General features: G+C 44.3%; 4 protein-coding genes and 2 pseudogenes across 12 annotated transcripts; 2 read left to right on the top strand and 4 right to left on the bottom strand.

Moving 5' to 3' along the window:
- Nucleotides 1-2374: 2374 nt before the first annotated feature.
- Nucleotides 2375-30459, bottom strand: ankrd27 (ankyrin repeat domain 27 (VPS9 domain)). Of its 2 annotated transcripts, XM_029433044.1 has the most exons (29): nucleotides 30364-30459; nucleotides 30069-30268; nucleotides 23920-24042; nucleotides 21684-21794; nucleotides 21189-21497; nucleotides 20656-20715; nucleotides 19284-19337; nucleotides 18870-18935; nucleotides 18208-18284; nucleotides 17850-17971; nucleotides 16656-16734; nucleotides 16083-16215; nucleotides 15720-15812; nucleotides 14416-14537; nucleotides 13543-13625; nucleotides 13325-13440; nucleotides 13112-13204; nucleotides 12824-13021; nucleotides 11841-11894; nucleotides 11291-11407; nucleotides 10334-10378; nucleotides 10135-10251; nucleotides 8463-8657; nucleotides 7754-7873; nucleotides 4689-4862; nucleotides 4153-4246; nucleotides 3993-4071; nucleotides 3829-3880; nucleotides 2375-3566 (listed from the first exon to the last, which is right to left on the bottom strand). In XM_029433044.1, the coding sequence occupies exons 3-29, from the start codon at nucleotides 24019-24021 to the stop codon at nucleotides 2943-2945; spliced, it is 3489 nt and encodes a 1162-aa protein (XP_029288904.1). In that variant the 5' UTR covers nucleotides 24022-24042; nucleotides 30069-30268; nucleotides 30364-30459; the 3' UTR covers nucleotides 2375-2942. The 2 variants fall into 2 exon arrangements, with proteins under 2 accessions (XP_029288904.1, XP_029288903.1); XM_029433043.1 differs by lacking the exons at nucleotides 30069-30268; nucleotides 30364-30459 and adding an exon at nucleotides 27716-27831.
- A 1870-nt stretch (nucleotides 30460-32329) lies between these two features.
- Nucleotides 32330-54377, bottom strand: tdrd12 (tudor domain containing 12). Of its 7 annotated transcripts, none has more exons than XM_029433027.1 (36): nucleotides 54251-54377; nucleotides 53771-53843; nucleotides 52005-52169; nucleotides 50997-51133; nucleotides 50685-50804; nucleotides 50405-50511; nucleotides 50244-50329; nucleotides 49763-49940; nucleotides 49031-49098; nucleotides 48851-48948; nucleotides 48669-48734; nucleotides 48528-48579; nucleotides 47935-48014; nucleotides 47711-47776; nucleotides 47276-47336; nucleotides 46897-47013; nucleotides 46579-46761; nucleotides 45931-46084; nucleotides 45639-45766; nucleotides 45365-45556; nucleotides 45148-45276; nucleotides 43280-43397; nucleotides 43012-43151; nucleotides 42706-42920; nucleotides 41761-41842; nucleotides 41276-41457; nucleotides 40991-41198; nucleotides 39092-39184; nucleotides 38728-38885; nucleotides 37610-37873; nucleotides 37299-37357; nucleotides 37061-37130; nucleotides 36803-36916; nucleotides 34333-34495; nucleotides 33756-33816; nucleotides 32330-33056 (listed from the first exon to the last, which is right to left on the bottom strand). In XM_029433027.1, the coding sequence occupies exons 2-36, from the start codon at nucleotides 53792-53794 to the stop codon at nucleotides 32983-32985; spliced, it is 4212 nt and encodes a 1403-aa protein (XP_029288887.1). In that variant the 5' UTR covers nucleotides 53795-53843; nucleotides 54251-54377; the 3' UTR covers nucleotides 32330-32982. The 7 variants fall into 7 exon arrangements, with proteins under 7 accessions (XP_029288887.1, XP_029288888.1, XP_029288889.1 ...); XM_029433028.1 differs by having other exon boundaries at nucleotides 34342-34495; XM_029433029.1 differs by having other exon boundaries at nucleotides 50456-50511.
- A 3257-nt stretch (nucleotides 54378-57634) lies between these two features.
- LOC115009215 (E3 ubiquitin-protein ligase TRIM21-like) lies at nucleotides 57635-62822 on the bottom strand (annotated as a pseudogene).
- Nucleotides 62823-91217: 28395 nt separating this feature from the next.
- Nucleotides 91218-92473, top strand: LOC115009240 (nuclear factor 7, ovary-like). Its single transcript, XM_029433111.1, has one exon. It carries the CDS (start codon nucleotides 91227-91229, stop codon nucleotides 92406-92408), a length of 1182 nt encoding a protein of 393 aa, XP_029288971.1. The 5' UTR covers nucleotides 91218-91226; the 3' UTR covers nucleotides 92409-92473.
- Nucleotides 92474-98251: 5778 nt separating this feature from the next.
- LOC115009227 (zinc finger protein 37 homolog) lies at nucleotides 98252-102265 on the top strand. 2 transcript variants are annotated; one of them, XM_029433096.1, is made up of 3 exons: nucleotides 98252-98570; nucleotides 100429-101085; nucleotides 101705-102265. In XM_029433096.1, exons 1-3 carry the CDS (start codon nucleotides 98330-98332, stop codon nucleotides 101719-101721), a joined length of 915 nt encoding a protein of 304 aa, XP_029288956.1. In that variant the 5' UTR covers nucleotides 98252-98329; the 3' UTR covers nucleotides 101722-102265. The 2 variants fall into 2 exon arrangements, with proteins under 2 accessions (XP_029288956.1, XP_029288955.1); XM_029433095.1 differs by having other exon boundaries at nucleotides 100429-102265.
- Nucleotides 102266-103342: 1077 nt separating this feature from the next.
- Nucleotides 103343-111460, bottom strand: LOC115009459 (E3 ubiquitin-protein ligase TRIM21-like; annotated as a pseudogene).
- Between the last annotated feature and the right edge of the window lie 5265 nt (nucleotides 111461-116725).

Genomic DNA, 116725 nt, shown 5'->3' with positions numbered 1-116725 from the left:
CAGATTGTATTGAGGTAAACAAACACACCACGAAGCATTTCATGTTCTTCAGGAATGGAAGGAAACAACACACAATTCAATGTCACTGCGCACACTTAACAGCTGCGTTTACATTTCACAAACAGTACAAGTCACAAAGGGCACTTTGAGGACATTGGGCCTCAGGGAAGAACCGTTCATATGAGCACATGTTCTTGAGTGGCAAGTTATTTAGGAGAATTTGTCAACATAGCTTGTTTTAACACAGTTAAGTATTTATAGTTCAAATTTGTTTCCAGAATCAACCCAAATAAATAAAATTCTTCAGAGTCTACGGCCATGCTAGCAGCTGTGAGGCTGTATTAGCACATCAGTGCTTTCTGCTAACGTGCTAATGTTCAGCAGGTATAATGTTTACTATGATGCCTGCCTTAGTTTAGTGTTAGCATGCTAACGTGCTAATGTTCAGCAGGTATAATGTTTACTATGATGCCTGCCTTAGTTTAGTGTTAGCATGCTAACGTGCTAATGTTCAGCAGGTATGTTTACTATGATCCCTGCCTTAGTTTAGTGTTAGCATGCTAACGTGCTAATGTTCAGCAGGTATGTTTACTATGATTCCTGCCTTAGTTTAGTGTTAGCATGCTAACATGCTAATGTTCAGCAGGTATAATGTTTACTATGATTCCTGCCTTAGTTTAGTGTTAGCATGCTAACATGCTAATGTTCAGCAGGTATAATGTTTACTATGATTCCTGCCTTAGTTTAGTGTTAGCATGCTAACGTGCTAATGTTCAGCAGGTATGTTTACTATGATCCCTGCCTTAGTTTAGTGTTAGCATGCTAATGTGCTAACGTGAACGCAGAGTACAGCTGATGGGAACGTCTTCTGTTTTGTAGCTTATAAACCAAAGTATTGGACAAAGCTTTTATAAAGCTCGACAACTTTTACAATCCTTTTTGTGTCTTAATGTCTCAAAGCTTCACTCCTGAAGCTCCGCTGGTATTTTATATATTCATCATGTTTAAACGAGTTATTTACAACAGTTCAGAAGGTTTTTGATGAATCCGACTGACAACACATGAATTAATAAGAAGTTTAGCGTGAGGATTCAGAAAAGGCCAAATGTGTTGTAACTTTGAACTTTAATGAAAAAGGTTTGATTTATTGACATTTCAAAATAGTTTAAGGAAGAAAAATAAAACGGTTTTGATGATTTCTTTTAGCATGTTTTCATTTATTAGACACTGAAACACAAAGACGCTGCTTTGCTGAAGACGCAGTGAACGTGTGTGTGACAGTCGACACACCGCAGGAGCGAGGACTGGACGGACCGTTCACAGTAAAACAAACCGACTGAAACATGCACAGTAATCATATGTGAGGTGGGACATTTCTACGGTGCTGCAGATGCTTCATTATGTTGGAATATATTCAATATCCTCTAATGTTAAAGGACCAAACTATTCACTGCTCAACAATTTCCAAATCATAAATCCATTTCTTTCTACCTGCAGCCAATAGTTCGACTTTATTTCAGTATGTTGTGAACTTCTACAAATAAAGAATCATTGCTAATATTATTCTTGACTATATCCTGATATGGTAAATGCAGAATTTCATCATGTACTGTGAATTACATTTGATCCAATTCTTCACACGCTCATTAAAACCTCAATTTATTGTTTTTAATAAATGAATTGTTTGGTCTATAAAATGTGTTTTAAAGCCCATAAATCTGTATTCATTATATATTTAGTATATATTTATTTTATGTGCAGCTGGACACTTTAATCTCAGTAAAGCTTGTTCCTGGTTAAATAAATACTAAATGCAATGTTTGCAAGGAAGGAAATGAATCTTAAACATGTTTGTATGATTTAGAAAATAGTTGGCAGTGATGTAAAATGTGAGATTTGTGATTAATGTGATAAAAAACATAAAAAACCTGCAGAGATCCTTTAACTTGCTCCAAGTCTGTGGAGAAAACATTTCTAACATTCAGGAGAAGCTGAACCTCTCTGAACACACGACACACCGTCAACAAGCGGAATAATAAATAAAATAACCCTAATAAAGGATGAAGATGTTAAACGGGCCGAAACGAGCAAACCAACAAAACTGTAAATGCATTTTTTAACACTGAAAACAAAAAGTATTCAAGTAAAACAACTGAAGTCTGGAGGACTGACGGCGACAGTCTCGTGGATTAAAACAACATCCATACAAAACAAACTAACGTCAGTTTGCGTCCCTTTTTCTTTACGTGAAGGCGAGAAGAAGAAAGTGCTTCAAAAAAAAAGAAGGAGAAGAAGAAGGAGAAGGAGAAGAAGAAGGAGAAGAAGAAGAAGGAGAAGAAGAAGAAGAAGAAGGAGAAGAAGAAGAAGGAGAAGAAGAAGAAGGAGAAGAAGAAGAAGGAGAAGGAGATGAAGAAGAAGGAGAAGAAGAAGAAGAAGGAGAAGGAGATGAAGAAGAAGGAGAAGGAGAAGAAGAAGAAGAAGGAGAAGGAGATGAAGGAGACGCTTTCATATATTTGCAGTAGAAACCAGAAGATGAGACATAATGCATCATTTAACCAAAATGTTTTCATCTTCGTCAGTCGGCTCCAGAAATGTGACTTTTCTGAGACACAGCGAGAGTCGACGTCACGTCGTGAATCAAATTGTGTGCTTTTTAAATGTAGTCTGATCTGAACTGTTTCCTCTCCGGTGTTTAAGACTAAAGAACAGCTGGGAAATCTTTATACGTTTCTTAACTTCTTAACTTCTTAACTTTCATTTTCTATCTGTGAAAACAGGTGGAAAGAAAGTTCCAGTTTGAAACAGCTGTTTTTGTGAAGTGATTCGTTTCCCAGATGTTTTTAAGTCATAAACACAGAAGAGAAAATCCTTTTCCTCGCTCTCCTCTCAGGGCTTCTGCAGTCTTTCATCGAGGGAAAGGGAAACCAAACATCTGTGCTCCTCTATAATCTGTCTGCACGACTCCTCGACTCTCCTTCACTGTTGCCGTCTGTCTGATCGCCTCCATCGGTCTGCATTGTGGGGCGGAGGTCTGCGGGGCAGGTGGGTGCGGAGTCTCCGCCTTTGCTTTCGGACGGCAAAGCCTCTTTTTCGGTACGAGTCCGCTTGTCAGATGACTCCAACTCGCTGTTGGTGTCAGAAGGCTCTGGGGGGTCACGTGGAGCTGTGGTGTGTGTAGGAGGGGGTTCAGACGGTGAGGTCTCACTACTGATGCTGCAGTCGTCGGTGGAGTGAGTTTCATCGGTGTCGGGCTGTGCGTCGTCTCTGGATGTCTGAACACCGGCGGACACGGTGTCGACCGTGTGTGTGTCGTCCGTGTGTGTGTCGTCCGTGTGTGTGTCGTCCGTGTGTGTGTCGTCCGTCTGATCGCTCTCTTGTGGAGTGTGTTCAGTCGCGTTTGGAGTGTGTGCGGGCTCCGGCGGCTGCAGTGTTTGTTCTCCAGAGTCCAGCGTGTGACAACGACCCAGGGGCCGCTCTCTCAGCCGCGGCCCGGCGTGGAGGCTTGCAGACGGGCTGCTGACCTCCACCGTCTCCCCTCGCCTCAGCCGCCTCCTGTCTGGATTCCCCTGGGGGGGGGGGGGATTAAGATCAGACCATAAGACTGCAAACATCGACTACAGAGGAAACACTTATAGTCACGTTCCTGCTGATGTGGATCAAAAAGCTGGAATCATTTCTATACAGACGCTGTTTAATAAAGTAGTTTTAATTTTTACTCCCTTTGTACTTTATGAATGTTTGCGTTGACACTCAGCTCAGCATTGAGAGCCTCCCAGTATTATTATAGTGTGAAGTTATATTTAATAACACATGAATAAGATCACGTACCTGGTTCAGGTTTGTTGAACACCTGGAGGAACCTTTCTTCATCTGATGAATCCTGAATCAATCACATCCCAACACACTTAATACATATAACACCTCACTTATATATATATTGTATATTGTATATTTATATACACGTGTTTGAGCGCTGAAGCGTGGCGACAGACCTGCTGATGGACTGCGCCAGCTTCTGTCTCCTGCCATTGGTCTGATCCTGGAGCCGCAGGCGCTGCACGAACGAGTGAGCTGCAGCGACAACAAGGGAAGTTACATCCTGAGTAATCACACACACATTTTGATGACTATGATAGTTCTGATGCTAATTACCCAGAGCGCCTTTGGGCACAGAGAGCAGTTTGATCGGTTCAGCGTCGGGAGAAAGTCCGGACGCTTTCTGCAGAGCTCTCAGGATCTCCGTGTTCTGCAGAGGAAGACAGATGAAGTGAGTTGTGATCACTGATCGTCATCTTATTGGTATGATGTGAAGAAAAAGACTCCAATGAACGGTGATGTCACTGAGCCTCTCAAATGTGGAGACTTCCTGCTTTTCTCTGTTTAAAATCATAATAAAGTGAAAGTCTTTGGGTTCTGATGTTTAAATCACTTCTTTATATTATCTTATTTTATAGACAAGTCAATTCATCTGGAAAAATAATAATCAGATTATTTGATGATGAAAAGAAGCTCTGGTTTAACTGAGTTTTCCATGAAGCATCACAACAACCTAAAAGAAGCTCAGTAACTGTGCAGCCATGAACATGATGATATGCTGAATATTCATTTGGCTTTAAGTTTGTCTCAGTTATATTTGTGTGATTCATATTTTCATAAGGTATTTAGTGTCCCTGCAGTGTGTGTAGCACCTTGCCGCCCAGCTCGTAGGCGCAGTCCAGCGGCGTCCGCTGCCTCTTGTTCCTGAGGTCGGGCGAAGCTCCGCCCCTCAGCAGCAGCTCCACCAGCGCCTGGTGTCCCCCGCGCACCGCCTCATGGAGAGCCGTGTTCCCCTGAAGGTTCACCACGTTCACCAGCGCATCACTCTGCACACACACACACACACACATACACAGTTTCTCATTAAGAGTTATTTCATAGAATGTGTGTGTTGCTGGTTTCATCAAGCTGTTGAAGAGACAAGAACTAAAGTACTAAGATTAAAGGTACTTTATACCTAAATATTAAATATTGTACTTTTTACTCCACTACATTACTCTGACAGCTTTAGTTTACAGTTTTTCCTCCCCCTGTATCTCCAGATGTTTGTGATAAACTTTGTGATGAAGTTTCCTTCATAAGAAGATTCTCCTCTTCAACTGGCTCCTTGCAACGTAAAGGAGCAGCGGCTCTACTCCGAGTCTCTCACGGATGGCTGAGCTTCTCACCCTATCTCTAAGAGAGACGCCACCCGTCTGAGTAAACACATTTCGGCCGCTTGTACCCGTGATCTCGTTCTTTTGGTCATGACCCAGCCTTCATGACCAAAGGTGAGGGTAGGAACGAAGATCGACCGGTAGATTGAGAGCTTTGTCTTCTGGCTCAGCTCTCTTTTCGTCACAACGGTGCGGTAAAGTGACTGTAGTACCGCCCCCGCTCATTCCCTACCCGGAGTAGGCAATCCACCGGTTTCTTGCTGAGAGCCATGGCCTCAGATTTGGAGGTGCTGATCCTCATCCCAACCGCTTCACACTCGGCTGCGAACCGATCCAGTGAGTGTTGAAGGTCACAGACCGATGATGCCATAAGGACCACATCATCTGCAAAGAGCAGCAATGAGATCCTCAGGTCACCGAACTGCAACCCCTCTCCTCCACGACTACGCCTCGATATCCTGTCCATGAAAATCACGAACAGGATTGGTGATAAAGTGCAGCCCTGGCGGAGGCCAACATTCACTGGAAACGAGTCCGACTTACTGCCGAGTATCCGGACACAACTCTCGCTTTGGGCGTACAGGGATTGAATGGCCCTCAGAAGTGACCCCCTCACCCCATACTCCCGCAGCACCTCCCACAGTATCACCCGGGGGACCCGGTCATACGCCTTCTCCAGATCCACAAAACACATGTAGACCGGATGGGCGTACTCCCAGGCCCCCTCCAGGATCCTTGCGAGAGTAAAGAGTTGGTCCGTTGTTCCACGACCAGTGTGGAATCCGCATTGTTCCTCTTCAATCAGAGGTTTGACTACCGGCCGAACCCTCCTTTCCAGTACCTTGGAGTAGACTTTACCAGGGAGGCTGAGAAGTGTGATACCCCTGCAGTTGGCACACACTCTCTGGTCCCCCTTTTTAAATAGGGGAACCACCACCCCGGTCTGCCAACCCCTAGGCACTGTCCCAGACTTCCACGCAATGTTGACGAGGCGTGTCAACCAAGACAGCCCCTCAACACCCAAAGCCTTCAGCATTTCTGGACGGATCTCATCAACCCCTGCGGCTTTGCCACAGCTCTGCCTCTACCATAGAGGGCGTGTTAGTCGGATTCAGGAGTTCCTCAAAGTGCTCCTTCCACCGGCCGATAACCTTCTCAGTCGAAGTCAGCAGGGTCCCACCCTCGCTGTACACAGCTTGGATGGTTCCTCGCTTCCCCCTCCTGAGGTGGCGGATGGTTTTCCAGAAGCACCTTGGTGCCGACCGAAAGTCCTTCTCCATAGCTTCTCCGAACTTCTCCCACACCCGCTGCTTTGCCTCTGACACGGCAGAGGCTGCCGCCCTTCTAGTCCTTCGGTACCCTGCAACTGTTTCCGGAGTCCTCCCGGATAACATAACCCGGAAGGACTCCTTCTTCAGTCGGACGGCTTCCCTGACCACCGGGGTCCACCACGGTGTTCGAGGGTTACAGCCCCTTGAGGCATCTAAGACCTTGAGACCACAGCTCATCACCGCAGCTTCAGCAATAGAGGTTTTGAACATCGCCCACTCAGGTTCAATGCGCCCAACCTCCACAGGGATGTCTGAAAAGCTCCGCCGGAGGTATGAGTTGAAGATCCCCAGGACAGGGGCTTCCTCCAGACGTTCCCAGTTCACCCGCACTACCCGTTTGGGTTTACCAGGTCTGTCCAGAGTCTTCCCCCACCCCTTGATCCAACTCACCACCAGATGATGATCAGTCAACAGCTCCGCCCCTCTCTTCACCCGAGTGTCCAAAACATGCGGCCTCAGATCAGATGATACGATTACAAAATCGATCATTGACCTTTGGCCTAGGGTGCTCTGGTACCACGTACACTTATGAGCATCCTGATGTTCGAACATGGTATTTGTTATGGCCATTCCATGACTAGCACAGAAGTCCAACAACAAACGACTGTTCGGGTTTAGATCAGGGAGGCCGTTTCTCCCAATCACGCCTCTCCAGGTGTCTCCATCGTTTCCCACGTGTGCGTTGAAGTCTCCCAGCAAGACTACGGAGTCCCCTACTGGAGCCCCCTGCAGGGCTCCATTCAGGGTCTCCAAGAAGGCCGAATACTCCGAACTGCGGTTTGGGGCATTGGCACAAACAATAGTCAGAGTTTTCCCCCCCATAACCCGAAGGCGTAGGGAGGCGACCCTCTCGTCCACCGGGGTAAACTCCAACATAGCGGCGCTCAGCTGGGGACTTGTGAATATCCCCACCCCGGCCCGACGCCTCACACCTTGGGCAACTCCGGAGAAGAATAGAGTCCAACCCCTATCCAGGAGTACTGTTCCAGAGCCAAGACTGTGCGTGGAGGTAAGCCCCACCAGATCCAACTGGTAGCGCTCCACCTCCCGCACTGGTTCCGGCTCCTTCCCCCTCAGAGAGGTGACGTTCCACGTCCCCAGAGCCAGCCTCTGCTGCCCGGGTCTGGTCTGTCGAGGTCCCTGACCATCACTGCCACCCGTGTGACAGCGCAGCGATAATATATAATAATATATAATAACACATAATAATATATAATAGTCTCTGTTCACCTGTAACAAAGTGGTGGTCGTCTCCAGGTTTCCACAGAGGCAGGCCTGGATTAGAGGTGTGTTGCCATAGTGATCCTTCTTGTTCAGTTTGGCATTGCACTCAAGCAGAAACCTCATCACCTAAAACACACACACGCACGCACGCACACGCACACGCACACGCACACACACAATATAATATATATAATTAATATACAGTAAAGATCTTACATGTTAATTTAAGGCTGATATTATTAAATTAATATTAAAAAGTAATAATATTAAAAAGTAATAATATTAAAAAGTAATAATATTAAAAAGTAAAAATATTTTATAATGAGAAATTACTTTAACAATGAAATAATTATCTAAATAGTTGGAGATTAATCAACTAATCGTTAATTTTTAACAAACAAACTGGAGGAAATGGTGCATTTTTTGGGGACTATTTTCAGCGGCGGATTAATCCACCTTTAGTGAGTATTAGTGGCTGACAATAAGGCTTTAAATCTTTGGTCTGCACCGCTGTGTTTCTGCCACCTGGTGGAGCCAGTGAGCCTGAAGGGACACTCACTTATTGTGTTTGACCCACTTCTACACGGCAGGCCACATCAGTAGCAGTTTTACATCATTTATATCAACTGGTGTCAAACTGGAGTAAAAACGAAAGTATTGCGTTGATATTATTAAATATTATTGCTCCGTATGACTGTTCACAGCTTCTTCCTACCTGCACGTGACTGTTCTGGCTGGCCAGGTGAAGCGGCGTGGCGCTCTGGTTGGTGCGGGCGTTGACGTTGGCTCCGTGGCGGATCAGCAGGGCGGCCAGCGCAGAGTGGCCGTGCAGGGCGGCGACGTGGAGCGGCATGAAACCGTCAATGTTACAGCTGTTCACCCCGAGAGCTCCGGCCTGCAGGACAGACATCTGCAGGACATACACACACACACACCCAGAGGGTCAGACACACACAGAGAGTCAGACACACACAGAGGATCAGACACACACCCAGAGGGTCAGACACACACAGAGAGTCAGACACACACAGAGGATCAGACACACACAGAGGGTCAGACACACACAGAGGGTCAGACACACACAGAGGGTCAGACACACACAGAGAGGTCAGACACACACAGAGAGTCAGACACACACAGAGGGTCAGACCACACACAGAGGGTCAGACACACACACAGAGGGTCAGACACACACAGAGAGTCAGACACACACAGAGGATCAGACACACACACAGAGAGTCAGACACACACAGAGAGTCAGACACACACAAGAGAGTCAGACACACACACAGAGGGTCAGACACACACACAGAGGGTCAGACACACACACAGAGAGTCAGACACACACAGAGAGTCAGACACACACAGAGGGTCAGACACACACACAGAGGGTCAGACACACACAGAGAGTCAGACACACACACAGAGGGTCAGACACACACACAGAGGGTCAGACACACACACAGAGGGTCAGACACACACACAGAGGGTCAGACACACACACAGAGGGTCAGACACACACACAGAGGGTCAGACACACACAGAGAGTCAGACACACACACAGAGGGTCAGACACACACAGAGGGTCAGACACACACAGAGGTCAGACACCACACAGAGGGTCAGACACACACCAGAGGGTCAGACACACACAGAGGGTCAGACACACACACAGAGGGTCAGACACACACACAGAGGGTCAGACACACACACAGAGGAGTCAGACACACACACAGAGGGTCAGACACACACAAGAGGGTCAGACACACACAGAGGGTCAGACACACACACAGAGGTCAGACACACACAGAGGGTCAGACACACACACAGAGGGTCAGACACACACACAGAGGGTCAGACACACACACAGAGAGTCAGACACACACAGAGGGTCAGACACACACAGAGGGTCAGACACACACAGAGGGTCAGACACACACAGAGAGTCAGACACACACAGAGGGTCAGACACACACAGAGGGTCAGACACACACAGAGGGTCAGACAACACACACAGAGGGTCAGACACACACACAGAGGGTCAGACACACACACAGAGGGTCAGACACACACACAGAGGGTCAGACACACACACAGAGGGTCAGACACACACAGAGAGTCAGACACACACAGAGGGTCAGACACACACACAGAGGGTCAGACACACACAGAGGGTCAGACACACACAGAGAGTCAGACACACACCAGAGGGTCAGACACACACAGAGGGTCAGACACACACACAGAGGGTCAGACACACACAGAGAGTCAGACACACACAGAGGGTCAGACACACACACAGAGTCTTCATTCTTCACTTAGACAACATGAGAAACATGAGGACAAAAGATCCATGTTGAAAATACAGAAATGACTTGTTACGTCACCTTGTGAGTGGGAGCGCAGTTGGGACACTGACACAGCGGGTGGCAGAGCAGAGCCTCGGACCGAAGCTCTCCTTCATCTTCCTCTTCCTCATCCATCCACTCCAACAGGTAACGCACCTGAACACACACACACACAGATGAAAACAGCATTCAGACGGAGAAAATGCGACTGCTTCTGTTTTAACTTTGTTCTTCTCACCATCTCTACATCGCCGTCTGCCACAGCACGCAGCAGCTTCTCCACCTGTCAATCACACACACACACACACACACACACACACACACACACACACACACACACACACACACACACACACACACACACACACACACACACACACACACACAGCGTCAGTCACCATGGAGACAGCAGCAGCTGATTGCACTTCTCTGAGCTGCTTCAGCATCAAAACTACAGGGAAACCTACGTCCGCACAAATAGACTGAAAAACAGCTTCTTTCTGAAAGCTGTGGCCCAACAGACATGTGCAACATGTGCTGTGTGATCGTGTGCAGTATTACTACACCAACCACACGTCCTTCGAAACCCCCCGATGCACAAACTGCTCTTCTGTGCTTTCATCGTGAATCTATAGACAACAGCAGCTTCATGTTTCTGTGACCTCGAGAGTAGAAAAATATAAAAATATGCTTGAATTCTTTTTGAAAGTCTTTTACAAACGGCCTTGAAGGAAACATGTTTCTGTTTTACACAATCCTTAACTTTACTTCAGTAAAAGTACAAATACACAAAGTCATGCATTGAAAATGTTACTTAAGTAAAAGTATAAAACTATTCGCATCAAAATGTACCAAATGTAGAAGTGCTCATTCTCAGAATAATAAATATTATTGGATGATAATTATTGAAGCATGTTGCAGCTGGTGGAGGAGGAGCTGATTTGTGTTACTACATTTCAGATCAATAAAGTTTTATCTAAATCTGATTCTTCAAAGTGACTCAAGTTAAGTACGAGTACCTGGAGCTTGTACTTAAGCGCTGGAGTAACTGTACATGCCTCTCCTCTTTTACATGTAATCTGAACACAGTGGAAACTCCTTCAGGTGCGAGTCACTACGACAGGACTGTTGCTGATCTACTAGCTTCTGATATTTAGAGCCTCGTGCAGCATGAAGGTGTCTTGCGGTCTGGTACCTCTCGGTGTCGGACCCGTTCTCCCTCTGGTTTGGCCTCGGAGCCCAGAGAGGACGTGCTGGAGACGGAGGAGCGCCGGCTGCTGCAGTCTGAGGCCAGAGGGGAGCGACTGGGAGACTGAGGAGACACAGATACGAGGCTGAATTTAAAACAGGTGCAACTTGTTCCCATATGCTTTCATTCAACATGTCAACATGTATAGTAGTTACATACTGAGTAACTATTGCAAAGCTTTATCAAAACATCCGTTTACAAACACTTTCACTTTCACCAGGAGGCATGTGAGAACAAGTCCAAGACTGCACTGGGTGATGATTGATCCTTTAATCTGAAGTCCTGCAGCTTCACTAATCCTCCTGGATTATTAAACAAACGTCACTGAACTAGTGTCAGAGGAAGTATTCAGATTGGAGTAGAGATGAGGAGCGGACAGGAGAACGAGTAAAAGTTCAGGAGTTTAAACTCCGGCATATTAAGAATGAACTCTTTTTCATGATATTTGGTGCTCGTCGTGACCTTTGACCCCTCAGGTTAACTTTACATGACTCACGTTGACTCCGCTGCGCTGAAGGCCGTTCTGAGTCGACTGCAACAACACGAGGATCTACGAGAAGATAAAAAACACTCGCGTCAGAAACTTGATGTTCCAGCTGATCTGAGGTCAGACTCGCTGCAGGACGAATGTTCCCACGACCTCTGATGACCTGCAGCAGTCGGACTAACGCTCCCTCATGTGATGATGTAGCAGCTTTAAAGTTATTGTAAAAATAAGTTTACGTTTCTTAAATCTGTCAAACACAAAGAAGCAACTTGTTTTTTATTTATTAAAATTAAAATGTATTATTATTTATTTGGGCTTTAATACAGAACAGTATTAATATCAACGCTATTAAATGAATTACGGAGCCAGAGGAGGGCGTCACAATCCAAGAAAAAACACAACGAAAATTAATTTACAAGAAAAACTTCAGATATTCTCGCGCTGCAGGACATGAAACACTTTATTTAGTAATTATTCGTTTTGCCTTCATTAGACGACATGTGTGGAAATGCATTTATTACTTAATGTCATTACTTGAATGAGGTCAGTACTGACCTTGGACCTGAGTACTGACCTTGGACCTGAGTACTGACCTTGGACCTGAGTACTGACCTTGGAGCCGAGTACTGACCTTGGAGCTGAGTACTGACCTTGGAGCTAAGTACTGACCTTGGACCTGAGTACTGACCTTGGACCTGAGTACTGACCTTGGAGCCGAGTACTGACCTTGGAGCTGAGTACTGACCTTGGACCTGAGTACTGACCTTGGAGTTGAGTACTGACCTTGGACCTGAGTACTGACCTTGGACCTGAGTACTGACCTTGGACCTGAGTACTGACCTTGGAGCTGAGTACTGACCTTGGACCTGAGTACTGACCTTGGAGCCGAGTACTGACCTTGGAGCTGAGTACTGACCTTGGAGCTAAGTACTGACCTTGAAGCTGAGTACTGACCTTGGAGCTAAGTACTGACCTTGGAGCTGAGTACTGACCTTGGAGTTGAGCGCGCACTGCAGCGGGGAGTCTTTGCTCTTGTTGAGGATGTCGGTGCTCGCTCCGTTCTCCAGCAGCACCTGGATGATTCCCTCGTAGCCCCAGCGCGCCGCGATGTGCAGCGCCACGTCGCCTTTATCGTTCTGCAGGTCCAGGCGGCACGTTTGGACGTCGTAGTACACCAACGCCTTCACACACTGACACACAACATGTAATGAAAATATTAAATAATAATAAGACATGCTCTGGGCAGTGTTGACAATAACAACACAATGAGTGTGACTCACGTCCTCGTGCCCGTACATGCAGGCGAGGTGCAGCGGTGTGTTGCCGTTGTTGTCCTGAGCGTCCGTGTTGGCCTGGTAGTGCAGCAGCAGCAGCTGCACAGAGCGCACCACATCAGTGTTGTTGCCTTTATCATCTTAATTCATCTGTAAATGTTTCTCGTGTGTGTGTGTGTGTGTGTGTGTGTGTGTGTGTGTGTGTGTGTGTGTTTTCACCGTGACTCCCTGGTATCCCCGCTGGCAGGCGAGGTGCAGCGGTGCGAGGGCGTGGTAGTCTGTGGCGTTGACCGGCGCTCCTTTACACACCAGCAGGTCGATCAGCTGGGCCTGACCTGCCACACACACACACACACACACACACACACACACACACTTTACAGTCATTGTTAAAGGACCTCATGATGTATTCCTCTGAGTGTGTATCGGCTGCTCACCGTAGATGGCGGCGACGTGCAGTGGAGTGTAACCTCGGTCGTCTCTGGAGAACGGCGTGACGATAGACGGGTCGTTCAACCGCCTGCAACAGGAAGTCAACAAGCAAAGCTACTTTACTGCGTTGATGGATCAACAAGTTGTTCAAATAATATGTGAACAATTCAGTGAAAGATTTCCAAAGAAAATGTTAAAACTATGAAAATTATTAGTACATTGTGTGAAAAGATGTAAAAAATATAAAACATATGTTCTTAATTAGTAAAAATAATAATATATCTAAATAAAAAAAACAAAGTATAATATGAAATATGAGTGAAACATCTGAAACATGTTGAAACTATTAGTAAAATGTGTGAAAAACATAACGTCCGTCACTGAAACGTGATCTCATCCACAGGAACCAGAGCTTTGGTGAATAAATTAAATATTGTAAAGAAACATCAACAAGAGGTTTCTCAATCAATCGCAGTTACAGCCACGAGACTTTAAATACAAACGGGTCTAATATGTACAGTGCTGTACGTGTGTGTGTGTGTGTGTGTGTGTGTGTGTGTGTGTGTGTGTGTGTGTGTGTGTGTGTGTGTGTGTGTAGGGTTTCTGTTTCTGATGGAAGTGAAACAGATTCTTGTCCCTGATCCAAAGAGTCTGATGCAACAACAAACAAATAAAATGGAGAAAAAGCAGAAATGAGCTCGAATAGAAAAGAAAACGCAGGAGAGTTTCTGGAAGAACGTGTGTGTGTGTGTGTGTGTGTGTGTGTGTGTGTGTGTGTGTGTGTGTGTGTGTGTGTGTGTGTGTGTGTGTGGGCGTGTGTGTGTGTGTGTGTGTGTGGGCGTGTGTGTGTGTGTGGGCGTGTGTGTGTGTGTGTGTACCATGACAGCTGGAGGTCACAGAGGTCACAGGAGCAGAGGGGATGACACATCCTGACGTCCTCGTTGCTCCCTCCTTCACTAAGCAGACGCTGCACCTCCGCTTCATTTCCATTGGCTATGTGCTACAACACACACACACACACACAGCACACACACACACACACACAAGCACGCCCACACACACAAGCACGCCCACACACACGCACGCCCACACACGCCCACACACACACACGCCCACACACACACACGCCCACACACACACACACGCCCACACACACACACACACGCCCACACACACACACACACGCCCACACACACACACACACACGCCCACACACACACACACACGCCCACACACACACACGCCCACACACGCCCACACACACACACACACCCACACACACGCACACGCCCACACACACACGCCCACACACACGCCCACACACACACACCCCACACACACACACACACACGCCCACACACACACACGCCCACGGGAGAAATGAAAGTTATTCTTGTTCATAGCAGACTGATCGACCGCTCATCACTTGTATGGTCCGACAGGAAACACATCGACTTCCCCGCCGTGTGACAGGAAGTTCATCCCAAAGGAAGCTGAACGTTTGCAACGACCGCTGCGGCGCTCGAGAAAATTACTCTGCAACTATTTTGATCAATTAATTGTTTTATTTCCTCGTCTCCGTTTCATAAACCAAGTTAAGAATCAATTGATCTCAAAGATGATCGTCGGATTAATCATGAAAATAACAAACACACGACCAGAACCTCCGGGAGCAGCTGACACGAGTCTGTGTGCACAGTGTGTTTAAAACTCATATTATTAATATTAAACTATCAGCAGTTAGTTTCCTGCGGCGCTGCCGAGGATTCAGAACAAACGTTTCCAATAACTCCAGAGCAGAAGTCATTTATTGAAAAGAAGAAGAAGAATTTTTAAATCTATATTTGTCTTTGAACAACAACTTTTGCAGTTTGCTGCACACAAAGGGAGGAACACACTGCGCTCATCAAAGATGATTTAATAACAGAACAACAGTTAATCTGATAAATCACTTTATTCAAATTGAAAACATTTGTAAGCGTCGACGTCACAATGTGACGTTCAAAACAAAACGAAAACACGGTTTCCCCTCAAATATAGCGGAACAAAGCATTTTGTGATCCTGACTTTTTATTCCTGAACATGTGATCGTTTGGTAAACCGGTGAAGGACGCTGATGCATTCTGGGACGTAGCAGCCGCCCCGAGTCCTGCAGAGCGGCGGTTCAGTTTCCTGAGCTCACCTCAAACAGACGGTGGATGGGCGTGGCGGCGCTCTGAGACAGCAGACTCATCCTCTCTTTGAACAACGCTTTGTCATTCAGCTCCGCGGAGCCCTGAAACAAGGAAACATGGAGGAGCAAACGGTCAGTGACGTGTTTGCACATCATCTCACAGCCTGCAGGTGTGCATCGTCATTTAGAGCATGTGACACACGACGTCCATGCATGCATAACAAAGACAAGACACCTGCAGGTCACAAGCACAAAGAATGTGTGTGTGTAGTCTGCGGGGGCATGTGTGTGTGTAGTCTGCGGGGGCATGTGTGTGTGTAGTCTGCGGGGGCATGTGTGTGTGTAGTCTGCGGGGGCATGTGTGCGACTCACAGTGCGTGTGTCCTGCAGCTTCCCCAGGTTGATGAACTCCACCGCAGCCTCGAAGGTGCTCAGGCAGTAGCTGAGCTCGTCTTTACTGGAGTGGCTGAAGCAGAAGTTCTTGATGTAACTCAGATTCGCCATCCTGAGGACAAACAACTTGTGATGATCCAACGCCACGTTTCCTCAGCTGTTCATCAGTGTGTGTGTGTGTGTGTGTGTGTGTGTGTGAAACGTGTCCGTCAGAGTTCCTGAAAGTCCAAGCTGACGTCTTTAAATGTTTTGTCCAAAAAGATTTTCACTTTAATACGATATAAAAACAGAGAAAGCAGCAAATCTGCAGATTTAATGTTTTAAAAAAAGCATTTAAAGACATTAAAAATTACTTTAACAATCAATCGATTATCAAAATAATCCGTTTTCAGTGACGTCCTGAAACAGCTGCTCGAAGTGTTTATCCACCTGACGGTGAGTAAACCACAGTGTGTGTGTTCATGGTGATAAAGGAACATGTCACCCAGTGATTAGTAACGGCTGTTTAGTAATAGACACGAGGTCAAAGGTCACAGTGCCCCCCCCACTCACCAGTTGGGGATTTCCGTCTTCACCAGCAGATAGAGGATGACAGAGAGCAGGTCGTCCGCACACACGGCCTCTATACTGACTGCAGACACACACACACACACACAGACACACACACACACACACACACACACACACACACACACACACACAGATGGAGGAAGCACTCAGATATTTCACTGAAGTAAAAGTATTAATACCAAACTGTGAAAAACTCTTATTATTTTGAATACATTATTATTATTATTATTATTATTATTATTATTATTATTATTATTATTATTATAAATAAAAAGCAGCTTCATATTCTAATTAATATATAATATATATATAATATTGAATTAGAATATTTAATCTATTAATTGATTAACGGACTAAAACTCTTTACTATACTTGTGTAAATTGTAATATGTTAGAAGCTCTTTGTAAAGACACTAAAGCCGTCAGATAAATTAAAGTAAAGTAAAGTATTTATATCCAGTAATTAAATGTATTTAACTACATAAAGAAGCTGCAGGCCGGACGCTCTGTCCAAACATAACGACTCAATGAGTGTTGACAGACGTTAACCCGGAGCGGATCGTACCACTCTATCTAACTGCGGGGGTTGTTGTGAACCAATCATCTTAGATTTCCAAAGCAAACTGGACAAACACATTAGAGGCGCACAGAGCAGGGATTGTGCTGCGAGCTGAGAGCAGACGCTCAGAGTCACGCAGAGTTCAGCGTGCAGGTTCTGGTACATCTCACACTACTGAAGTACCTGTGTGTGTGTGTGTGTGTGTGTGTGTGTGTGTGTGTGTGTTGGGGCCTGGAGGAGAAGCGTAATACAAACCGTTTCTATTCTCTGAGATTATAAAATGTTATAAATCTTTTTGCCCCAAATAAACTACCCGGTCACACGTATTTTATTGATTTCATTATTTTTGTATTTAATTGTGTTAAATTAATTATAAACAATAAAGATACATCTGGCAAGAAGAAAGAAAAGGAAGCAACATTGTGAGAATGACTGATGATCATGCACCTGAACACACCGCAGGTCACACTGCGCCATTTTACTTATTTCATTAACGACAGAAAATAAAAACTGGTAAAAGAAATATATTTTATTTGCAAGAAAAAACCTTGTTGTCTGTGTGTGAGGAGGTACACACACACACAGACACACACACACACACTCACACACACACGTACCGGTGCCTCTGGGGGTCTGGGTGGCGGTGAGGGCGACTCTGCGCAGGCAGAGCAGTTTGAGGAGGGGGGAGGTCTGCTGGTTGAGCTGACTCAGCTCTCTCTTCGCTCGAGACAAGTTGATACTGCAGACACACGACAGCAGCAGAATGTGAAACAGTCGGAGATGCTCTTAGAAAGACTTGAAACACGTCTCTTTGTTCTTTCTCTGCGCTGGAAGTGAGCACGCTGAACGACCACCAACACTCTGGTGTGACAGTAATAAAGTTTCTATCTTCAAATATAGCAAGTAACAAGTGGAAGTGGAGCACACACACAAACGACGCATCACTTCAGCGGCTCCACGACGCGATGAACTGACCTGAACTCCGGTTTGACTCCGAGCTCCTTCTGCTGCAGCTCCTGCAGACTCCGCGTGGTTTTGTTGAAGGCGGCGTCCTGCAGGAGACACGAGAGCAGCTCTGTGACACTAAACATGCAAGTACCTCAACTTCCCTTTTTCACTCCATCTGTGATTCACTAATGGGACGTTTTCATTATCAGCTGATCAGCCGTTGTGGTTTCTGGCGCCCCGTGTGGACAGAGGTGGAAGTGCACTTTGTCCCACGTCGTACGTCATCCTGCTAGCGTGTGCATTTGTTTTGGACGCGAGTGAAAGAAAGATGCAACTTTTAATACTAATTCAATTTGTAAACAGCTGTTTGCAGGATGCAGGTGTAAGATTAATAACCAATACGTAAACTTTGTATTTTATTACTTAAAAGGAGGACGTTTTTTAATACTTTAAAATCATCAGCAGTTTGTCGCCTGTGAATATTTTAGGACAGAAATGCCATGAACATTATACACATGTGCTTTTAACATTCTCACTTTCCTGCGCCTGGAGTTTTTCTATCTTTCAAATCAGAAACACACAAAAGTATCCAGAGAAACCACAGCACTGTCTCCGAGCTGTGAGCTCCATAAATAAAACTCGTGTTGTCAGTGAAGAGGATACGGTCTGCAGGGAGACTTCACACGTACCTGACTGGCTTCAAGCGTCCCCACAAAGTTAAACATTAAATCATGGATACCATGATGGACATACATCTGGGAGCAGAAGAAGAAACAGAACGTGTTAAAACAGCAGCGTCACTAAAGGACGTTGGAATAAACCATTTCATCTTCACAGAAAGGGAGGAACCTTCTCATTTGCATTAATAAAAGGAAAACTAACGAACATTGTTGAATGACTTCTGTCGTCTTCAGATTCTAACAAATGCATTTTGTAACTTGAATTTAGATTCTACATTAATTTATTCCATCATAATTCTGGAATAAAACAGTTTTTTGATTCAGTTATTCTGAAGAAAAAGCTTCATTTTCAATGGTGTTTCATGGAAACATGAGCTCAGAGCTTCAGAAACACTGAAACTACAGGAGGAGTTAAAGTGTTACCTCGACCGCCTGCTTGAGGAGAGTCATCTGAAGCTGCTGCTTCGCCAAAAGCTTCTGTAGAACAAAACAAAAAGCACATTCATCACATTCAGTCGCTCTGGATGTGAAGCAACGCTAACTGTGATGAGGGAGGAACACAGAAGACGTGATCAGACTGCAGAGAGCCTGACGACACGGCCTGTAGAGATCTGAAGGTCTCCCTGAACCTGCTCTTCCTTCCTCGTGTCCGACGTTAACATGCGGCTGGAGTTTACACTTGAGATCGGATCTCACTTCCTCGCACTATATGCAAATAAACACGTACGTCATTTTCCGTATGCAAAGAGGAAATACGGAGCTGCAGACGTTAGCGTCGCCCTGGTTCCCTCGACTAGAAGCCAGCGGGATGTTTCTTTGGATTTTGGATTCTTGCAGAAAACAAGCGTTCAGCGAGATAATCACATTTAACACTTTTATGATTTGTGTAAATACAATCACCAGAAGTAAGAAGTATAAAGGAGCTACAGCAGGTCACAGGACTTCACGTCACCACCGCTAAGCTAACGGCGGCTAATGTTAGCATGACGACCTTCAGTCTCATTTAGACGCTTGTTAGCAACAAACGTTTTAAAGACAATTAAAAGCGCCAAAATTCACGAGGTAGGTATTTACTGACGTATTTTATGTCTCTTTAATCTCTTCAGCTCGTGTAAACCACAGACATTATTCATCCAATAACTTCGAGACGCGGGAGCGAGGAAGTGCTCGAACTCATTCCTGCAGAACTTTATGTTTTAACCAGCGGGAGGCAGCGATGCACTAACTGTGCTTAGTCTGCCGGAAATCAAAAGAAGAAGAAGAAATCCAAAGTACAGGAAGCTTTAACCTGCTGCTGAAGACTTGAGAGTGAGTTGAGCTCGACTTCATCTTCTGTTGGGCTGCAATCGTTTTACATGCTAACTTAGCATGTCATGCTAACTTAGCATGTCATGCTAACTTCCTGTGGCATATGGTTTGTTTGAAAACTGCCGCAAAAGTTACTTTTGAACATTTGAACATTTGAACGTACTAGAAGCAGATTTCGGACCAGAAAACAAAACCCGTTTTACGGACACATCGAGATCCTGGAGCTTCCCACAGGGTTTAATGGACTCATAGTTACAGAGCTGTGTCTTGGTGGTCCTTCACACTTCTGATCGCACAAGACGCATTTTAAAAGAGTAAACTGGGTCACAGACACCAAAACTAACGACGCATGCAACGCTAAGATTCATCACCAGCCATCTGTCCTCAACCGGTCGACAAGTTCAGGCTGATACCAAAGGAGTTAAAAGGATTAAAACTACATGAACATTAAAGGTCTTCATCTCTACACGGGGCCGGCTGTACTCACCAGGCGAGAGTCTCTCAGCAGACACTGAAGACATTTCGTGTAAAGACCGTTCACCGAGTCCTGAGGGGAGCGAGGACAGGAGGGTGAGCAGGAAGACTAAAACCTCATCATTATTGCTCAGATTCTAATGTTTCATAATGTTAGTAAGATTTCCTTTAGTTCTTAGTGCAAAATACTTTGTTATTATAAAAGATTTGTAACGCTGAAGCACAAAAAGCTGCATTTGAATTTCTTTATTGTTAGAATAAAACAAAGGATGAAAACATGAAGATGTGAGGATGAGTTCTGGATCTGCACAGCTCTTCCACTTTAATTCAGATATAATGTATTTATATATGTTTCACAGTCATTTATGTTTCTTGTACACGTATATATTTTATTTTTATAATAGTTTTATCTGTTTTTTTAAATATTTGCTCATATTGTCCTTTCTAACTTCTTACTGTCTTCATGTTTGCACCGTTATACATTCGACGTACGGGGCAATAATTGTTCTGATGAAGAAGAAGAAGTGAAAAGAGAACTCGTCCTACTATGTGGTGTCGGAGTCCCTTCCTCTCCTGCTCTTTGAAGGCCTGACAGAAGCCGTGGATCAATTTGTCCAGTTTCTGAGCGTGGCGTCCCAGGAACTCCCTGACGTCCTCCAGGCTCCTCAGGCAGTAGGGGGGCGGCGGGCTGAGCTCGGCCGGGCCGGGGTCCACCTCGACGGGCCTGGAGAGGCACAGGATGCTGTAGCTCTGCTCCTGGTCGTTGTAGAAGGTTTCCTCGAACAGGATGGGGACCGACGCCGGACTCGGGAAGCCGGATCCCAGCAGGACCTGCCTGTCCTGGATCCTGACCTCCTGAAACACAGCACACAGTGTTCACATGAGACAATCCTACATCAGTCCCACAGCAGCGAAATGTGCTGGAATAATGCAACAGGAGGCCTCAGCGTAAATAAACAAGATGCAATAAAGAAGTAAAAAAAGCTAAATTATAAAAAGTAGAAACAGACTAAACATATAAAATCAAGACAACACACACACCTTCCCATCCACAGTCTGGTATCCGCCCTCCACAGGCTGCAGCACATAGCTGTCGAACTGAGAGTCTGAGAAGCTGCTGACGGTCAAACTTCCACAACACGGCACCAGAACCTGCACAGTCGACAACGTGACAGAAACATGTTACTTTTCCAGTCGATTCATGAAACACTCAACACTTTATCCCCGACGCGTTTCATCAGAGTTCACGACTGTGTTCACGGAGCAGTGAACTAAAAGACTTTCACTTTAATACGATGTAAAAACATTTTCTGATATTCAATCGATCAAAGTAGATTATTTATTTAATAAAGATACAACATCATTTATTAGTCGTTTTATATTTTGTGTTAAAAGTCTGAATATGCAAAGTAACTAATGCTGCACCACACGGTTGCAGACTAACACAGACTTCGTGCCGTCTTGCATGTCGCGTCGCATCGCATCGCATCGCGTCGCATCGCGTCGCATCGCGTCGCGTCTTGTACATCTTCCAGCACTCGGCTGTGAAAGGCGTATTAGAAGCTGTAATCCAGTTAGAGGCTGCTGCTGTCTGCCACATGCAGACATCGGATCCTCATTAACAAGCTGAAACATGTTTTACAGAGCAACTTTGCAGTCGTTTAGGTTATTTGATATAGTCGGTTGTATTTTCTGGCTGGCTGGTCTTTTAAAGTGTCGTCTGACTGAGCTGCTGGAGATAACTCAGATATCACACACACCATGAACCCCTGAGCCAACTTAAAGAAATGTTGATCTAATTATGTCATCTCTAATTGCATGGAGATGGATAATGTGGGCTGAGAGAAGAGGAAACTTGTAAAGTGACAGAGACAGGAAGTGGTCCGACAGCAAAACATGTAGTTTTACTTTGAAAAAGAGTCGCCGCCGCCGCCAGCCGCCTGCTGATCGGACACATTTTAACCGCAGGAAGGAGTCCGACTGAGAAACTGCTCCTCTCTGTCTTCACTACACACATGGATTACTGAACGTGTCAGGAGCCCCCGGCCTTCACATACAAAAAGGTACGAACAAATAATCAAATAAAAAGGGCACGAAACGACAAAGAGACAAAATCCTAAAAAGCATCCCATTAGTGCACATGTAGAGAACCTGCAGTGTCCCGGCTACTGTTGTCCTGCTGCATTTATACCCTGCAGCGTTTCCTCCTTTACTTCAGTGTTTTCTCAACGTTTTTCAATCTCTGCTGGCAACAAGACAACAACTCTCAGACTGCCGCTGGGAGCCAATCTTAAAATCCCTATTATGGGATTATCCCTAAATATGTGGCAGAACAAACAAAATGCCAAAGGAGACAGACACGGACCTGATTTATAAGAAGCCATGTCTAATAAATTAAGTCTGGATGATAAAATCTTGCAGATTGAATGATGACAGGTTAATCTGGGAATAAAGTTTTACCCAGACTGGACAGCCAACACGTGACGGCCATTTCCACCAACGTACTGCACATTTAATCGAATATTATATCGCGGTCGTAGAACACTTACAGAGTAGAAGAGTAAGAAATGAAAATGCACAAAAAACAACTACAAAGACACAAAACGACTACAAAGAGACACTAAACGACTACAAAGAGACACTAAACGACTACAAAGACTACAAAGAGACACTAAACGACTACAAAGAGACACTAACGACTACAAAGAGAGACACTAAACGACTACAAAGAGACACTAAACGACTACAAAGAGACACTAAACGACTACAAAGACACACAAAATGACTACAAAGAGACACTAAACGACTACAAAGACACACAAAACGAGTACAAAGACACACAAAACGACTACAAAGAGACACAAAATGACTACAAAGAGACAAGAGACACAAAACGACTACAAAGACACACAAAACAACTACAAAGAGACACAAAACGACTACAAAGAGACACTAAACGACTACAAAGAGACACAGAATGACTACAAAGAGACACAAAACGACTACAAAGAGACACAAAACGAGACACAAAACGACTACAAAGAGACACAAAACGACTACAAAGAGACACAAAATGACTACAAAGAGACACAAAACGACTACAAAGACACACAAAACAACTACAAAGACACACAAAACAACTACAAAGAGACACAAAACGACTACAAAGACACACAAAACAACTACAAAGAGACACTTTTCTCCTTCGGACAAACAAACACTAAAAACAGCGGGTGACGGGTGACAGGTGACGGGCGACGGGCGAGGTGTAACTCACGATGCCGTGGAGCTCCGCCACTCGGCTGCAGAGGTCCGGTCTCTGCTTCTCCAACGCCAAGTAGAAAAGATTCTTCAGGATGTTCTCGTCATATACAGCCATAAGGAGCTGGAGGTCTGGATCCTGGAGACAAGGGAAGGATGAGCGTGAACACGCGGTGAGCAGGGCGCTACATCAGATTACGCGTTTTATTCATCTAAAAAGATCTTCTTAGTAATTGTGGTGAAATGTAAACAAAACATTTAAGGTTTTACTGTTTATTAAATATTCACTTATATGACTTTAAAAAATGAATGTTATTATGATTATTCTCAAGAAACACAAAGAAATCATAATAAAGATAATCACACAGCATCAAATGACAAATAGCTAGACTACTATAGCTAATACTATATATCATAAAAATAATATCATAAATACACATAATGAATCATTCATAACTGAAATGCAACAAAGACCCAGAGAAACTGAAGAGGTAAGAGAAAGAGTTGTATCGATAGATAGATATAAATCATCATTTAAAAGCTGCATTACAGTAAAGTGAAGTAATCACGAGCGCTTCTATTATTTGCTTTGACCCACTTGTTCCATCATTTCCACGTTAATAAAGTTCATTTATCAAAAACCGTATAAATTATTTTTTTAAAGCTACAACATCGTCGCCAAATCCATATTGAAGTATTTGATCAGAAATATTATGATATTTAATTCACTCCACATCTCCCCGCCCTAATCTACAGGGTCTTCAGTCGATCAGTCGACCACGTGGAGAACGCGTCACAGTCTCATGAACAGTGTTGACGTTAAGTAAGAAGTTAACTTTATAACGGCAACAACATCTAAAGTCAATCTGCGAACGTATAAACTGAACCAAAGGTCCCGATAATAACAGATCAAATATGACTTTCAATCACGAACATGTGGAAATACATTCGTCAAATTAAATCAATGAGCTGATTATTGATGTTCGAGGTAAATCAAACAGAAACAGACATTTCATCGATGCTGCGTCGCTCGTAACAAGCGGGTCATATGAACTGCACGTGTCTGAAGTCGCCAGACACGAAGTCGTTGTTACAGCTTCTTCTTCTTTTGCGTGTTTATAAAAAACAACAGCACGAAGCATCGAGAAGCACTTTAAGCATCGTCGGACCAGAGCCGACCCGCTCAGCAGCCGACCCGTTCAGCAGCCGGCCCGCTCAGCAGCCGGCCCGCTCAGCAGCCGACCCGCTCAGCAGCCGGCCCGCTCAGCAGCCGGCCCGCTCAGCAGCCGGCCCGCTCAGCAGCCGACCCGCTCAGCAGCCGGCCCGCTCAGCAGCCGGCCCGCTCAGCAGCCGGCCCGCTCAGCAGCCTCTTCTCCTCATGAACTTCAATCTTTCTTTTTCATCAACTTCAAGGAAAAATGGTTCAGAAAAGACGTCAGAGACTCTTTCATCTCTCTGAAGATTAAAAACAGAAGACCTCAAATTATAGTGAGGCAGGAAATGTGATCTGTCAGCTGCACCTGGCCTCAGGCCACACACACACACACACACACACACACACACACACACACACACACACACACACACACACACACACACACACACACACACACACACACACACACACACACACACACACACACACACACACACACACACACACACACACACACACACACACACACACACACACACACACACACACACACACACACACACACACACACACACACACACACACACACACACACACGCGATATAAAAACAAAGAACAGCCAGAAATCACTTCAATGATCGATGGATGATCAACATTTAAAGGTTAGCGTTCACACTAAACATAACAAGAGAAAATAAAACACTCGAACACTCGTCTGAAGCACAGATATAACATTCAAACGCCATCAGCCGCGACGACAACTCGTCTGTAAACCACTGATCACATTAATATGTGGACGAGGGCGAGTGAGGAGAAACCACAGAGCCGTCGTGTATCTGTGCAGCTACAGAGTCGTGAAACACTTCTCTTGCCTTTTAGTAAGAGAAGCGACATTTTACATTTTCAACAAGGAGACAAAAACAAATCTGCAAATACTTTGATAATTAATCGCTGAAGTCCTGGCAGAACATTTTGTTTTCAGCGCCTCAAATATGGAGATTTGCTCCTTCACAAAACAAGACATTCATTCACACACACACACACACACACACACACACACACAGACACACACACAGACACACAGACACAGACACAGACACAGACACGCAGACACACACACACAGACACACAGACACGCAGACACGCAGACACACACACACACACAGACACAGACACAGACACACACACACACACAGACACAGACACACAGACACACACAGACACAGACACAGACACAGACACACAGACACACACAGACACAGACACACACACACACACAGACACAGACACAGACACACACACAGACACACACACACAGCCCTAAAAGTGCAGTTTTCTACCGACGCCGTCGTTCAACAAACGATAGGAATCCAATATGGCTGCGTCTTCACATCACGATGGCGATAAAGAAAAACAATATGTTGTGCAGCACTAAATCCTTCTCAGATAAACAACCACGTCAGCGCCGCACTTCCTCAAGGCATGAAACAGACAGCACGACGGAGCCCATTTACAACATTAAGAAGAGAAAATCAAAAAGAACTTCAGTATTTAAATATAAATTCAAACTTTACAAACAATATTTCAATAACTTTCAAGGCCTTGATTTCCCCCCTTGAAATCACAAGGATTTTAAAAGACCATGAAGAAACACAAACAATGGCCGTAATAATGAGAAGTGTTTCACAACACGTTATTTAGTTTTGCATTTACTGTTCAAAAGTCCAAAACAATTAAAAAGCTTTTATTGTGAAGTCCCGTTCGGCCTACAAACTAAAACAAACGTTTCTTAAAGAAACTCTTTGTTGACTAGTTTCTCCACAAAGACTCGTGTCAACGCATCGTTTTAAATCTTTATCAGAGAAAATCAAAAGGAAATAAACAGCGGTGGAAAGTTACTTAAGTACTTTACTCCACTAAATGTACTTAAGTACAATTTTAAGGTACTTGTACTTTACTTTCTACTTCACTACTTAGGGACATATTATACTTTATACTCCAATACATTCATTTGATGACGTTACTTTGTAGATTAAATGAGAACATAATGAGTATATGAAATACATAAATAAATATATATATATATACATAAATAAATATATAAATATTTATGTATAAATATGTAAAATATATAAATATTTATGTATAAATATATAAAATATATAAATATTTATATATATATATATATATATATATATCTATATAAATTTATGTTATATATATATATATATATATACATATACATACAAAATATTTATATATTTATATATATATATATAAATATTTATGTATATATATATATATATATATATATATATATATAAATATTTATGTATGTATATATATATATATTTATGTATATATATATATATATATATATATATATATATATATATATATATATACACATAAATATTGTTGTGCATTAAATTAAACCAGCCACAGTGCAAGTAATAATAATCTAATATTATAATATATAATAATTATAAAGAGCTGCACACAGAGTTCTTTTCTTGATTCCACACTTTGAATGCAGGACTTCTTTAGTGTCGTCTTGATATTTATATATTTCTACTTAAACACAAGGATCTGAATTCTTCCTCCATTAAAAGCACTAAAGAAACCTCGGAGACGTAAACCTGCACAATCCTCTCACCTCGCTCTGCTCACAGACCAGCTTCATCCTGCGTCCGCTGCAGAGTCCAGCTGAGCGGCCTCACGTCAGGCTGATCAGCTGGGATGAAACGGAGGACTGAGTCACATGACACACACACACACACACACACACACACACACACACACACACACACACACACACACACACACACACACACACACACACACACACACACACACACACACACACACACACACACACACACACACACACACACACACCCCTCACGGTCCTTGTGACCTGACAAGCTTGAAGCTAACGGCGTCTTCCTGCAGAGGAATGTCCGGCCCAGCCCAGCGTTGCGTACACTCTTCAGATTACCGTCACTCAGCTGACGTCTGAGCCCGGAGCTTAAAATGTGTGTGAACAGAATTATTACTTCTGCAGCAGCAGAAACACAAGAGGAAGGAGATTTAAAACCACAGGTCGAACATTCAAACAGTGTTTCCTGCTCACCGCAGGATGACACGTCAAGAGTTAGATCTTTAGACAACCAGCTCGATGTGCTGCATAAATAAATAACACAAGAGAGGAGCTACTTCCCAAACCGGCCAGTGATGGACCACAGACGGAAGGAATCAGAGAATATGAATTATTAGAAGCTCCACTTCCATCAAAGCTCTGGAGAAATGATTCTTTATCTTCTGACACACAAACACTACGTGTGACGTTAGGACAACAATCTATAAATCATATAATAACACTCGTATATTCATCCCGTTAGTGGTGGAATGGTGTTTTGATAGATCATGATGTATGATGATAGATGAAGCAGATGTTAAACACATTCACTATAATCCATATTTTACTGTTTAATGAGTTCTTTTACTTTAAGTATGTTTGATGCTAATACTTTTGTATTTTCACTGAAGTAAAATGATGAATGCATGACCTTTCTACACGGTTATACTTTCACTTCAGTGTCCCACTTGTCAGATCATGTATTGTTTTGAAAACACAGGTTCATCCCGGGTCACTGTAAAGAATGGCAGATTGCCAAAAGTCATGATACTGAGATTTAAATTGTATTATTGCTCCGGCCACACGCCGCAGATCCATGGCGTAAGAAAGACGGAGCAGAACGCAGAGAAGAGACATCACTGCTCCTGTTGTCTCTGGATTAATGCAAATCTTTCAGTAGCTGAATGCTGAAAGCCAGCACAGCGCTTTCACATCCTTCCCCTCTGGGCTGCACACATGGTGCACACACACACACACACACACACACACACACACACACACACACACACACACACACACACACACACACACACACCTCTCTCAGACAGGAAGCAGAGCTAACCACACATGTGACCTATAAATAACTTCTCACAGGTCCAGGTGTGAAGGCCTTCAAACAAACACAGTGCACGACTTCAATCACCAAAAACAAAGTCAACTGACCTTTAAGACGCAACAAGGAAGTGTCAAGCTAACCGGGATAACGACGGGATTTCCGTGCACATTTTCAAAATAAAATCCTTATTGATAAAAAATTGCAACATGTTCTAATGCCACAAAATGCATGTATATTTGAGCTATTATAAAACAGACCATTCACAGTGCATATAAAGCCTTCAGGTTGAATCCGTTTCATTTCAGATGTGCGTGATTTGGTTTGCATACAGCTCCAAGGCAGCTGGTATCTTTTGTCAGACCAAACTCCATTTAAAAATCTGGCACTTTAATGTTTCTTTGTTTGCTGACACAAGTCCAATGCACACATCATTTAATTCGATACACTTCGGGAATATTTGGCTTTTGAGAAATTTGACGACGATCCTTCAAACTGAACTGAATTTAATAACATTTAATCAGATGGTGCTTTTATACACTGCGCGAGCTCTCCATCCATTGTGTAGTAACGTGAGGAGGAGAACACCGTGTCTGTTATATTCCTTGTTTTTATCGAGATGACTGGAAGCATACATGGATTTAGAACGATGTGTAATATACGTATTTAATCGTGTTCTTCGAGAACGCAACTTTAAAAGAGGCAACGTTAAATGTCCCATTTTCTGAATGGAGTTTGGTTTGACGGGCTTGGTGGTTGTGGGATTAGCTAAAGCAGATTAAACAGATGTTCCCCAAGCACGTCACAGGTGGCAGGGAAGATTTTGGGATATTTTTGCTAAATTAACTTCTAACCAACTTAAACCGTTGTGTCACATTTATGAAGATTTACACGTCTAGGCTTCTAACGTGACTCAGGCTAACAGAAAACCGGAAGTTTCATAATTAGCATGCTAGCTACAAAAACAACATCGTTTTAAGCAGCTACATCCGAGCTAACGGTTAACAGAAGAGATCATTAGTCGGATAACTGTTTTACCTGGTTATCAGTGAGTGCCTCAGGTCATCTAGGCTTGGGCATGGCCGTGACAAACACCTTCCAGCCGCCTGTCAGAAGCTGTTGACCGGGATCAGCTGCGGAGGGACCTTAGCTTTGGGTCTGGGTTGCCAGACATCAGAGAGGAATCACGTAAAGCACGATGTCAAAAAGAGCCGCTTTTCCGTGGAGCGTCACCAATTCTGTATATACCAAATGTTTATGTTATCTTACAAGCAGAAGAACAGTATGTGTGTGTGGTTCTGAAAACTCGAGTTACCGGTTAACTTCAACTGACCCAGAAATGCATCTCAAACGAACCGGTTCACAATGCCCCCTGCAGCCCAGCACGTGTGGGGGAGACACTACAGGTGAATAGGGTAAAACATTTAACTAATATATATCACCATGAAACTCTTTCAGTTCGTTACTTACATTAACACAATAATATTTTGTATTACAAGTTTTTTTTCAAATGTTCTGCCTAAATATGCAAATTAAGCATTATCTTATTATATTTGTTATTTATATATTATATTTGCTATATTTCCAGAACATAAATGTGAACATTGGATAAAGCAGGTTCAAAGTTCTTGTTTTATTTTGTTGACATAATACATTCAAAGGTTTTTACAGAGGGACATTTGAATCTCTTTGTATCACTGCATCAAATACAAAACAATGCTGTCAACAGCCCTTTAAAATCCATCTCCTGCATGTAGTGAGTGTAGCGTGTATAACATGAGCTGTGAGTGACATGTGAACAAAGCCCTCTGCACAAAGCTTCAGAATATAGAGAGGAATGAAAGTGGAAAGTTTGGTGTATGTAAGTGCTGCTGAAGTGGAGATTTCTGTCTGTCTGAGAGGAAATACATTATAGCAAAGCCGAACATGAAAATACTACTAACATAAGATGAAGTACAATCTACTTAAACAGATTACTAACCAACATACTTATTATGGGTTCAAAAACACTTTGATCTCGATTCAATGGATCAAAAGTATGTACAATATTTAAATTAGCTCCATCTTGACGCACTGCAACATCATGACACATTAATGCATCAGTAACATAATGCAAAACAACAACGATGCACTTTAACTTCAGAGACTTTGTGCAGGACGTTTACTGAAACACACAACATGTCATCTTCTGCCACTAGAGGCCTTTAAATCAAAACAATGCAGAAGATGTTTGGTGTGGTGGTGCAGCAGCGGTGCATCATGGGAGTATGGTGTGGTGATGCAGCAGCGGTGCATCATGGGAGTATGGTGTGGTGGTGCAGCAGCGGTGCATCATGGGAGTATGGTGTGGTGATGCAGCAGCGGTGCATCATGGGAGTATGGTGTGGTGGTGCAGCAGCGGTGCATCATGGGAGTATGGTGTGGTGGTGCAGCAGCGGTGCATCATGGGAGTATGGTGTGGTGGTGCAGCAGCGGTGCATCATGGGAGTATGGTGTGGTGATGCAGCAGCGGTGCATCATGGGAGTTTGGTGTGGTGGTGCAGCAGCAGTGCATCATGGGAGTTTGGTGTGGTGATGCAGCAGTAGTGCATCATGGGAGTTTGGTGTGGTGGTGCAGCAGCAGTGCATCATGGGAGTTTGGTGTGGTGGTGCAGCAGTAGTGCATCATGGGAGTTTGGTGTGGTGGTGCAGCAGCAGTGCATCATGGGAGTTTGGTGTGGTGATGCAGCAGTAGTGCATCATGGGAGTTTGGTGTGGTGGTGCAGCAGCGGTGCATCATGGGAGTTTGGTGTGGTGATGCAGCAGTGGTGCATCATGGGAGTTTGGTGTGGTGGTGCAGCAGCGGTGCATCATGGGAGTTTGGTGGTGCAGCAGCGGTGCATCATGGGAGTTTGGTGTGGTGGTGCAGCAGCGGTGCATCATGGGAGTATGGTGTGGTGGTGCAGCAGCGGTGCATCATGGGAGTTTGGTGTGGTGGTGCAGCAGCGGGGCATCATGGGAGTTTGGTGTGGTGGTGCAGCAGCGGTGCATCATGGGAGTATGGTGTGGTGATGCAGCAGCAGTGCATCATGGGAGTTTGGTGTGGTGATGCAGCAGCAGTGCATCATGGGAGTTTGGTGTGGTGATGCAGCAGCAGTGCATCATGGGAGTTTGGTGTGGTGATGCAGCAGCAGTGCATCATGGGAGTTTGGTGTGGTGATGCAGCAGCAGTGCATCATGGGAGTTTGGTGTGGTGTGATATACAACACAGGTCTGGTTGTTTTGAGACACTTTACTTCAGTACAGCAGATAAACAACCATTTCTGAACAAATAACTTCGGTTTTATTGGATTCACAAACTAACATTAAGTAAACGATTACAGAACAAGTAAAGCAAAGAGCAACACGTGTGTGTTAAAGCGGGTTCATTTAAATGCACTCGGCTGGATCCATCTTTAAGGTCCTGTCGTCTCCCAGTTTGAGAGTAAACCAGAAACATAAATGAACCGCTCAAAACAAACGTGAGTAAAACTTCTCCTGCAATTGATTACTTTGCTGTAACAATGTAAATTTCCCCGTCGTGGGACAAATAAAGGATTTCTGATTCTGAATCAACGATTACAATAAATGTTTGGCATTTCTGCAAGAACACTTACGGCTTTCTCCACGAGTTTTAATTTCTCCACGCACCCAAAAGATAAAATATTGTGTGAGCAACTTTTTCTCCACCTGCTTCACCTTTATATTATATTCCGTCCTCCCGCTGACGGGGAGGTTACATTAATCAGGTTTGATGAGTCGGGAAGATCATTTGACAAAGGTTTTGTCTGAACTCAAACTTCCCCGAAGAAGTTTCTGTTCCCAGATCCCTTTATTATTACAGAGGTCAAAGGGCATGGTACCGATACAACAGACCCTCAGATGAGAATAATGACACGAGTGAAAGATGGTGTTTGTTTCTTAGTGTTCGTCTTCAGTCGCTCTCACTGCCGCTCTCTGAGTTCACGTAGCGGTCGTCCTTTCCTGTGTTCTCTACAAAACACCGGCCTGAACACCAAACCATGAGAAGTTCAGACAACAGTTCCATATTTGATACAGATACATACACACACAGATACATACACACACACAGATACACACACAGATACATATACACACACACAGATACATATACACACAGATACATAGATACATACAGATACATACACACAGATACATACATACATACACATACATACACACAGATACATACAGATACACAGATACATACACACACATACACACAGATACATACAGATACATACACACAGATACATACACATACATACACAGATACATACAGATACATAGATACATACAGATACACAGATACAGATACATACACACAGATACATACAGATACATACACAGATACATACACATACATACACACAGATACATACACACAGATACAGATACATACATACACATACATACACACAGATACATACACACAGATACAGATACATACATACACATACATACACACAGATACATACAGATACATACAGATACATAGATACATACAGATACAGATACATACACATACATACACACAGATACACAGATACATACAGATACACAGATACATACACACAGATACATACAGATACATACAGATACATACACATACATACACACAGATACATACAGATACACAGATACATACAGATACATACACATACAGATACTTCATACGTTTCTCACCATTTGAGATTCTTTCTTCTTCCTGCTCAAAGTGCTCCATGTCGTAACTCACAAAGATATTCTGTGAAGAGAAATAACTTGTTAAATTCATCAAGGCGTTGTTGTTGTTTGGTGAAGCTCAAAATCAATTCTGTAAATGCTAAAAGGGGAGTGTGGTACTATCCAGAGAAGAGAACGGTTAAAAAAGGAAAAACAACTTGAATATTCTCAGATCATAAAGTCACAAATCTACGAGAAAAGATGATTTATCGTCAGGAAACATTTCTCTACTTTTGGATCAACCTCATGGCTTGTTGAGTCGTATGTCCGAATCAAAACATACTTTGCAATCGGATTCATCAGGAAACACTCGTCATTTGGATGAAGTGAAGAACTACAACAAACTGTTGCACCTCCTCACAAACAAGTTTCACTTTAAAGTTAAGAGAATATCAAAGTGTTTAATATCAGATTCTCCCCCGGCTCCATAATTATTTCTTTATACCTACAATGGCCCCAATACGCCGTCATACTACTAAAAATGCATAATTTCTTAACAGGTTAAAGTTCCTTCCTGCTGTGGCCTGAATCAACCCGCCTGCAGCACCTTGTTCCTGAGGAGTCTCTCCCAGCATCCCTGCTGTTGTTTCACCAGTTTGAGCACCGGCTCATTGGACTTCATTTCCCAGCAGCAGCGGTCGGGAGCGATGTTGGCGTGAAGCTGCAGGTCGGCTCTGTAGGTCCGATCGTTCGCTCTGCAACTGAACACAATCAACAGAGAGCGTCATCCTGATCACACGCTGAAGAGACGGTTTACTACGCTGAACAGAGGAATCGAATTTACTGTGAGAAACTTCAGATCCGTGTAAAGTACCACACTCCGCCTGCCCCGTGCACCTCTGTCCTCCCCTCATGCATACCCCTCTCAAAGCGGCAGCACTCAGTTCAGCAGGAGCCTGCCGCTCACAGACATCACAGTGTCGCTCACCGCTAGCCTGCAGCCGCAATCTCCGAGACGCCGCGGCCACTGCTGGAGGCGGTGATAACCGAGATAATCCTGCTTCCCTGAACGCACCATAACACGCATGTCAACAACGATAGTGTCCTTTTCAGGAAAACTAGTTCAGGATCTACTCCTCGCACGCGTGTTCTCCACCCGCTGCAACGCGCTCGTGAGGGCGAGTCAAGTTCTATTAACGAGTCGTGTTGAACGGTTTACATCATCGTTCAACTGAAGTCTGTGGAAACACAAACACTGATTCAGATCGTGCCGAAGCAAACACTGCAGCTCTGGACTTCATTACTGCGCGTGTAAAACCACTCGGTCAAACGGTCAAAGTGTTTAGAGCCGTGGAGTAAACTCGAGTTACCAGCCGTGAAGTAAACTCGAGTTACCAGCCGTGGAGTAAACTCGAGTTACCAGCCGTGAAGTAAACTCGAGTTACCAGCCGTGAAGTAAACTCGAGTTACCAGCCGTGAAGTAAACTCGCGTTACCAGCCGTGAAGTAAACTCGCGTTACCAGCCGTGGTGTAAACTCGAGTTACCAGCCGTGAAGTAAACTCGCGTTACCAGCCGTGAAGTAAACTCGCGTTACCAGCCGTGGAGTAAACTCGCGTTACCAGCCGTGGAGTAAACTCGCGTTACCAGCCGTGGAGTAAACTCGCGTTACCAGCCGTGGAGTAAACTCGCGTTACCAGCCGTGGAGTAAACTCGCGTTACCAGCCGTGGAGTAAACTCGAGTTACCAGCCGTGGTGTAAACTCGAGTTACCAGCCGTGGTGTAAACTCGCGTTACCAGCCGTGGAGTAAACTCGAGTTACCAGCCGTGGTGTAAACTCGAGTTACCAGCCGTGGAGTAAACTCGAGTTACCAGCCGTGGTGTAAACTCGAGTTACCAGCCGTGGTGTAAACTCGTGTTACCAGCCGTGAAGTAAACTCGAGTTACCAGCCGTGAAGTAAACTCGAGTTACCAGCCGTGGTGTAAACTCGTGTTACCAGCCGTGAAGTAAACTCGTGTTACCAGCCGTGAAGTAAACTCGTGTTACCAGCCGTGGTGTAAACTCGTGTTACCAGCCGTGAAGTAAACTCGAGTTACCAGCCGTGGTGTAAACTCGCGTTACCAGCCGTGAAGTAAACTCGTGTTACCAGCCGTGGTGTAAACTCGCGTTACCAGCCGTGGTGTAAACTCGTGTTACCAGCCGTGGTGTAAACTCGTGTTACCAGCCGTGGTGTAAAACTCGTGTTACCAGCCGTGAAGTAAACTCGTGTTACCAGCCGTGGTGTAAACTCGTGTTACCAGCCGTGAAGTAAACTCGTGTTTACCAGCCGTGGTGTAAACTCGTGTTACCAGCCGTGACGTAAACTCGAGTTACCAGCCGTGGTGTAAACTCGTGTTACCAGCCGTGGTGTAAACTCGAGTTACCAGCCGTGGTGTAAACTCGCGTTACCAGCCGTGGTGTAAACTCGCGTTACCAGCCGTGGTGTAAACTCGAGTTACCAGCCGTGGTGTAAACTCGTGGTTACCAGCCGTGAAGTAAACTCGAGTTACCAGGCCGTGAGTAAACTCGAGTTACCAGCCGTGACGTAACTTGTGTTACCAGCCGTGTGTAAAACTCGTGTTACCAGCCGTGAAGTAAACTCGTGTTACCAGCCGTGAAGTAAACTCGTGTTACCAGCCGTGAAGTAACTCGTGTTACCAGCCGTGAAGTAAACTCGAGTTACCAGCCGTGTGTAAACTCGCGTTACCAGCCGTGGTGTAAACTCGTGTTACCAGCCGTGGTGTAAACTCGTGTTACCAGCCGTGAAGTAAACTCGTGTTACCAGCCGTGGTGTAAACTCGTGTTACCAGCCGTGAAGTAAACTCGAGTTACCAGCCGTGAAGTAAACTCGAGTTACCAGCCGTGAAGTAAACTCGAGTTACCAGCCGTGAAGTAAACTCGTGTTATTACACATGAACGCTGGCCTTGCTAAACATGTCCCCGCTGCCACCGGTGTAAAGTGCTCTGGATAAAAGGCTCCTCTGAATGTCGGCCGTGATGTGAAGTGAGCGAGCTCTGCTCCCGACAGACCTGTACACGACTCTGTCGTCGTAGAAGTGGCAGCGCGGACTCTCCGGGTTCCTCAGCTTCATCGTGACGATCACAGAGTCGGACGTCTGGTACCAGCGGGCCGGAGGGTGGAAACTGAAACGCAGCAGAGGACACGGCGACCTTCACTGCTTAGTGTTACTCTAATCGTAGTCTGATCGATACTGCAGGTTTTCAAAGGTACATTTCATTTACTTTAATTAAACACTAATTGTTTAATATCCAGAGGTCACCTTGTACCTCTTTGTGGCGTCAGCACGGTCCGTCTCTCTGGTGCTGCTGAGCTGCTGGCTGTTGCTTTGATGTTCACCTGCAGAAACACCTGAAGGTCACGAGGTCTGAGAGTATTATTCTCTATTTATATCATTAGTTGTAGTTGTAGTAGTTAAATGATGCAACATGTGATGCTTCTCAGTGTCTACAACTCCGACTGAAGTTTGCACTTCATCAGGATGGACTTTTATTTTATCATCGTCACCGCGGGTCAGCGAAGCAGCCTCGCTGGTCGTGCAGCAAAGTTCTCCTCCGTCTCCGATCCTGTGTGGAAATCACAAAGCGTCCGCTCGACATTTAGAGCGAGAAGAAATAAAGACATTAATTCTTCTGAGAGACTTTCAGTTAAACCTTCTGATACATGATACATGATACATGACACACACACACACACACACACACACACACACACACACACACACACACACACACACACACACACACACACACACACACACACACACACACACACACACACACACACACACACACACACACACACACACACACACACACCTCATCTGCTCAGGGCTGTTTCTCTGTCCAACAGCTTCCTGACGGGCCAACAGGAGTTTCTGAACACACACTGGGACCAGGTGGAGTTCTGCTGGTGCTGGGACCAGGGACTGGATCATTGCACAGACCGGACTGAGTGGCTCACATGGCTCGAGGTGAGGAAGGTCAGCGAGCTGACTGACCTCAGCTGCTCTGACGGCTTCAGCCAGAACTTCCTCCTCAGCTTTGATCCTGAGCTCCAGAGACACCGGGCCGCCGCCCGACCTACAGACAACAACATGCTGCTTCATACAGTCTGACGTGTACCCACCACGCAATGCTATGTTCACACTACAAGCCGGTGATGATACAAACACAGCGTGGCGGGCGCGACAAGGTTGAGCAGCCTCAGTCTAAAACAAGATGCCATTAGTCAGAGTGTTCTTCAACAACATAGTCAACGAGCGCTTCAGCAACACCGACAGCAAGTCGCCAACAACGTCGCTCGTAGTGTGAATGTAGCTTTACGCTGCGTCGACACTAATGACGTTTCAGAAATCATCTGCGTCCTCACTGACACGCCTGAAAACGCATCCCATGATCGTGCTGGTGTAAACAGGAAGCAGATCGTCTACTCTCGCTTTGTTGCAGAAAATACTAGAGGAGGAACAATTGTGAAAAGTACAAAGTATCTTGTTAGTTCCTCCTCCAGGCTGGTTCTCCCCGGCCTCACCCAAGACCATCGATCATTTAGTGCCGATGACGCCGTATAAAAGAATCTGAATCGCCTGGTGAAGCAGAGTGCAGTGTGTTCCGGTGTGCCTTCAGGGAGCTCGTTGTCCAGTGATATTTCATTTGCATATTATATTTATTGACAGTAACGTCCACACATCTGATGGTGCGTCGCTTTGAGATTGTGATTCAGGAGAACTTGTTGCTCATCAGACGTCACAAAAGCGTTTAGTTTGTACACGCAACACGGAGAGCCACTCTACAAACCAACACATCTATAAAAACTAAAACGTTCAGTCATGTCGTCATTCTCAGTCCGTCTGCAGCATTTCTAAATACCTCCGTCGACGTTACAGCGTGAACAAAAGTGATGTTTTATTAGTCCACTGGAACACTTGAGTCTTTACCCAGAGTGGTGAGCCGCCTCCTTGCTCTCCTGGCAGAGCGCCCTCAGCAGGTCCAGATGCTCCGGGTTTCTGACTCCCATCCCAGAGTTCAGGATCTCTGACTGCACGTTGTATTCATTGATCACAGTTTTCACACCTGGCACCTGGGCCATACGCACCTCGAGAAACACAACACACAGTTTACTGGTTCCAACTGCACCCAGAACAGTCCGGTCCAACATCACACTTATTGTACAGGTCGAATGTTGCCGACAAAACTTTGTAAAGTTTCTCCAAAAGTCCAAAGTGGACAGTCCACATGTACCGAAGACACCTGGTTATTCATTAAAGTACTTCAGTGACACACTGACGAAGAAGAACTTACCATGGGATCAACAAAAACAGTGTTTCCCAGACTGAGAAGCACTTGGGCTCGGTGCTGCAGGCCTCGGATCTTCTGGCTGATCGCTCTGGTGACCTGTGAGCAAAGATCACATGATCACGGTATCATCATCATCATCATCATCATCATCATCGTCATCACCTCAGGACTGCAGGACGGATCGTGTGTTCATAAAGTCCAGGACAGCGGAGACATTAATCTGAGTGTCTGTATGTTCAATCAATAAAAACTGAAGGTCTGCAGCTTTTAAAGATATTCAACAGATTTATAAACATTCTGTGCTCAACAGTCTATAAAGAAACTTCTTGTTTTGAATATAGTCATTTAAATATTTATAAAGTAGAAAACTTCTTCAGGTGTCTTAATCTTATTAAACCAGTTATTTGTAAATCTATTTCATCGTAAGACTTTTTAACTGATGTCATTTGTTGCAACTATTTTAATTATTGTATCTTATTTATATTTTAAGTAATCTTCCGTTCTCCGGGCCACATCCTCCAGCTCCGACTGGGGGACCCCGAGGCGTTCCCAGTGAGGAGATATAATCTCTCCACTGAGTCCTGGGTCTTCCCCGGGGTCTCCTCCCAGCTGGACGTGCCTGGAACACCTCCCTAGGGAGGCGCCCAGGTGGCTCCTTACTAGATGATGAACCACCTCAACTGGCTCCTTTCAACGTAAAGGAGCAGCGGCTCTACTCCGAGTCTCTCCTGATGGCTGAGCTTCTCACCCCAAGTGCCCTGGGTGGCGTCTCTAAGAGAGACGCCACCGCTTGTACCCGTGATCTCGTTCTTTCGGTCATGACCATAGGTGAGGATAGGAACGAAGATTCTCCGGCCAATCTCTCGCTCCATCGTCCCCTCACTCGCGAACAAGACCCCGAGGTACTTGAACTCCTTCACTTGGGGTAAAGGCTCATTCCCTACCCGGAGTAGGCAATCCACCGGTTTCCTGCTGAGAGCCATGGCCTCAGATTTTGAGGTGCTGATCCTCATCCCAACCGCTTCACACTCGGCTGCGAACCGATCCAGTGACTGCTGAAGGTCACAGACCGATGATGCCGTCCGGACCACATCATCTGCAAAGAGCAGGATTGGTGACAAAGCGCAGCCCTGGCGGAGGTCAACATTCACGGGAAACGAGTCCGACTTACTGCCGAGTATCCGGACACAACTCTCGCTTTGGGCGTACAGGGATTGGATGGCCCTCAAAAGTGACCCCCTCACCCCATACTCCCGCAGCACCTCCCACAGTATCACCCGGGGGACCCGGTCATACGCCTTCTCCAGATCCACAAAACACATGTAGACCGGATGGGCGTACTCCCAGGCCCCCTCCAGGATCCTTGCAAGAGTAAAGAGTTGGTCCGTTGTTCCACGACCAGGACGGAATCCGCATTGTTCCTCTTCAATCAGAGGTTCGACTATCCGGCCGAACCCTCCTTTCCAGCACCTTGGAGTAGACTTTACCAGGGAGGCTGAGAATATTAATTATTATTATCCTAATTAATATTAGTATCATTAAAATCATAACTATAATAAGGGGTGTTGTTACACGTGTTGCACAGACGGGACTAGTTCTGATATCCAGTATATCATGGAATAAATACAATTTACACATTTCTGAAAATTTTGAAATTGCATAAAAAACTAAACGTGCAGGACGTCTGTCTCTGGCTAATCCAGCAAAACCCGACAGATTAAAAGGCGCCTGCAGCTGATGGAGACGATGATACAAGTTCTTGACGTGGAACATGAACTCATCTGAACAGGGTGATGAGACACTGTGTGTGTGTGTGTGTGTGTGTGTGTGTGTGTGTGTGTGTGTGTGTGTGTGTGTGTGTGTGTGTGTGTGTGTGTGTGTGTGTTGCAGTGGGACAGAAACCTTGGGGTGCCAGTCGGTCTCTTCGTCGACCGGTTTGACCCGGCAGGCGATGATCTCCACGGCCTGGCCGGGCAGCGAGTGGAAACGCTCCGGGAGCTCAAGGACCTGATGGGATTTGACCTCCTCTTCCTTTCCCACGTCAATGAACCGAACGGAGACGCAGAAGAACATGCGGTCACCTCTGTCGGGGACGGCCAGGACCTTCACCCTGCAGCAGAGATAAAGAGATCATGTTAGTGAAGCTTTTGGCTCCTCAGCGTCATCACTTTAGATTTCACGTCAGACCTGTGGAAGAGCTCGTCCTCCTGCACGGCGTACAACCCTCCCTCCAGCATCTCCATGGCTCCGGGTTTCTTGTCGGCATAGTAAGACGTCATCTCAGACGCCATGCTCTGAAAACGTCCGTCCTCCATCCTCACAACACGACCGTAGAACACTGAAGCCGTCTTTATGTAGAGAGGCACAACCTGACAGCAACAGTTTTAATCAATATTTGTGATTCCTTCAGAGGAATGTGACACGTGTACGCCACGTGTCAGACGCTCCATCACGTTTTAAATTCAATGAAGACTTCTTGTTATTTTCAGTTTTACTGCATCAAGTATTACCTCAGAAACAAAACCCAGAGGACTAATAATAATACTGCACACATACAGGAGCAGTGCGACCAGCAGACTAATGTTGATGTGACCACTAATTCACTCTTTAAAGTTCTTCACGATGTCTGTAAATGAAGAAGTTCCTTCACACAACAAAGAGGAGAACTTCACTTCTATGACTCCGCAGGCAGGAAGCACAGACTGGTCCAGCTGGGGAATCAACGTGTGACGGTCGGGACAGGAAGTGCCATCTCTGCACAGGAAACACAGAATCACATCATTAAACGGGCGCAGACGCAGACAGTGGACGTCCACCAGGATCGAGGTTTAAAAACATTCTGATACAATTACCTGCTGAAACATGTAGTCGGTAACTAATCCAGCGTCACAATATTAAAGATACTTCATTACTTTTGGACTGAAACCAAATATGCAAATAAAAGAGAACGTTTGTTTTATTTTAATTTAAGTACCGATGCAAAAGGAAATGTTCTGCCCAGCAGGTGGGACGTGAGCGAGTCGCAACACGAGAAGAACTTCATTCTGTTACAATCTGCCAGATCTTCAGTGAACTCTGCATGGCGCCTTGAACTTTAACCCCCTCGCTCAGATATCTGCAGTGCAAAGGATTGTGGGTCAGCACAGCTTACTGGCAGCAGAGGGGAGGCAGACTTCAGAGTGCAGAAATTAAATCACTTCACGTGAAACTACGACGCCGCGTCTCTGCTGCTACAACATAATGTGCTATTCACACTTTACTGTGATGTTGTGTCACCTGACTTACAAACCAAGTTAAAGGCCAACTGTCCCGAGTGGAAGTTAGAGGTTAGAGGTCGTCGTGTGGGACGTGGTCAGAAGGGATTTCAGTGACAACTGGTATTATGAGAAGGATAACAATCCGTCCTTTTGTTTCCTATAACTGTGACTGAATATATATATTTTTAACCCTAATTAAGTACCCCCCCCCCCCTCCGGATTTATAAAGCACTTTTCCAATCTTGGCGATCACTCAAAGCACTTAGCAACACACGTCATTCACCCGCATACACACATACACACACACACACACACACACACACACACACACACACACACACACACAGTGCAGAAGCTGACCTGCAGACTCCGTAGCTCTTGATGTAGCTGCAGAGAGGCTTGTTGGTCTTCTGGTCCTCCCGGGCCACATGGACGCCCTGAGCGAAGGCCAGCAGCTCAGGGGGCAGCGGGGCGCTGGTTCGCTCCAGGTAACGCAGAACCCCGACTACGTGACACGCGTTCCTCTCAGAGATCAGCAGCACCGACCTGGTGAGATGACGGCTCCTCGTCTGATCCTGGGAGGAAACGTTGGAACGTAAATCAGACAAACGTTCAACGTTCACGCGTCGATCGTTTCTACAGGACATGTTTAGAGATCGTTCTTACTCGTTCACAAAGGTTTCGGAAGTTCTCGGACATACAGAAGAGCCGGCCGCCGAATACTTTGGGGGAAGTGGGGAAGCTGTAGTGGACGACACAAGTGGCATCTCTGACTCCCAGACACTTCAGACACTCGGTGGTCGTCACTAGAGGTCAAAGGTCCAACAAAACAAAAATGAAACTACAAGCAGCAGAACCTGCTCCTGAACGTCGTCTTCACTGGATAACGCTCTCCATGTTAGCAGCTTCCTCGTATAGTAAAGGTTCAGTTTACCCAGAATCACATGAGAGCCGGGGCCGACGTCTTTCCTCCACTGCTGGACGACCGAGTCAAACTGGTGCGTTGACCCCTCGTGGGTCTGGAGGCAGAACACTGACTTGTTGCTCACGGCCTAAATTAGAAAAGACGCTGGTGAACTTTCCACTCAGAGAAGTCCATCTGTAAAGTGTGTGTGTGTGTGTGTGTGTGTGTGTGTGTGTGTGTGGAGAGATGGTAGTCGTAACACAAACTCACACTTTGGATTATTATAGACAGAGTACTTTTTATTCTGTGGTGGTATTTGATGTCAAACTCTCTTGAAACTGAAAGTAATTAAACTCTGATGTTGGGAACTTACTTGTATCTTTTACTTCTTCATGTCCGACATTGAACAAAAGGCTTTTGAGTAGTTCTTGGTTCTATAATTACCGGCCACACATCCTCCCTAACGGCGAGCAGGTCGTGGTGACCTCGCGTACACTTTACTCCCTTAATGTTTGTACACCGTAAAGTTTAAACAACATTCTACATCCATCACCAGAACAGTTCTTCTGATGTGAGGTCTCTCATTCTGAGCTGACTGGAGACACACGGCCTCTAAATCTCAGGTCTGAGCTTTGTGCCACGACTGTGAGCTCAGTATCTCCAGATCAGACAGACAGTCAGACAGACAGTCAGACAGACAGACAGTCAGTCAGACAGACAGTCACACAGACAGACAGTCACACAGACAGTCACACAGACAGACAGACAGTCACACAGACAGACAGTCACACAGACACAGTCACACAGACAGTCACACAGACAGTCACACAGACAGTCACACAGACAGTCACACAGACAGACAGACAGTCACACAGACAGTCACACAGTCACACAGACAGACAGTCAAACAGACAGACAGTTAGATTTGTGCCACGACTGTGAGCTCAGTATCTCCAGATCAGACAGACAGTCAGACAGACAGTCACACAGACAGTCAGTCAGACAGACAGTCACACAGACAGTCAGTCAGACAGACAGTCACACAGACAGACAGTCACACAGACAGTCACACAGACAGTCAGACAGTCACACAGACAGACAGTCACACAGACAGTCACACAGACAGTCACACAGACAGTCACACAGACAGTCACACAGACAGACAGACAGTCACACAGACAGTCACACAGTCACACAGACAGACAGTCAAACAGACAGACAGTTAGATTTGTGCCACGACTGTGAGCTCAGTATCTCCAGATCACACAGACAGACAGTCACACAGACAGTCACACAGACAGACAGTCAGACAGTCACACAAACCTACAGTCAGACAGTCACACAGACAGTCAGTCACACAGACAGTCAGTCAGACAGACAGTCACACAGACAGTCAGTCAGACAGACAGTCACACAGACAGACAGTCACACAGACAGACAGTCACACAGACAGACAGTCACACAGACAGACAGATAGTCACACAGACAGTCACACAGACAGACAGTCACACAGACAGTCAGTCAGACAGACAGTCACACAGACAGACAGTCACACAGACAGACAGTCACACAGACAGACAGATAGTCACACAGACAGTCACACAGACAGACAGTCACACAGACAGTCACACAGACAGACAGTCACACAGACAGTCAGTCAGACAGACAGTCACACAGACAGACAGTCACACAGACAGTCAGTCAGACAGACAGTCACACAGACAGTCAGTCAGACAGACAGTCACACAGACAGACAGTCACACAGACAGACAGTCACACAGACAGTCACACAGACAGACAGATAGTCACACAGACAGTCACACAGACAGACAGTCACACAGACAGTCAGACAGTCACAGGGTCTCTCTCACTGGGCATAACTAAAGCTGCGGTTTCACCTTGAACACGTCTTCAACCTCCGCAGCAGATTTGGCTACGATCAGAGTCTTCTGGCCGACTTCAGGGTTGAAATCCAACGCACCCAACAGCACTGAGACCTTACTGCTCTCCACAGTCATGAGGATGATCTGTGGGAGACCAACATACGACAGCACATTTAATCCTGACAGATCTGGCAACGACAGAGGGGTAATTCTTGTGGATTCATTGACTGACCTGCTGAACGTCACCATAGAGAGCAGCTTCCTCAGGGACGCTCATGACAATGCAGGGGGAAGGCATGTGATTGGCTAACAAACCCTCCATGTGACTGGTCCATCTTCTGGCCACAGCGACGAGCTGCTGAGGACAGGAAGCCTTCTTCTCGCTGGAGGTCACCTTCTGGAAATGCTGCAAAATGGTGGCCATCTAACAGGAGGACACGTCGAAAGGTTTAACTCCGGGTGGAGAAGCAGAACATGAAATAAGTCGTAACGTAACAGCCCGTCACCTGATCTGGAGCCAGAGTGAAGAGCAGGTCGGCCTCGTCCAGCACGAGGTGGTACAGACGCAGGAACAGGAAGCAGTGACAGGACAGCAGACGGACCAGACTGAAGGGAGTGGTCACCAACAGCAGACCTGATGAAACGAAATAGAATATCTACGACAGTTTTCCCGAATAATTTGAGGGTTCATTCAGAAAGTTGAGATTCAAATTCTAAATTCCAGTAATTGAGGATTTTGTTCAATTGTTATATTTGAGGGCGATGACGTCACTGAGACTCATATTGCGCTTTGCTCACAGTTTTTGGGGATCTTCACAGCCGTCGCCTCGTCTTTCCCGACGCCCAGCAGCGCGATGACAGGATGGAGGACGGAGGTGACCTTCATCTCCTCCAGCAGTTCGTACACGGCCTGGACTTTGACCCAGCCTGGACACAGCAGCACCGCTATCGGCTGGACGTCAACACAACGTACAGATTCAAAAGTTCAAGCACCATCCTCTGAAAACAACAATTCTTACAATAACAGTAGCTCATAAAATAGTATTTTAAAGTAGTGGTGGACGTAGATCTGTCATTCGTTTCCTCCATCGGTCTCTGAATCAAAACAATGACAAAAAGACGTGAAGAAGCGTTTGATTTGTTGGAGTTCTTCTCCGGTTAATTACTTCTTTGTTCAGGAGGTTTTTACTGGGAGCAGAATTCTCCACAGACGTCTCCTCCTCTCCAAAACTAACGGATCAGTCAAATAAAAGCGGTAAACAGTGAATGAAGCAGTTTGAGGTTAAACGTCAGAGTTCCTCCTGCACGCTGTTCGGCTGCCGCTAACGTCTGTCAGCTTGTTTCTCTGAGAACTTAAGATCCGGACGTCCGACGACTAAAATCCTTCAAATACAGAGTTAAAGTTAAGATTCCAATGATGTAACTTTGGATGTGTGATGGACTCACGCCTGCGGTGGAGGTTAGGCAGGTGTAGATGGAGTTGAGCAGGATGTGGGTGAGCAGCGGGGCGAGGTAGCAGAGTGGCTGGGCAGCGTTGGGGGAGATGATGACGGTGTTGCATCCTCGGGCCACAGCCGGCCAGCTGTAACGCTCAGCTGGACTCAGACTGTACTGCTTCCTGAGCAACACCTGGAGACAGAGCGGTGAGACTGAACATGTGGGACGGACATCAAATTGTTTGTGTTGTAAAACAACAGCCATCTCTTCGGCCGTCCTTTCATAAATCCTAGTTCAGACGTAGACAGTAAAATCATTCTAGTTTACCCAGCGGAGAGCATCCGTGATGGGGGCATCATCCAGGCAGGTGCAGGGCTCCACTGGGAAGGCAGAGTGCACCAGAACCCCACTCCCCCTGGGATCCCTGGGAGCCTTGGGAGCAACCTGACAATCAGGAGAAACAAAAGACATGTGAGACAGTAAATATGGGGATATCATAAAGACTCAGCTGCTGCGGTGCATTCTGGCCTCACACGACACCGCAAATAATGCAAATAATGCAAATAATGCAAATAATGCACTTTGATGGAGAAAATGAAACGCATGAGGTGGAACTTCATTGTTTCTTCACAGACCGGAGCAGCAGCTGAATACAAATGACCATTTTTTGCTTGTAAAGTTTAAAATGAGCTGAAGAGAAACCTACCGCGTCGTCTGCAGCGGCTGGATCCGGGTTCAGAGGCTCCGGGTTCAACCACTCCAACAGCCTGCATCAGACACAACAGTCTTCGGATATCAGGGTTGAAAAAACCCAAAAGAATTCCACGTTTTAACTTCTGAAGAAGTTTTATTTGGAATTACTCTCAGGCGAGATACTTTAAGAACCTGACAAGCCAGCAGATGTTCATCACATCACCAGTTAGTGCACATTGACTAAATATTCAGTGTTTTGCCCTTATTCTGAAAAAGACAATATTCCACTCATGTTGCCGTTTACATGCAGCCGTGCCCTTTAAACAACTTGCATTTCTCTTTGATAAAGTTAAAAATGAGGTGAATCTGTAGCCCAACCTGCAGAACTGTTGGCTGGTTTGTGTGCGACACACAGACAAGAGGTCGTGTGGAGCAACTGAGAGCTCACCGTGCACAGGCCCAGTCTTCTTCAGTCCTCCACGTCTTCCCTGCTGCTCCCGACTCCACTGATCTACTGCAGCAAAACAACAAAGTGTCCACACACCCACACACACACACACACACACTGGTTAAATTACAGCGGAGCACAGTGAATATTTTATCCCAACTCCACCTGTAATTTCAATCCTGTCTGAATGTCATGAAATAGTTGAAGTTGCGCTGGCAGCTTACACTTCCTGTCCCGTGCAGGTGCTGGAGGCTGCAGGCGTCTCTTCAGGTGGACAGTCTTTGAGCTCTTCATGCTGACCGACCTGGAAACAAACATTTAGATCTACAGTCATTGTTCAGGAATTACTAACAACTGCATTTGTCTCTATTACAGCGTACACTTTAACTGATATGGACTGATATGCCCCCGTCCCCTGCAGAACATTGCTTTGCTCCGGCGCTGGTACTCCGGCCAGGCGGCGTGTCAACCTCCATCTACTGTACTATGGACGTAGCGGCGATTTGTCTTCAAACTAAAACAACAAAACTAACTCAAAATGAAACGGCCACAGAAGTTCATTATCCAGGCAGTTTATTTTAACATTAACAGAACGAAACAAAGAGCAACTCCCTCTGCAGCCTCTCTCTAAAGAAAACAAAATGACTTTCCCACGATCCTTCCTCCACCTGTCCACCAATATATATAAATACACCTAGTAACTGAAGCTGCCTTCAAAACAAAAGCATTAACTTAAATGGTACAAAACAATGAATAGTTCCAACAATGATGAGCAGCTCATGAAACTACAAGTCACACGTGTTGTACATGTACTCACACTGGGAGCTGCCTGCTGGTAGCTGCTGCCAGGATTCAGAAACTTCAGGAACCTGTTGGGTACGGAAAGCGTTCCGTCATATTAAAAAAGAACTGAAACGTGACATGAGACTTACTGCGTGTGAGTGAGGTCGGTTCTCACCTGAACAGACTGAGATCTTTGGTCAGAGCTGCAGCCAGAGACGAGTCTGTGTCCTCTGACGAGTCCCTGCGCACGAGAGCAGGTCAACTTATATGGACATTAAATTAAAAACATATACTATGACACAACTCATCCGTACTATTCTCTGTTCAGTAAACTGCTGAACTGAACCGTGCGCTCACCTCTCTGAGCTCTTCTTCAGCCGGCCGTTAGACAGATGTTGGTCTATGACCTTTGACCTGCTGCCTTCTACAGAGGGCTGCAGCTCAGGTTGTTGGCTCTAAAGCAGCAGAGAGGTCAGAGGTGAGGATGTGTGGATACCTACTGGAGAACTGACAGTAACAGAGAGCAGAGCTGCTGACCTGAGCTGCAGAGGGAGCAGTCAGACCATCACCTGCTCCGGCTGCACAATTAAGGCTTGAAGAAATAGCTGGAAGAAAAAGCATCAGTCAAGACTGCATTACATGTAACTGAACCCAACGCTGCCGAGTCTAAGAAGAACAAGAAGGTCACTGAGTTTGGGATGCATATTATGGGATACGCAAGGGTCCGTAGAGCATTTAAAGGTTAGAATTCAAGCACTTAAATCTAAAATGTCCAGATTCTCGAAGCCTTGATCAACACATCTCTACAGAACTCCGTTATACCCACAGACACCAGTGTATACCGTCACTTTGTTATTCTACTTAACTGGATTATTTAGTGCTTAGCCAGGTGTGAGACGACAGGATTACAAATAGTAAAAGACTTCTGGGTCACATGATTGTGCAGATGAAACACCGGATTATGTTGGAAAACAAGCCTTTTAAAAAGGAGTATATTTGAATTATTAATTAAAGCATATTCCTAATCGGAAAAACACTTCAAATTAAGCAACTTTCCAAACTTCCAAGACTTTGTACGAACCCTGAACATGAGACACACAATCAAAGGGACCTGAGCTGATCCAAGAACAAGAATCAACTTTAAATCACATCAGTGATGATCCCGTGCGGACACGACTGCACATGTGGATGTGTTTACATCTGCAGACCGTTAAACTCCAGCCGTCCATGTACGTCTTCAAATATATGACAATGTGTGTGTGTGTTTACCAGGAGGTGGTTGGGTGTGCGCTGTCGGCTTGTTTGAGCTTGTGCAGACCGTCTGGGTTAAGATGCTGGAGGACAACATGACAGGAAGTTTGTCGAAATCGTTCAGCTCGCCGCCGTCAGCCGACTCTCTGCTGTAATACGCAAACTTCTTGGCCACCAGGTCGTCGTTCACACAGATCTGAAGAAACAAATACAATAAAATCACCAAAATCCTGAGGATTCTTTTCTGTGTGTGTGAAAATGCAAACTGATAACAAACTGCACAAATGAAAACAACAACACAATATACGATAACTGCCAAACGTCAGCAGGAAACAGAAGATGAAGTCAACAATATTTAGATAAAGATGCTCGTTTGTAAAGATTGTCTGAAGATGAGACTAAACATATCATCTCTTTATATTCATGTTTGTATAAAGCTCTTTATTAAGACTAAATGTTTATGTTTGAAGCTCTTTTTCTTAATGTGACAGGAGTTCACCTTGATGTTCCCCACGCGCAGGTAGAGCTCAACGGAGGTGGAGTCTGACTCGGATTCAAGCAACACGGCCTCTGTCTGAGTGGACGCTGATGGAAGGAAGCAACATTTTAAAGTGACTCCTGAAGACAGAAACATATTAGAACATCAGTTAAGGACATTACATGTTGCTTTTAAAAGAACATCTGTTGTCATCCATCTGCCATGTTTCTTACACTGCAGCAGGTTGTGCAGGTAGAGTGTAGAAGAGCTGTCCCATCGAGTGGACGTACTGCAGAGGAAAAGAATAAATCATCAAGCTGAAAGCTTATTTCATTTAACTGTTGGTATCTGTAAACTTCCCAGCATAGAGGAAGAGGGTTAATGGGATACGGTGGATACCCTGAATAGTGTGCATTGTGCTTCACAAAACCACCAACAGTTCAGTCGTAAGGCTCGTCTTACATGAGCTTTGCCTTCTCCTCATAGACAGACACTTGCAGGGTTGTTGGTTTGATTCCCGCCAGGTGGAACCTCCTCACCCAGAAAGGCAGCTGGAGGAAGGTCTGCACCGCGATTCGGATCCTTGTCGGAACCAGACAAAACACAAAAGTTAAAAAGATCCAAACAGCACAGACACACAAGCTTCTCTCCGGTACAAACTCGTCACATGATCGTGGTTGTATCGCCTCCAGGCCTAAAGTGTCGTCCGATCAAAATAGTCTTGTATTTGGAGTAATTCGGTAAGATGGCAGTGGTCCAGTGTGGAGGTCTTACTGTTCTGAGGGGACGACGAGTCGTTCTCCGTGGTCGACCAGGAGGCAGCAAGCCCGACAGGTCACCGAGTCCATAATGATCGACTCCACCACAGCCCGACACCACGACTTCATCACCGACCAGTACACCACACACACCTGGGAGGGAGTACAGCGACACACACATCCAGCCCAATTAAAAAAGGGACAGTTTGAATTGGGTTGTATGAGGTACTTCGACCCACTGTAGATAAGAACCTCATACAAACTATGGTATAATAAGAAAAGGGCTCAGAAGTTCGAAGCTCTTTGGTAGGAAACACTAAAGTTCAAAAGCAGAAGAAAGCTCCACGGCACTAATCTGGCAAAATGTTAAAAGCCAGACGGATGATTCATGGTGAAGTCCCAGAAACGTGTGGATACACTCTTCATCTAGTCCTGCATCAGCTGTCGAGTGCATGTCATACATTAAGTTTCTCTCTGCAATGATCATTTCAGTCATGACGAAATGTAATTTAAACTGATTATATATTTATACGTTTCATTATCTCCTGTTCTCTTATGGTCCTTGTGTGCATTTGTAGAGCCGGACAGCGGGCACCATGTCACCATGAAATATCCGTCTGATTAAAAGCTTCTTAACCTTTTGAACTCTGCAATAGAAACGTTGCTTATTGTGATGTCAATTCTTTGGAGTATCTTTAAATGCTTCACAACCTAAGCTAAAAGGTTATGCACATTAATAAACCATAATAGTTGATAGAACTATTGAAATTGTGTCATTTAAAAAACAAAGAAAGTTGAATAAACACAAAACATATTGATCCAAAATATTTCTGAATGTAGAAACAAACAATTTGCGTCTTAACACTTTAAAAGTTATTTGAACAATGTAAATATTTTGTTTTTGAGATGTGCTCATTTTTATGAGCTGCTGTTTTTAAAGGGTCTTCTTCTTTAATCCACAAGACCACCCCTGATCCTGAATCAGGTGTAGACATATGAAGATAGACAGCGGGTGTTGCATCACCTGCCCCTCCTCTAACGATGTGGGCTTCAGCTGGCGCAGGTCTTGAGTGACGTCGTGGTAGAAGAGGTTCATCTGAGCCAGCAGACGGTCGTACTCATCTGCGGTCTCTACTTCACCGCCGGGACCCCGAACAACCCGCCCCCAGAGACAGGACGGACTTTCAACCTGCAGGGGGCCACGAAGAAATGTTTCAAAGCAGGCACCAGAACTGGGTCCACTTATAGAATATATCACAGGATTTTCAGTCCTATAATCCTTGTTTTGTTCCTACTCGATCTTTCATGGAAATGAATGAAAAATGGACGCCGTTATAGATCGTGTGCATGTGACGTCACGCTTACGTCCCAACCCGGAAGTCAGCCATGTTGGATGATATACACAACCAAGACTGCGCCCGTTCACGTGTGAGTTGCTGCAACGCTTCGTAATTTTCTTTGTATTTAAACGTCTAAGATTGAAAGAAAATGCCAGATGTGTGCGCAGTGTATACTTGTGGTCATAACGCTACTCGTGACCCAGAGAAACGGTTCTTTAGATTTCCTACAATCATCACAAACAACGATCCACAAAAGAGGGATGAGTTGCTGTCTACCGAACGCCGTCAGCTGGTTTAGCAACATAACTCGTGAGGATTTAACAGAAGAAGAAGCACAATTCACCCGTGTGTGGCGTCCACTTTATATCTGGTAAGAGCTCATGCTAAAGCTATGTTTTCAATGTTTACGTTACACATTTGTGCTTATGATATACCCGAACACTGTAAGACTTACTTCTCCACATCGCTGACTGGTAAATAAGGCACTTTCTTTACATGCGATGCCATTTGCTCTTTTCTTCTGTGCATGTTTTGTTTTGCTTATTCTTGAGAATACTTCACTTGCGAAAAGCAAAGCACCAATGTGAGAACATGCTTCGCTTAATCCAGCCATACAATCACAGTGTGCGAGGATAACATCGCCGCTCTTCTCACTCACAAACCACAGCTTGAGCGGTGTATCTCGAGCTCTTTGAGAGTGATTTACACGGGCATGGACGAGCACCCTGTCATCTTTCAGTGGTTTGGTAAGAAGACTACCAACCCAGCCAGAAACAAAGACATTAGAAGCATCTAAGCTCTTGTATGCCTTCATTTGTGCGTTGGTTGCCCACGACGTTTGTAGCACAAGGTAGTTCACGATATCTGGATATTCAATCGGAGGTAATGAATCTAAATCCTCAATATAATCCGACGGCTTCAGCGTGTACGGGTCACGGCCGCACATTTGGACTTTCCCTCTGAATGTTGCCTTTGCAGAGGATCCAGAGAGTCAACATACTTTGAAGAAGTCGGAGTTGTATTGCTGTTGTTGTTCGCTTTAGACGCCATTGTTGATTTGTTATCCATCCAACATGGCGTCGCACGCATACGTCACACAGTTTTGTCACGTGTTTGCACACTATCTATTACAAAATACTACAAAAGTAACATTTCAAGTAAGTAAAAAGTATACTTAAGTAAAGTACTTGAGTAAATGTTAACGTCAGTTACTTTCCAACACTGGAAATTATCAGTCTAAAGGATATTATACAAATTTAAGTAAACGTAAGTTTTATTTTTATTTAAGTAGCTCAATGCTATTTTAAAATTGACCCACGTGGGTAAAAAACATGTTGAAAACCCCCCCAAAACCGCAGGATGTATCCATTGTTAACCACAAAGTCTTTATAACGTTATTCTGAACTGCATTCACATTAATTAATATTAATGTTAGTGAAACATCACTTACCTTCAAAAGTGATATGCTCAGCATTGTGAGTGAGGTTCGTCAATGTACACTAAAGTTAGACATAAAACAGACACTGAAAGAAAACACAACAAGTTAGCGAACTGACCGTTGTGCTGTGACGTTAATTAAAAATATAATTAAGATTAAAGATAGCGGTGACATTTTGCACCCGAGTCTAACCCGCGCCTGTTGGCTAATAGCGGCTAACGTTAGCTAACATTGGCTAACGTTAGCTAACATTGGCTAACGTTAGCTAACATTGGCTAACGTTAGCTAACATTGGCTAACGTTAGCTAATAGCGGCTAACGTTAGCTAACATTGGCTAACGTTAGCCAACATTTACACTAGTTCACCGAAAAACAAAAATAAAAAGTGCACTTAGATGAAGCCGAATTAGACTGGTGTTCATTTAAGCACTGTTTTGTATTTCACCTTCTGATTTCTTTTGGTTTCCATCTCATTTAACCTTTATAACTTACCTGTTTCCGAGCTTCTCGACGGGAACGGTTGGTGAATCGAAAAGGAAAATGGAGGTGTACTTTATCCTGAGTGTGACCGCTAGAGGTCGCTGTGGAGCCGCCAGGTGTTCCGAGAGGGTGGTTCTGTTGTTCCGAGAGGGTGGTTCTGTTGTTCCGAGAGGGTGGTTCTGTCGCTGTGGAGCCGTTTGTGCCATTTGTTGATACTTTACACACAAAAAGCCAAGTTAGCATATCACAGAATGAATTGTATTATTTTCTTATTCTTTTTACTAGAGAAAACAAACCCCGCTGCACCTAAAGGACAGTTTAGCCAAATTGTCTTGATTCCTACATTATTTTGAAAATAAAAACACTTCTTATGCAAACATGTGCACAAGTAAACACAAGTATTATGAGGCAGTGCTGGAAGAATTACTCCAATCTTTTAGCAATACCACAGTGTAGAAATACTCTGTTACAAGTAAAAGTCCTGCATTCAAAATCTTATTTGAAAGTAAAAAGGTATCAGGATAAACATATATGTAAAGTACAAAAGTAAATTACTCATTATGCAGTATGACAGATTTCTGCATAATATATACAATATTATTGGATGATAATTGTTGATGCATTAATGTGTTGAGTTCATTGCTGCAGCTGGTGAAGGTGGAGCTCATTTTAATTACTTTATATACTGCTGGGTAGATTGTGTATTTCATCAAAGGATCATTAAAGCAGTATCTTATTATTTTATTATGAGCTCTACTAAATATTGATTATTCCCTTTAAACGTCTCACATGTTTCATGTCAATAAATTATTAAATGGTCCAATATTTCACCAAAAACCAAAGATTATAAAACAAAATTCCAAAAGCTTAAGGACAGAACGACCAAACGAGCGCTTCTATTTTAATAATGTTTCTACATTTTTCTGCTAATACTTATGTACTTTTACTCAAGTGGTATTTTCCATGCATGACTTCTACTTGTAAAGGAGAATTGTTCCTGTAATGGTCCTGGATCTGAAACAAGCCAGTGTGTGGAGGATGCACTTCCCCTCTTGTCCTGCAGGGGGCGACACACAGACACCTGCTCCTCACCGACACCAACGAGCTGCAGACGAAGAAGAGATTTGGAGGTTATGAAACTTTATTTACTTTCCTTACTTGTATGACACTGATATCTGTACATCACATCAGGAAACCTGCACAATGTGTTCCAGCTGAAACATTTTCTGAACATATTACATTTTCTTTTGTAGAAAAGAAAAGAATAGTAGTTACAGTACTATCACTGAAACATGTTTGAAGCTCATTCATTGACATTAGTGTCTTCAGGGAGTAACACGATGACTCTGTGTTGTACGAAGCCTCACACTGTTCGGAAATAATGAATGAAACCACAAAATGAACCTCAGCGTAGCTTTTTCTTTTGTCTTAGCTGAAAGTTAAAAAGCTAACATAACAGATATAACCTGTGCTGCTTATGTTCTGTCTAATTATTGTTAATGAATCTTTCTTTCAGTCAATAATCCAAGAAACTGGAGCTGAAACAAAGCAGAAGCCACACTGACGTCACATATTGACTTCTGCTAGCTTAGAGCTAATCTGCAGCTTAACAATTGAAAACATTAATTGATCACAGTTGTGTTATTTTTTAGGTTTAGCTAAGAGGCGCGAAAAAAAAGATTTGTCATTTCTACGGAGCCGTCGTGTGTCGTAGAATTATATAAAGTAATCTGTTCACACTAACTAATAATTGTTGCTCTCAATTTCCTATCAATCAGATCTAAATGAGCCAACAAACAATCATTTGACACCATGTTAACATCCATAAACATTTCTGTTTCTTCATCTCTTCTCCAAACACGTGTCAGTTTGAACAGTAAATGCAGCCTGATGAAGTGTTTGTTGGTAAAGTGCAGCTGTGTACATGTTGAAATGCTGTGTCTGTTACTGTATTAACTGTCAGTCTAAAGGCTTCACACCAGCATTTATCTCTTTTATTTCAAATCCTAGCAGATTTCATCTGAAACATTGTTTTCTAAATTCCTCTCAAAACATGTCGCATAATAAAAATGATTAAATAAGTTAAAAATACAGTTTTGATAAACCTCACAAATCTCTTTTGATGGCCATGTTGCCTCATTCAGACTTTTCTCTGACTCTTTGACTTTGACTCCTGATCTTCCTCCGTTTGTTTTGTGGTTTCTCAGGTTTGGCTTTAGTCTTGTTTACGTCAGCGCTGTGAACTTTTCTCTGTTGTCTTTCGGATTTAATGCTTTTATAAAATGGTGTCATTGTACAAATTGGTGTCATTTTTAAAATGAAATTATTGATGTTCTTAAAATGTGATGTACATTCTTTTGAATAAGTAAAATCAAATGTCAAACACTGACAGTCTGCTGTTGTTGTTTCTGCGCAGTACCTGCTGCAGCCTGTAGGTGTCAGTAGAGAGTCACCTGCAGCTTCTTCTTCTGTGGTTTCAGAAGGAAAGTTTGTCTTTTTAAAGATTAAATAAGGAGACTGTGAACCACATATTTAATATAAGCAGTAAATGAATATTCACAGTAATAATTATTATTTTCGATGACTTTAAACAAACATTAAAGTTGGAAGATATGAATTATAAAGCACCTTATTCCCAGTTTAAGGGTTTAATATTATTACTTCACAATTAGTTTTGAGCCAAACATCAGCAGACTTTTTATTTGCATCAGTTTGCTGCTCCAGATTCAACCCGAGCGATGATTCAAATGTGTGTCACTGCTGCGGGTCATTTAACAGAAGTCTTGTTTCTGTCATAATGTTTTACAGCCTTCAGTATCAGCAGCTTTTATTATCAGACAAGAAATATTATCCTCACACATCTGAACTTTCCAAGTGCCGTTGCACCAAGTGGATCAAATTCTGATTTAAAAAATGTTCCCGGGAATAATCACAGAGAGTAAATGATATATTAAAGGTCATTTTGGGGGTGAAGTATTAATTTAACACGTAAGTAAGTCATTTTACAATACGTCAGATTTTAGTGATTATAAATCAATAATAAAAAACATTCAGTTCAAATAATCTACATAAACATGAACATAATATCCTTTTATAATGATAATATAATTACAATTATGATATATATAATTTGTCCCGCTGATCAAGAGACTTTAAAGACTTTATTTATCTGAAGGAGAATCTTCTGAACACAGAAAGGAAACTTCATCACAAACATTCAACACATCTGGAGATACATGAGGAGGAAGAACTGTAATCTGAGAAGCAACTAAAGCTGTCACACAAATGTAGTGAAGTAAAAGTATAAGTAGCATAAAGTGGAAAAAGTCAAGTACAACTTTGAGGAACTTGTACTTTACTTCAGTAGAGTACTTGAGTAAATGTAAAAAAGACAAATCCAGTAGAAACCTTTTTTAATTTTTACTCCGTTGAGGATTTCTTGACTTTGTTGAAACAATACAAACAGTCTGCAGAGAGGTGGACAATATGAAGTGGAAATAACACAACAGATTGAGACACATTGTTTTCTTCTTCTCTGGTGTGTACAACTACTGCAGCTGAATGTTTTATGATCAGATCTCAATGATGTTCCAAGTTACTGTCAATTTATTTTGTATCAACGTGATTCAAGAATGAATCCTTAAGTTACCCCTGAAAACATCCCAGACAGAGATCCCTTCATGTGTCCCTTCAGTGGACATTGTAAAAGCTAAAACCCTTAAAAGACTTTGTTGAAAAGTTCTCATTAACAATTAAGGAGTGCATGACTTCCCCCAGCAAATGTGTCAGAGGACAAGGCTTCTTATACAAACAATGATCAGACAATAAAACGTTTTGGAATTTCACACCCAGAGATTTAAGGAACTGTTTTTCTGCTGATGCAACAGTGTTAAAGGCAGGTAATGCAGTCATGAGAAGAAACTAGACGACATTAGCAAATATCAATCAGTGTTGTAACATCTGTGTATTGTAAGAGTAAGTATCAACGTGTGCATCAAAGAAAAACATTACAGAAAAGATGCAAAAGAACACATCGATCAGAATCTGAATAAAATCCACAATGCATACACCATAGAAACAACACATGTATTACATTATGTGATAGTGAATCTTTCTGTAGAACATCACATGTTGGTTCTACTCAGTGTGATTGACAGGAGAGATGATCAGAGGGGCAGAGTTTTTACCACCATCATTAACACCAGGGACTGAAGTATGGGTAGAGTTTCTCAGTGAATGTGCAGCCAGTAAAGGAGTAGATCAGAGCTGCAGCATCAACATCATAAAAGGAGACCAGACCCTCCTCATAATCCACAAACACCCCCACCTTCTCAGGCTCAGACTCCAGAGAGAGAGTGACTGCAGGGTCAGCAGAAGCTGTGTACTCATTTACATTCCTCAAACGTATCGTCCAGTAACCTTTCTGAGGAGACACTGTGATGTTTCCCTTCCTGTTGATGGACTCTCTGGCCACTCCTAACCTCCACCCAGTCTTCTCTTTAACCTGAACCTCGTAATAAAATTTCCTGAAGAGAAACTCTGCTTTGCTAAAACACAAACACAAGGATCAAATCTCTCTGGATTGTCTGGGAGACTCTTCCTCACATCACCAAGTTTAACTTGTTTTCCATCATCAGACAGGATGAGTTTGGGATGTGCTGTATGAAGGTCGAGTGTCAGATCCACTGCAGACTGATGGACCCTCTTCAGCTCGAGCAGCTTCTTCATCTGTTCACTGAGCGTCTCCTCCAGCTGACTCACAGCTCTCCTCACAGTCCCCTCATATGAAGGTAGACGGACGCTGACTTCTGTCCAGTCCTTGGTGAGTGGAGCAGCGTTCAGGGACGTGAAGCTTTGGAGGAGGTGGAGATGATCTTCAGATGTTGAGAGCTGCTCCACCTCAGTGCTTCTCTTCTTCAGCTCAGAGATTTCCTGTTCCAGCTCTCTGATGAAGCCTTCAGCCTGTTTCTCTGTCTCTCTCTGCTTCTCTTTGACTGTGTGGATGAGCTCGGCCTGGCTTCTCTCAACAGACTCCTTCAGAGCGGTGAAGACCTGAACACCACCTGCTATCTCTCTGTCTGCATCTTCCTTATTGAGCTCCACTGAGCGTTTCATCTCCTGAATCTTCAGTTGTCTCTTCTGGATCATCTGCTGAATGTCAGCCTCTGTCTTCTCCAGCTCGACCTTCTTTCCTTCATATTCTTCCTTCAGAGGAACAACATCATGTGTCTTGTGGTCTAAAACAGTGCAGAGCATGCAGACACACATCTGGTCGGTCTTACAGAACAGCTCCAGCTGTTTATCGTGCTTCGTACACATGCTGCCTTCCAGGTTCTCCACAGGGTCGATCAGCTGATGTCTTTTCAGGCCTGTCCTTGTCAGATGAGGCTCCAGGTGAGTCTCACAGTAGGAGTCCAGACACACCAGGCAGGACTTCAGGGCCTTCAGTTTGGTTCCAGTGCAGACGTCACAGGGAACGTCTCCTGGTTTAACAACTTGTGTCTCTGAGCTGCTGCTGCTGGCTTTCTGTTGAGCTGACTGTCTGAACTGAGCAGCCACCTCAGAGATGAAGGTATTGACCCGCAGCTCAGGTCTTGTGTTGAAAACCTCTTTACAGTTGGGACACTGACACTGGACATTACCCTCCCAGTGTTCAGTGATGCAGGTTTTACAGAAGTTGTGTCCACAGTGTAAGGTGACTGGATCAGTGAACACATCCAGACAGATGGAGCACAGAAACTGATCTGCAGTCAGCAGACAGCTGGCAGCAGACATATCTACACTCTGAGGACAAAAGAAAGTGGAAAAACAAAACTGTACATAAATATGATTTAATAATTTGTTAAATATAATCAAAGAATGATTAGTGGAATAAAAGGAGTGATCCAGAACTATGTTGATATATTATATGAAGTGGAGCTCAGATGTGCACCGAGGTGGTATTTCTATGAGATCACCAAGCTCAGAAGATAAGTGATTACATGGAGATCTTTATTGGATTCCATCTGTATGTTTACATCTTTTTTGAAGCCCTCCTCTGGCTGATCCCTGCCTGCTGCCAGTCACTGATATGACTGTAACATTTAAACCAAAGTCCCACCGGGGAGCGGTGAAGTGCGGTGTGCGGCCAAACAGAAGTTGTGGATAGTTTAACTTTTTGCAGCCAAGTGAAGCGAGAGAGCACCCACAGCCAATCAGTAAACTGATTCCTGTGACTGCTGGGACATGTTGACCTGTGTTACAAATAATGACTTCCCCCTTAAACACATGAACGGCTGCAGAATAATGTACTTATAAGCTACACTTCAACTGAACTCTTGTGAATCTGGCGTTTAGTTGTTTGTTAGTTATTCAAATAAAGAAAATAATAAATAATAATGAGAAAGTCTGATGTTTTAAGTGTTGCAGTGATATCATCTCAAACTCTCTGGTTCTTGTTAATATCATAAAAACTTTAAAATCATAATATAATTCTATTTTAAACCCTCTCTGAGTATAGCTGAGGGGATGAGTTCATACTGGTTGTTGAAAGACAGGAAATATTATCAGCGTTACTTCCTGACAGCTTCAACTAGAAACAGTGAGATTGAGAAATAAGGTTCCTTACCAAAGTGTGTAACACTTATATACATTTTAAAATGTCAATATTATGTCTTTTTTATAAGCAATGCAAAAAGTGAGCCATATAATCAGATACTTCACTCTGTACAACCCAAAAAGTATCTATGATTCAGGTTCTACGTCGTGTAATAAACTTCTGTTCAATACAGGAAATGGGCCTGAGAGTGTAAATTAGCTTCAGCTAATGCTAGCTGTGACTGTATTCTGTCAAACCTTAACTACAAAGAGTTCAGTCACTGTGGTTTGGTTTTGACCTGTTTTGTATTTCTGGCCTTCTTACACTTTTATATCTAAAGTGACACATTTCTACAGCATAATATTCTGTATCTGGTAAAACGGATGTAAACAGTCAGATTGTGATTTGAACTAAACTGTGATCACATGTTTAGTCGGTGCATTTGTCTCTGTAGGGCAGTGTACTCACCAGTGTTGGACAGATTCTGCTGTGTTGTTGAGAGAAGCCTGCTGGATGTAGTTGAATGTTTCTTTAGAGAGAAACAGAGAATTGTGTCGACTGCAGCTCTGCTGTCATTCAGATATACTTTAACTTTCAATTCTGTGAAGTTGAAGCTCCTCTTTCTGTGTTGCTCCACCTCTCAGTGGCCTGACGCCAACAGGGAGTGGAGGAAGACTTCAGATCCTTTACTGAAGTAACAGTTCTCTTACAGCACTGTGAAACTACTCCACTACAAGTAAAATCACTAGTCATGGAATGGCCATAAACAAACACGACGACAAACACCATGTTCGAACATAAGGATGCTCAAAAGTGTACGTGGTACCAGAGCACCATAGGCCAAAGGTCAATGATCGATTTTGTGATCGCATCATCTGATCTGAGGCCGCATGTTTTGGACACTCGGGTGAAGAGAGGGGCGGAGCTGTCAACTGATCACCATCTGGTGGTGAGTTGGATCAAGGGGTGGGGGAAGACTGTGGACAGACCTGGTAAGCCCAAACGGGTAGTGCGGGTGAAATGGGAACGTCTGGAGGAAGCCCCATGTCCAGGAGATCTTCAACTCATACCCCCTGCGGAGCTTTTCAGACATCCCTGTGGAGGTTGGGGGCATTGAACCTGAGTGGGCTATGTTCAAAACCTCTAGTGCTGAAGCTACTGTACCAATACCAACAACTCAACAGCAATAACGCATACTACTAACAACAACCCACAAATTGTGCATTGTTTAGAGCGGTTATAAAGTGTTGAGGCGCTCAAATTCAAAACTGTCTCAACCTGTCAGAATCGAGACGAGGCAGTGGCAGCGAATCACCTGATTGGACCGCAAACCAGTCCGGTGATTCATTCAGGAAATTAAGCAGTTACTGCTTCGGACGTCATATGTCACGTAATTTGAAGCAAGCTTCGAAGCAGTGGTTCTATGTAATTGTAGTCCAGACGAGGAGATTAACAAAAAGAGGGCTTTATTCCAAAAAGTTTACGAAATCACAAAATAAGGCAAAAAGTAAAACACAAACCGGGACGACACGGGGAGCACGAGGAAGCACGAAGAGACATCTGCAAGGGTGACACTTAGATGAAGAACTGACCCGGAACACTGGGAAAGACAGGGATATATACACACAGACCTACTCAGGAGGCCGGTGGAAAGGCCGGACTGGGAGAGAAGCTAAAACACAAGGGCAAGGTGAACGGACACAGGAGGAACAAATCAACAATCACAGAGGGAAAAACACACAGACAGGAAGTACAACTAGACATGACATAAGGGGGAGTGAACACTTTCAGGACAGGGGAGGACCCAAATGCAGAAAACAGACGAGGTTTTAACAAAAAGCGAGCCTTTAATAAAACAAAGCTGAATCAAAAAATACAAAGTAACAAATAAAACTGAAAAAACCCAAACCAACCAGAGCTAGACACGGTGTGGACACTGGGTAGACACGAAGTAGACACGAGGAAGCACGGCAGGTAACAGGCCGGTAACAGGCACATAATATGAAAGATGATCCGACAAGGCAAACTGGGATAGACAGGGATATATACACAGACACCAAATGAGGGAACAAGACACAGCTGGAGGAGAAAGGCAAAGACACAAGGGCAGGGTAAATGGACACAGGAGGAACACATTAACAATCAGAAAGGGAGTGAAAACACACAGACAGGAAGTACAACTAGATCGTGAAAGAACCCCCCTCTAAAGGGACGGATCCCAGACGTCCCAAAAGTAAAAAAAAACAGCAGGGTGGGGGGGCCTGGCAAAGGGAGCACTGGGACAGGGGTCTCGAGAGGCGAAGGGAGCACTGGGACTGGGGTCTCGAGAAGCGAAGGGAGCACTGGGACCACAGGGTGCGAGGGGAGCGCAGGGACAGGGGTCTCGAGAGGCAGCAGAGGGACAGCTGGGGTCTCGAGAGGCAGCAGGGGGACAGCTGGGGTCTCAGCGGGGACTGAGGTCTGCAGAGGTCCGGCAGCAACGGGAAGAACTCAGAGAGAACTGAGAGTCCGTGCACAGATATATAATACTGTGTGTGTGTGTGTGTGTGTGTGTGTGTGTGTGTGTGTGTGTGTGTGTGTGTGTGTGTGTGTGTGGGTATAGACGGAATCGGAGTATCGGGCTTCCGGTGGAATCGCAATACATGCTGAGGTGGCAAGCGTTGAGACCAGGAGAAAGAGTTGCAGTCTTACACACTTCTCTGTGCTTCTTTCAGGGCAGTCACCCACTCAAATCCCCATAGTGACTGTGTCTGCCCCACGACCACTGAAACTAATAAAATCTATGGTTAACAGAAGAGGAGTTATCCATGAAAACCTAATTAAAATAAACACCACCGCTGCAAAAGTGCAACTAAATCGAAAAATTAAATGTGGGCTCTTAAACATCAGATCTGTATCAACGAAAGCTGGATTGGTAAATGATTTAATATCAGATAATAAGATTGATTTATTTTGTCTCACTGAAACCTGAGACATGAAGAATATGTCTAAATGAATCCACTCCACCTGGTCATATTAATACTCACATTCCTCGAGGTACAGGCCGAGGAGGTGGAGTTGCGGCCATATTTGACTCAAACCTCTTGATCAATCCTAAACCTAAACTAAACTATAACTCTTTTGAAAGCCTTGTTCTTACGCTCTCAAACCCAACATGGAAAACAATAAAGCCAGTTTTATTTGTTACTGTGTACTGCCCTCCTGGTCCGTATTCTGAAGTTCTATCTGAATTCTCAGAATTTTTACCAAGTTTAGTCCTTAAAACAGATAAAGTAATTATTGTAGGTGACTTTAATATTCATGTGGATGTTGATAGTGACAGCCTTAATAATGCATTTATCTCAATATTAGATTCAATTGGGTTCAGTCAGAATGTACATGAACCAACTCACTGTTTAAACCACACTCTGGACTTTGTTCTGGGATATGGTGTTGAAATTGAAAGCTTATCAGTGTGTCCACATAATCCTCTTTTATCAGACCATTTTTTAATAACTTTTGACGTCCTGTTACTGGACTACAAGCCAGCAGGCAAAATATCCTATGCTCGATGTTTATCTGAAAGTACTGTGACTAAATTTAAGGAAGTGATTCCATCAGCACTTAATTCAATACCAGGACTCAATATCAATATAACGGAGGACTCCAATGCTAACTTTAGTCCCTCCCAAATTAATCATCTTGTTGATAGCGCTGCAGCCTCACTGCAAATAACACTTGACTCTGTCGCTCCTCTAAAGAAGAAGATCATAAAACAGAAAAAGAAAGCTCCATGGCTTAATTTACAAATCCGCAAACTAAAACAAAAGTCGAGAAATCTTGAAAGTAAATGGCGTTCCACTAAATTGGAAGAATCTCGTTTAGTCTGATTAGATCATCTTAAAACTTATAAGAAGGCTCTCCGTAATGCAGAGCAGCTTATTACTCTTCCTTAATAAGAAAATAAGAACAACCCCAGGTTTCTGTTCAGCACTGAAGCTGACAGAGAGCCACAGCTCTACAGAGCCTTCTGTTCCTATATCTCTCAGTAGTGACGACTACATGAGCTTCTTTAACGATAAAATTATAATTATTAGAGACAAAATGAATCTCCTCCTGCCCTCAATTGGTAATGACTTAACTTCAACCTCCGGAACCTTTAAAACATCTGTAACTCCTGAAATATATCTAGACTGTTTTACTCCAATCAACCTTAACCAACTAACTTCAACAATCTCATCGTCTAAGCCATCAACCTGTCTTTTAGACCCGATTCCAACTAAACTGTTGAAAGAAGTTTTACCCTTAATTAACACCTCGTTATTAAATATGATCAACCTGTCTCTATTATCTGGCTACGTACCAAAATCCTTTAAAGTAGCTGTAATAAAACCACTTCTTAAAAAGCCTAGTCTTGATCCAGAGGTTTTAGCCAACTATAGGCCGATATCTAACCTTCCCTTTCTCGCTAAGATCCTTGAGAAAGCAGTCGCAAAACAGTTGTGTGACTTTTTACATAATAATAGTTTATTTGAGGTTTTTCAATCTGAATTTAGAGTTCATCATAGCACAGAGACGGCACTGGTGAAAGTTACCAATGACCTTCTAATGGCATCAGACAAAGGACTTGTCTCTGTTCTTGTCTTGTTAGACCTCAGTGCTGCTTTCGACACTGTTGATCAGGACATTCTACTACAGAGACTGGAACATTGTGTTGGCATAAAAGGAACCGCACTAAGCTGGTTCAAGTCCTATTTATCTGAGCGATCTCAATTTGTACTTGTTAACGATAAATCCTCCATGACAGCCAAAGTCAGTCTTGGAGTTCCGCAGGGTTCTGTACTTGGACCGATTCTATTCACCTTATATATGCTTCCTTTGGGCAATATTATAAGGAACCACTCTATAAACTTTCATTGTTATGCGGATGATACCCAATTATATCTATCAATTAAACCAGACGAAACCAATCAATTGACTAAACTTCAAACCTTAAGGACATAGAAACTTGGATGTCTAGCAACTTTTTGATGTTAAACACAGACAAAACTGAAGTTATTATACTTGGCCCTAAACGCCTCCGAAACGCATTTTCTAATGACATAGAAGCTCTGGATGGCATTAACTTGGCCTCCAGCACCACTGTAAGGAGTCTTGGCGTCATCTTTGGTCAGGATCTGTCTTTTAACTCGCACATAAAACAAATCTCAAGGACTGCCTTCTTTCATCTACGTAACATTGCAAAAGTAAGACACATCCGGTCTCAAGATGATGCAGAAAAACTAGTCCATGCATTTGTTACTTCAAGGCTGGATTACTGCAACTCATTGTTATCAGGTTGTCCCAAAAAGTCGCTTAAGACTCTTCAGTTGATCCAAAATGCAGCAGCACGTGTATTGACAAGAACAAGTAAACGGGATCATATTACTCCTGTGTTAGCTGCTCTGCACTGGCTCCCGGTAAAATACAGAATAGAATTCAAAATCCTTCTCCTGACTTACAAAGCAATTAATGGTCAGGCTCCAGCATATCTTAAAGATCTCATAGTACCTTATAAACCAACTAAAGCATTGCGCTCCCAGACTGCAGGGTTATTTGTAGTTCCTAGAGTCTCTAAGAGTACAATAGAAGCCAGAGCCTTCAGCTATCAAGCTCCTCTCCAGTGGAATCAGCTTCCAGTTTGTGTTCGGGAGGCAGACACCCTCTCTACATTTAACCCTTTAACACCTAAGCCTAAAAAGCCTCAACATTTTCGCCTGGACTTTTTTGCTTATTTTGACTATAAAAAGGTCAGAAAATGTCCTGTGAGTAAGTGCTTTTGCCCATTTTCCAACAATACCTGGAACTTTCCATATCTGGCAGTCAATTAGAATTTATAGCATGTTATGAGAATGTAATAACAGTTTAAAATGAAGAGAAACACAAAAGCGGAATTTGAATTTAGTGGTTTAGTGAACAAAAAACACTGCAATTGTACATGAATAAGAGATTTAACTAGTTATATTTGAAGTTTGAAATGTATACAACTATTTCCAGTAAAAGCTTTGAGTCTTTTACTCTTACATCTGCAAAAACAGGCCATAAAATGGAAAATATGTCCAGGCGTTTTTCCCCACGCAGGGTAATTCTCTCCTCTCTGAGTGTCCCTTCACATGCAGAGGTCTTGGTGGTACTGCCAGGGACTGTTCCTGTTGCTCCTGTTTTCTCTGGGTCACTCATATGAAGATTAGATCAAATGGCCATGAACTGTCCTGTACAGTCTGGGGACATGACAGTGGCAGGGAATGACACAAGGAAAATGGTTTGCTTACACCAAAAGTTGCTCATCTTTCTGCAGGTCCAAAACTGACATGTACAGCAACATGCCTATGGACTTCTTCATTTCTTCTGGAGTTATTTCAGTCCAGATGAACTTTCTCCCTCTCTCCAGGCTTTTGGCTGCATTCTTGTTTGTTTATTCACAGAGGAGTTTGAAAACTGCACCATCAAAGTGGGAATAAATGTTACCTGGTGCTGGGTTTCCCATATTGAGAGGGGGTTGGACACCTGGGGTCCATCATCGGGCTCTGCCTCAGTCTGCCATCTTGTGGTGTGATGTGATGAGGGGCTTCTGTGTCTGACAGCATCACCAGATCATCCAGCATCCCCACAGCTCCCTCTATAGGCCTGAATGTGATCTCTGGTAACACCTCGTGATGTCTGGTGACACCTCCTCCTCTGCCGCTCCAGCTTGCACACAGCCTTGAACAACTTGAAGAAGACGTGCACATTTACACCTATAACATACAATTACACACCTAGTACAATCTTACAGACTTGGTACACTGTTCTATCAAAGTCACCACGCAATACAAGTGTTGATTTACATACCGTCTTGCTTCCATTTGAATTAAATCCGCTGTTTTCCGGCTCCATTTCTCCGCAGTGTTGTTTGTGTCGTCGGTGACACATTCGGTGTTAAAGGGTTAAGAGTAGGCTAAAGACTTTCCTTTTTGATAAAGCTTATAGTTAGGGCTGGCTCAGGTTTGCTCTGGATCAGCCCCTAGTTATGCTGCTATAGGCTTAGACTGCCGGGGGACACCTCCCTGCTCTCTTCCTTCTCTTCCTCTCTCCTCCCCTCCCTCTCTATCTGTATGCATTTCTGTAAATGTATGTTACTAACTCATCATCCGGGGCATCATCCCCGGAGTTTCTGTGTCTCATGTGGCAGGTTGCCACTGATAAAGTTTACATCAGGATGAGGAATCGTGGCCGCGCCTGCTGCCCTGGTCCTGCTGGACACTGGGAAGCCTTTTTGACATTTTCCTGGATTCATCCAAACTTTCTCTTTTTCAACACATCATTTTCTGTCAAATGTTGTATTTGTACTATGTTGTTTATCCTGTACACACGACATCTATTGCACGTCTGTCCGTCCTGGGAGAGGGATCCCTCCTCAGTCTCTCCCTGAGGTTTCTTCCATTTTTCCCCCTTTAATTATGGGGTTTCTTTTAGGAAGTTTTTCCTTGTGCGATGCGAGGGTCTAAGTTGTTGTTTGGATCTACCTACGTGTGTGAGGAGACGTTCAGCGTGATGAACAAATCACGCCACAGATCCCACTTAACTGATGAACACCTGAGATCTGTCCTGAGAATTGCCACAACCAAACTGACACCAAACTTTGATGTCAACAGCACTGTTCCCACTGAAATTAAATGTAAGCTTTATTTTATTTTTAGGTAATGGCTTTTACTTGTGATGTATATTAGTTCACACAAACACTCTCCATCTATTTACTACTAGCCCGGCCCGTCTGTCAAATTTTAAAACTCATTGTGGCCCTGCTCACCACTGGGATAGATGAGTCTAGTCCACCCTCCAACACAGTAGGTGGCGGTCATTCATCTTAACGCTGGTTGCCACCCGCCGTAAAACCAACGAAGAAGAAGCCATGCAGCGGAAGTAAACAGTACAGGCACTACTAGCGTTAGCTCAGCTCTGTGGATGAATGAAACTAGCAGGGAGACGCTGTTGTAGTCGTTGCGTGGATGAATATTTGACTTCTAGTTCAGCAACAATGTCTTCAGTTGAGTGTTTGAGAGAGTTTGTCAACGAGCGACTAAATGCTGCTGCTGAAGAAATATTCGGAGTTTTCCAAGAAGCTGTCGTCGAGTACGAGGCAGAGATCCATCGTCTGCGCAGACTGCTGGATGTCGTTTGGAAACCGGAAATAAAGTTACACAGGACTAGGTGAGTAACACGTAATAACACAAAACGGAGGAATTGTATGTATATTTAGCCCCATGTGTTTTAATAGGTTACGTTACTGGTACTAATGTTCTCGCATGTCTGCTAGTAGTATCCTATTCCTTTTGTTCTCTGTCCCTCCAGAGCTCCCACAGCAACATGTCTGTAAGGAGGAGGAGGAGGTCCTCTCTGACCAGCAGCTCTGTGTTCAGGAGAGGAACTCCAGTCTGGACCAAGAGGACCCAGAGCCTCCACAGATTAAAGAGGAGCAGGAGGAACTCTGCACCAGTCAGGAGGGAGAGCAGCTTGTACTGAAGCAGGAGACTGATACCTTTATGTTGACTCCTCCTGATGAGGAAAGTGACCACCAGCTCCTCTCTCACAACTCTCATGTAGCTGAGAGCCAAGATCAGAACGGAGGCAAGCATGGAGACTCAGGCTCAACTAATGCAGAGCCAAGTCAACAGAATCTACATCATGAAAGCACAAGTCATACTAACAATGTAGACAACCCTCATCTGCCAGAGATGCACTGTGATACTCACACAGGTAAACAGCCTTTAAAATGTGACACGTGTGGAAGAGACTTTCAGAAGAAATCATTACTAGAGAAACATCTGAGAACCCACACAGGTGAGAAGCCTTTTGCATGCAACACGTGTGGGAAAAGATTTACTCAGAAATCATCATTGAACTATCATATAAGAAGCCACACAGGTGAGAAGCCTTTTGCATGCAACACATGTGGGAGAGCTTTCTCAAATAATGGTTACTTGGTAATCCACATGAGAATCCACACAGGTGAGAAGCCATATTCCTGCAACACGTGTGGGAAAAGTTTCACTCAGAAAACAGCATTGATCTATCATATAAGAATCCACACAGGTGAGAAGCCATTTTCCTGCAACACGTGTGGGAAAAGATTCACTCGGAAATCATCATTGATCTCTCATATAGGAATCCATATTCTTGGAAGTCTTGCAAAAAATCATTCCAGCGTAATGATACCTTGAAAGTCCACATGAGAACGCACAGGGGGGAAAGCTGCATCAGTGCAGCACAGAGGGTCCAGATGCAGCCGTGATGGAGGACATGGCTGCATCTCTTAATAAGTGTTGGATCACACACTATGTCTACACACTACCTCAGCAATGAGCTCACTGAGGTTATTTCTTCGTTAGAGGAAGATTGTCCGTCTGTTTTGTGTTATTGGATTGCAATGGGATAGTGCTTGATCACCTGAACGTACAGGTGTAAATGTAGCCGTGATGGAGGACATGGCTGGTGGGATGCTGGGCTTCAGAAGCTCGTGTGTAATGCATACTGGTACATGCAGGCGGTCCCTGCACGGCTCCGCCAGCAGGAGAACTCAGCTTTAGGATTCAGGGGGATCTATTGGCAGAAATGGAATATACCGTATTCATAACTATGTTTTCTTTTGTGTACAATCACCTGAAACTAAGAATCGTTGTGTTTTCATTAGATTAGAATGAGCCCTTCATCTCTACATGAGGAGCGTGTCCTCTTCCACTGAGACCCCCATGTTGCCTCTGTAGCCGATGTATGAATGATAACATGTTTTATATTTCACAAACATCCATTTGTTCATATTTTGTTAGAATAATACTCCTTTTTGTGTATTTATTTCGAGGAGTCTTATTTTGTTAAACATGCTTTTATTTTGATACTCCTGAAACCGGCACTTTCTGCGGGTTCGCGCCACTTTCGGGACACTGTTGGAGGTTCCGCTGAAGAGAGGGGGGCATGTCCAAACACCCTGACAGTGACGTTACTGTATGATGGTGACTTAACGTGTTTCAGTTAGTTTCATTGTTATATTATATTTTATTCATTTTATTATATTCACCAAACATGTGGAGGACTCAAACATACCTGCAGAGTTCTGTGCTTACCTTATTTCACAGTAGTTGTAAACAAGCCCGTGTAGTTTTTCCTTCTCTTTTAATGAGTTTGGTGTTTCCTTTTGTTAAAACAGGTAAAAATATCAACACAATCTCAACAGTTTCCTTTGTTTTCATTCTGTACGTTCATAAATGCAACAGATATAGTATAACTATATATAAAACCTATAAGCTGTGTTATCAAAGGTCTGAGTGGACGCTGATGGAAGGAAGCAACATTTTAAAGTGACTCCTGAAGACAGAAACATATTAGAACATCAGTTAAAGACATTACATGTTGCTCATAATGCAGTAAGACCCATTTCAGAGTCATGTATACAATATTATTGTATTATCATTATTGATGCATTAATGTGTTCACTTTAATGTTGCAGCTGGTGAAGGTGGAGCTCATTGTCATTACTTTATATACTGCTGGGTAGATTTCACCAAAGGATCATTAAAGCATTATCATCTTTACCCATTATAATACATCATAATCTATTTGATGATCATATTTTTGATTTATTAATCTGCAAACTAACTAAAGGTATCAAATACATGGAGTAGAGTAAAATAAACAATGTTTCCCTCTGAGATGTAGTGGAGTATAAGTATAATACAACCATCAAATGCAAAGTACAAGTACATGTGTACTTAATAAAGCACTTGAGTAAATGTGCTTACAGGACTGTCTCAGAAAATTAGAATATTGTGATAAAGTTCTTTATTTTCTGTAATGCAATTAAAAAAACAAAATGTCATACATTCTGGATTCATTACAAATCAACTGAAATATTGCAAGCCTTTTATTATTTTAATATTGCTGATTATGGCATACAGCTTAAGAAAACTCAAATATCCTATTTCTAAATATTAGAATATCATGAAAAAGTATACTAGTAGGGTGTTCAACGAATCACTTGAATCGTCTAATTAACTCGGAAACACCTGCAAGGGTTTCCTGAGCCTTGAAAAACACTCAGCTTGGTTCAGTAAACTAAATCACAAGTATGGGGAAGACTGCTGATCTGACTGCTGTCCAGAGGACCATCATTGACACCCTCCATCAGGAGGGTAAGACACAAAAAGAAATGTCTCAAAGAGCAAGCTGTTCACAGAGTGCAGTTTCAAAGCACATCCACAAAAAGTCTGTTGGAAGGGGGAAATGTGGCAGGAAACGCTGCACAACCAAGAGAGATGACCGCAGCCTTAACAGCATTGTGAAGAAGAGTCGCTTCCAGAATTTGGGGGAGCTTCAAAGACAGTGGACTGAAGCTGGAGTCCAGGTATCAAAAGCCACTGTTCACAGACGTGTCCGGGAAATGGGCTACAATAGCCGTATTCCCATGGTCAAGCCACTTCTGAACTCAAGACAACGGAAGAAGCGTCTGACTTGGGCTATGGAAAAGAAGCACTGGACAGTTGCAGAGTGGTCCAAAGTCCTCTTTTCAGACGAAAGCAAGTTTTGTATTTCATTTGGAAGTCAAGGCGCCAGAGTCTGGAGAAAGGCTGGAGAGGAGCAAAATCCAAGTTGCTTGAAATCCAGTGTGAAGTTCCCACAGTCAGCGATGGTTTGGGGAGCCATGTCAGCTGCTGGTGTTGGTCCACTGTGTTTCATCAAGCCCAGAGTAATGCAGCTGTGTACCAAGAGATTTTAGAGCACTACATGCTTCCGTCTGCTGAAAAGCTCTATGGAGATGAGGAATTCATTTTCCAGCATGATCTGGCACCTGCCCACAGTGCCAAAACCACCAGTAACTGGTGTACTCACCATGGCATTACTGTCCTCGATTGGCCCTGCCAATTCCCCTGACCTGAACCCCATAGAGAATATGTGGGGTATTGTGAAGAAGAAGCTGAAAGACACCAGACCCAACAATGCTAATGAGCTAAAGGCCGCTATTGAAGCATCCTGGGCATCCATAACACCTCAGCAATGCCACAGGCTGATTGCCTCCATGCCACGCCGCATTGATGCAGTAATCCGTGCAAAAGGATTCCCAACCAAGTACTGAGTGCATTAATGGACATTTTCAAATGTTTGATTTTGTTTTGCTGTTATAAATCTTTTTTTTTACTTGGTCTGAGGAACTATTCTAATTTTTTGAGATAGGATTTTTGAGTTTTCTTAAGCTGTAAGCCATAATCAGCAATATTAAAATAATAAAAGGCTTGCAATATTTCAGTTGATTTGTAATGAATCCAGAATGCATGACATTTTAGTTTTTTTAATTGCATTACAGAAAATAAAGAACTTTATCACAATATTCTAATTTTCTGAGACAGTCCTGTAGTTACTTACCACAACGTTCCCACTCCACTCCATCTCAGAAGGAAATATTGTTCTTTCTACTCCAATACATTTATTTGACTGCTTTAGTTACTTTTAAGATGAAGATTTGACACAATGGATAAAATAACAAGCTTTTAAAATACAACACATTGTTAAAGACTGGTTTCTTTTACTCGAGTGGTATTTTCCATGCATGATTTCTACTTGTAAAGGAGAATTGTTTCTGTAATGGTCCTGGATCTGAAACAAGCCAGTGTGTGGAGGATGCACTTCCCCTCTTGTCCTGCAGGGGGCGACACACAGACACCTGCTCCTCACCGACACCAACGAGCTGCAGACGAAGAAGAGATTTGGAGGTTTTGGAGGCAACAAAACAAACAGCTGCATGGACACAGTTATCTCCCTGTATATACTATCCCGAGAGAGTTTAATAAGTGTGTATGTAACCACATTAAGACGGTGAAACAGATCTGTGTGTCTACATGGACACTGTTGGGTTTAGAAGCCCAGAGGGCGCTGTGATTGCCTTTCAAATGAATCCAGTAAACTGCTAAATGATCAAGATAATTATTTATTTAAAGTGATGATGACAGCATTTCAATAATACTCTCAGCCGAGGGCACTTTCACACACCAAGTCCACAGTCTGAATCAATAAAGAGCCAGTTAGCTGTCTGTTGGTAAAAGTGAAAGTGGTACAGAAACATCATCATCAATCATCATCAATCAGGAGTTTATTTACTTCACAAGACCAAAGCGCCTTCTCTGCTGAATGCGGTTCCTCCTTACGGACATGTTATAGCCAGCGAGAAATGGAGGAATCCGTCCCTCATTCAAAGTTTAAAGGGTAATTAATAGTGTTTAATTTAGTATTAATTAATTATTAATATGATTAAAACAGCCTAATGACAACATTTTAACACGTAACGTTAGCTAACGTCTGTGCCGTTACAAACTTGTGCCAGACGCCATTAAAAATATCAATATTTAAAGTTAGTTTCGCTTAAATGCAGACAAACATACCGTTTAGAATATGACTGTTCAACTTGTTTCTAATACTTTATACACTCTTCAATTTGGCTCAAATGTCATCAATTCCTAAAGTTTTATCACTTTAATATGATATAAAACAGAGAAAAGCAGGAAATCTCCACATCTGAGACGCTGAAAACAGCATTTTCTGCCATCTTTATAAGTTTTGCAGACCCCACGCCTCGAACAGCGGGGTGGGAGTCGTTCTGTCCCAGTTAGCTTGCGGCCGGCAGGCTCCCGGCCTGAGTCGAGGGGTGGGGGTGTGTGGCAGTGGGGTGTGGTTAGGGCACCGGCTGCTGGGGAGAGACAGGAGTGTCCCAGCTGGAGGCCAGACAGCTGAACGGAATCAGGTAATCAGTCACATAATAAATGCATGGTGATGGCCTGGTTCTGATCTCTTGCAGTAGGCTGGGTTCCAGAGGAGACGGGGACCTCTTCTTCAGCCACGACGCAGTGCAGCCTGGAGAGAAGCGGTCAGCAGAGCGACGGACAGGGGAGCTGTGCCTGTGCCTGTAATAGAAAGCTTACCTGTGTGCCAATAAAGCTGTGTGTGTGACACTACACCTCCTCTCTGTCATCCTTATCCCTGACTGTGGACAAGAGTCTCCACAGGGAGTTTTTGATAGAATGCGTCGTAGAGACAGCCGGTCTCTTGTGTCCAGAGAGCAAAAACACATTTGAAAAATTGAGTCTATCACGAAGGAGAGTAACTCGCCGTTTAGAAATAATTGACAAAGATTTAGCCAGCGAGTTAAACAAAAAAGCTGATTCATTTAAATTATATTCGTTAGCACTGGACGAAAGTAACAACGTAAAAGACAAGCGCTCAGCTGCTAACTTTTATCAGAGGGATTAATGACAGTTTTAAGATAACAGAGGAATTCTTGAGCATGGAATCTCTAAAGGGGACAACGCGAGGAGACGACTTGTATGACAAGGTGTCTGGTTTCATCGAGAGGCTGAAGCTACCGTGGTGTAAACTCGTCAATGTCACCCACAGATGGATCGCTGAACTTAACCGGAAAACACGTTGGGTTGTTGAAAAGAATCCAGGATAAGGTGAAAGATGAAAACCCTGAACTGGATGTCATTTTCCTGCACTGCATAATCCACCAGGAAACCCTGTGTAAATCTGTATTGCACCTTGATCATGTTGTGAAGCCAGTCGTAAAACTCGCTAACTTTATACGAGCAAGGGGATTGTCAATTTATTAAGTTCCTTGAAGAAACTGATGCTGATCACCAGGACTTGCTGTGGAAATATTACGTCACGGACAGTTATCCGTTGTATATATGTTATTAGAGACATTCTTATTGACAATTACAGGACGTATCCGAGGCTGCTGCTTGCGCACTCCTCGGAAACCACACCGCATCCCACGCCGCTATCCCTCAAGTCAGAGCGCCTTCTTCCGGCCCAAAGCTTGACCGCCCAAAAGTTGACATTGGGGTATCTGGGGAGGAATGGAACATGTTCAAGCGTCGATGGGCAGTAAACGACGTGGTATCACTCGTCGAGTCTAAGGAAATGGCACGCAATGCCCTGCCTACTGCAGCGTCAACGTCAGGTATCTCATCCTTCAAACGCGAGAGAGCCACCCCAGCAAAACCGCCTCCTACGTTGCAGCGAAGCGAGACTGCTCTCTGCCCTGAATGCAAACAACGTTACTCAATGTACTCAGAAGGCGATAAAGGATGGAACACCCGGCCCCACCAACTTTTTATCGACTATTACAGAACACAGCGCAGCTGACAACGCAACTACAAAGCACCTACTGCTTCTGAAGTGGGCTCTATAGTATCCCAAGTTACGTCACTGACTGGGGCCACCGCCGACCAGATGAAGCATCCCCTGGCACGTTGGAAAGCTTACCGTGGGGCGACACAGCGTGGCGTCACATCACAGGGACCGTGGCCCTCTACAACCAGGCTCCCTCACCACATATTCACCAAAGGCGATTGGCGGAAAGTAAAGGCCCTCAGCCATCCGGAGGTCAAGATCACATTGTCTGTAGACTCCTCAGACTACCGTTCCTTCAGCCGCCAGTGTCCTAAAATCTTGCCATCAACTATCACAGCTCTGGCCAACTCTGGCGCGCAATCTTTCCTTTGGTCAATGGAGGGGTTCCTAGCGATGGGTTTCTCCATGAAGGACCTCATACCCGTCTCTCTAGACCTCTCGGCAGCCAACAAGTCTCCCATCAACATTGCCGGAGCAGTACTTGTGCGGCTGCATGGCAAATCGACACGTGGGAAGCCGCTCTCTTGCGCCACCATGGTATACGTCAGTAACTCTTGTCAGGAATTCTACCTATCATGAGAAGCCATGGTGGACCTCAGCATCGTGTCACCTAGCTTTCCATCCAGCTTGTGAATTACATGAAGCCCATCCCCAGATTGCCAGACCTAGCACTCACAAAAACATCCGAGCACTCAACGCAGGATGTGCCTCTGCCTGTACCGACCAAGACCATGCTCCTGCCCTCCTCGGTCAGCAGTCCCTGATGACCCTCCAACACAACCATTTGAGTGCATCCCGGAGAATATACAGAAGATGAAAGATTGGCTGCTTGACCATATCGCCTCCTCAACATTCAACACATGACCCCACCAGCCCCTCCCCTGCATGGCGGGACCCCCGGTTGAGATTCATCTTAATGACGATGCGACGCCCAAGTCTGTTCACACGCCAGCCTCCCTGCCGTTGCACTGGCAGAAGCAGGTACACAATGACCTTCTAAGGGACGAAGTTCTCGGAGTCATCGAGAAAGTGCCATACGGTGAGCCCGTGACTTGGTGCCACCGCATGGTTGTCACACGAAAGCACGACGGCACTCCTCAACGAACAGTCGATCTCTCCCCATTAAACAAACACTGCAAAAGAGAGACCTTCGCCTCAGAGTCACCTTTCCACCTTGCTATCGGATCCCCAAAGACTCATGGAAGACAGTTACCGATGCCTGGAATGGATACCACAGTGTCTCTCTTCGCAAGTCTGATCGCCACCTGACCACCTTTATCACTCCTTTCGGCAGATGGCGCTACACCAGAGCCCCGCAAGGTTTCCTTTCTTCAGGCGAGGGCTACAACCGCCGTTTCGACACTATCTTAACAGACTTCAATAGAAAGGAGAGATGCGTGGATGACACTATTCACTATGACAAGGACCAACATGAACACTGGTGGCGAATCATTCACTTCCTCGCTTGTTTAGGCCAAGCGGGCATCGTGCTGAATCCTGACAAGTTCTAATTCGGACAAAGAACTGTGGACTTCGCCGGCTTCCGGATCTCTGAGTCATCAATCGAACCGCTGCCCAAGTATCTGGACGCCATCCGCGACTTCCCCACCCCAACTTCTACCACTGACGTACGCAGCTGGTTCGGGCTGGTCAATCAGGTCTCCAACTATGCCCAGCTACGCGACACCATGGCTCCCTTTAAGCCCTTTTTGAGCTCCCTCCGCTCTCCTCCACTGAGCGACGGTACGCCCAGTTGAAGGCGAAGCCTTGGCCGTAGCGTGGGGCTTGGAGCAAACCAAGCGCTTCACCCAGGGTGCGATGATTTGCTTGTGGTTACTGATCATAAGCCGTTAGTCAATATACAAGGCGACCAAACCCTTGACGAAATCACCAACACCCGTCTGTTTTGCTTAAAGCAACGGACTCTCCTCTGGCGTTTCGAGATAAACTACCTTCCCGGTAAGACGAACCTTGCAGCAGATGCAACATCTCGTCACCCAGCTTCCTGCACCAACATACACTCGACTATGGAGGATGAGGAGCGTGCCATAGCGGTGGCCATCCGTCGAGATGCCAAAGAGTTCACTGCATTGTCCTGGGATCGCCTCGCCAATGAGACCTCCATCGATCTCAACATGCACCGTCTGATGGACTTGATAGAAGCTGGTTTCCCCGCCGACCGCCGCAGTATCACCGATGGTATTGCCGCCTTCTGCAGTCACCGCAAGTCGCTGTACGTCTCCGATCGTCTCCGCCCTCTCTCCATCATGATGTTCTCCAGACACTTCATGCCGCCCACCAGGGTACTTCCGCTATGGAGTCACGTGCCCGTTAAACCGTGTTCTGGCCTGGTATAACTGTAGACATTCACTTGACCCGCAAAACATGCAACGACATCAACAGGAATGTGCCATCCCAGGCTGCCACACCATTCATTCCCTCTGATGTGCCATCCACCCTCTTTGAGTCAGTGTTACAGCGGCCAACATTATCTGGTTGCAGGGGATCGTCTGTCAGTCTGGGTTGAGATTTTCAGAACCCTGTTCGGCACGACCCAAGCAGGCGCAGCTGGTCTTTTATCGTATGCCTACGCATCCTCTTCTCCACATTCGGCGTACCCGAGGAACTATCTAGTGATGGTGGCCCCGAGTTCACCGCCTTGGTGACTACAGACTTCCTTTCTCGCTGGGGTGTCCGCTGCTGGATATCCTCCGCATACTTTCCTCAGTCCAACGGGCCAAGACTGCCAAACACCTTCTGATGTCCAACATTGGCCCAACAGGGTCTCTCGACAATGACAACCTGTTCCGCGCAATGCTCCAACTCCAATCCGCCCGATCTGGCGCGATGCTTGGTCAACAAAAGAAGATGCTTTGCGCACCAGGTTCACCCGCACTTCGGAGTCATTAAATGAGCACGCTCGTCCACTCCCTCCACTCTCTTATGGCGACTGGGTCTTCATCCAAAATCAGATGGGGCAGTACCCAACCAAATGGGACAAATCAGGGGCAATAGTGGAAAAGAGGGACGATAACCAGTACTTGGTAAAGGTCAGCAAGTCCGGACGCCTAACTCTCCGTAATCGGCGCTTCCTCCGGCGATACACTCCTGCCTCGCCTGTCATCGGCCAGTCTCTCCTCTAAACCCAGCCCTCATCGAACGCTCCATGTTGCCCACCTCCAGGCGCGATCTACACCCCACCGTCCCAGTTGCCTGCTGCCAAATCCTCGGCGCCACTGCTACCGACGACGCCACTGACGAACGCCTCAGCTTCCACACAACCGTCAAGGCACCCGCCACCCATGACCTCGCCAACACGTGAATTGTCGCCACATCAGCTTGCGACCCTGCCTACCATGTCCACGCCTTCGCCCGGACTGACACCTGTGCTTCTGGTGCCAGTCCCAGAGGCAATCTCCCCTACCATTCCACGTGTGCGTCGCCCTAAGCGCAACTATGAATCCGAAACGGGAAAGTGGGTCTGATGACTTTTTCTTTTTACTTAAAAAGCAAGGGGGGATGTGGAAATGTTACGTCACGGACAGTTATCCGTTGTATATATGTTATTATAGACATTCTTATTGACAATTATCTGTATCTAATTTCTGGAATATCTCTCACATTTTTGAATGATTAATAAAGATTCTTCAAAAACGAGATTCTTCTTCAATTGCTTTACCACTCTCATGTCCGCTGGTTAAGTTTGGGGAAAGTATGTCAACGAGTGTGGGAGCTCAAAGAGGAGATTAGCTCATTATTGAAGTTAATCAGGAAAGCTGAAGGTTTTCTTGAGCTGAGCCGACGCAGATTGGTTTTGTGATTTTGCTTTTGCTGTGGACATATTGACACACATGAATGAGCTGAACATGAAGCTACAAGGGAAAGATCAATTTGTGCACGAAATATACACACATGTGAAAGCCTTCAAAGCCCAGTTGACTTTATTCTCAAGACAAATGTCAAACAAATCATTGGCTCATTTCCCCACACTAGCGACGTTGAAAGAGGCTCCTCGATATGTGAACAAATACAGCAAATCACTGGACGACCTGCACAGGGGAATTCTGCCGTCAGTTCTCTGATTTTGAAAAAATGTCACTGGTGTCATGACTCTGAAACAGCGCCGCAAGAGTTGCAATTGGAACTGATCGATCTTCAATGTGACTGTCTTAAAGGAGTAGTTCAACTCTCTTAAACTGGATGAGTTTCATGCTTCACTAACAGAAGCCAGGTTTCCAAACATTAGGAGGATGGCACAGAGGATGCTGGTGTTGTTTGGTTCTACCTACGTGTGTGAGCAGACGTTCAGCGTGATGAACAAATCACGCCAAACATCCCAGTTAACTGATGAACACCTCAGATCTGTCCTGAGAATTGCCACAAACTGACACCAAACTTTGATGTCAACAGCACTGTTCCCCCTGAAATTAAATGTAAGCTTTATTTTATTTTTAGGTAATGGCTTTTACTTGTAATGTATAATAGTTCACACAAACACTCTCCATCTATTTACTACTAGCCCGGCCCGTCTGTCAAATTTTAAAACTCATTGTGGCCCTGCTCACCACTGTGATAGATGAGTCTAGTCCATCCTCCAACACAGTAGGTGGCGGTCATTCATCTTAACGCTGGTTGCCACCCGCCGTAAAACCAACGAAGAAGAAGCCATGCAGCGGAAGTAAACAGTACAGGCACTATTAGCGTTAGCTCAGCTCTGTGGATGAATGAAACTAGCAGGGAGACGCTGTTGTAGTCGTTGCGTGGATGAATATTTGACTTCTAGTTCAGCAACAATGTCTTCAGTTGAGTGTTTGAGAGAGTTTGTCAACGAGCGACTAAATGCTGCTGCTGAAGAAATATTCGGAGTTTTCCAAGAAGCTGTCGTCGAGTACGAGGCAGAGATCCATCGTCTGCGCAGACTGCTGGATGTCGTTTGGAAACCGGAAATAAAGTTACACAGGACAGGTGAGTAACACGTAATAACACAAAACGGAGGAATTGTATGTATATTTAGCCCCATGTGTTTTAATAGATTACGTTACTGGTACTAATGTTCTCGCATGTCTGCTGTAGTATCCTATTCCTTTTGTTCTCTGTCCCTCCAGAGCTCCCACAGCAACATGTCTGTAAGGAGGAGGAGGTCCTCTCTGACCAGCAGCTCTGTATTCAGGAGAGGAACTCCAGTCTGGACCAAGAGGACCCAGAGCCTCCACAGATTAAAGAGGAGCAGGAGGAACTCTGCACCAGTCAGGAGGGAGAGCAGCTTGTACTGAAGCAGGAGACTGATACCTTTATGTTGACTCCTCCTGATGAGGAAAGTGACCACCAGCTCCTCTCTCACAACTCTCATGTAGCTGAGAGCCAAGATCAGAACGGAGGCAAGCATGGAGACTCAGGCTCAACTAATGCAGAGCCAAGTCAACAGACTCTACATCATGAAAGCACAAGTCACAGTAACAATGTAGACAACCCTCACCTGTCAGAGATGCACTGTGATACTCACACAGGTAAACAGCCTTTAAAATGTGACACGTGTGGAAAAGACTTTCAGTATAAATCATCACTAGAGAGACATCTGAGAACCCACACAGGTGAGAAGCCTTTTGCATGCAACACGTGTGGGAGAGCTTTCTCAAATAATGGTAGCTTGGTAATCCACATGAGAATCCACACAGGTGAGAAGCCATTTTCCTGTAACACGTGTGGGAAAAGATTCACTCAGAAAACAGCATTGATGTATCATATAAGAATCCACACAGGTGAGAAGCCATTTTCCTGTAACACGTGTCTGAAAAGATTCACTCGGAAAACAGCATTGATCTCTCATATAAGAAGCCATATTCTTGGAAGACTTGCAAAAAATCATTCCAGCGTAATGATACCTTGAAAGTCCACATGAGAACGCACAGGGGGGAAAGCTGCATCAGTGCAGCACAGAGGGTCCAGATGCAGCCGTGATGGAGGACATGGCTGGTGGGATGCTGGGCTTCAGAAGCTCGTGTGTAATGCATACTGGTACATGCAGGCGGTCCCTGCACGGCTCCGCCAGCAGGAGAACTCAGCTTTAGGATTCAGGGGGATCTATTGGCAGAAATGGAATATAGTATTCATAACTATGTTTTCTTTTGTGTACAATCACCTGAAACTAAGAATCGTTGTGTTTTCATTAGATTAGAATGAGCCCTTCATATCTACATGAGGAGCGTGTCCTCTTCCACTGAGACCCCCATGTTGCCTCTGTAGCCGATGTATGAATGATAACATGTTTTATATTTCACAAACATCCATTTGTTCATATTTTGTTATAATAATACTGCTTTTTGTGTATTTATTTCGAGGAGTCTTATTTTGTTAAACATGCTTTTATTTTGATACTCCTGAAACCGGCACTTTCTGCGGATTCGTGCCACTTTCGGGAGACTGTTGGAGGTTCCGCTGAAGAGAGGGGGGCATGTCCAAACACCCTGACAGTGACGTTACTGTATGATGGTGACTCCACACCCTCCAAGAGTCTCAGGCTCTGCTCTCTCCCTGCTCGAAATCACTTGAAACTCAACCTTGACAAGACAACATAGTAATTTCAACACAACATAATTTCTGTCAAATGTTGTATTTGTATTATGTTGTTTATCCTGTACACACGACATCTATTGCACGTCTGTCCATCCTGGGAGAGGGATCCCTCCTCAGTTGCTCTCCCTGAGGTTTCTTTCATTTTTCCTCCTTTAATTTTGGGGTTTCTTTTAGGAAGTTTTTCCTTGTGCGATGCGAGGGTCTAAGGACAGAGGGTCTAAGGACAGAGGGTCTAAGGACAGAGGGTCTAAGGACAGAGGGTGTCGTAACCTGTACAGTCTGTAAAGCACACTGAGACAAATGTATAATTTGTGATATTGGGCTATACAAATAAATTTGAATTTGAAGACCAAGCTCCTTTTCCTTCCGGGTAAGGGCTCTCCCATCCAAGACCTTTCTATTAACATCGGCACCCGACTGTGACTGCAAGGAATCTGGGTGTGACGCTGGACAACCAACTGTCCTTCGCTCCCAACATCGCTGCAACAACCCGCTCCTGCAGACACACTCTGTACAACATCAGGAGGATACGTCCTCTACTGACTCAGAAGGCGACGCAGGTTCTTGTTCAGGATCTTGTCATCTCCCGCCTTAACTACTGCAGCTCCCTCCTCGCTGGACTGCCTACATGTGCCATTCGACCTCTACAGCTCATCCAGAATGCAGCAGCCCGACTGGTCTTCAATCTACCCAAGTTCTCCTACAATGCACCGCTTCTCCGCTCCCTTCACTGGCTACCAGTGGCGGCCCGAATCTGCTTCAAGACTCTGGTGCTGGTCCACCGTGCTGTGAATGGATCAGCCCCTTCCTACATCCAGGCCACGGTCGAACCATACACCCCAGAGCATTCACTTCGCTCTGCATCGACCCATCGGCTCGCCACTCCCTCACTGCGAGTGGGACCCAGATTTCCCTCAAACAAAACCCGCCTGTTTACTATCCTGGCTCCAAAATGGTGGAACGACCTACCCATTGATGTCAGAACAGCAGACAGTCTTCACACCTTCTGCAGACTGAACACTCACCTGTTTCGACTGCACCTCGGCGAATGAAGAAAACTAAATAACTGTTCTTTGTATGTTGCACTTATATTGGTTTGGCTTATTTATAGCTAATAGTTGAATTTGTATTCTGTTGTTTCTGTATGTTGCACTTCAAACTGGCTATTTGAAGACAGTGTTCACTTATACTATTACACCTATTTGAAGCTATTGTACTTACAAAATTCTTGCTGTTCGGAGTTGTATCTCCATGATTGTTTGTACTTTTTGTACGTCGCTTTGAACAAAAGCGTCAGTTAAATGAACTGTAATGTAATGCTACAGCTGTTAACTCCACCACCTGTCTGTCAGCAATAAATAAATGGATGAGCAATAATTTCTTAAAATTAAATGAGAACAAAACTGAAATCCTACTAGTAGGTCCTGTAGCAAAAAGAGAGATGATGCTGAATAACATGGGGAAACTTACTCCTTGGATTAAACCTGAAGTCACAAGTCTTGGTGTTGTCATAGACTCAGATCTAAGCTTTAAATCCCACATAAACAAGGTGACAAAAACATCATTCTTCCACCTTAGAAATATAGCTCAAATCAGACAATTTATAAATCAAAAGGATGCTGAAAAACTAATCCATGCTTTCATCTCAAACCGACTCGATTACTGTAATGCACTCTTTACCGGCCTTCCAAAAAAAACAACGGAGAGACTTCAGCTCATCCAAAACGCTGCAGCGAGGCTGCTGACTAGAACCAAGAGGAGAGACCACATCAGTCCAGTGTTAGCCGCTCTACACTGGCTTCCACTAACTGTTAGAATTGATTTTAAGGTCCTCCTTCTTGTATACAAAGCCCTAAAGGGAACCGCACCAAGTTACACTGCCAACTCTCTAATCAACTATGTGCCCCCAAGAACATTACGATCATCCACTACTGGTTTATTAAATGTTCCCAGAAACATCCAAAAGAAAATTGGGGATGCAGCCTTTAGCAATTATGCACCAAAGCTATGGAACACTTTACCTGCAGACATTAGGGAGGTAAGCTCGCTCAATATCTTCACAAGTAAACTGAAGACATATCTCTTTACTTTAGCCTTTTAATAGTGATATTTTATATCTCTTTACTTTAGCCTTTTAATGGTGATATTTTATATCTCTTTACTTTAGCCTTTTAATAGTGATATTTTATATCTCTTTACTTTAGCCTTTTAATGGTGATATTTTATATCTCTTTACTTTAGCCTTTTAATAGTGATATTTTATATCTCTTTACTTTAGCCTTTTAATGGTGATATTTCATATCTCTTTACTTTAGTCTTTTAATAGTGATATTTTATATCTCTTTACTTTAGCCTTTTAATAGTGATATTTTATATCTCTACTTTAGCCTTTTAATAGTGATATTTTATATCTCTACTTTAGCCTTTTAATAGTGATATTTTATATCTCTTTACTTTAGCCTTTTAATAGTGATATGTTATATCTCTTTACTTTAGCCTTTTAATGGTGATATTTTATATCTCTTTACTTTAGCCTTTTAATGGTGACATTTTATATCTCTTTACTTTAGCCTTTTAATGGTGACATTTTATATCTCTTTACTTTAGCCTTTTAATAGTGATATTTTATATCTCTTTACTTTAGCCTTTTAATGGTGACATTTTATATCTCTTTACTTTAGCCTTTTAATGGTGACATTTTATATCTCTTTACTTTAGCCTTTTAATGGTGACATTTTATATCTCTTTACTTTAGCCTTTTAATGGTGACATTTTATATCTCTTTACTTTAGCCTTTTAATAGTGATATTTTATATCTTTTTATTTTAGCCTTTTAATGGTGCCACTTTAAACTAATTTAAATGATTTCATAAGTTTTTGCTACACCTGGTTTAACACTGAATGTGTAAAGGTAACTGAGATGAATCTCAGAGTGTGTATTTTTGAAAAACCTGAGATCAAATAGACGGTGTTACCACGGGAACAAGAGGAAGTTTCTCTGATAAATGTGTATTGGAGAAAAACTGGCTTTAACCGAAGGTTGACACTGTAAATGTAAATAATGTGTAGCAAAGGGAGTAAACCAGTTGAAGGGCAACAGGGGCCCATTGTTGATCTCATAATTTCAAAATATGGCTCTGATAGTTTAAAACATTTACAAGAATGGTGTAATGAATGTGATTTCCCGGCAGTAGGGCCGTTAAGTACGGCACAGATAGGGAAACTAGGTATGATTTCCAATGTTATTTTATACTATTTGAATTCTGCTATTTTTGTAATGGTACTTCAGACTCATTTACATCAACACTGCGATTATTGTACTGTAAATGCTCTTATTCTGTCTAAACTTGTACTAATTGTTATGTTTTTGCTGTGATGCACTTTGGTCTTAATTCTTGTATGAAAGGTGCTATACAAATAAAGATTATTATTATATTATTATTATATTATTATTATTATTATTATTATTATTATTATTATTATTATTATTATTATTATTGTTCTCTGTGTCACACAGGTGGATGGACGTCTTTACAGTCAGGAAGAAATAGTCATCACATGTTATTCATTTTAAAACTTCCTCACATCTCATATTTAAATCCAGTAAGTGCTTCAGCTCAGATATCCCTCATGTTCACACTAACGCTGAGAAATACACTGAACACTTCTCTCAAACTAGAGTCTCATGTTCCCCTGGGACATTTTAAATCTTTATTATCAGTTTGTTGTTTATCATGTTTGTAACTTTAATTCCTTTGTTAACTTTATTGTGTTGTTTCTGTCGGACTGTTTCCTGTCTTGGAAAAGAAATCTACATTTAAATGAGACTGAGATAGAATAAAGATTAAATATTAATAACACAAATACTGTGTTGAGACGCTACATTTGACTAAATTCTCTGCTACAGTTCTGCAATGAAATTGTTTTTAAATGTATAAAATATTTGTTTCCAGTTATAAACCTGAAGCTGAAATAAGTTGTGAAGGTGGATCTTGTCTCTACACGTCCTCCTTACATCGTACAGAGGGCAAAGTTATCGTACAAACCCTAACCCTAACCCAGCTGAGAGAAAAACAACAGAGAAGTGAAACCAGAAACAGCAGAAAGCAGCTGCTGGGACCAGTAGGAACCAGTAACCAGGACGTATCTGACTTCACACCTTCTCTCTGTGAGCTCACATGTTCTGTATGTTTCAGGTGACTGACCCGTCTGCTCAGCGTGCTGCTGCCGCGCTCCTTCAGCTGCAGGTCGGTGGGTAAGTTGGTCCAGATGATGTAGGGCGTGTTGAAGCACTGCCTCAGCTTGGGACAACCCTTAAAGATGAAGTCGATGATGAAGAACTTAATGCCTGCGTACACACCTGAGGGGGAAGACACTAATCAGAGACTCTGCAGTGAAATAAAGTCAATTATTCAGTTTTATGTAAAGAAATCAAATCCCACAATTAAATGAACACGATCAACTGCGATATTGTATTGTACATTGTACATTATACAGTATATCTCAAAAGTGAGTACACCCTTTAGATTTTTGCAAATATTCTGTTATATCCTTTCAGGGGATAACATTATCCTACTGAAACTTTGATATAACTTAAAGTAGTCAGTGTGCTGCTTGAATAACAGTATAGATTTATTGTCCTTTGAAAATTACTCAGTACACAGCTGTTAATGTCTAAACGGCTGGCAACAAAAGTGAGTACACCCCATAGTGAACATGTCCTAATTGTGCCCAATGATGTTGTTTTCCCGCCCTGGTGTCATGTGACTCGTTAGTGTTACAAGGATTCAGGTGTAAATGATAAGCAGGGCTGTTAAATTTGGTGTTTTGGGCACAATTCTCTCTGAATGCTGGACAACATGGCACCTCATGGCAAGGAACTCTCTGAGCGGCTGAAAAAAAGGATTATTGCGCTTCACAAAGATGGCCTTGGCTATAAGAAGATTGCCAACACCATGAAAATGAGTTGCAGCACAGTGGCTAAGATCATACAGCGGTTTTCCAGGACAGGTTCCACTCGGAACAGGCCTTGCCAGGGTCGACCAAAGAAGTTGAGTCCACGTGCTCAGCGTCATATCCAGAGGTTGGTTTCCAAAAATAGACGTGCGAGTGCTTCCAGCATTGCTGCAGAGGTTGCAGAAGTGGGATGTCAGCCTGTCAGTGCCCAGACCATACGCCGCACACTGCATCAAATCGGTTTGTATGGCCGTCGCCCCAGACAGAAGCCCCTTCTGAAACCGATGCATAAGAAAGCCCGCAAACAGTTTGCTGAAGACAATGAATCCAAGAACATGAGTTACTGGAACCATGTCCTGTGGTCTGATGAGACCAAAATAAACCTGTTTGGGTCAGATGGTGTCCGGCGTGTGTGGCGGCACCCTGGTGAGGAGTACCAAGACAAATGTGTTTTGCCTACAGTCAAGCATGGTGGTGGCAGCATCATGGTCTGGGGCTGCATGAGTGCTGCCGACACTGGGGAGCTGCATTTCATTGAGGGACACATGAATTCCAATATATACTGTGACATCCTGCAGCAGAGCATGATCCCCTCTCTTCGGAAACTGGGCCGTAGGGCAGTTTTCCAACATGATAATGACCCTAAACACACCTCCAAGATGACAACGGCCTTGCTGAAGAAGCTGAAGGTTAAGGTGATGGACTGGCCAAGTATGTCTCCAGACCTAAACCCAATTGAGCACATGTGGGGCATCCTCAAGAGGAAGGTGGAGGAGTGCAAGGTGTCCAACATCCGTGCGCTCCGTGATGTCGTCGTGGAGGAGTGGAAGAAGATTCCAGAAGCAACCTGTGCAGCTCTGGTGAATTCCATGCCCAGGAGGGTTAAAGCAGTGCTAGATAACAATGGTGGTCACACAAAATATTGACACTTTGGGCACAATTTAGACATGTTCACTATGGGGTGTACTCACTTTTGTTGCCAGCTGTTTAGACATTAACAGCTGTGTACTGAGTAATTTTCAAAGGACAATAAATCTATACTGTTATTCAAGCAGCACACTGACTACTTTAAGTTATATCAAAGTTTCAGTAGGATAATGTTATCCCCTGAAAGGATATAACAGAATATTTGCAAAAATCTAAAGGGTGTACTCACTTTTGAGATATACTGTATATATATTATATATATTGTACATATATTTGTGTTTTGTACCTATGATGAATCCCAGCAGTTTGAACGACAGCAGGCAGGAGGAGATGAAGACCAACCACAGACCAACGTACAGCTTCTGAGTCAACTCTGGCTGAACCCACATGAAAAGACCACACACACACACACACACACACACACACACACATACACACAGTGTTAAATATCTCTGCATGGACCCTCAGTTTTCTCTGAGTACTTCCCGTTGCTGCCTGACCTCTGCAGACCTGTCCCCGCTGAGACCCCAGCTGTCCCTCTGCTGCCTCTCGAGACCCTAGCTGTCCCCCTGCTGCCTCTCGATGCCCTAGTTCTCCATTCGGCTCTCGAGACCCCTGTCCCTGCGCTCCCTTCGCCTTTCGAGACCCTAGTCCCAGTGCTCCCTTCGCTTCTCGAGACCCCTGCGTTCCCTTCCCCTCTCAAGACCCCAGTTACTTTGTTCCCAGTCCTCCAGAGCGACCCCGTCCGCCTCCTGTGGAGTCTTGCCCGCTTAGTCGGCCTCCAGCACCGTCTCGCTGGCCTCCTCCAGCTTCCTGCCTGGACTTCCCCTTCTAGTTTTGTTCCCCGGCCTCGTTTGCACCATAAATCCCTCCTCCAGACCCCTCCACCCACCCTGCTGGTTTTTTGACTTTTGGGACGTCTGGGATCCGTCCCTTAAGAGGGGGGTTCTGTCACGATCTAGTTGTACTTCCTGTCTGTCTTTTCCCTCCCTTTCTGATTGTTAATGTGTTCCTCCTGTGTCCATTTACCCTGCCCTTGTGTCTTTGCCTTTCTCCTCCAGCTGAGTCTTGTTCCCTCGTTTGGTGTCTGTGTATATATCCCTGTCTATCCCAGTGTGCCTTGTTGGATCATCTTTCATATTATGTGCCTGTTACCGGCCTGTTACCTGCCGTGCTTCCTCGTGTCTACTTCGTGTCTACCCAGTGTCCACACCGTGTCTAGCTCTGGTTGTTTGTGTTTTTTCAGTTTTATTTGTTACTTTGTATTTTTTCATTCAGCCTTGTTTTATTAAAGGCTCGCTTTTTGTTAAAACCTTGTCTGTTTTCTGCATTTGGGTCCTCCACTGTCCTGAACCGTGACAACAGCTCCTCACCGCAGCTTCAGCAATAGAGGTTTTGAACATCGCCCACTCAGGTTCAATGCCCCCAACCTCCACAGGGATGTCTGAAAAGCTCTGCAGGGGGTATGAGTTGAAGATCTCCCGGACAGGGGCTTCCTCCAAACGTTCCCATTTCACCCGCACTACTCGTTTGGACTTACCAGGTCTGTCCACAGTCTTCCCCCACCCCTTGATCCAACTCACCACCAGATGGTGATCAGTTGACAGCTCCACCCCTCTCTTCACCCAAGAGCCCAAAACATGCGGCCTCAGATCAGATGATACGATCACAAAATCGATCATTGACCTTTGGCCTAACGTCTTCTGGTATCACGTACACTTATGAGCATCCTTATGTTCGAACATGGTGTTTGTTATGGCCATTCCATGACTAGTAGTTTTATTTGTAGTGGAGTATTTTCACAGTGCTGTAAGATAACTGTTACTGCAGTAAAGGATCTGAATTCTTCCTCCACTCCCTGTTGGCGTCGGGCCACTGAGAGGTGGAGCAACGCAGAAAGAGAAGCTTCAACTTCACAGAAACGAAAGTGAAAGTTTCTCTGAGCGACAGCAGAGCTGCAGTCGACATAAGTCTCACTCGACACTACATCCAGCAGGTTTCTCTCAACAACACAGCAGAATCTGTCCAACACTGGTGAGTACACTTTTATAGATTTTTCAGACCTGTTTTCTGAAATTGAAAAGATCTTAATAATTGAGTTTAGTATACGATGTAGTAGCTAAATCTAAGATACCTTTTTTATTGTCCAAAGTACAGAGTAAAGTATCTGCTGTTATGGTACAATTTGTTTTATTGCTCATAAAACTTTATACAATTAATATTTTAATAACTGAGTATAGCCTTGAACTTTGAAACATTATTTCTCTAACATAATCTCACTGTTTCTAGTTGAAGCTGTCAGGCAGAACAGTTGATAATATTTACTGTCTTTCAACAACCAGTATGAACTCAACCCCTCAGCTATACTCAGACAGCAAGTTTCACTCATCTTTCCAATAAAGGTGAAAATGCCAAAAAGAAATTACATCAGAATCTTGACCGTTTAAAATTTAATTCTGTTATAATTTTGTTTTAAATTATGATATTAAAAAGAACCAGGGCTTGGGATGTTATCCATGCAATGCTTATAACATCCAATGAGTTCAAAAATAATGTAAAACACAGAGAAAGGTGGAGTGATCCACCTTCAACACAAACTCAGTCTGATCTTTGGAAAGTCTCATATTCTCATAAAGATACCACCGCTGAACTGCACATCTGAGCTCTCCTTCACTGGCAAAACATGTATATAATATATGAACATCATTTAGGATGAATCTCCTCATATGGATTGATATGTAATTACAGCTTTATTTTGGAACCTGGAACCTGGAAGGCAGCATGTGTACGAAGCACGATACACAGCTGGAGCTGTTCTGTAAGACCGACCAGATGTGTGTCTGCATGCTCTGCACTGTTTTAGACCACAAGACACATGATGTTGTTCCTCTGAAGGAAGAATCTGAAGGAAATAAGGCCGAGCTGGAGAAGACAGAGGCTGACATTCAGCAGATGATCCAGAAGAGACAAGTGAAGATTCAGGAGATGAAACGCTCAGTGGAGCTCAGTAAGGAAGATGCAGACAGAGAGATAGCAGGTGGTGTTCAGGTCTTCACCGCTCTGAAGGAGTCTGTTGAGAGAAGCCAGGCTGAGCTCATCCACACAGTCAAAGAGAAGCAGAGAGAGACAGAGAAACAGGCTGAAGGCTTCATCAGAGAGCTGGAACAGGAAGTCTCTGAGCTGAAGAAGAGAAGCACTGAGGTGGAGCAGCTCTCAATGTCTGAAGATCATCTCCACGTCATACAAAGCTTCATGTTCCTGAAAGCTGCTCCACCCACCAAGGACTGGACAGTAGTCAGCATCTGTCTACCTTCATATGAGGGGACTGTGAGGAGAGCTGTGAATCAGCTGGAGGAGACGCTCAGTGAACAGATGAAGAAGCTGCTCGAGCTGAAGAGGGTCCAGCAGTCTGCAGTGGATATGACACTCGACCCTGATACAGCACATCCTGAACTCATCGTGTCTGATGATGGAAAACAGGTTAAAGATGGTGATGTGAGCAAGAGACTCCCAGACAATCCAGAGAGATTTAATCCTTGTGTTTATGTTTTAGCAAAGCAGAGTTTCTCTTCAGGAAGATTTTATTACGAGGTTCAGGTTAAAGAGAAGACTAAGTGGAGGTTAGGAGTGGCCAGAGAGTCCATCAACAGGAAGGGAGACATCACACTGTCTCCTCAGAAAGGTTACTGGACGATATGTTTGAGGAATGTAAATAAGTACTATGCTCTTGCTGACCCTGAAGTCACTCTCTCTCTGAAGTCTGAGCCTGAGAAGGTGGGGGTGTTTGTGGATTATGAGGAGGGTCTGGTCTCCTTTTATGATGTTGATGCTGCAGCTCTGATCTACTCCTTTACTGGCTGCACATTCACTGAGAAACTCTACCCATACTTCAGTCCTTATCTTAATGATGGTGGTAAAAACTCTGCCCCCCTGATCATCTCTCCTGTCAATCACACTGAGTAGAATCAACATGTGATGTTCTACAGAAAGATTCACTATCATTCAATGTAATAAAAGGACATTTATTGGGGCTGTATGATGTATACATGTTTGTTTTTTATTCTGATCAATGCATGTTTTGTCACATTGCTATTTACTACAACACATTTTACTGATTAATATTATTAATGTGTTCTAATAACTGCTTTACCTGCCTTTAACTCTGTTGACTCATAAAAGAACAATGTACTCATAAATAAGAAGCATTTGTGCATTGCTGTGGGCCCACCACTCATGGGAAAAACCGCTGGGGTCGGGTGCGCTGTCACGCGGGTGGCAGTGATGGTCAGGGACCTCGACGGACCAGACCCGGGCAGCAGAGGCTGGCTCTGGGGACGTGGAACGTCACCTCTCTGTGGAGGAAGGAGCCGGAACTGGTGCGGGAGGTGGATCACTACCAGTTGGATCTGATGGGGCTTACCTCCACGCACAGTCTTGGCTCTGGAACCGTACTCCTGGATAGGGGTTGGACTCTATTCTTCTCCGGAGTTGCCCATGGTGTGAGGCGTCGGGCCGGGGTGGGGATACTCACTAGCCCCCGGCTGAGCGCCGCTACGTTGGAGTTTATCCCGGTGGATGAGAGGGTCGCCTCCCTACGCCTTTGGGTTATGGGGGGGAAAACTCTGACTGTTGTTTGTGCCTATGCCCCAAACCGCAGTTCTGAGTATTCGGCCTTCTTGGAGACCCTGAATGGAGCCCTGCAGGGGGCTCCAGTAGGGGACTCCGTAGTCTTGCTGGGAGACTTCAACACACACGTGGGAAACGATGGAGACACCTGGAGAGGCGTGATTGGGAGGAAGGGCCTCCCTGATCTAAACCCGAACGGTCGTTTGTTGTTGGACTTCTGTGCTAGTCATGGAATGGCCGTAACAAACACCATGTTCGAACATAAGGATGCTCATAAGTGCACGTGGTACCAGAGCACCCTAGGCCAAAGGTCAATGATCGATTTCGTAATCGTATCATCTGATCTGAGGCCGCATGTTTTGGACACTCGGGTGAAGAGAGCTGTCGACTGATCACCATCTGGTGGTGAGTAGGATCAAGGGGTGGGGGAAGACTCTGGATAGATCTGGTAAACCCAAACGGGTAGTGCGGGTGAACTGGGAACGTCTGGAGGAAGCCCCTGTCCTGGGGATCTTTAACTCACACCTCCGGCGGAGCTTTTCAGCCATCCCTGTGGAGGTTGGGGGCATTGAACCTGAGTGGGCGATGTTCAAAACCTCTATTGCTGAAGCTGCGGTGATGAGCTGTGGTCTCAAGGTCTTAGGTGCCTCAAGGGGGCGGTAACCCTCGAACACCGTGGTGGACCCCGGTGGTCAGGGAAGCCGTCCGACTGAAGAAGGAGTCCTTCCGGGTTATGTTATCCGGGAGGACTCCGGAAACAGTTGCAGGGTATCGAAGGACTAGAAGGGCGGCAGCTTCTGCCGTGTCAGAGGCAAAGCAGCGGGTGTGGGAGAAGTTCGGAGAAGCTATGGAGAAGGACTTTCGGTCGGCACCAAGGTGCTTCTGGAAAACCATCCGGCACCTCAGGAGGGGGAAGCGAGGAACCATCCAAGCTGTGTACAGCAAGGGTGGGACCCTGCTGACTTCAACTGAGAAGGTTATCGGCCGCTGGAAGTAGCACTTTGAGGAACTCCTGAATCCGACTAACACGCCCTCTATGGTAGAGGCAGAGCTGGAAGCTGATGGGAGATCATCGTCAATTTCCCTGATGGAAGTCACTGAGGTAGTCAAACAACTCCACAGTGGCAAAGGCAAATGCTGAAGGCTTTGGGTGTTAAGGGGCTGTCTTGGTTGACACGCCTCTTCAACATTGCGTGGAAGTCTGGGACAGTGCCTAGGGGTTGGCAGACCAGGGTGGTGGTTCCCCTATTTAAAAAGGGGGACCAGAGAGTGGGTGCCAACTACAGGGGTATCACACTTCTCAGCCTCCCTGGTAAAGTCTACTCCAAGGTACTGGAAAGGAGGGTTCGGCCGGTAGTCGAACCTCTGATTGAAGAGGAACAATGCGGATTCCGTCCTGGTCGTGGAACAACAGACCAACTCTTTACTCTCGCAAGGATCCTGGAGGGGGCCTGGGAGTACGCCCATCCGGTCTACATGTGTTTTGTGGATCTGGAGAAGGCGTATGACCGGGTCCTCCGGGTGATACTGTGGGAGGTGCTGCGGGAGTATGGGGTGAGGGGGTCACTTTTGAGGGCCATCCAATCCCTGTACGCCCAAAGCGAGAGTTGTGTCCGGATACTCGGCAGTAAGTCGGACTCGTTTCCCGTGAATGTTGGCCTCTACCAGGGCTGCGCTTTATCACCAATCCTGTTTGTGATTTTCATGGATAGGATATCGAGGCGTAGTCGTGGAGGAGAGGGGTTGCAGTTCGGTGACCTGAGGATCTCATCGCTGCTCTTTGCAGATGATGTGGTCCTTATGGCATCATCGGTCTGTGACCTTCAACAGTCACTGGATTGGTTCGAAGCCGAGTGTGCAGCGGTTGGGATGAGGATCAGCACCTCCAAATCTGAGGCCATGGCTCTCAGCAGGAAACCGGTGGATTGCCTACTCCGGGTAGGGAATGAGCCATTACCCCAAGTGAAGGAGTTCAAGTACCTCGGGGTCTTGTTCGCGAGTGAGGGGACAATGGAGCGAGAGATTGGCCGGAGAATCGGAGCAGCGGGGGCGGTATTACAGTCACTTTACCGCACCGTTGTGACGAAAAGAGAGCTGAGCCAGAAGACAAAGCTCTCAATATACCGGTCGATCTTCGTTCCTACCCTCACCTTTGGTCATGAAGGCTGGGTCATGACCAAAAGAATGAGATCACGGGTACAAGCGGCCGAAATGGGTATATCTCCTCACTGGCCTGGGAACGCCTCAGGATCCCCCAGTCGGAGCTGGAGGATGTGGCCCGGAGAAGTTATTTAGTTATTTATGAACAATACAAAGAATATATTATCAATAAATATTATAATATCTCCAAATTGCACAGCTTGTGAACGCTTGGTGTTAAACCTGTCTAATATGTTGTGTTTTTGTGTTTTAGTTCTGAAATTTGAAGGTGAACTTGGTAACACTTGGTGCTATGTTTCTATTGTGTTTTCCAGCTCACCACTACCAGCTATACCCAGACCACTATTACTCAGTGCCAGAAGCACTTGGAGTGACTCTGACTGTTTTGCAAGAACAATAAGAGAGTTATCTTTTGAATGAGAAACATGCAAAACATGCATATGGTGCAAATGGCTTGAAGAGCAGCTTTTAATTGACTTTGGGTGTCATTTTTAGATATTTTCTGGTAAATTCACCCACACTGTAAGAGGCTAAGGTCCTTTGATTTTATAACATTTGTATGGTTGGAACCCAATACTTACATTTAAAATTATATCCATTTGCCACTACTGCTGGGTCAGGGGGTGCCATTTTTCATCAGAAAATAATTTCTCTGGGCGCGCAATGAATCTTGGGATACGTGCAGTCGTGAAGGATCCTTCAGATGTATCCTCCAAATCCGGGAAAAGAAGGCCACATTTGTCGACTGCATTAGAAGTAGTCTCCGAAATGGGACATCCCTGTCGCGGCTGCTGTGATGTAATGCGGTCTTCTTTTGATAGATTTGGAGGATACATCTGATGGATCCTTCACAGCCTCAGGTATCCCAAGATTCATTGTGCGCCCAGAGAAGTTTTGTTCCGACGAGAAATGGCTTCCCTCGACCAAGCAGTAAGGGCAAATAGATATACTTTTAAATGTAAGTATTGAGTTTCAACTCGTTCGAATAGCTAACGATACAAATCTTATAAAATCAAAGGACCTTAAAACATGAAGCTTTCACTAAAATGACACTTGATTATCACTGAAAGTGATATCAGGGTGAGGATGGAGAGTAGGGAGAGGATGGAGAGGATGGAGAGGATGAGAGTAGGGAGAGGATGGAGAGCAGGGAGAGGATGGAGAGCAGGGAGAGCAGGGAGAGGAGGAGAGGATGGAGAGCAGGGAGAGCAGGGAGAGGAGGAGAGTAGGGAGAGCAGGGAGAGGATGGAGATTAGGGAGAGGAGGAGAGGAGGGAGAGCAGGGAGAGGAGGAGAGCAGGGAGAGGATGGAGATTAGGGAGAGGAGGAGAGTAGGGAGAGCAGGGAGAGTAGGAGAGCAGGGAGAGGAGGAGAGCAGGGAGAGGAGGAGAGTAGGGAGAGCAGGGAGAGGATGGGGAGCAGGGAGAGGATGGAGAGCAGGGAGAGGATGGAGAGTAGGGAGAGCAGGGAGAGGATGGAGAGCAGGGAGACGAGGAGAGCAGGGAGAGGAGAGTAGGGAGAGCAGGGAGAGGATGGGGAGCAGGGAGAGCAGAGAGCGGAGGAGAGTAGGGAGAGGATGGAGAGCAGGGAGAGGATGGAGAGGATGGAGAGGATGGAGAGTAGGGAGAGCAGGGAGAGGATGGAGAGGATGGAGAGGATGGAGAGTAGGGAGAGGATGGAGAGGATGGATGGAGAGGATGGAGAGATGAGAGTAGGGAGAGGATGGAGAGCAGGGAGAGGATGGAGAGCAGGGAGAGCAGGGAGAGGATGGAGAGCAGGGAGAGGATGGAGAGCAAACCTGAGGGCCTATGAGAAACTTTCATTGAATGAGAACATTTTGCTTTCAAAAAGCAATACTCAGAATCTGCGAGAGGATTGAAAGATATGTTTCAACCAGCCAGAGTCAAACAGTCTAAATGCTTTGCCTTCTTTGTATTCGTTCAAAGTTGGTTTATGAAACTCGACATGGTTCCCTGGGTGGTCAGACATTAAAAATAATGTTATATCGCTTAGGTATATCGGCGGCCAAGAAGTCATGCTGTTGTTTTCATTGACCCAGCCATCCTGCAACGTCAAGGGATCAGGCACTGAAACGGCACTCGGCATAACCAAAAGCTTAGTCTTTTCTTTTTCTGTGATTGAAATTCTTTCGTTAGCTGTTGGTTGCTCCTCAATGCCCGTCTCTGATGCAGCAAACACCCTGATGCAGCAAACACCCGGGCAATAAGCTCCAGTTTTGTTCCTGAAACCTTTAAATTCCGCTTGCGTCAAAATACTTTCAAAGCTTCGACTTTCCACATCTGAACCTCATCATAAGAAAGGAGTTCAGAACTCATTGTAGAGCAGTAGGTTTGTTTACAACACGCTTGAAGAATAAGCTAAATACAATGTAAACACGTAGAGAAGAAATCCAATATGGCGGCCCTTGTAGAGTTGGTGCTCACTTTTCTAGGCTTGCCACCCCAGCATGCATTGTGATTCCACCGGAAGCCCGAAATTCTGATTCCGTCTATAGGAACTGATCGATCTTCAATGTGACTGTCTTAAAGGAGTAGTTCAACTCTCTTAAACTGGATGAGTTTCATGCTTCACTAACAGAAGCCAGGTTTCCAAACATTAGGAGGATGGCACAGAGGATGCTGGTGTTGTTTGGTTCTACCTACGTGTGTGAGCAGACGTTCAGCGTGATGAACAAATCACGCCAAACATCCCAGTTAACTGATGAACACCTCAGATCTGTCCTGAGAATTGCCACAGACTGACACCAAACTTTGATGTCAACAGCACTGTTCCCACTGAAATTAAATGTAAGTTTTATTTTATTTTTAGGTAATGGCTTTTACTTGTAATGTATAATAGTTCACACAAACACTCTCCATCTATTTACTACTAGCCCGGCCCGTCTGTCAAATTTTAAAACTCATTGTGGCCCTGCCCACCACTGGGATAGATGAGTCTAGTCCACCCTCCAACACAGTAGGTGGCGGTCATTCATCTTAACGCTGGATTGCCACCCGCCGTAAAACCAACGAAGAAGAAGCCATGCAGCGGAAGTAAACAGTACAGGCACTACTAGCGTTAGCTCAGCTCTGTGGATGAATGAAACTAGCAGGGAGACGCTGTTGTAGTCGTTGCGTGGATGAATATTTGACTTCTAGTTCAGCAACAATGTCTTCAGTTGAGTGTTTGAGAGAGTTTGTCAACGAGCGACTAAATGCTGCTGCTGAAGAAATATTCCGAGTTTTCCAAGAAGCTGTCGTCGAGTACGAGGCAGAGATCCATCGTCTGCGCAGACTGCTGGATGTCGTTTGGAAACCCGAAATAAACTTACACAGGACAGGTGAGTAACACGTAATAACACAAAACGGAGGAATTGTATGTATATTTAGCCCCATGTGTTTTAATAGATTACGTTACTGGTACTAATGTTCTCGCATGTCTGCAGTAGTATCCTATTATTCGTGTGCAATCACGTGACAAAACTAGTGCTGTGTCCTTTCGTGTCGAGGCTTCGAAGCGTGTGTCGAGTAATCGCGGAAGATTTGTGTGAAGCGCGTATCGATGCTTGTGTTGATGACGTAGGTGATGATGTTTGAAGCCTCGCGAACCTGCCGTACCACGTGACTGTAGTATGCATTGTTGCTGTTGAGTTGTTGGTATTGCGTTTGTATTGGATCATTATGGAGCCAGCCAACTATTGAAACAATTGTTATGCACGCCAGCATCATCTTCCCTGTGAGCATGTAAAGATACCAAATCTAAATGTGTTGAAAGAATAATGTACATCCCACATACTAAAGACCAGCCCTGGTGGTGCAGCTCGTAGAGCAGGTGATCCACTTTCTAAATGCTTGCTGCAGCGGCCCGGGATACGAGTGGCCATTTGCTGCCACTGGTCGCAGCACTCTCTTCTCAATAACACGTACACACAATCATTAATCTTTATTTTTAAATAGAACATGATATTCAGTCTTAGATGTGTGCGTCAAAGAATTTTCAAGGCAAAGATACTTTAAATCCACTGCAGCCTTGCACTTCGCCAGAAGCTTTGAGTAATTAACCCATTTTCGAAACAATTGGCTGAAGTGGTTCAGTGCTTCACAAAAGCTTCATTTGCCCATCACTACTTCACACACCTAAGCCAAAACATTATAATCACTCTGCCGGTTTTACATTTATTGTCCACTTGATGGCGCAGTAGAACAAATGAAGCACCATGAAGCTTCGGCCCATGAGTGAACCAATTGGATGCAAAGCTTCAATGCTTCATGAAGCTTCATCTCGCCATCACTAGACAAAACTGTGACGTATGCGTGCGACGCCATGTTGGATGATATACAAATCAAAAATGCAGTCTAAACCGAACTACTACAACAATACAACTCCGACTTCTCCGAAGTATTGTGACTCTCTGGAGTCCTCTGCAAAGGCAACATTCAGAGGGAAAGTCCAAATGTGCGGCCGTGACCCGTACACGCTAAAGCCGTCGGATTATATTGAGGATTTAGATTCATTACCACCGATTGAATATCCGGATATTGTGAACTACCTTGTGCTACAAACGTCGTGGGCAACCAACGCACAAATGAAGGCGTACAAGATCTTAGATGCTTATAATGTCTTTGTTTCTGGCTGGGTCGGTAGTCTTCTTACCAAACCACTGAAAGATGACAGGGTGCTCGTCCATGCCCGTGTAAATCACTCAAAGAGCTCGAGATACACCGCTCAAGCCGTGGTTTGTGAGTGAGAAGAGCGGCGATGTTATCCCCGCTAACGTAAACATAGCTTTAGCATGAACTCTTAGCAGATATAAAGTGGTCACCATACACATAGGTGAATTGTGAATCTTAAATCCTTAATATTTATGTTTCTAAACCAGCGTACGGCGTTCGGTAGACAGCAATTCATCCCTCTTTTGTGAATTGTTGTTTTTGATGATTGTAGGAAATCTAAAGAACCGTTTCTCTGGGTCACGAGTAGCGTTGTTACCACAATTATACACTGCGCACACGATTGGCATTTTCTTTCAATCTTAGACGTTTAAATACAAAGAAAATTACGAAGCGTTGCAGCAACTCACACGTGAACGGGCGCAGTCTTGGTTGTATATATCATCCAACATGGCTGACTTCCTTGTTGGGAAATAAGCGTGACGTTATGTGCACACGATCAATTCCCTTTGTTCTCTGTCCCTCCAGAGCTCCCACAGCAACATGTCTGTAAGGAGGAGGAGGTCCTCTCTGACCAGCAGCTCTGTGTTCAGGAGAGGAACTCCAGTCTGGACCAAGAGGACCCAGAGCCTCCACAGATTAAAGAGGAGCAGGAGGAACTCTGCACCAGTCAGGAGGGAGAGCAGCTTGTACTGAAGCAGGAGACTGATACCTTTATGTTGACTCCTCCTGATGAGGAAAGTGACCACCAGCTCCTCTCTCACAACTCTCATGTAGCTGAGAGCCAAGATCAGAACGGAGGCAAGCATGGAGACTCAGGCTCAACTAGAACGGCAGAGCCAAGTCAACAGAATCTACATCATGAAAGCACAAGTCACAGTAACAATGTAGACAACCCTCACCTGTCAGAGATGCACTGTGATACTCACACAGGTAAACAGCCTTTAAAATGTGACACGTGTGGAAAAGACTTTAAGTATAAATCATCACTAGAGATACATCTGAGAACCCACACAGGTGAGAAGCCTTTTGCATGCAACACGTGTGGGAGAGCTTTCATGTTTAAATCATCATTCGTCTATCATATAAGAACCCACACAGGTAAACAGCCTTTAAAATGTGACACATGTGGAAAACACTTTCGGAAGAAATCATCACTAGAGACACATCTGAGAATCCACACAGGTGAGAAGCCGTTTGCATGCAACACATGTGGGAAAGCTTTCAGAAATAATAGTGTCTTGACATACCACATGAGAATCCACACAGGTGAGAAGCCATATTCTTGCAACACTTGTGGGAAAAGATTCACTTGGAAATCAGCATTGAACTGTCATATAAGAACCCACACAGGTGAGAAGCCATATTCTTGCAACACGTGTGGGAAAAGATTGATTGATAAATCAGCATTGAACCGTCATATAAGAAGCCATATTCTTGGAAGACGTGCAAAAAAAAATCCAGCGTAATGATACCTTGAAAGTCCACATGAGAACGCACAGGGGGGGAAAGCTGCATCAGTGCAGCACAGAGGGTCCAGAGATCAAAGAGTAACAGGAGGAACTAAAAGGAGCCACATGAATACAAATATTCTCCACCAAATATTGAAGTTTCCCTCTAAACGTCTCACATGGGTTCATGTCAAGAAATTATACAAAATCAAAGATTAGAGAAAAAGTCTAAAAACTTATGATGAAGGTCCAAACGAGTGCTTTTATTTTAATAATGTTTCTACATTTTTCTGCTAATACTTCTGTACTTTTACTCAAGTGGTATTTTCCATGCATGATTTCTACTTGTAAAGGAGAATTGTTTCTGTAATGGTCCTGGATCTGAAACAAGCCAGTGTGTGGAGGATGCACTTCCCCTCTTGTCCTGCAGGGGGCGACACACAGACACCTGCTCCTCACCGACACCAACGAGCTGCAGACGAAGAAGAGATTTGGAGGTTTTGGAGGCAACAAAACAAACCTCTGCATGGACACAGTTATCTCCCTTTATAAAACGGACATGTCAAATCAAGCAATCTGATTGGTTCTTAGCCGTGGTATAATGAGCGTATATCACGGGTAGAATTGTCGTTACTTTTCACAACAAGTCAGTATCCCTCCGCGTCTGAGAGAAAGCTACAACCGTTACAGCTGTTAAATGAGTCCGTTAAGAAACAAAGTGTTGCTCTGGAGGAGTGGATGATCAGTGCCTCCAGAGAAGAAGCCCTCAAAGACCACGTGCAGAGCTACGTGCAGAGCAGCTGTTAGTGTTGTTGCATAGCAACCACCTCGCACTATGTTCTGTGCAGAAGGCAACGGAGGGACTATTTTATTTTGAACATCATTATTTAATAATAAAAACTATTTAAATTGGAGTGTGTATTTTTCTTTCATATTGCCACACTTGGTACCACGGCCTGTCGTGAGCTATTGCTTTAATATTATTACTTTACAATTAGTTTTGAGCTGCGGGTCATTTAACAGAAGTCTTGTTTCTGTCATAATGTTTTACAGCCTTCAGTATCAGCAGCTTTTATTATCAGACAAGAAATATTATCCTCACACATCTGAACTTTCCAAGTACTGTTGCACCAAGTGGATCAAATTCTGATTTAAAAAATGTTCCCGGGAATAATCACAGAGAGTAAATGATATATTAAAGGTCATTTTGGGGCTGAAGTATTAATTTAACACGTAAGTAAGTCATTTTACAATACGTCAGATTTTAGTGATTATAAATCAATAATAAAAAACATTCAGTTCAAATAATCTACATAAACATGAACATAATATCCTTTTATAATGATAATATAATTACAACTATGATATATATCATTTGTCCCGCTGATCAAGAGACTTTAAAGACTTTATTTATCTGAAGGAGAATCTTCTGAACACAGAAAGGAAACTTCATCACAAACATTCAACACATCTGGAGATACATGAGGAGGAAGAACTGTAATCTGAGAAGCAACTAAAGCTGTCACACAAATGTAGTGAAGGAAAAGTATAAGTAGCATAAAGTGGAAAAAGTCAAGTACAACTTTGAGGAACTTGTACTTTACTTCAGTAGAGTACTTGAGTAAATGTAAAAAAAGACAAATCCAGTAGAAACCTTTTTTAATTTTTACTCCGTTGAGGATTTCTTGACTTTGTTGAAACAATACAAACAGTCTGCAGAGAGGTGGACAATATGAAGTGGAAATAACACAACAGATTGAGACACATTGTTTTCTTCTTCTCTGGTGTGTACAACTACTGCAGCTGAATGTTTTATGATCAGATCTCAATGATGTTCCAAGTTACTGTCAATTTATTTTGTATCAACGTGATTCAAGAATGAATCCTTAAGTTACCCCTGAAAACATCCCAGACAGAGATCCCTTCATGTGTCCCTTCAGTGGACATTGTAAAAGCTAAAACCCTTAAAAGACTTTGTTGAAAAGTTCTCATTAACAATTAAGGAGTGCATGACTTCCCCCAGCAAAGACAGGAGAGATGATCAGAGGGGCAGAGTTTTTACCACCATCATTAAGATAAGGACAGAAGTATGGGTAGAGTTTCTCAGTGAATGTGCAGCCAGTAAAGGAGTAGATCAGAGCTGCAGCATCAACATCATAAAAGGAGACCAGACCCTCCTCATAATCCACAAACACCCCCACCTTCTCAGGCTCAGACTCCAGAGAGAGAGTGACTGCAGGGCCAGCAGAAGCTCTATACTTATTTACATTCCTCAAACATATCGTCCAGTAACCATTCTGAGGAGACGGTGTGATGTTTCCCTTCCTGTTGATGGACTCTCTGGCCACTCCTAACCTCCACCCAGTCTTCTCTTTAACCTGAACCTCGTAATAAAATCTTCCTGAAGAGAAACTCTGCTTTGCTAAAACACGAACACAAGTATTAAATCTCTCTGGATTGTCTGGGAGACTCTTCCTCACATCACCAATGTTTAACTTGTTTTCCATCATCAGACAGGATGAGGCCAGGATGTGCTGTATGAAGGTCGAGTGTCAGATCCACTGCAGACTGCTGGACCCTCTTCAGCTCGACCTCAAGCAGCTTCTTCATCTGTTCACTGAGCGTCTCCTCCAGCTGACTCACAGCTCTCCTCACAGTCCCCTCATATGAAGGTAGACGGACGCTGACTTCTGTCCAGTCCTTGGTGAGTGGAGCAGCGTTCAGGAACATGAAGCTTTGTATGACGTGGAGATGATCTTCAGACTGTTGAGAGCTGCTCCACCTCAGTGCTTCTCTTCTTCAGCTCAGAGATTTCCTGTTCCAGCTCTCTGATGAAGCCTTCAGCCAGTTTCTCTGTCTCTCTCTGCTTCTCTTTGACTGTGTGGATGAGCTCGGCCTGGCTTCTCTCAACAGACTCCTTCAGAGCGGTGAAGACCTGAACACCACCTGCTATCTCTCTGTCTGCATCTTCCTTACTGAGCTGCCACTGAGCGTTTCATCTCCTGAATCTTCAGTCGTCTCTTCTGGATCATCTGCTGAATGTCAGCCTCTGTCTTCTCCAGCTCGACCTTCTTTCCTTCATATTCTTCCTTCAGAGGAACAACATCATGTGTCTTGTGGTCTCCAACAGTGCAGAGCATGCAGACACACATCTGGTCGGTCTTACAGAACAGCTCCAGTTGTTTATCGTGCTTCGTACACATCCAGCCTTCCAGGTTCTCCACAGGGTCGATCAGCTGATGTCTTTTCAGGCCTGTCCTTGTCAGATGAGGCTCCAGGTGAGTCTCACAGTAGGAGCTCCAGACACACCAGGCAGGACTTCAGGGCCTTCAGTTTGGTTCCAGTGCAGACGTCACAGGGAACGTCTCCTGGTTTAACACCTTGTGTCTCTGAGCTGCTGCTGCTGGCTTTCTGTTGAGCTGACTGTCTGAACTGAGCAGCCATCTCAGAGATGAAGGTATTGACCCGCAGCTCAGGTCTTGTGTTGAAAACCTCTTTACAGTTGGGGACACTGACACTGGACATTACCCTCCCAGTGTTCAGTGATGCAGGTTTTACAGAAGTTGTGTCCACATGGTGTAGGCTGACTGGATCAGTGAACACATCCAGACAGATGGAGCACAGAAACTGATCTTCAGTCAGCAGACAGCTGGCTAGCAGACATATCTACACTCTGAGGACAAAAGAAAGTGGAAAAACAAAACTGTACATAAATATGATTTAATAATTTGTTAAATATAATCAAAGAATGATTAGTGGAATAAAAGGAGTCATCCAGAACTATGTTGATATATTATATGAAGTGGAGCTCAGATGTGCACCGAGGTGGTATTTCTATGAGATCAGAAGCTCAGAAGATAAGTGATTACATGGAGATCTTTATTGGATTCCATCTGTATGTTTACATCTTTTTTGAAGCCCTCCTCTGGCTGATCCCTGCCTGCTGCCAGTCACTTATATGACTGTAACATTTAAACCAAAGTCCCACCGGGGAGCGGTGAAGTGCGGCCTGCGGCCAAACAGAAGTTGTGGATAGTTTAACTTTTTGCAGCCAAGTGAAGCGAGAGAGCACCCACAGCCAATCAGTAAACTGATTCCTGTGACTGCTGGGACATGTTGACCTGTGTTACAAATAATGACTTCCCCCTTAAACACATGAACGGCTGCAGAATAATGTACTTATAAGCTACACTTCAACTGAACTGGTGTGAATCTGGCGTTTAGTTGTTTGTTAGTTTATTCAAATAAAGAAAATAATAAATATAATGAGAAAGTCTGATGTTTTAAGTGTTGCAGTGATATCATCTCAAACTCTCTGGTTCTTGTTAATATCATAAACACTTTAAAATCATAATATAATTCTATTTTAAACCCTCTCTGAGTACAGCTGAGGGGGATGAGTTCATACTGGTATATATGTATATATATATATGTATATATATATATAATATATATATATAATCATATATATATATATATATATATATAGATATATCATATATATATATAGATTATAGTATATATACATATATATATATATATATATATATATATATATATTATATATGATAACTATATACCTATATATATATATATATACTATTACTATATGATATATATTATATATAATATATATACATATACATATATATTATATATAATATATATATATATATATATATATATATATATATATATATATATATATATATATATATATATATATATTAAAGTAATGTGTTAAACATGATGAATATGGTGTTTGTGCAGGTCTGTGTAGTTAATATGTAGGAGAACCACATTCCTCCTGGGATTGTTTGGGCATTAAACATGTGGGGAAACCAGTCCGACTGGTCTGCAGTCGTGTTGTTTCACTGATGAGAGGATTTATGAAGATTAGACGTTAGAGTTTGTTTGTTTGGTGGAGTATTTTTTACTAAATGATAAAACAACACCATGTGATCTCTCCATTACTCACACCACACATGTGGATAACATCATAAAACTGATGCTTATACTTTACTGGAGTAAATATATATGTAAAGTAAGCTAAATATTTTTAAATTCCAATTTAATATGTAACTTAACATATTTATTAGAATTAACTTTGATGTATTTAGGCTAGTATGAGTTTTTATTATTTGTTTATGAAGCCTCTGAAGGAGCAGCAAAATAAATCACCTTCTCTGTTAAAAGACCTTCAGCGTCAGAGAGTCAGTTTGGAGGAAGAGGAAGAGGAGGAAGAGGAGGATCAGAGAGAGGATGATGATACAGAGAGCAGATAATCAGAAACATTAAATGTGCAGAAGAAGAGATGGAAGCTACAGCTCTGGACTGCAGGAAATTATATAAAATATAATTGTTCTCCTCATTCATACTGGTTGTTGAAAGACAGGAAATATTATCAGCGTTACTTCCTGACAGCTTCAACTAGAAACAGTGAGATTGAGAAATAAGGCTCCTTACCAAAGTGTGTAACACTTATATACATTTTAAAATGTCAATATTATGTCTTTTTTATAAGCAATACAAAAAGTGAGCCATATAATCAGATACTTCACTCTGTACAACCCAAAAAGTATCTATGATTCAGGTTCTACGTCGTGTAATAAACTTCTGTTCAATACAGGAAATGGGCCTGAGAGTGTAAATTAGCTTCAGCTAATGCTAGCTGTGACTGTATTCTGTCAAACCTTAACTACAAAGAGTTCAGTCACTGTGGTTTGGTTTTGACCTGTTTTGTATTTCTGGCCTTCTTACACTTTTATATCTAAAGTGACACATTTCTATAGCATAATATTCTGTATCTGGTAAAACGGATGTAAACAGTCAGATTGTGATTTGAACTAAACTGTGATCACATGTTTAGTCGGTGCATTTGTCTCTGTAGGGCAGTGTACTCACCAGTGTTGGACAGATTCTGCTGTGTTGTTGAGAGAAGCCTGCTGGATGTAGTTGAATGTTTCTTTAGAGAGAAACAGAGACGTGTGTCGACTGCAGCTCTGCTGTCATTCAGATATACTTTAACTTTCAATTCTGTGAAGTTGAAGCTCCTCTTCTGTGTTGCTCCACCTCTCAGTGGCCCTACGCCAACAGGAGTGGAGGAAGACTTCAGATCCTTTACTGAAGTAACAGTTCTCTTACAGCACTGTGAAAATACTCCACTACAAGTAAAACTACTAGTCATGGAATGGCCATAAAAAACACCATGTTCGAACATAAGGATGCTCATAAGTGTACGTGGTACCAGAGCACCATAGGCCAAAGGTCAATGATCGATTTTGTGATCGTATCATCTGATCTTAGGCCGCATGTTTTGGACACTCGATGTGAATAGAGGGGCGGAGCTGTCAACTGATCACCATCTGGTGGTGAGTTGGATCAAGGGGTGGGGGAAGACTGTGGACAGACCTGGTAAGCCCAAACGGGTAGTGAGGGTGAAATGGGAACGTCTGGAGGAAGCCCCATGTCCAGGAGATCTTCAACTCATACCCCCTGCAGAGCTTTTCAGACATCCCTGTGGAGGTTGGGGGCATTGAACCTGAGTGGGCGATGTTCAAAACCTCTAGTGCTGAAGCTACTGTACCAATACCAATACCAACAACTCAACAGCAATAACGCATACTACTACAACAACCCACAAATTGTGCATTGTTTAGAGCGGTTATAAAGTGTTGAGGCGCTCAAATTCAAAACTGTCTCAACCTGTCAGAATCGAGACGAGGCAGTGGCAGCGAATCACCTGATTGGACCGCAAACCAGTCCGGTGATTCATTCAGGAAATTAAGCAGTTACTGCTTCGGACGTCATATGTCACGTAATTTGAAGCAAGCTTCGAAGCAGTGGTTCCTATGTAATTGTAGTCCAGAGTTTGAAGCACGTATCGAAGCTTCAGTATCACACTGCCATCACTAGTAAAAGGCTCTTCAACTCTGGCTTCTTAGCAACCTCTTTTCTCGCCAATCCAGGCGCAGCCTGTCGCATCACCATGGGTGCCAGGACCTTCAGCTGCACTGCTCCCAAGCTCTGGAACTCCATCCCTACGACAGTCCGAAACAGTTACAACATTCAAGTTCCAACTCAAAACTCACCTGTTCAAACTGGCCTACTCTCTGTAGTATCAATCATCCTGTATCCTCCTCCCCTCCCCCCCTTTTCTCTTTATTGCATTCTTCCTGTGTCTCAACCATATCTCTGGTATTGTTTGTTTGCTCTTCCTTCCAATGTCCTGCTGTTTTTATCTCTTGTATTTTGTACGGTGTCCTTGGGTGTCTTGAAAGGCGCCTTCAAATAAAATGTATTATTATTATCCTCCAACAGGGGTTTCGCTTCCACTCACCAAACATTATAATTAAAGTGTACACTAAATCATAGGTCTCCTCGTCCATGACATCTGCTGAGTCCATGTTTCTGGTCAGTTCGTACTGTCATGGTGGGGAAAAGGTGAGGACTCAAATGCAAGACGGCAGACGAGGAGATTAACAAAAAGAGGGCTTTATTCCAAAAAGCTTACGAAATCACAAAATAAGGCAAAAAGTAAAACACAAACCGGGACGACACGGGGAGCACGAGGAAGCACGAAGAGACATCTGCAAGGGTGACACTTAGATGAAGAACTGACCCGGTACACTGGGAAAGACAGGGATATATACACACAGACCTGCTCAGGAGGCCAGCGGAAAGGCTGGGCTGGAGGCAGGCAGAGCCGCTCAGGAGGCCGGTGGAAAGTCCGGACTGGGAGAGAAGCTAAAACACAAGGGCAAGGTGAACGGACACAGGAGGAACAAATCAACAATCACAGAGGGAAAAACACGCAGACAGGAAGTACAACTAGACATGGCATAAGGGGGAGTGAACACTTTCAGGACAGGGGAGGACCCAAATGCAGAAAACAGACGAGGTTTTAACAAAAAGCGAGCCTTTAATAAAACAAAGCTGAATCAAAAAATACAAAGTAACAAATAAAACTGAAAAAACACAAACCAACCAGAGCTAGACACGGTGTGGACACTGGGTAGACACGAAGTAGACACGAGGAAGCACGGCAGGTAACAGGCCGGTAACAGGCACATAATATGAAAGATGATCCGACAAGGCAAACTGGGATAGACAGGGATATATACACAGACACCAAACGAGGGAACAAGACACAGCTGGAGGAGAAAGGCAAAGACACAAGGGCAGGGTAAATGGACACAGGAGGAACACATTAACAATCAGAAAGGGAGTGAAAACACACAGACAGGAAGTACAACTAGATCGTGATAGAACCCCCCCTCTAAAGGGACGGCTCCCAGATGTCCTAAAAGTCAAAAAAACCAGCCGGGTGGAGGGGTATAGGCAATGGGAGCACTGGGACAGGGTTCTCGAGAGGCGAAGGGAGCACTGGGACTGGGGTCTCGAGAAGCGAAGGGAGCACTGGGACCACAGGGTGCGAGGGGAGCGCAGGGACAGGGGTCTCGAGAGGCAGCAGAGGGACAGCTGGGGTCTCGAGAGGCAGCAGGGGGACAGCTGGGGTCTCAGCGGGGACTGAGGTCTGCAGAGGTCCGGCAGCAACGGGAAGAACTCAGAGAGAACTGAGAGTCCGTGCACAGATATTTAAACTTGTGTGTGTGTGTGTGTGTGTGTGTGTGTGTGTGTGTGTGTGTGTGTGTGTGTGTGTGTGTATAGACGGAATCGGAGTATCGGGCTTCCGGTGGAATCGCAATGCATGCTGGGGTGGCAAGCCTAGAAAAGTGAGCACCAACTCTACAAGGGCCGCCATATTGGATTTCTTCTCTACGTGTTTACATTGTATTTAGCTTATTCTTCAAGCGTGTTGTAAACAAACCTACTGCTCTACAATGAGTTCTGAACTCCTTTCTTATGATGAGGTTCAGATGTGGAAAGTCGAAGCTTTGAAAGTATTTTGCCGCAAGCGGAATTTAAAGGTTTCAGGAACAAAACTGGAGCTCTATTGCCCGGGTGTTTGCTGCATCAGAGATGGGCATTGAGGAGCAACCAAGAGCTAACGAAAGAATTTCAATCACAGAAATAGAAAAGACTAAGCTTTTGGTTATGCCGAGTGGCGTTTCAGTGCCTGATCCCTTGACATTGCAGGATGGCTGGGTCAATGAAAACAATAGTATGACTTCTTGGCCGCCGATATACCTAAGCGATATAACATTATTTTTAATGTCTGACCACCCAGGGAACCATGTCGAGTTTAATAAACGAACTTTGAACGAATACAAAGAAGGCAAAGCATTTAGACTGTTTGAAACAAATATCTTTCAATCCTCTCGCAGATTCTGAGTTTTGCTTTTTGAAAGCAAAATGTACTCATTCAATGAAAGTTTCTCATACGCCACATTCAGCATGGATCTGCGCAGTCAAGAAAACTGGCGATATCATAAGTGCTTATTGCAGTTGTGTTGCAGGGTAAGCTATTATAAATATATACCCAACTTGTGTTTGTTAATTATTATACAACTCAATATATAGAAAGTACATTTGTCAATATATAAATCAAGTAGATAGACTACATACCCCAGGTCGAGTTCAGGATCAGGGAATTCCTTTGTTGGCTTTCCTTGCATGAAATTCTCACTGCAAATCTGAATATTTCTTGGGCTCTCAAGACTTCCCATTGTAATCCTGTCTCTTTACAGCTTTGGTCCATGCTAGCCTTCTATCATTGTTCTTTAGTGCGGTTGGAAATGGAAATAGTTTGAACGGGGGCTTGCAGTCGCAATTTTTGCAATCGTGAAGCTCACAATGAGATTCTGCCCATTTATTTAGCTTTCTCCCACTGTTTGAACATCCTTTCACCACACAATGTGTCCAAACCCCATAACTAGAAGAGCGATGATTACACACTAAAAACTAGCCAAATACAATGTAAACACGTAGAGTATAAATCCAATATGGCAGCCCTTGTGGAGTTGGTGCTTACTTTTCTCGTCTTGCCACCCCAGCATGCATTGGATTCCACCGGAAGCCTGAAACTACGATTCCGTCTATAGTCTGTTCATGTAGGTTCAGCCAGAGTTGACTCAGAAGCTTTACGTTGGTCTGTGGTTGGTCTTCATCTCCTCCTGCCTGCTGCTGTTCAAACTGCTGGGATTCATCATAGATACAAAATACAAATATATGTATATATAAGAAATATATATATTTTGTCATATATATTTAAAAGATATATATATACTGTATACATAGAATATAAATATACAAATATATATACTGTATGCTGTATACATAAAACATTTTTTTTATATAAAATATAAAATAAATATATATATATTTATATATAAAATGTTTTAAAAAATATTATATATGAAATAAATATATAAATATATATATGTTAGTAATTATAAATAATAATACATTTTATTTGGAGGCGCCTTTCAAGACACCCAAGGACAAAATACAGGAGATAAAAACATCAAACACAATGAGAGGGAGAGCAGACAAACAAAAGCAGACATATAGTGTCGACACAAAACAAAGAGCAGTCCATATGAAAAGTTTGATGAACCCCGTGGTGGTGTAGAGGGTCAGAAACGGTATGATCCAGCAGTTTCATGTTTGATGTCGAGGAGGCTACGAAACCAGCCGGGCAGAGGGGTCGAGTGTGTTAGCTGTAGCCACAGACTGCAGGCTACACCCAGGCGGGGAGACCCGGGCCCAGCAGCAGGTCAGCCGGTTAGACGGTGTGGGCAGGGACACTGTGACGGGGCAGCCTCCGTGTTAGCGAGACACCACAGGAACAACCGGCGAGGTTAGCTCCAGGCTACCAGGTGTAGGCATCGAAATGACGAAGACTGTCGTAATTCACTCTGATGTTTTTACAAAACAAACGAGCAGCATGTAGAGATGGTTCAGCAGCAGACAACACAAGTTACAACAAAGAACAAACTAACAGAACAAACAAACAGAACAAACAAACAGAACAAACAAACAGAACAAACAAACAGAACAAACAAATAGAACCAACTAACAGAACAAACAAACAGAACAAACAAACAGAACTAACAAACAGAACAAACAAACAGAACAAACTAACAGAACTAACAGATTAAACAGAACTAACAGAACAAAAAACAGAACAAACTAACAGAACAAACAAACAAAACAAACAAAAACAACAGAACAAACTAACAGAACAAACTAACAACAACTAACAGAACAAACAAACAGAACAACAAACAGAACAAACAAACAGAAACAAACAAACAAACAAACAACAAACAAACTAACAGAACAAACAGAACAAACAAACAGAACAAACTAACAGAACAAACTAACAGAACAAACTAACAGAACAAACTAACAGAACCAACAAACAGAACAAACTAACAGAACAAACTAACAGAACAAACTAACAGAACAAACAAACAGAACAACTAACAGAACAAACAAACAGAACAAACAAACAGAACAAACTAACAGAACAAACAAACAGAACAAACTAACAGAACAAACAAACAGAACAAACTAACAGAACAAACTAACAGAACAAACTAACAGAACAAACAAACAGAACAAACAAACAAAACAAACAAACAAAACAAACTAACAGAACAAACTAACAGAACACGGTGGCGGCGCAGCAGCAACTTGCCAGCGGTCCCTCCACCGTGCAAAACACCGACAGTGAGCATGTTCGCTAGTATTCAGATACTTTACTTGCAAAAGTACAAAACTGTTAATGTCCGTGTTTTGTACAGGAAGTGACGTTAAATCAGGCACATGTTGTATTTTCTTGTCATTTTTGCGCATTAAAATCATCACATTGATTTAATATCTGCATATAATTAATTATAAAATACATTTACACATCCTCAAACGTATGACTTTCAAAAGTAAAATTATAATTATAATCACTTTAATGTTGGAGCTGGTCAAAGTTGTAATTACTTTATATTTTGCTCGGTAGCTTAATGTGGAGTATTTTAAATGTCAATATCTCAGTCGATCGTGTTCATTTATTGTGGGATTTGATTTCTTTACATAAACTGAATAATTGACTTTTTTTCACTGCAGAGTCTCTGATTAGTGTCTTCCCCCTCAGGTGTGTACGCAGGCATTAAGTTCTTCATCATCGACTTCATCTTTAAGAGTTGTCCCAAGCTGAGGCAGCGCTTCGACACGCCCTACATCATCTGGACCAACTTACCCACCGACCTGCAGCTGAAGGAGCGCGGCAGCAGCACGCTGAGCAGACGGGTCAGTCACCTTGTGACGGGTCAGTCACCTGTATTGTCAGTCAGATTGTAATTACTTCCCTCTAGCGCCTCCTGCAGGTCAATCTCCGGATCAGATCTGACCTCATTTTTTAAAGATTTCACTCAAATTTTGCTTCTTTTACCCAAAAATTGTTTTAGTTTGCCTCCAAATTTGATGGTTTTTACCTGAAATGAGTTGAATTTTGTGTCTGTTCCTGAGTTTTGTTTTTGGATTTTATCTGAATTTGTGGATTTGTGCTTCAGGTTTAACTGAACAAATACTTTAAAGTGAAACTTTAGTCATGTAGTGTTCAGACACTTCAGGTGCAGTCGCTTGTCTCAGGAGCAGCGTTTCCAGATGTACGATCACCATCGTATTTGTACGATAACTTTGCCCTCAAAACAAATATTTTATACTTTTATAAACAATTTCTTTGCAGAACTGTAGCTGAGAATTTAGTGAAATGTAGCGTCTCAACACAGTATTTGTGTTATTAATATTTAATCTTTATTCTATCTCAGTCTCATTTAAATGTTGATTATTTTCCAAGACAGGAAACAGTCTGACAGAAACAACACAATAAAGTTAACAAAGGAATTAAAGTTACAACATGATAAACATCCATCCATCGTCTACCGCTTATCCGGGATCGGGTCGCGGGGGCAGCAGCTCCAGTAAGGAACCCCAATCTTCCCTTCTCCGGGCCACATCCTCCAGCTCCGACTGGGGGATCCTGAGGCGTTCCCAGGCCAGTGAGGAGATATAATCTCTCCACCGAGTCCTGGGTCTTCCCCGGGGTCTCCTCCCAGCTGGACGTGCCTGGAACACCTCCCTAGGGAGGCGCCCAGGTGGCATCCTTACTAGATGCCCGAACCACCTCAACTGGCTCCTTTCAACGTAAAGGAGCAGCGGCTCTACTCTGAGTCTCTCCTGATGGCTGAGCTTCTCACCCTATCTCTAAGGGAGACGCCAGCCATCCGTCTGAGAAAACCCATTTCGGCCGCTTGTACCCGTGATCTCGTTCTTTCGGTCATGACCCAGCCTTCATGACCATAGGTGAGGGTAGGAACGAAGATCGACCGGTAGATTGAGAGCTTTGCCTTCTGGCTCAGCTCTCTTTTCGTCACAACGGTGCGGTAAAGTGACTGTAATACCGCCCCCGCTGCTCCGATTCTCCGGCCAATCTCTCGCTCCATTGTCCCCTCACTCGCGAACAAGACCCCAAGGTACTTGAACTCCTTCACTTGGGGTAAAGGCTCATTCCCTACCCGGAGTAGGCAATCCACCGGTTTCCTGCTGAGAGCCATGGCCTCAGATTTGGAGGTGCTGATCCTCATCCCAACCGCTGCACACTCGGCTGTGAACCGATCCAGTGACTGTTGAAGGTCACAGACCGATGATGCCATAAGGACCACATCATCTGCAAAGAGCAGCGATGAGATCCTCAGGTCACCGAACTGCAACCCCTCTCCTCCACGACTACGCCTCGATATCCTATCCATGAAAATCATGAACGGGATTGGTGATAAAGCGCAGCCCTGGCGGAGGCCAACATTCACGGGAAACGAGTCCGACTTACTGCCGAGTATCCGGACACAACTCTCGCTTTGGGCGTACAGGGATTGGATGGCCCTCAAAAGTGACCCCCTCACCCCATACTCCCGCAGCACCTCCCACAGTATCACCCGGGGGACCCGGTCATACGCCTTCTCCAGATCCACAAAACACATGTAGACCGGATGGGCGTACTCCCAGGCCCCCTCCAGGATCCTTGCGAGAGTGAAGAGTTGGTCCGTTGTTCCACGACCAGGACGGAATCCGCATTGTTCCTCTTCAATCAGAGGTTCGACTACCGGCCGAACCCTCCTTTCCAGTACCTTGGAGTAGACTTTACCAGGGAGGCTGAGAAGTGTGATACCCCTGTAGATGGCACACACTCTCTGGTCCCCCTTTTTAAATAGGGGAACCACCACCCCGGTCTGCCAACCCCTAGGCACTGTCCCAGACTTCCACGCAATGTTGACGAGGCGTTCAGGAGTTCCTCAAAGTGCTCCTTCCACCGGCCGATAACCTTCTCAGTTGAAGTCAGCAGGGTCCCACCCTTGCTGTACACAGCTTGGATGGTTCCTCGCTTCCCCCTCCTGAGGTGCCGGATGGTTTTCCAGAAGCACCTTGGTGCCGACCGAAAGTCTTTCTCCATAGCTTCTCCGAACTTCTCCCACACCCGCTGCTTTGCCTCTGACACGGCAGAAGCTGCCGCCCTTCTAGTCCTTCGATACCCTGCAACTGTTTCCGGAGTCCTCCCGGATAACATAACCTGGAAGGACTCCTTCTTCAGTCGGACGGCTTCCCTGACCACCGGGGTCCACCACGGTGTTCGAGGGTTACCTGCCCCTTGAGGCACCTAAGACCTTGAGACCACAGCTCATCACCGCAGCTTCAGCAATAGAGGTTTTGAACATCGCCCACTCAGGTTCAATGCCCCCAACCTCCACAGGGATGGCTGAAAAGCTCCGCCGGAGGTGTGAGTTAAAGATCCCCAGGACAGGGGCTTCCTCCAGACGTTCCCAGTTCACCCGCACTACCCGTTTGGGTTTACCAGGTCTGTCCAGAGTCTTCCCCCACCCCTTGATCCAACTCACCACCAGATGGTGATCAGTCGACAGCTCCGCCCCTCTCTTCACCCGAGTGTCCAAAACATGCGGCCTCAGATCAGATGATACGATTACGAAATCGATCATTGACCTTTGGCCTAGGGTGCTCTGGTACCACGTGCACTTATGAGAATCCTTATGTTCGAACATGGTGTTTGTTATGGCCATTCCATGGCTAGCACAGAAGTCCAACAACAAACGATCGTTCGGGTTTAGATCAGGGAGGCCCTTCCTCCCAATCACGCCTCTCCAGGTGTCTCCATCGTTTCCCACGTGTGCGTTGAAGTCTCCCAGCAAGACTACGGAGTCCCCTACTGGAGCCCCCTGCAGGGCTCCAAGAAGGCCGAATACTCAGAACTCGGTTTGGGGCATAGGCACAAACAACAGTCAGAGTTTTCCCCCCCCCATAACCCGAAGGCGTAGGGAGGCGACCCTCTCGTCCACTGGGATAAACTCCAACAGTAGCGGCGCTCAGCCGGGGGCTAGTGAGTATCCCCACCCCAGCCCGAC

Source organism: Cottoperca gobio, chromosome 6 (genome assembly GCF_900634415.1).
Source record: "Cottoperca gobio chromosome 6, fCotGob3.1, whole genome shotgun sequence".
Taxonomy (NCBI): Eukaryota; Metazoa; Chordata; class Actinopteri; order Perciformes; family Bovichtidae; genus Cottoperca; species Cottoperca gobio.
Note: the sequence above shows the minus strand (reverse complement) of the source record. Positions and strands in the feature narration are given on the sequence as shown.

What these genes read in the sequence shown, in the direction of transcription:
- ankrd27 (XM_029433043.1), bottom strand. Translation starts at nt 27,742, where the DNA reads ATGAAGCTGGTCTGTGAGCAGAGCGAG. An exon ending in GGGGATACCAGGGAGTCACG is followed by an intron (nt 13,205 to 13,324) that starts GTGAAAACACAC and finishes CGCTCTGTGCAG; the next exon opens with CTGCTGCTGCTGCACTACCA. An exon ending in CCTACGAGCTGGGCGGCAAG is followed by an intron (nt 4,247 to 4,688) that starts GTGCTACACACA and finishes CTTCCTCTGCAG; the next exon opens with AACACGGAGATCCTGAGAGC.
- tdrd12 (XM_029433027.1), bottom strand. Translation starts at nt 53,794, where the DNA reads ATGCTGAGCATATCACTTTTGAAG. An exon ending in AGGTTGAAGACGTGTTCAAG is followed by an intron (nt 43,398 to 45,147) that starts GTGAAACCGCAG and finishes TTTCTAATTTAG; the next exon opens with GCCGTGAGCAACAAGTCAGT. An exon ending in GACGACAGAGTCGTGTACAG is followed by an intron (nt 34,496 to 36,802) that starts GTCTGTCGGGAG and finishes GATTGTGTTCAG; the next exon opens with TTGCAGAGCGAACGATCGGA.
- LOC115009240 (XM_029433111.1), top strand. Translation starts at nt 91,227, where the DNA reads ATGTGTACGAAGCACGATACACAGCTGGAGCTGTTCTGTAAGACCGAC.
- LOC115009227 (XM_029433095.1), top strand. Translation starts at nt 98,330, where the DNA reads ATGAAACTAGCAGGGAGACGCTGTTGTAGTCGTTGCGTGGATGAATAT. An exon ending in AATAAACTTACACAGGACAG is followed by an intron (nt 98,571 to 100,428) that starts GTGAGTAACACG and finishes CTGTCCCTCCAG; the next exon opens with AGCTCCCACAGCAACATGTC.